General features: G+C 36.4%; 7 protein-coding genes across 8 annotated transcripts; 2 read left to right on the top strand and 5 right to left on the bottom strand.

Annotated features, from left to right (window-relative positions):
- The first annotated feature begins 11,805 nt into the window (after positions 1 to 11,805).
- Positions 11,806 to 15,031, top strand: LOC147760043 (DIS3-like exonuclease 2). Its single transcript, XM_086995041.1, has 3 exons — positions 11,806 to 11,934; positions 12,369 to 12,536; positions 13,720 to 15,031. Exons 1-3 carry the CDS (start codon positions 11,857 to 11,859, stop codon positions 13,750 to 13,752), a joined length of 279 nt encoding a protein of 92 aa, XP_086851167.1. The 5' UTR covers positions 11,806 to 11,856; the 3' UTR covers positions 13,753 to 15,031.
- Positions 15,032 to 19,115: 4,084 nt separating this feature from the next.
- Positions 19,116 to 54,798, bottom strand: LOC147760041 (uncharacterized). Its single transcript, XM_086996308.1, has 8 exons — positions 54,672 to 54,798; positions 54,323 to 54,373; positions 40,046 to 40,096; positions 28,666 to 28,911; positions 24,658 to 24,782; positions 23,097 to 24,279; positions 22,328 to 22,360; positions 19,116 to 22,024 (listed from the first exon to the last, which is right to left on the bottom strand). Exons 1-8 carry the CDS (start codon positions 54,796 to 54,798, stop codon positions 21,270 to 21,272), a joined length of 2,571 nt encoding a protein of 856 aa, XP_086852434.1. The 3' UTR covers positions 19,116 to 21,269.
- LOC147760042 (uncharacterized) lies at positions 29,748 to 35,530 on the top strand. Its single transcript, XM_086995502.1, has 2 exons — positions 29,748 to 31,425; positions 35,145 to 35,530. Exon 1 carries the CDS (start codon positions 29,945 to 29,947, stop codon positions 31,175 to 31,177), a length of 1,233 nt encoding a protein of 410 aa, XP_086851628.1. The 5' UTR covers positions 29,748 to 29,944; the 3' UTR covers positions 31,178 to 31,425; positions 35,145 to 35,530.
- Positions 54,678 to 65,864, bottom strand: LOC147760039 (E3 ubiquitin-protein ligase TRIM56-like). The gene is made up of 2 exons (XM_086996193.1): positions 64,615 to 65,864; positions 54,678 to 55,507 (listed from the first exon to the last, which is right to left on the bottom strand). Exons 1-2 carry the CDS (start codon positions 65,558 to 65,560, stop codon positions 55,251 to 55,253), a joined length of 1,203 nt encoding a protein of 400 aa, XP_086852319.1. The 5' UTR covers positions 65,561 to 65,864; the 3' UTR covers positions 54,678 to 55,250.
- LOC147760040 (zinc finger protein 862-like) lies at positions 58,781 to 62,479 on the bottom strand. Its single transcript, XM_086995527.1, has 3 exons — positions 62,344 to 62,479; positions 61,602 to 61,679; positions 58,781 to 61,033 (listed from the first exon to the last, which is right to left on the bottom strand). The coding sequence occupies exons 1-3, from the start codon at positions 62,477 to 62,479 to the stop codon at positions 58,827 to 58,829; spliced, it is 2,421 nt and encodes an 806-aa protein (XP_086851653.1). The 3' UTR covers positions 58,781 to 58,826.
- A 1,538-nt stretch (positions 65,865 to 67,402) lies between the features above and the next one.
- On the bottom strand, positions 67,403 to 69,461 carry LOC106168666 (uncharacterized). Its single transcript, XM_013547820.3, has 2 exons — positions 68,677 to 69,461; positions 67,403 to 67,990 (listed from the first exon to the last, which is right to left on the bottom strand). Exons 1-2 carry the CDS (start codon positions 68,900 to 68,902, stop codon positions 67,821 to 67,823), a joined length of 396 nt encoding a protein of 131 aa, XP_013403274.1. The 5' UTR covers positions 68,903 to 69,461; the 3' UTR covers positions 67,403 to 67,820.
- A 20,144-nt stretch (positions 69,462 to 89,605) lies between these two features.
- On the bottom strand, positions 89,606 to 104,837 carry LOC106172179 (chloride channel protein 1). Of its 2 annotated transcripts, none has more exons than XR_015331001.1 (8): positions 104,632 to 104,837; positions 103,812 to 103,945; positions 102,945 to 103,273; positions 102,427 to 102,628; positions 100,937 to 101,031; positions 91,555 to 91,659; positions 91,026 to 91,221; positions 89,606 to 90,767 (listed from the first exon to the last, which is right to left on the bottom strand). XR_015331001.1 is itself a non-coding variant. In XM_086995040.1 (8 exons), the coding sequence occupies exons 1-8, from the start codon at positions 104,820 to 104,822 to the stop codon at positions 90,648 to 90,650; spliced, it is 1,263 nt and encodes a 420-aa protein (XP_086851166.1). In that variant the 5' UTR covers positions 104,823 to 104,837; the 3' UTR covers positions 89,606 to 90,647. The 2 variants fall into 2 exon arrangements, 1 of the variants encoding a protein (XP_086851166.1); XM_086995040.1 differs by having other exon boundaries at positions 91,135 to 91,221.
- Positions 104,838 to 121,896: the final 17,059 nt, after the last annotated feature.

Here is a 121,896-nt window from a genome sequence, read left to right as displayed (position 1 = left end):
ATATCAGAGGCGAGTTTTACTTACCATAGGGGAGCAACTAATAACTGCCAAAACCAGCACAGCCGATATCCAAGTGACAACATCGAAGTATTTGTTGTAGCTGGTTCAGATTTATTGTAGGACCAGTAGGCCGCTGATTCAGCGAGGAATGACAGCCCGCAGATTGTCTATATGGCTTACATCTGGTTATTCTGATAGCCGCAGTTGTTGCTTTGGTACTGAAATTAATCAGCGAGTACAAGTGCTCTGTGTGGTCGAGTAAATACAGTTTAAATAACACTCACACTTTTGACTTTCTGCATTTATGTCCGTTATCTCAAAGGTCCCCACATAAGGTAAATATGATCCTTAGCAACTGTCGCATCCTTCCTCTGATAAACTGCTGCATGTTTGCCTACAGGGTTAAACGGTTAAAGGGGTTTGATGATGCTCGAGGATTTGTGACCAGTAAAAAATCACATACCTACGGTACATGTGCCAGGAAATGTATCTAGGATGTAGTGTTAAAATCACATCTATTGGCCAGAAAACTATCAATCTACAACATTAGGGCGGGGATTTCCCTTTTTAAGAAATGGCGGGCAACCGGCTCTTTGTGTGCCATTATCTTAACAAGGTGACTTGAGTTACCTGCAGTGTTGTAATAGAAAATGTTGTTGAAAATTATGATTTACGATTACACACATTTTTTTCTCAATTCTACTGATGTCCCATGTGTTCCGGCCTTTTTCAATATCCAAGTAACCATGTCATACGTTTTTAAAGCAGGTACTAGCATACATGTGTACCTACCAGCACAGTAGCTACTAAGAGAGGATACTGTCATTGAAATAACTCGTTGTACTTCTGTGACTTGAATCATAGATATCAGTTATTGCCACGAATAAGATTCCTTGTCACTTTGTGTAACCTGTGTGGCGTTTTAATTTTATTACCATTATACTTTTCATTCTAACGGCGTTTTTATTGAGTAATGGATTTATAATCTTGAAGATATTACATACTTGCAGGCTAAATACATCTTTGCTCTAAGTTTTCAGATAAGTTTCCAGGTATATTATTTCAGTTTGTAACCATAAATCCCTGTTGTCTCCCTAACCTTGCATAAAGGAAGAATTGCACGTCGTCTATGAGGGCATTCCCAGAGATTTAGATCGATCCAACTAGATCGACCTAACTCCCTGGGGGTTTACGCTATATTGCAGTCAGCCGAACGCGCACGGTAGTTAATTACCCCCTTACAGCTTGTAGTAGGCGGGACGGACATTTAAGCCGGATTATCTGACAGTAATCTAGTGAGACTCCCCACGGGGATAGATCGATCTAAAATCTATGGGAATGCGCTCTATTACCCAAACATCAGTGAATGTCGGATATTTTAATTCATTTTTGAGTTGCAGCGCCCTGCACTTTACTCTTGAGTTGAGTATAAACGTGCCAAGCATGTGCAGTGGTTATACCCTCCACCAAAGGTCTTCTCATTCTTCTCTACCAGTATCTGATATGAAATTGGTTGAAAGACCCCTTATGAAAGTCAGGAATCAATACACACGCTCCATTTTATATATGGTTGACATAATGACGGGTGATTGAATCATACCATTAAGGCAATGAGACCCGAAAGGTGGAGGTTCCCTTCAGACAAACGATACATAAAGTACAAGGAGCTGTTACATGTAAGGACTTTTTCTTAAAACACTTACGGTGTGATGATTGTGTACAGAAAACCCAAAGGCCAAACTTGTATCAGAAGAGCATTATCCTATATGTAAACAGACACTGTTAACCACTGAACTTCAGCGAAATAAAATAATTAATTAAATTATAATAAAAAGAACTGAGGGCAATGTCTCTAGCCTTATAAATTTATACACATAGATGTATATCTTCATAACATAACTTCATTAAAAGTAATACAGAGACCACAAGGGGTGCTTGGATTCCTGAGAAGTCCTTGGAAATCCCTGAGCACTATAATATAATTACTGCGTCTACTAAAACATTGCATTATTTGATTTTATTTGCCTCATCTGTAATTTAATTTACCTTGCTTTTTGTTTGATAAAGAATTATCCTTGCAGAGGAGTATTTTATGAAATGATCCAACAAAATAATGTAGTTCAATTAAGGTCAAATGACCTGTTGAAATCATAAAAATCAGACTATATTATTATAATTATTATTATTATTTGAAAATTAAGTTCCTTCTAACTAAAAATTTGGAAGAAACAGAAAACTGCATTTCTCTATGCCAATTTGACGTGAATGCATGTGATTGTTTCTTGAATTTCCTACTTGCTTCATTCAAATTACTATGCATTACTTTTAACCGCTTTAAAAGTAAACAAAACTTGTCAATGTTAAATTTCAATTTGAAGGTAATTTTTCAGTGTTCGAATTCAAGTTGCCGAATTGGGGTGGGGGGGGGGGGGCATGTAAAAGAGGTCCAGAATATAGCGCATGCGCGGTAGGATATACTGGCAAGAAGTGCAAGATCAGGGCAGCCTGTGCGTCATGTTCTACAAACTTGTTATCAGCTTGTAAAGGCCAATACAAAAGTGTCCGCTGCTCGCGATTTCAAGATATGTCTTTTTCTCGTGCACACACACACACACACACACACACACACACACAAATGGACATACATGTACGCACATCACTTATTTTTATATTAAACTTTTAAATAGTACGTACCTTATCAATAAGTACATGTATGTGTATGTGTTTGTGTGTTTCAGGTTAAAGAAAGTCCGAGCCATGTTTGCATCGTCCATATGAACCACTCCAAGTACAAAAAGATCGAGTGTTGCTAAATAAAGAAGGAAAATGATAATACACGCCAATCATATTGCATTTTGTATATATTTTGCAGTTCTGATCACCTAAGACAACGGTAAGTAGGCCTACGTAGTGTATATTATTTTAACAGGGTTTATGTAGAAAGAAGCAATTAGCTGGTAGCATTATATGTCCCCTTTTATGACCCAAGAAAAGAGTGTTTAACAACTTGCAAAATAAATAAATGAAAGTGAAAAATGTAAATAGTGGAATTAACTATTGATGTAAATGTATGTTGGTCACATGTATATATGTGTGTGTTAATTAACTATTGGTGTAAATGTATGTTGGTCACATGTATATATGTGTGTGTTAATATACTTTAGATTACAATTGTAATATAACGCATAGCTTAGGTTTCAGAGCAGCGTCTATTTAGATATTAATATCTCTGGGAGTATTTCTATGATACATTCATTATAGCGTGCATTGTTTAAGGGATTGTTTTTATGTAAGATAATTAAAGCAGAACAATGCATATATATCCACGGTCAAGTAGTGTAAAGTACTGTAAGTAAGATATGAATGTAGAGAAGCTTAACTTCCTATGTATGTAGCTGAACCAACTGGAACAAGATTGCCCTTATAAGAGTATGCGATTTTGTCTGACAATTTGAAATTAAATAGCAAAAGACGTGTCTCGAACTTGTTTTTATGTATGATAATTGTACAGGGCAGTATATTCCATAATATACGTTGCTCGTAAGATGTAACAGATCACCTCCCCCCACAGACCACCACTGTCGTGTTTTACCTAGGATATCACCTTATGCCGATGACACTCAGTGACACACCCACTGTGACATTTAGCACCATGAAGCTGCCATAGAACAAAAGAAATCTTTTGCCTCACACTTCAAGGTTTTACCGTATTACCGCGGTTATCATCATGTGCCGATGACACTCAGTGACACATCCACTGTGACATTTAGCACCATGAAGCTGCCATAGAACGAATGATGACTTTTGCCTCAGACCTTGAGGTATGGACACTTACAGGTAGGAACAAATTTTGACTCAAATTATAATTAACGATGAAATCAAGTTTCTGGCCATTTCTCCCCCACAAAATATAAAGTAAACTCAGAATCTCATTATCAGGATTGGAAATAGTGTGGTTCAAGTATCTCTCATATACGGAGTGCCAAAAATCTTGGTGTCTACCTTGATTCTACTCTCTCAATTGATAGGTATATCTCCCACGTACTGTATTACAATGTAAAGTGAAAATAGCACATCACATTATCTCCATGGCAACTAAAACGCACACACACATACACACACATGCACACACACACACACACTCTCTCTCTCTCTCTCTCTCTCTCTCTCACAAACACAAACACACACACACACACACTGTGGCCTAATAATCAGCAGCTGATCCAGGCACTACAGCAAGAGAAGTGGAATACGATTCCAAGGACGCCATCTGACGCCTTATACCCCGTCACACTAAAGGCAGAATGCACAAGAATGCCGTCGGAAAGACATTTCTTTGTGCATTCCTGGATATTCAAAGAGCATTCTAAAAATTATGAGTGCATTTCAAATAGTTTTACCCATTCTTGTGGTCGGCCTGAATGTTAAAAACTTTCAAAGCGCACTGTGACTGCATTCTTAATATTTTCACGGCATTCCGACAACATTCAAAACATTCTGATCACATTCGAGGGGTATTCGAACTGGCACGCGACTGGCCCCCGTCGCACTTATTCGGAACCAGCAGGAATCAAGATACAACCAGCCAGAATAAATTAATTGAAAAATTCGTGCCATAACCGGGAGTAAATTTCAAATTGCAGTCAGACTATTCCGAATGAAGTTCAAATGCCGTACGAGTGTGGTTTGACTGCTGGCCGAATACAGGCTAAAGTATGTAAGAAGGTGCCTCGAATAATATATGAAGCGAACCCAAATGCAGTCAACTGCTCCCGGTATGGCTGTCCATGATGGTTTGAAATATTAAAAAAATCAAACATAATGCAGCTGAAATACCTAAAATACTTAATTAAAAATTACTTTCTAACATGTTTAGAATGTAACACGATGCCAATAGTGTATAAATAATGCCACGGGAATGGTAACTGATCATAATGTTTCCAATGATGTCGTATTGCCGTGATAATATTTAGAATGCAGTCATAGTGCAGTTAGAATACTGTTCAAATGTCATTCAATAAATTTCCTCTTGGAATGCACTTCCAAAGTTTTTGACATGACAAAAACATTCAGCCCGGCCACAAGAATGGGTAAAAATATTTGGAATGGACTCAGATTTTTTAGAATGTTTTAGAATGCTCTTTGAATATCCTGGAATGCACAAAGAATTGTATTTCAGACGCCATTCTTAATCATTCCGCCTCTAGTGTGACGGGGATTTTATATCCCGCCAGAATGTTTTGAATGTGCCTCGGATGAGCTGAAATATTAATGTTGCCAGCAATCAAACTGCACTAGTGCGCCTTTCAAAGTATATTCAAAATATTCTTAGTGCCTTCTTACAGCATTATAAATATTCCTAATTTTCCAACTACATTCGAACTGCTTTTGAGAGCTAATACAGTCGAAAGTGCACTCATCATTCCAGGTGAATTCAAGCGTATTCCAACGGTACTTTAACAATTATTAAGGTCAATTTGAATTTTTCCCCGAATGTGGTGCGAATTTTAAAAATTCTTCGTTCAGGCTCATTCTTCTTCATTCTTGCTGATTCCGAATAAGTGTGACGAGGGCTTTATCCGAAGTATGCAGGCACCAACAGATCGCGGCCTGCATTGAAGCATTTCGAGGCCCTACTCAGTATTGACTCTTGAGACTTTGTGTTGGGCCAGTGCCAATTTCTTTTGCTAAGTATTTTTTTTTACTTTGGAATTATTTTTGAAACTTAAAATTATTTGTCTCTGTATCTCTGTATGCCAATATTCATAACAAATGATCCATATGAAAAAAAAAAAACAAATTTTGACTTTAAAATAGCAATGTCGACAATAATTCTCAATTACTCGCCTTTAACGGATACTTGATCTTAAATGTACACAAAGTCTGTGCATTTTTGTGCTTTACAAACAAAAATGGGAGAAATGAAAATTAACTATAAAATCGTATAAGTCCCAGAAAAAATTTACCAGTTCATTAAAAGAATATCATCAAACAGCCGTTCTTTTTACTTATTTTTAATTGAAATGAACATATTACAAGATCAAAGATGTTACACGATAAATGTGAAGACTTTTGCATATATGTCTATGCTTTAGTGGGGAGATCATACAGAAGATAACCCACACGTCAGATTTTGAAAGATGGATGTCGTTTTCATAAAGTATTGTCAGTATTTTACTTCAGTGTTAACAAAGTGACCTTCCTGTTGTGATACTTGATTGTTTGACAGATAATTATTATCGAAGACTACACAGATGAACATTCATCAGAAAATATAACATGATATATGAAATGTTGAAAGTTGATTTTTTATGCATGACAAAACATGACTTTAGAACATGAAAATTTAATTTAAAGTTTTTTTCTATCAGAGGTGCCAAGTGACTCCATCTTTCATTAGCTTTCATGCATTGTTATACATATGCTATTATCTCTAGAAACTCAATTAATTACATGAAAGACACTGTATGTTTAATTACATGAGAGACACACATAAAATGACTTATAATGTATTTGCAAAGGCCTTTGCGATGGGATTTACTCGCCACAAATAATGGCCTCAGACTAAAGGTGATACCACTATTACTATTAGCACTCGGTTGCAAATTATGATGCTTATGAGTTATGGAATTGCAACGAATCACCATGCTTGTACTCAGTAGCGATTTGCGATGCTTTCGAGTTAAGGAGCCTAGTATTACAATATGTAACATCTGAGCAATATGTTTTATTTCGAGTATTGAAGGTCCTCAATTCACTCTGTGCCTCAGCCGCCACCAATAGGTCAGCAGGGTTGATGGCTACTCCTGTAGGTAGGATACACCAGTCTATCATCATCCTTAGTGACAATGTATCTGATCAACTGTCCCTGTGGACTCAGTGCCACTATCCTGGGGTTATAACAGTCAGCAATGAAGATGTGACCATAGCTGTCTGTACACCCTACCCATGGTACATACAGCTGACCAGTACCTCTGCCTCTTGTGCCATGCTGGTACAATTGGTCACCAGTAAGTGGCAGCACATGTACACAGTCACTGAGCAAGCCTGATATCTCAATGTTAAAATGCAAACTTTAAACTGTTATGTGTTGCGAATCAGAGGGCTGTTATGGTTTCTGTGATGAAATTCTTACCAAAATGGTTATTTGCAACTACTTAGCAAGTATTAGAGCACTGTCTTAATCATGCACAGTGCCAGTCTATCATCTTTTCACTGTGGTTAAATTCCATCTGCATTAAATTCTATAGTGACTTTGGCTTGCCCGTATATTTATGAAGATATTTGATGTTGTGTGTTAATGAAGCAAGCACAGCATAGGCAGCACTATAGACAAAAGCAGATGCGGCTGAGGAAAACAAGACATTTACTGGTGTGTAATTTATATATTGAAATAAACACACATGTCAAAAGATGTGAATTTTAAGGTGATTACTGTAATAACTGGATTATATATGTACCCACATTAAATAAGTTATTTAGAGAGGTATATACATTTAACTATCTGTTGTCAGTATTTTACAATCCAATATTTACTGGTACTTTACAAGTACTTTACAGGAGTGTCTTATTTAAGTTTTGTTGGAATTTTCAGATAAATATTTACTAGAGGCTTTCAATTAAGTATTATCAGCATTTTCAGTTATGTATTTACAGGTATTCTACAATTACTTAAGTACTGTCAGTATTTTCAAATCAATTTTACAAGTATTAAACTGTCTTCTTTCATATTGTCAGTATTTTCAAGTCAAATTTTACAACTACTTAACAAGTACTGCCTGTTATCAAGCATTGTCTGTAATTTCAGTTCAATATTTACAAGTATTTAACAATTACTAAATTGTCTTAATTAAGTATTGTTAGTACTTTTGATTCAATATTTACAATCACTATAAAAGTGCTAGGGCGTCTTAATTACAGACTTGACATTTAATATGGAATATTTCAGTTTTAAAGGTATACCTAGGTAAAATTGCGTTCTTTATTGAAAAACCTCAGATCACATATAAGATATCTGACTGGAGAAGTGTGAAGACAGGTGTGTCTCTACCAATTAACTGATTACAAAGTCTGATGCATTGCTGCATTGTGTAATATGCAGTGATTTAATAGGGTAGTGCTCCTTTGGGCTGCCCAAATCTTGGCTTTGGCGAGGCATGGTTCTGTCAAAAATGTATCCATATGTCGGCAACCATTGCATAGAAGAATTTGAAATTTTGCATGCAAGCGGTCGGTTTTGCAGTGCGTAAAGTAAGTTAAGCATTGTTTATCAAAATCGTTAAGCTGTGCCAGAATGGCGCGAAAAAGACAGACATTGCCAGACAGATTATTGTCCCAAACGGAACCGTCTGCACAGTTTCATAGAGTAATGCCCCGGGTTATGTACCCACACAGACAACACGTCCAATGTATCGATATCTTACCACCAGGATACAGGACTAAATGTCCTTCAGGAAATGCTGTTTCAATTAAACCAAAATCACCTAGTCCGTTTTAAATGAGGGGCAAATTGTCACCAAAACGCGTTTTTCAAGGCGCTCAGCGAAGACCAAAATGGTTTCAGCAGGTTAGAATATTATCTGACCTCTGAGGAAGCCACTGTAAACAGCAAAACAGCGTAGTCTGTTTCTCTAATGAATTGGGGACCATGACCGTTTCTGGGTAGAACACTGAAATCGGGTTGTTTTCTTTATTGAGGTCAGATTTCACCTGGCCCCCGTTTCACAAAAAAACTTAAGTCGGCTTCCCTGACTTAGGGCTTGGTTACCAACGTAATTAAGTCGTTACGTCACTAAGTCCCGTTTCACAAAGAATCTAAAAGGTCGCTTACATCGTTTTTTTCTTAGCTGTAAGTCGACGATGTCAAGCCTCCTCGGGAGGAGACTTAAGTCGGCAAGCTCAAATAAAATTCGGTAAATGAGAACATAAACAACAAAAATTTTGAAAGAACATACCTCCTTCAAGATATTGTGATATAATATCCTTGAATAGCACTGACATTTATGGAATATTGAAATTAAAAATAAAATGCCACTTCACCCAGCCGAACGCGTGTTTGTTTGTTTTTGGCCGCTAGACGTCCTTCAGCAGTGTTCCACGACAAACTAAAGTTTAACTGTTACTTTGAAGTTGTATCGAAGTTAAACTTATCAATTAAGTTCAAAAACAAACTTTGTTTGTGATTTGGCTGATTTTTATTGTTGATAAATGATCGTTCTCGGCCGAAAGAGGCCATGGAACGTCATGTCTTGTAAAACTTTTGAAATTTTACTCCTCCTTTTCTTGAAGAGTTTCTCGTGCGCGTCGACTACGGTAAGCACGTCAAGCTAAGACGTTAGATTCTTTGTGAAACACTCCAAGTCGACTTCAGCTAAGTCGACCTAGCTAGGCCACCCAGCTCGAGTAAGACGTCTACGGATTTAAGATTCTTTGTGAAACGGGAGCCAGTACCGCTAAAATGATCAAAAAAGAGTTTACAGACATCCTGAAGAGGCCTACGACAAGGTGTGTACCGCTTCTGAAGTGACTAGGGCCATTGACAGCGTCAATATTTGGAGTTGATACCACATTGGTGCCAAAACACCAATGGAAGTCATCGATGAAATCCTTAACCAGATCAAATGAAGGAATAATCTGGGAACCACTTGACTATCATTTGATAGGGGGCACCTTAGGAACAGTTTTAGGTTGCACGATCAGATTGCTGGTTCACACAGAGAACATTTTATAGCAGATAACTCACAGAACCAAATGAATAAGCAGCTACCTTGGTCATAAAAGTTGCCATATTTGAACCACTTTGACAATATGTGGTTCGGTCAATAATCAACGGCATGCATGTCCTACAACAAAACTGAACCAAATTGGACAAGTTTTAACCGTTGACTGGAATTTTATTCCAGATTAAATTCTAAAAAAACTATCGCAAGAAATGCCTTGCCTCTTGAAAGCTCTGGTAGCAGGAAAATAACGTCAGACATAGCAGCGACTGTTACTGTGACTAGACACTGACATGAGGGTCCTTTGTGAGTCGTGTAACTCTTTTAAAGACGATAATTTGGAAGATATGGAGATCCAAAATATCGTTTCAATGGTTGTCGTATGACTTTAAATTGGCAATGCATTTTTGTTTGCTTCACTGGCGAAGTCAATTAAAGAACTGATGTCGCAATGATATGGAACATTTTATCGAAAGTTATTAAAACACGATTTTAATCCTTATTTTTATTTATCAGTCTGCAAAATAGGAAAAAAACTGATGAATAATGATTTAGAAAAAAATATTCCATATTAAATGTCAAGTCTGTATTTTGAATATTTTCAATTCAATATTTGATTAATATATGATATTATTGTCAGCTAAATATATACAAATACTTTATAACTCCTAGATTGTCTTGATTAGTATATGATATTTTTTTCAGCTAAATATATACAAGTACTTTACAACTACTAGATTGTCTTAATTAATTATGTGTCATTGTTTTCAGCTAAATATTTACAAGTACTGGAATGTCTACACTGGCTCTGATGATTGTAAACAGCAGCAGATACTTCTCTGAGGACACATCTAAACGTGTCATTAAATTGTTTTAGTACAGATGAGTATCACAACACAAATAATGCTATTAGTATAAAATGTGGGAATATCTAAATTGCATCATGGAATGTCCCATTGTAGATTTTCAGCAGGTTTGTTCAAAATCACTAAAAACACAAGTCACCTTATCTATCTGATGAGAATATCTAAAGAATGTGGTCCACTAGAAGAACAAGTTATAGGATATATATGACTTTGTCTTACCTTATGTCTTCCAGGAATGTGGTCCACTAGAAGAACAAGTTATATAGGATATATCTGAATTTGTCTTACCTTATTTTTTCCAGGAATGTGGTCCACTAGAAGAACAAGTTATAGGATATATATGACTTTGCCTTACCTTATTATTTCCAGGAATGTGGTCCACTAGAGGAACAAGTTATAGGATATATCTGACTTTGTTTTACCTTATTATTTCCAGGAATGTGGTCCACTAGAGGAACAAGTTATAGGATATATCTGACTTTGTCTTACCTTATTATTTCCAGGAATGTGGTCCACTAGAGGAACAAGTTATAGGATATATCTGACTTTGTCTTACCTTATTATTACCAGGAATGTGGTCCACTAGAGGAACAAGTTATAGGATATATCTGACTTTGTCTTACCTTATTATTTCCAGGAATGTGGTCCACTAGAGGAACAAGTTATAGGATATATCTGACTTTGTCTTACCTTATTATTTCCAGGAATGTGGTCCACTAGAGGAACAAGTTATATGATATACCTGACTTTGTCTTCTGTTATTTTTTCCAGGAATGTGGTCCATTAGAAGAACAAGTTATATAGGATATATCTGAATTTGTCTTACCTTATTTTTTCCAGGAATGTGGTCCACTAGAGGAACAAGTTATAGGATATATCTGACTTTGTCTTACCTTATTATTTCCAGGAATGTGGTCCACTAGAGGAACAAGTTATAGGATATATCTGACTTTGTCTTACCTTATTATTTCCAGGAATGTGGTCCACTAGAGGAACAAGTTATATGATATACCTGACTTTGTCTTCTGTTATTTTTTCCAGGAATGTGGTCCATTAGAAGAACAAGTTATATAGGATATATCTGAATTTGTCTTACCTTATTATTTCCAGGAATGTGGTCCACTAGAGGAACAAGTTATAGGATATATCTGACTTTGTCTTACCTTATTATTTCCAGGAATGTGGTCCACTAGAGGAACAAGTTACAGGATATATCTGACTTTGTCTTACCTTATTATTTCCAGGAATGTGGTCCACTGGAGGAACAAGGGATGGTGATGGGAGTCCTGGACAAGGGTTTTGATGTTTTGGTGCTAAAGCTTGGAGTGGTGAAGAGAGTGTACTGTGATGTAAGGAAAGTGGAGGGTCGGGGCACTTTATCTATGCTTGTCTATAGGGGCAGATGGAATTAAGGTGTATTCTGGTAGATGGTCCGAATTTGTCACGTTGATGGTGATCTGGTTTTTTTCTGTCAGAATATGATCAAAAATGGATCACCAAAGATAATTTGGAAGACAGTCAGAAAATATCTCTGGATCTTCCCCTGGTCTCTGTGTATTAAGTGTTTGCCATCGCTTACTTTTTCAGTCACTTTATATTATACATGTATATATACATAATATATTGCTGTCCTCTTCATAGTTTTTACTTGTACTTTCTGTAGCATAATTTATGTAAAAAGTTCAGGGAAATTTTGATGTCATCCTTTTGAACAGTTTCATTGCTGACGTGCAAACTGTGTACATCTTTTTATATGATAAAGACCATTGCTTCGTGATTCTAGAAACTTCCACTGAGCAGTTTCTCCTACCAGAAGGTCCGTAAATGTCCTGAGCTGACCCTGGTGTGGGCCCCAGATGATGACCACCCCAGGGAGTTCACCCAGAAAGTGACCATCTTCACTCATGTCCAGTGTATTCTTAAAGCTGATGACCATCCCCTGAAGTGGAATGTAAGTAATTGTTAACAGGCCTGAGGGGGGGGGGGGGGGTCATCTGGAATGATGATTGTTAGTATAATGCAGTTTCTTAATAATGTAAGTAATTGTTAACAGGCCTGAGGGGGGGGGGAGGTCATCTGGAATGATGATTGTTAGTATAATGCAGTTTCTTAATAATGTAAGTAATTGTTAACAGGTCTGTGGGGAGGGGGGGGGGGGTCATCTGGGATGATGATTGTTAGTATAATGCAGTTTCTTAATAATGTAAGTAATTGTTAACAGGCCTGTGGGGAGGGGGGGGGGTCATCTGGAATGATGATTGTTAGTATAATGCAGTTTCTTAATAATGTAAAAGGGGTTAGATTTCAATCAAAAAGTATGTAGGAAGTATCAGTTTTTATCTGAAACCTTTGATCTTTACCTTCATTTGTTTCAGTAATATTTTTGTGTAAAGATACATTTTATGTACAATCATAAGGCCCACTGGGTTAACCATTTGAACATTTTTTTAAGATTCGGTGAAAACAGTTGAAGTAGGTGAGGGTGGGAGGGCTCATCCAAAATCTAAAGGGGGGTAGACGTCAATCAGAAAGTATGTTAATTATTATATTAAACCGTGGATGGCCCTTTGAAATGGGGTAGGGGGTGTCATCAAGAAAGGGTGCAAGTTTATTGTAACTCGTAACTCTAGAGGGGGAATTCATTCAGAAAGCGAGTAGGAAGAATCAGTTATAATTATAATATATATATTTAACTCTGTGTGGTGGGTGTAGGAAGAATCAGTTATAATTATAATATATATATAACTCTGTGTGGTGGGTGTAGGAAGAATCAGTTATAATTATAATATATATTTAACTCTGTGTGGTGGGTGTATGACTGCTCAGATTTTAGACTTAAGATACTATGTAATTCCAAATCTTTTGGGAGGGAGTTGTGTACAGGACATTTGGTTAGAAATACCTGAAGTATAGTACAACTTGCACTGCGCTGTTTGAGATACTTGTCAAATTGTAAAATAGGTCAACTCTTGTACACCCAATGCAAATGAAAATATAATTACGACAACCATAATTATGTTTTAAGTTTGCAATTAATGTTACAGTTCTTAAGGTAAAGTAGATTCAATGTTACCAGTACAAGCCAATTGAGTGGCCGAGCATTTTGTGGCTATATTGTGGTATTCTCTTTCCAGGCAACAATACATCGACCAGTGGAGACCATTTAGAAGATCCACATCTTCCAATGAGATGACATATTCTTTTATTTCACTTACAAGAGAGATGTGAAAAATGGCGATTCCCTTTGCAATTGAGGGTTAATTTGAAAAATTTTACCAAATTTGAGAACATTTTAGTTAAGGTATCAAATAGTTACAGGACTGAGACAGCAGATACATTTTTTCAGCCTAGGCAACCATTATTTAGAAGACATTTCCAGTATATTGTTGTGAGAGTTGACGTTCTTGTTGACTGTGGAGAGAAGTTGGTGTCTTCTGGTTCATCAGTATTTTTTATCTTTAGTTTTTTATGTTTTATCAGTGAATGTTTCTGACACCTAAAGAGGTATTAATTTTAATTGTAATGTTTTTTAATGCAAGTTTGAATTATTTAAAATAATTTTACATTTTAGTGCTTTACCTGTGGAAATTTTTCTGTAAAATTTTGATTTAGAGTCAAATGCTGCTAATTGTAATTATTTTGTTGCTGCACAGTTGATACTGTCATGCTTTTCTATGTAAATTTATTTTATCAGCTGGGTGGAAAAAAATTGAACAACTGGTTATTGAAAAGTGGAGTTACTGTCACAGTGTCAAATGATTGCACACATGAATGCAGAACAGTGGAATGGTAGATTTGATAAAGGAGTCATTTTTATCCAGATGAATGTATATTCAATATTTATAACCAATTTGGCAAAATAATGGTTGTTGTTTAAGTGTTAAAAGTATAAAATGAAAAAAAAAAGGTTAAATTCAAATCATCCTCAGTAGAACAATGTTTTCTGCAATTTTGTAGAAGCTGTACTTGATGACCAGCATTTTGTAACATTTCTGGGTGAAGATGTATTTAATGTACAATTATGAGCCCTACTGCTTTTTGTACCTTATCTTATATTCATTGAATACTATTGGAACATTGTGATGGCTTATAAGCATGCTGTTGTAGTATTTATTCCATGGCCCTCTGTGTCCATGCCCTAGGAAGAGGTTGGTCTTAGACGGCATGGAAAAAAGTTGTCAGTTTTCCTAGGTTTATTACAATGAAATTGTTAATAATATATTAATGCAAGTTATTACATTCATATGGCTGACTTTGAAACTGTCTTTCATTAGTGATATGTCCATGTTAAATATAAGTTGATACAATGTGAAGTAAAAGATTTCCCAACCAAGTGCAGCTTTTACAAACTTGAGGTGACAATTTGAAACTGTTTGGTGCAGAGTCCCATTCACGGAATGTTCAGAAATTGTAATTTGTAGATAAAAATTTCTGAAATCACTGTTACACATTGTATGTAATAACTTCTTTTACGCAATGACTGCAGCACACGGTTGCTTCCCAAATCAATATGTGAAACGACAAAAACAAAACGATGTTCAGTCACAATGGCTACCTTCTAAGAATATTGTAGCTTAAAAGCTAATTTTTGAGCAAAAAAAAAAAAAAAAAAAAAAAAAAAAAAAAAAAAATGCTCAACCCACATTTGACAGACATCCTCAAAAAACTTTAAAAGTTTCATGAAAATTGCAATATTTACTTAAATTTGTAAGCTTTTCAAACCAGTAAGTGGATATATATAATGTAAATATGCTGTAAATGAAGTTAAACTACTATAATAGTTGATGGATGGATAATTATTAAAAATACTACATTGACATAACCTTCACTATTTTTGCAAACACGTTTTGCACTTCAAAACTTTTTAATAGACATGATAAAACTCTAGAATGAAATCTTAGACTTGGAAGTTTTTACACTAAGCAATATTAGACCCCGACCCCACATTATGGAACGACCCCGGATTATGGAACAAAACCGGAAGTTTGCCCTTTTTACCCAGCATGCAGAGCGTAAAAAATCCCCGTTGCCACGAAAGTTTCAAGCGTCTGCTACAATGTATCAAACGCGCTATGCAGACGCATGTTACGACCTGATACAATAGAAGTGTTAGCGTTTGAAAGTTCGTTGCTCTCAAATTTGATAAAATTAATAATGAACTTACGTTTATTCAAGCAAGTTTTAAAGCCGTTTATCGTCCGCTTTCGTCTGCACGTGTTACTGTCAGTTTCCGATCTCGATTTCTAACTTTTTCATACTGGTTACGGGTAGATACATCGATCGCTTTGGACGTAAACACGGTCGTCTTTTACTGCTATAAGTATTGTAGCCTAACTTGCCTCATCCCTTAGCCTATTGTTTGTATTTCTTGTTCTCGGCTTAATGAAATTATTTCAAAACATCCACTTTCAAGAGGTTGAAGTATTCCAAGATCTCATAAAAATGGCTTTGATATTGGACATCGCTGTGGGTGCTTTCTGCTCACTGTAAACTGCCGCTAGAGAACGCTACAAACGACTTGTGAAATAAATAAATTTGTTCTCACAAAATAACACTTAATGTTGACTTTTGTATTGACATTATGAGAGAAAAAATCGTTACTGACCTTTTTCATGCTCGATAAATTTCAGCATGTCAAAGAGGAAATTATAGGCCCACTCTTATTCAATATCAGAGGCGGCTCGTAGGCCTATAGGGCCTATTTGAGGTGCCAAAGACGATCATTTTAAATCATATTTCAGGTAGGCCTACACAAATGACACATGATTGATCTTTGTTGTGATGAAAAAAAAAATAGACTTATGAATCATTTAGGGCCTACTAGATTTGCGCCTTTTGCTGGGAGTTTTATCTTTAAAACTTCTTATTTCAACTATCTCTATCCAGTATCTTCTTCTATTTTTCTTAAATATACCACAGGTGCTCTCAAGGGAGGTGGTTATGGGAAGTTGGCCCTCAGTCACTCTGATGAGGCAGCTCTAGTCCACTACTGCCTTATTATAGTGAGTGACTGGGGGTTGAGATAAGCCGAAGATGGCAATAAGCGAAGAATGGAGAAAGAGGAGAAGAGAAGAGCGGGCGTGGAGAGGGAGAGGAAGAAGGCTGAGGTACGAGAGCGAAAGGCACAGAGGGCATTGGAGGTGAAACGTACGTAGAAAAGATAAGAATGAAGAAGAGAGAGAAAAAAAATTTACGTTGCGTTGTTTGTAAAGCCTAGGTCCCAACCGAACGTACGGGCTGCTACGTGTGGTCTACGGCCAAAAAAAAATGGGAAAAACTTGGGAGTTTGTGTGTGAGGAGCACATCCATCGTGCGACTTTTGGAAGACGCAAACAGCACGTAGTAACTTTTCGACATGATCAACAGCCGCTACGTGCGATCTAGCTACGTCCTAGCCGGACGCAAGGAACTAAAAAACCGTGCGTCCAAAACGTATTTGGGACCTAGGCTTAACGCGCAAGAACATTTCACTTGCGCTTAAACCACTACATTTTTGGACGTTTCCTGTGTTATATCTGCTGGAATTTACCTCAGTAAAGGAGAAACATTGGTTGAGTTCTTTTGTTTTATATATTTTTTAAAGATTTATATTGTTTTTTTTTTCTTACTTATACCGCAAAAGTACATGGGCCTACAAGTGATATGTTCTTGTGCGTGACAAACAACGCAACGTAAAAATAAACATACATACGTACATAACACAAACGCACATTATTTTTCCATATGGTGAACAGAGTTGCGAGACAGTATAATAATAGAATAAATTGCAGTGATTTCGTTTTATGGAGTTAAAGGTTTAATGCATTTTATAAAGGTCAGCGCTGTTAAACTGAATACATTCATCTCTTTGTTAGGTCACAGCACTAGTCTGTTACATGAGTTCTCGGTCTTTTTTTATTTATTTATTTTTATTGTATTTGTCACACTTTCGATAAACTCTTTGTTGGTGGTGTGTGAGCTGTTAATGTTAATTGCTAGTTTTGTTATCATGAATTAAAGATTTTATTTTGAATCATTACTGGTGTTGTTACCTGAAGGCTGGCCAAATGAATGATCGATGAGAATAAAATGAGAAATATCAATATTATTCTTTCATAATAATGAATACAGTATTTTCAATTTGGCATTTTAAATGACCAGACTACTAAATATCGCTTCGATACTCCGACGTAGCGGCAACTTCTCGTTTTGTTCCATAATCCGATCAAGGCAGTGGTAAATGAGTGGACTATTCCATTTTTTAGCAATAGGCCCCTATTTGTGTTTAAAAGTAGAAGACCAACTAAATATGAATAACAACTGCTGTTATGTTCATTGATATTCGCAATATAATGCGCATTTGCCGTTTTATTGTCTTTTATTGACCCATTAGAGCCTGCGTCATCAAAACAAACGGCAGCCATACTGGAGGGAGACCGGAATCGTCTGCTGCGCATGAACAAGCCATGTCTGTAGTTCAGTTTTCGTTTTCTGTATTTTCTTTCATATTTAACCGAGCAAAATGATGAATTACTGCAGGGTATTTGGCCGAGAGAAGGTAACTAACTTTACAAGCGTTCACAGACTGCCTGCAGTGGTAAAAATCCATGGTGAAGGAACTAAAACCATAAACGGAGGAGACACGGCGAGGTGGCTTTGAATCAAGACTCTTCAGAAAAGTAAAGGATAAAACTAATTTATTTTATAGCAAAGAATGAAGAGCCAACTGTGCAGATTTTACCATAAAAGAAAAAACAGTAGAACACCAAAGACCTAGGTGTGTACGTTTGGAGCGAACGTATATATTTAAAGTAGTGCCCAAAAAGTGTGGGTGGAGAGTGTGTTAATTTGTTAAAACGTGTTGACATACCCAGGCAGGGTTTCGACTTTTATAATGAAGACTCACCTATTGCCTTGGGTGTAATTTGTTATCAGTTACGGTGCTCTCTAGATTTTATCGGCTGTCACCTACCTCTTTTATACCTGGTTAGCATTATTCCCAATTAGTGTCAAGGCTATATTTGTAATGTACGCAGCTGAGCTGGCCAATTAAATCAATTACCTGTATGAAATGTATTTGGAAGTTAGTGACTTAATTTTCGATTTGGTGTAGTGATAAGAGTAATTTTATTTTGCAAGTAAATTCTACCTCAGGTGTAATTGACATATAACTTTAATAACCTAGCTCATGAAATAATTTTGCACTTTCCTCTGTAAAAATGTTAAATTCTGCTCCTTTCAACTGTAATGTTGTAAGTTATAATATGAATAAAAATCACTATTGTTATCTTTATATTAATTTACATTTAGGAAATTGATCAAGCATTTCCCACCAAGCCACACTGATTGGGTGCAAGTAAATTATTAAAAAAAAAAAAAAAACGGAAGCTTTTGATGACACGTACAAAAGGCAGCTAGATGACACACAAGGTAGAAGCAGCAAAAAATATTCCTAGATCTTTGTGACCAGCTGAGGAGACAGGATCTGAACATCAGGAGAGTGAAATCCAGTGCATGACAGGAGTTATTTAATTGAAGCGACACTCAGAACTCAGCATTTCATGTTCACTTTTATTCATACAAAATGTGCACTTTTCCTATATGTTTAAGCAAATGGTTGTAGAAATCAATTCATGAACTGAATTATTGTTATATTACATTGGAAATCATAAATACATAAGTGTGAAAAATGCCTTGCTTCTGTGAATGACTGAATAATAATAAAATCCTAACAATGTTGCTTATATGAATGGTTGCATTCATGGTGAATATTAAACTCTCTCAAACAACAGTCTCGTTACATGTACTTTCTAATGAACCAAAATGAAGTACAAGAATGCTGAAATAATTTAAAAAGTTGATGATGGTATAGAGCAAATGTTCTGCATACTTTACTTCTGTATAAACAATAGCATCTGAAAACCCCAATATAGTTAGGCTTTACATTAAAAAAAGAGAACAACAAATACCTGATATTGCAGTTTTAAAGTAAATTTAAAATATATGAATTTTGTTCACTGAATACCTAGCAAAATATTTTCAATGCAAATGGTATATTAAATTTTATAAAATCAGTTTGATACAATACTTTTTATGACAGTACATGTAGATGTATTTTGAAAACTTATTTACAACACAACTTACCACCTTTATTTTGATACAAAGGACATGTCTTTTTCATCATTGACATAGTTTCTATTGCTCCATTGATATCAAGTGTATAGTCCCATGGCAAATTCCCATTCTCTAAGTCCCACGTAAACTGAGGTTTGAGGATATTTGTAGTGCCTAACAAATGCTTCTGTGAATGACTGAACTAATAATAAAATGCTAACAATGTTGCTTATATGAATTAACAACAGTCTTGTTACATGTACTTTCTAATGAACCAATATGAAGTACAAGAATGCTGAAATAATTTCTGACAGCTTCACGATGTAAAGATAAGTCATAACTAACAGCAATATTTCATGTCATAAGACAATCATACATTCTTCCTTGAATCCACAAGGGTTTATCCTGATGATCAGCTTAAATTTCTTATATCTATCCTTTATGAAAACAGTTGCTTCTATTTAAGGTTAAACTTATGATTACACATTAAACTCTCTCAAACTATAACTGTTATTACCCAATGAACAAGAAAAATGAAGTACAAGATAACTGAACTATCTTCTGACAACACGATGTTGGGTAAGTAGCATTTAGTAGGATTTCACGTTTTTAGACTGTCTTGAGTTCATATCGGTCGATCCCGCTGAGCAGCTGAAGCCTCAGCTTGTATATATCCTTTTCCCTTTGGTGTCCTTGATCGTGATATGAAGTGTACTTTATTTTCTTTGGTTTACCTATATTTACGCTACTATTCCCCGTCGTTCATTCCCTCCAGCATGGCCGCGGGACTAGTGTTACGGAGCAAATATGACGTCACTGTAATCGGTTAATAGACCGCCTGCGCTACATATTGCCTTGCATCTTATCTAACAATCTCTGACGCAACGTTATCTGCGCACTTCCGGTTTTGTTCCATAATCCGGGGTTTGAGAACAACAAGAAGTTAACCATTATTTTAGCGTTTTTCTCCAATAGTAACCCCAATCATATGGATTAAGCTTTACAAGATAGTAAATAAAGCTCTATCGTAGCTACATGCAAAGTATTAGAGATTAGATTACGTTCATTTTTATACGCAGACTGTGCAAAGCTGAAAAACGTCAAATATCGTTCCATAATCCGGGGTCGAGGTCTATGTGTAATCTGGTAAATATTTTCAAAAAATCTTACCTAATATCCAGACATTTTACTTTTACTTATATTCCAACATTTCAATTAAAAAAATATACAAAGCTTGCAAATATACAGACACCAAGAAACAAGGCAGCAAAAGTTAAACTGTGAAATATTCAGACTACAGAAAAAAAGTGCACAAAATAATGTTTTGGCCAATTTTGATGCACTGTTACATAAAAGCATAATCACTCTTACCCTCTTGTATAATGCACTACGGGTAACATGAAAAACTGGCAACTGATTCAGTTCCATGAGATACAAAAGGCCCCGAAGAAATTTGATACTTTATAGGGAGAACAGTTTCATTCAGTTCTATTTAGAACTATAATTTAGCTAGTCAAAATTCTAATTTCAAGAGGGGAATACTAGTGTGATTTTTTTTCAGAAATCAGGATCCCCCTGACCCCCTCCCCACCTAAATCCACCACTGGTAATTTATGGCTAACGCAATGAGGACGGCAAAGAGAACGGCACATGCAGAGAATATTAATAATTCAAGCCTGTCAAATCTGTTGTCGAAATGCCGTTTGTTATCTTCGGCCGAGCTGCGTATTTCACACACTATTGTATCTATCTCCTGTATGCTAAAGATGGATTTCTGTACCTTTTCCACTTCATTTGGATCTGCACCAAGTGCTAGAACAGAAGCACAGGCGATTTCCCATTTCGTGCAGAATTTCTCCATGTCTTGGATCCCAAATGTGGCGGAATGCTGTATATAGTTCCTGACATTCTTAAGCCGTTGGATGTGGTCAATGAAACCTTGTGTTGTTTGTGGAGAGGAAGATAAAGTGGCATTTTCTTTGAGCGCTGACCATTTCAGGTTGGCTTTGTCTGGGTGAAGATTTCTTATCAATAACACCAGCAATGTAATGTCAAACGTTTCCACATCTGTATGACCAGAGGCAGGGTACAAAAGATTCCACTGAGAAGCATATATGACTTTTGTTTTCTTGAGTTTCTCAAGTTCCCTTATCACGTCATGCTTACCAAAAAACTGAAGCACTGCATCTTTATCACTGATGTGCTCACCATTAGTGATGCCAGGCCTAACAACATCCTTGAGAAAGAAAGTTCTAATGACTTTCGTTCCAAGTTCAATAACGAGAAAACTCAGCCTTGCAAACCTCTGTGTATAAACAGATGACACATCTGGGGCATTCACACCTACTAATAGAAAAATATGATAATGATCAATGCTTTTTGTACAAGAATTTTATAGGGAAAGAGAGATAGAGTAGTATACTAGTGTGTGTGTGTTTGTGTAAAATATGCGGCAACCACCACTGCATTATGGGAGAAATATGTAGTCAGTGAAATGTACTGTCATATGAACAGGGGGTACATGCTAGTAACAATACGCTATTTCTTTATATTGAAGATTTGTAAGTTAAAAGATAAAAATAGAAGTAAAAATAAGAATAATGCTTGTACTTCTTAGCCTAAGCTAAGCACTACCAAATACAAAATTACCTGGATCACTTGCTTGTACTGCCTGTGCACTCACTGTAAGAATAAGAAGGATTACAAGAATATGCACATGATGAACAATAATTAGCAATGAATAATATACATGTAATTTAAGTATGAAGAAACTTATTAATAGATATGTGTTGTGAGCAAAAGGTAACCTGCTGTACATTTACCTTCTGCACCGCAGGTAAATTCTCAAAATACGACCAGGGCATAGTATTTATTTTTGTCATTAAATGTTTTCCAAATATGCTTGGGCATTTGTTTTTAAATTAGAAGTTAAAACAATTCTAGCCACGTGCATGGCTGGGTAATAAATCTAATATGGGACAGTTTATATGAAAAATGTTCGGCACATAGAATTGCAACAGTCTTACCCTCACACAGACGTTGATGCCCATGTAAAACTCATATTGTTGGAATGATTAAAATATAAATTGCATGATTTTGTGGGAGATATTTATATTGTTCTAACAAAGGCGATGGGCAAAATTTGCCAAGGGGAAAAATGCTGATATATCATTTTCGGGGATTATAAAAAATACCTTTGGGTATTTATCAAGTTACATTATTTTAAAATATATAAAGTTTGGTTTATTGGCAACAATTTGAAATATTAATTCTCTTCATGTAAATCTTAGTACATCACCCAATATGATTAGTTGCATTTACATCAGTTTAACACCGATTTCAATGACTACATTACCCCTAATTATATTCAGGAACAATGTCTGTTCACAGCAAAACTACCTAAAATTTTAATGCTTACCTGAAAACCAAACACGATACGGTGTCACATCAATTGGCATTTCAGTGCCCTCTACAGATCTACATATCTCATCGTTTTCTTGGACGTCTTCTGCTTTTATTGGAATATCTTTTCCTTTGTCTTTTAACCGAATGCAAAAGCCTAACTGCATCCTGGGACAGTACGTGTCCCGAAGAGTTGACAGTTCTTTTTCAACGGTTTCCCGTGCATTGGAGTATATGTCAGGTTTTGGTTTGTTTCCAGTAGCATTTGTTATCATCATTCTCATGGCCCTTTCTTCAATGGCGAGATGGAGCACCGACTGTTCGTCTCCCAAACGGAAGGAGGCATGGTCAAACCCAACAACTGGAATGTTATGTTTATATTCCTGAGCTCTATACTTCCTAAGAAGACGGATGATCAGAAGATGAAACAACCCGGTAGGAAACAGAATGTGAGGGAATGCGATAAGCAAATATTTCTGTGGATCCGTCTCAGACAAGGCGTTATTTACACTGTTATTGGATACCAGCATACTGGGCACGACGAATCTTCTCTTTCCAGACCCGGGCAGAGGGTTTTCAACTGATTGGGATATTTCTAACATCAAGTCGAAATGCAGCATAAGTTGAATGATTTCAGTCTTTTTTTCGGCCATTTTGATTTGTTTTAGATATTCATCAAATACCTCCTCATTGAGCACTCCTCTTTTCAGATCGTCTTTCAGGAGATCAAAGTGACTGCCTCCAGGTTGACTGCTGGCATTGGTCATGATGGCAGAAAACACATCTGCTAACCAAAGTGGATCTATTATGACGACATTTTCCAGTCCATCAACTTTGAAGTGTAGGATGTCGCCTTGACGGTGATGGTAAGGAATGAACTTTTCTTGTAATTCTTCATCAGGGAGTCCTACCCTTTTTGCCATTTCCCTCAGTTTTTCAATAGATATGATGGGGGTTTCTTCACTCTTCTCTGCCAAATTCATTTCCAATTTAATCCAATTCACTGAAAGATGTTGAACGGTAGCAATACTGTTGCTGCTATAACCGCACAAATCTTCGATCGCTTTTTTTATTTCAGCGAACTCCCCATCATCTTCGGCCAAGTTGCTTATGGCAAAATATCGGTAGACGTGGTCCTTGAGTACCTGCCTGTCGTCGAGACACTTCTTGAGTTTATCAAAAATCTTTTCAACGTCGCCCTATGAATAAAAACTAGATAAGACATTTTTGTAGTTGTTGTTCATTACCATATAATAATGTTAAATTGTCAGTGTAAAGGAAAACATTTACCGGGGTGTGTGTATGTGTATGTGTGTATATGATATAGTCCACTTTGTTCAAGTTGAGAAATGGGGTATGTTGCAATGAACATATAAAATTAGGATGGAGTACAGGGGGCAAGGAACACCCTTTTCCCCCAACATTAAATCATGCCATCCACAAATAGTCACATAGTGAAAAGTTTCTAAATAATTAAGTCACTCGTCAGGAATCGTGATATGGTTGAAGGGATACAAATTATACATAGAATAAGTATGGTAGTAATTGAATAATTGTGATAAGAAAAGCATTTTCACCTGTGCGCATAACATGTCCTTATGAGTTCCAATAATCAAGACGTATGGCATGGCATTTTTGTCTTCTTCCCTCAATTTTCCAATAGTGTGCATATGGATTGAGTTTAACCAAAACATAATAAACTCTGAAAAATGTATATAAAGCCTTGAGGTAATTGCAAAGATGAATATTAATCAGTGTTTTCTCCTCAGCATTGCTAAAAAATAGCGCCAATTAATATAATAATAATAATAATAATGTTTCTTATTGGGCGGCTTACAATGGATAATATAACTAAAATCCTTAAAATTACTACAATATTAAAATCTAAAACACTCATCGGAACCATTTAAAACTAGAGGATCAGAGAGGCGATACCGCCTCCAAATATTGTACCACCAGCTGGAGCAAGCGCATTCGTATAGACCCCCACATACACAAAGTAAGGGACACAGCCACCAGTTTTGTGCTTGACAAGCTGTAAAAATGCAATCAACAAGAATTTTCAGAATATGCAAAAAATATACATAACTTAAAATGGTACAATCAAAGTGAATTCATCATAAGGTAGGTCAAAGGTCAATTTCAAGGTCACAGTAAATTGCCAGTATATGACTTCTATTCAAGTTTAATAGTACCTATCTCTGCCAGTTTTGGAGATAAAAGGGAAGCAAAATTCGTAAAGTTCAGTTCATGGTGAAAAGTAGGCCAAAGGTCAATTTTAAGGTCACATTAAGATTGCCAGTATATGACTTCCTATTCAACTTCAATAGTAACTATGGACCTTTCTGCCAGTTTTGGAGATAAAAGGGAAGCAAAATTTGCAAAGTTCAGTTCATGGTGAAAAGTAGGTCAAAGGTCAATTTCAAGGTCACAGTAAGATTGCCAGTATATGACTTCCTATTCAACTTCAATAGTAACTATGGACCTTTCTGCCAGTTTTGGAGATAAAAGGGAAGCAAAATTTGCAAAGTTCAGTTCATGGTGAAAAGTAGGTCAAAGGTCAATTTCAAGGTCACAGTAAGATTGCCAGTATATGACTTCCTATTCAACTTCAATAGTAACTATGGACCTTTCTGCCAGTTTTGGAGATAAAAGGGAAGCAAAATTTGCAAAGTTCAGTTCATGGTGAAAAGTAGGTCAAAGGTCAATTTCAAGGTCACAGTAAATTGCCAGTATATGACTTCTATTCAAGTTTAATAGTACCTATCTCTGCCAGTTTTGGAGATAAAAGGGAAGCAAAATTCGTAAAGTTCAGTTCATGGTGAAAAGTAGGCCAAAGGTCAATTTTAAGGTCACATTAAGATTGCCAGTATATGACTTCCTATTCAACTTCAATAGTAACTATGGACCTTTCTGCCAGTTTTGGAGATAAAAGGGAAGCAAAATTTGCAAAGTTCAGTTCATGGTGAAAAGTAGGTCAAAGGTCAATTTCAAGGTCACAGTAAGATTGCCAGTATATGACTTCCTATTCAACTTCAATAGTAACTATGGACCTATCTCTGCCAGTTTTGGAGATATAAGGGACTAAATGTTATAATTTTGGAGTTACCATAATGTGCCATAAATTTCCTACAGAAATAATTAATTAAAATAAAGAAAAGGTCATTTTGGTCAAAATTCTTGAAATAGGAGGTGTTCTGAAGTTCGAGATGTTCAAATTTGATGATATAATGTCATTTTTGACCATGAGTTGTCTGCTTTGCCAAGCCTTATGATTTATTTTTCTGGAGTTCAAAATTTATTATCCATTACCGTACTGCACATTTTGCTTTCACCACCAATGTACTTTTTGATACAGCGTAACTTTGGAGATAAAATGGAAGCAAAATTTGCAAAGTTCAGTTCATGGTGAAAAGTAGGTCAAATGTCAATTTCAAGGTCACAGTAAGATTGCCAGTATATGACTTCCTATTCAAGTTCAATAGTAACCATGGACATATCTCTGCCAGTTTTGAAGATAAAAGGGAAGCAAAATATGCAAAGTTCAGTTCATGGTGAAAAGAAGGTCAAAGGTCAATTTCAAGGTAACAGTAAATTGCCGGAATATGACTTCATATTTAACTTCAATAGTAACTATGGACCTATCTCTGCCAGGTTTGGAGTTAAAAGAGAAAGAAATTAGCAGAGTTCAGTTCATGATAATAAGTAGGTCAAAGGTCAATTTCAAGGTCACACTTAGATTGCCAGGAGATGACTTCCTATTCAAGTTCAAGAGCAACTATGGACCTATCTGTGCCAGTTTTGGAGATAAAATGGAAGCAAAATTTGCAAAGTTCAATTCATGGTGAAAAGTAGGTCAAAGGTCAATTTCAAGGTCACATATAGATTGCCAGTATATGACTTCCTATTCAACTTCAATAGTAACTATGAACCTATCTCTGCCAGGTTTGGAGTTAAAAGAGAAAGAAATTAGCAGAGTTCAGTTCATGGTGAAAAGTAGGTCAAAGGTCAATTTTAAGGTCACATTTAGATTGCCAGTATATGACTTCCTATTCAAGTTCAATAGTATCTATGGACCTATCTCTGCCAGTTTTGGAGATAAAAGGGAAGCAAAATTCATAAAGTTCAGTTCATGGTGAAAAGTAGGCCAAAGGTCAATTTTAAGGTCACATTTAGATTGCCAGTATATGACTTCCTATTCAACTTCAATAGTAACTATGGACCTATCTCTGCCAGTTTTGGAGATAAAAGGGAAGCAAAATTTGCAAAGTTCAATTCATGGTGAAAAGTAGGTCAAAGGTCAATTTCAAGGTCACAGTAAGATTGCCAGTATATGACTTCCTATTCAACTTCAATAGTAACTTTGGACCTATCTCTGCCAGTTTTGGAGATATAAGGGACTAAATGTTATAATTTTGGAGTTACCATAATGTGCCATAAATTTCCTACAGAAAAAAATTAATTAAAATAAAGAAAAGGTCATTTTGGTCAAAATTCTTGAAATGGGAGGTGCTCTGAAGTTCCAGAAGTTCAAATTTGATGAAATAATGTCATTTTTGACCACATGTTGTCTGCTTTGCCAAGCCTTATATATATTTTTTTTTTTGGAGTTCAAAATTTATTATCCATAACCGTACTGCACGTTTTGCTTTCACCACCAATATGTACTTTTTGATACAGCGTAACTCGAAAACCGTATGGAATACAAAAAAACGGAGACCACCTTCAGTGTTGGGCTTTACATGCTCTACAAAATGCAAAAAAGAATGGGTCTCTAGCGTTAACGGTTCCCAAATTAGAGACAGTTTTCAGTTTCGGTATCTTATGGCCGCTACACCCGTGAAAATGCACCGATTGACCCCAAATTCACGGAGATGAAAGATGACCTGAAGGGTAACAACTTCCAATAATATTATTGGTTAAGTCTGTGTGGTGTCTGAATAACAGGGCAAATAATTTTTTTTTCGTAAAAAAATTAATTTTTTTGAAAATTTTGGCCCATTTGACCTTGAAATAAAGGTCAAAGGTCAAATCCAAGGGCATATTTGAAATCTACACATATGACTTTTGGAAAGCCGTCTGTAGAAATTTTTCCCATAATTCCATCCGTAGGGTAGATAATTAGCATTTAATTTTGCCATTTTTAGACAAGGGTGCATTGCAATGAGTGCCACACCTAGACCCCAATACGGACAAAGCCCAAATTTTACGTGGAACGAGTTGAGATTATAGGTGACCTAAATCCAAGAGATGGGTACGGGGTCCTTACCGTCTAGGAGGAGAAGTGGTAACGGTAGCCGTCCGGCGGAGCCGCAGGAGCCGGCGGAGCCGGTGGAACGATCCGGACAAACCATGTGTACCGCCAGCGCTAATGCTGGTGGTACAATTAACACTACTAAAAACTCAATGTTATATATATATATATATATATATATATATATATATATATATATATTAAGAGCAATAGAGAGATTTAAAAATGTGGGTCTTTTAATAAAGAAATTACACACAGCTGACAGGCCATTTACATGAGGGCCCTGAGTAGCTTATACATGTAAAGATATATACATAAAGCTCAACAATACCTTTCAGTGTCTTCTCTCCCCTGTATACACGGATTTTATCATCGAGGTCCTGGTCAAGTCGGAATACCAACAAGTAGATGATCCGCTCTGAGAGGAATGTTTGGTGCGTGGTGTAGTAGACATCCTGTCCTGCAAAATCCCAAATTGTGACCTGTTTCTCTGGCTCCACATCTTCTCCTCGGGCAATTTTCTCAATTTTTTCCAATAGCTCCTTGTCAATATCATCTAGATGGTCCCTTTCTGCCACTGCGAAGAATACAATAAGCTATGGCCGAACTAACTGATTTTAGCATAATGCATATTGTTATGTATTGCAATGCGTGCATATTCATCTAAATCATCGTATTAATCCCGCAGTATATTGTATAAATATTGTATAAAAATAAATAAATTAGATTGCAAATGCATGTAATAAGTATAATTGGTATCAAGCGCCCGATTGAGTTTTCAGCTGATGTGCCTTCTTCAAAGGGGGGGGGGGGGGGGGGGGGGGGGGGGGGGGGGGGGTTTGAGAGAGAGAGAGAGAGAGAGAGAGAGACTAGACCTTAATCTTTATAGACTTGCTTTCAATCTAATTTATTTCATTTGTCAGGGACTGTTCATACATCGACATATCGTCAACATTCTTATTCTTCTCATGTTTTCTTCCCCAGAGGTATGAGATCCACTTTCACCTTTGAAAAGGACTGTACAATAAACAGTGCAGTTAAAATAAAACTTTTTAACATAAAAAAGTATCGTAATTATTCACAAAATTTGAATGTGTTTAGTGTCAATTAACTTTGTGAAACAGTTATCAAATAAATTAGAAGCTTTCGTCTGTTTCTGAAGGTTTAACGGCAATTTGCGAAAAAAAATTTTTTTCTTAAAAATGTATCCTCTCTGATGAATACAAGTGGGTAAGCTCAAAACATAACGGGGTGATAAACACTGAATGTTTTAACATTAATTAAAATCAATTAAAATTGTAAGGTATAGTCAATTTTAATGTAACATTATTAATACAGTTTGATGAAAATAAGAATGCAGGAACTCACATACTTAATCGACAAGCTAAGAACAACACTCGGAACGAGAACAAGATGGCGGCGGTGTAGAACTCAAGCTGGGGCCACGGTGATAAAATACTTAAATTATATATGATCGGTTGTAGTTGGACTGTGGCTGACTGTGTGAGGATGAATATAAAGTGAAATGACAGCGGAAAGGGGCAGGGTTCCCGGTACTGTGACGATAAAAGAGAATTTTTTGTGCGTTTAAAAATCGCGCCAATGAAACAATGAAACGGGGAAGACAAAGGACTTCCCATAGTTCATCATCCAGTACAGAAAACACACCGTTGGCCAAACTCCACATCAAAGAGAGCAATATGGATAAAAGCTCAAGAAAAAAAGAGGGTGACAAATATCTCATTACAGACAATACCGAAATCAGGGACATTATCAGTGATTGTTTGGCAAAGTTCGAAGATAAACTGGACGCCATTACAAAAACCTTCAAAGATTCTCTCAAACAAGTTGAGATTTCGGTTAAAAGTCTCGATGAAAATATGACCCAACTGGACGAGAAAGTAAGTGCTCTTGAAACTGAGAACAATGTGCTAAGAGAACAACTCAATATTAGCGAGCAGAGAGTACAAAGCCTACAAAGACAAGTCGACACGGATCACCAGATAATGATAAATCTACAAACGAGATCCATGAGAGATAACCTACTATTTCATAACATTCCCGAGACTGGACCGCAGGAAAACGTGGAGAATACACTGAGACAGGTGCTGATTCAACAGATGAAGATCCCCGCGGAAGAAACCGTGTCTTTTGATAGGGTTCATCGCATTGGATCGGTAACTAACGGACCCAAACCGCGGGCAATAATAGCAAAATGTACGACATTCCATGACAAAAGAACTGTTATGAAATATACCAAAAATCTGAAGGGCACCTACATAAGGATAACTGACCAGTATCCCAAGGAGGTGGAAGAAAGAAGAAGAACGCTCTATCCCGTCATGAAAGAATTAAGGGCAAAAAATATCAAACACAGGTTAGTGGGCGAAAAACTCTATATAAATAACTCCTTATATACCCCAGATGATCGCAAGCCCGATAACTGTTTAAAAAACCTACCAACACATAGGAAAAACCATCGACATGAAATAAAGTTCTCTGAAAAGAAAACTAAAGCAAAGGGTAACTCCTTTATGGGAATCTCTACAAGAGTGAATTCAGTCGAAGACGCACAATCTGCGCTTGCCTCCATAATAGCAGGCGGCCAAGTAAGCGGAGCCTCGCTTGTTTACGCCTACAGAATAAAAAGTGGCGGTGCCTGGACAGTATATTACAATGACAATAACGATGTAAGTGTAGCCAAAACACTGGCCAACCTCCTAGAAGCCAAGAGGGTAGAAAATAGATTGATTGTAGTGTCAAGGGTGGTTGGACAGCACTTAAATTCAGAGAGATTCAGTTATTATCAAGAGTCCGCAATTGACGCTCTCCAATTAGATTAGATCGTGTAGGCTAGGTTAGTTTGTTTGATAAGATGTATATATACATATATAGTCAAACGCCTGTGTGGGTGAGCTGCTTCTATGGTAAATATATGTACAGATTATCTGTGTCTCGGTTGTTTACTTGATAGTAATAATTGTATATAGTTTTGAGTTATTGATCATGTATTTTTATAATACAGGTATTCACGGGGCGTCTTGCTGATGTGGGCACCGGATGACCACACACTCTCGTTTCTCGAGATACGGTATGCTGTTATACATGTGGTACTACTAGCTAAGCTATTGACAATACATGCAAATATAAGATGTATTCAACAATGCTCAATTTTCATTGTCGGTTGGTATACGTACGCTCCGAATAGAAGGGGACATCGTACCTATTGGGAGTATTTGGCTACGATTATGTGCACATTGCTCAATATATATATTGCTTAATAGGCAATGACGGGGAACTAAACTCCTATTATTATTCGCTCATGTCACAAACGCAAAAAGGGCCCCTTGGCGTCCCAGCCGACATGTGTAAAATAGAACATACCGATATTTTACAGTTTGTAACAACAATACAATCACCGTGTCTGTGCACGTGACCGACGGCTAGTTGATGTATGCAAGCGTCGTGAGTGTTACCGCTGCTTTGTCTTTTCTAGGACTCGTAGTACGTCCTAGGTATTTTGTAGTGATGACTCGTGTATTGTGGATATGTGTGTGTGTGAACGTTTGTGTAAGTGTGTATGTCAAAATGGACAGTTTACAGCTCATGTTATTCTGTGTAAGTGAAAGGGAATACCTAGCAAGTGTAAGTGCGAGAGGTTCAAGGCGTACGCCCTTACCTCGGATAAGCTGTTGCACTACGGTATAAGATACCCAGACAGCCTCAGTGATCTGGCCCACGTCTGGCCCAGATCTGGCAACGTCTGGCAATGTCTGGCAAAAGGTATGGCTTGCCACATGTGGGCCAGATGTGGCAATGTCTGGGCCAGATCTGGCCCAGACATTGCCACATCTGGCCCAGTCCACATTTGCTCATATGGCCAGATGTCGGCCCAGATCTGGCAATATCTGGCAAATGTATGGCATGCCAGATGTGGGCCAGATATGGGCCAGATCATATTCAAATGGGCCAGATTAGGGCCAGACATGGACCACATATGGCCCAGATTGTTTTTTTTTTATTATTTCACATTTGCTCATGTGGCCAGATCTGGCCCAGATCTGGCAATATCTGGCAAAGGTATGGCATGCCGGATGTGGGCCAGATTAGGGCCGGACATGGACCACATATGGCCCAGATTGTTTTTTTTTTTCTTTTTTTAATTATTTTTAATTATTCAATAAGATAACTATAAAAAAAGACATACAAGATTCAAGATTCAAGTATTTATTCTGTGCTAAAAGCCTAAACAAAATTATTACACATTATATAACCTTGCTGGCAACTAACATGCAACAAATTAAGGGCCACTCCTTGTCTTTTTGTACAAAACAATTTGTATGTTTGAAAAAAAAAAAAAAAAACACACTGCAAAAAGGCAAATATACAGACACTTAACAGGAGGAAATGTCACTTACATACATGTAAAGAAAACAGTTATAACAACAATTTTTTTTTCAACACAAAGCTGCTCATCGAATCTGAATTAACACAAATTACAAAAATTGTAATTAATTATGCATGTACATGGGGGGGGGGATTTGAGGGGGAAATATTTTTGCACACCTCAACCTAAATAATATTATACATTGTCATTTTTAAACTAATTCAAACATATCATTAATAATAATAATCACTAATGAATATAGTTTTGTAATGAATAAATCTTGAATAATGAATGAAAAAACATTCTTTTTTAGATGATGGAGAGTTATAACAAAATTATAAATAACCATGCAGTAACTGTTTCAATTCAACTTGCATGCTGGCTACAGTACTGTACATACATGTAAATTCTGAAAAAAAAATATGTATACTCCAGCACAGATATAGATGTACAATTAAAAGAGAATTACATGTGCACAAAAACAAACCCCAGTATCAATGCTTTTGAATTAAATCACATCACGAATCAAATCACTCAATGAATTGAACCAGTTTGCAATGCTTGCGCTTTTTTCAAATCCATAACACTAAGAAATGATACACCCGCCTCCTTGACAAGCTTATAATTATTAAAGGAATCAACAATGGAACAAGTAACTCTACCAAGTTAACAAAAGTTCATTCAAATGTCAAGTCCAAACACAACATCCCTTCCTTTCTTGGAGAGAAACGGTCCTTTCAAAACATGTTAATTGACAGTTCAGTCTTTAAAATGTCTTTTCAAACATTTGCAGAATAGCATATGAACTCCAACTTTTATTCCTTAAACCACACTGAAAATTCTCAAAACTAATCAACTCATATCAAATCCCATGTCCTTTCACTACTACTGGTCTCTTCCTTTGCTTGCCTTTACGTCATATTCAAATGTTCCCTTCACTTTTAAAGGTTTCTCAGACGTGTACATGAATAATACTGTTTGTTTTCTGGTCCTCCACAAGAGCCACATTTATTTTTCTTGGATTTCAGCATTCTCCATGTATTTTCATCAATGATATTACAATATGCACCTGAATCTGGTAATACACTGAGATTAACACCTCCTCTATTTCCTCCATGTCTTCTGTGCATTGGTTCCCACACCAAATGTATATGCACTCCTGGATTTTCATGTTCAAAGCTGTCATTTACATGAATAATAGTTTCAGTTTTGCAGAGTTTTGCAAAGTGATCCAACGTTCCATGTTTTCTCAGTCAGGGAGTTTCTACTTCGTTTTTCATGTCTAAACTCGTAATGTTTAGACTGGCTTGGTTTGTCAAATGACTTCAGTTTCATCATACTCAGTTTCTGGTGTTCCAATTTCATTCAAAGCGTTAACTGTCTTATGTATATTCATGTTTCTAACCTGTGTTTGGGAGAGTCCTGAAAATATCTTGTAAGTTGTACACCTGTCCCTGCTGAATACAACATAAGCGCGCGTCTCCTTTGTCATGTATTTTTAATTTTCTATCTTTGTTCATTATTCATGCCGTTCGTTGGTTTTGAAAAGATCAATCTTTTTCCGTCAGCGAAAAGTTTAAACTGTCTAGCCATCGCGTCGAGCGTGACCCAATGTCTCCGGACTTCTGTACGGTTCGAATTCCGTAATTTCACATTTTTTCTCCATTTTTTTCAAAGAAACTTGACTCATCAGTTTTGCACTAGTGTTTATCCTCGTCGCCAGTGTTGATGCCTTCGAAATAAATCGCACCACGAATCAAATCACTCAACGAAATTGTATCAGTTTGATACGCTTGTGCTTTTTTCATATCCATAACTCTAAGAAACGCTACATCCGGGTCCTTGACCGGCTTAGCATAAAAAGCGGAATCTTACAACAGCGGAACGAGTAGTCCAAAAAAGTTTTAGATCAGTGAATTCATTCAAATGTCAAGTCAAATTAAACAAATAGCACACTTAGGAGGGGACTTTGAAGAAAAAAGAGAGAGATAAATTAAATCAAAATTTATCAAATGACGTCAGTTCAATGCATTCAGCTCACTGGTCAATAAAAAATAAATAAATAGAAAATAAAAATTGAAAATGAAAGTACTATATCTGGCCCAAGTCTGGGCAGCATCTGGCAAAATGTGGCGTAAATGCCAGACTTTGCCAGACTTGGCCCAGATCTGGCAAGTGTCTGGCAAAATGTGGCATAAATGCCAGACTTTGCCAGACTTGGCCCAGATCTGGCAAGTGTCTGGCAAAATCTGGCCCAGATATTGCCAGACGTTGCCAGATCTGGGCCAGACGTGGGCCAGATTATTGAGGCTGTCTGGGTAGCCTACAATGACAAATTATGTTAATTTTACCTTTTTTCTTATACTCGTCCACTAGTAGAATTAATGTGTACTTATTGCATTATATTTTTATGTTGATGATAGGTGGAGCTATTTGGAAGAACGGTGCCAATCTGGTGGTGGTAAAAAGTTGTTTTGAGGTGAGAGCGATGAAAAGCAAAATAAGGGAAAAAGCTAACCTCGACATTTATTAGAGCCGTATATTCAAATGACAAGTTGTATTAAGATTGTTTCCGTTAACTGCCAGGGCCTTGGGGATAGACAAAAAAGGAAAGACATATTTTCTTATTTAAGGCAACAGAAATATGATATCCTATGCCTACAAGACACACATTTTACGTCTGAAATAGAATCAAGGGTTAGGTCTGAGTGGGGATATAAGGCCTATTTTAGCTCGTACAGGTCGAACTCGAGGGGTGTCGCTATACTTTTAAATAACACTGCCGATGTTAAAGTAATCAGTGAAAAAAAAGACGATGCTGGTAACTTTCTATTACAAAATTGTTTATTAGAAGATAGAAAAGTGACATTGATCAATATATATGGTCCAAATCTTGATTCTCCCGACTTCTATAAACAGATAGAATTGGGGCTACAGGATACCGATAATGAGTACTCTATTATCTGTGGTGATTTCAACTTGGTTCTAAATCCAGAAATAGATTATGATCAGACATATCGACATATAAACAACCCAAAAGCAAGAAAAAAAGTATTAGAACTTATTGAAATTTATGATTTAGTTGATGTGTATAGAGAACAACATGAATGTTATAAGAGATATACTTGGAGGAGAAAAAATCCCATTAAACAAGCGAGACTAGATTTTTTCCTTGTGACAGAAAACCTTGTAAGAAGTATTAAAAACTCATTTATCGAATCGAGTTATAGATCCGACCACTCCATTGTAGGGATTAATATTGAATTTAACCCATTTAGGAAAGGTAAAGGGTTATGGAAATTCAATAATTCTCTGCTTGATGATATAGAATATATAGACAATATAAAACAACTTATTAATAATATAAAAATCCAGTATGCACTTCCTGTCTATAACCTAAATAATATCTGCTCAATTCCGGACTCTGACATACAGTTTACCGTAAATGATCAACTTTTTCTTGAGACCCTACTTATGGAGATCAGGGGCAAATCCATTTCCGTTTCATCTTATAAGAAAAAATTAGTTGGCGACAGAGAAAAAAAATTGATAACAGAAATAAGTAATTTGGAGAGAAATTACAATCTAAACGCAAATAATATAGAGAGATTACAAGAGGAACTAAAATACATCAGGGAAAATAAAATAAGGGGTAGTATGATAAGATCCAGGACAAAGTGGCTGGAAGAGGGTGAAAAACCCACTGAATATTTTTTAAACCTAGAAAACCGAAATTTCACTTCAAAAATAATACCTAAGATAGTTAAAGATAACGGAGAAGAAATTACTACCCAAACATTAATTTTAAAAGAAATTAAATGCTACTACGAACAGATATTTGCAGAGTCTAATGAAGTGATTGATGTTGACTTAAGCACAATTTTACCGCACAATTATCCATTGAGGCTCACAGATGTTGAGTCAAGTGAACTAGAGGGTATAATTAGTCTAAATGAAGCCTCCCAAATTCTGAAAAAAAATGAAAAGTAATAAGAGTCCAGGCTCGGATGGGTTCACTGTCGAATTCTTTAAGGTATTCTGGTCACAGCTCGGCAATTTTGTTGTTAGATCCATAAACTGGGGTTACTCGACTGGTCAACTTTCAATTACACAGCGACAAAGTGTAATTACGTGTCTCCCTAAGGGTGAAAAGCCCAAGCAATACTTGAAAAACTGGAGACCGATCTCTTTGTTAAACGTTACCTATAAAATAGCCTCCGGAGTCATAGCATCCAGAGTCAAGAAATACCTGGGCAAACTTATTTCAGACGATCAATGCGGTTTTATATCCGGGAGATACATTGGGGAAAGTATCCGTACTGTATACGATATTATGCAATACACAGAAGATAACGATATTCCTGGAATGTTAGTGCTATTAGATTTCGAAAAGGCCTTTGACGCTGTGTCGTGGAAATTTATTGACAGGGTACTAGTTTTTTTTAACTTTGGTGAAAGTATTATCAAATGGATAAATACTTTTAATAAGGGTGCACAAGCAGCAATAAATCAAGGAGGCAATCTCTCAGAGTCCTTTTACATTAAAAGAGGCTGCAGGCAGGGAGACCCAATAGCCCCCTATTTGTTTATTTTATGTGCGGAAATACTCTCAATAATACTCAAGAATAACAATAATATAAAAAGTATCACTATTGATGACGCCCCCATTTTATTAACTCAATACGCAGACGATACGACAGTGATGCTTGATGGCTCAGAAAAGTCTTTATCCGAACTTATGATTGAATTAGATAAATTTTCAAAAATATCAGGGTTGAAAATAAACAAAGATAAAACCAAAATAGTATGGATAGGACGTATGAAGTTCAGTAATTTAAAATTTTTGCCACATATGCATCTTGATTGGGGAAAGCACCAGTTTAATCTTTTAGGAATTGAATTTCATGTTAATCTATTTCAAATCCCCAAACTTAATTTTGATAAGAAATTAGTAAAAATTAAGTCTATTCTTAATGGATGGAACAGAAGAATGATCACCCCCATCGGCAAGTGTATAATTATAAAATCCTTAATAATTTCCCAATTAAATCATTTGTTTATATCCTTACCGAATCCTAGTCAAAGGTTTATCAATGACCTTCAGAGTGACCTCTTCCACTTTTTGTGGAACTCAAAGATCGATAAAGTTAAGCGGGATATAATTATTAAAAATTACGATGAAGGTGGTATCAAAATGATACACTTGCCTTCACTGATATCATCACTAAAATTAACATGGATTAGACGTATTTATACAAAAAGGAAAAAATGGCAAATTATCGTAGCTAAATATCTAAATTTCGAACTTTTGTCAGTGGGTGGTAATGAGTATTTGAATAAATGTCTAAAAGTTTGCCAAAACCGGTTCTAGGGGGATGTGTTACTTGCATGGAAAGAACTCAGGGTTAAGGAAGACAAGTTAAGGGGGAAAAACAAGCCCGTGTTGGACACCCCTGTCTGGTATAATGAAGCCCTAAGAGTAGACAGTAAGGTAATATACTATAAGCACTGGTTTAATAAAGGTATATCTGCAATAAGGGACTTTATAAAAGACACTAAAACAATTACCTTTTTCTCACAAGAAGAAATAAATAAGCGATATGGTATTCAGACCAACTTCCTAGAATATCAAGGGGTGGTAAGCATTATTAAGCGATACTTGAAATTGCATGATATAAACGAATCTGAAGTAATGCTCCCTAAACTCCCAGAATATTTAAGTATCTTCTTTAAAAGTAAGAAGGGCTGCCAAGATTTTTATAAAATACTTAGTAAGAATGCTTCTATTTCAAAGGGCAAAATTAATTGGAATAAATTGTTTAATATTAATGACAAAGAGTGGTCTCTAATAAATAAACTGCCTTTCAACCTTCCTATCAGTCCTAAATTTAAATGGTTCCAGTATAAAATAAATCAACATATATTACCGACAAATAGTTATCTTGCAAAAACTGGTTTGGTTAACACCCCCCTTTGCAAAAGGTGCGAGAAAGAGACGGAGACAATTATTCATGTACTATGGGATTGTTCTGTAACTGAAACCTTTTTAAATGTAATCAAAGACAAGCTGAATATGACTTTAGAGAAAACAACATTTATATTTGGAATTCTTGACAAAAAAGAAAATAACAAAGATGCGTATAATGTCCTAAATATGTTAATCAAATACTATATCTACAGCTTTAGGTGCAGAAACAAACAATTATTACTTATTTCTTTCGTCGAATTTGCTAAAAAATATCTGGACTCAGTACAGAATTTGGGCCACCTTAAGGCCATGTACGTATGCTTGCACAATTTAATACTTAGACTTACATAGAATGATACAATACGTGTCGAGGGTATGACAACCTCTTACTGTTTGGAGTCATAGCTAATTGTGCATGTCTAATATCTTTGCGTACCTAAGTTCACATCTCGATAGTCCGTACTGTAAGTCTTTTGTGTTGCACCAGATTGTTCATGGATACTTGTTATACGTTAGTTTGTAATGTGTAGCAACTTGTTATGTGTACCTGAGTTCACAGCTAAGTGGAGACTACTGTACGCTTATTTGTTCTGTATGATCATGTAAGTGAGTAATGCTTTCTGTTATTCCCGACAATAGGCATATTAACATATATTGTGACTGTGGTATAAATGGCACGTAGTAATATGTAGAATCCGGTGCGACTCATATATGATAATAAGCTGGTTTGTTTGTTTATATGTAACGATGTTAATCAGTTTGTGTTTTGTGTTACGCTAGTAATATGTAGAATCCGGTGTGACTTGTATATGATAAAAGCTGGTTTGTTTGTTTATATGTTACGTTATATGTTAATCGTGTCATGTGTAGTAACTTGTTATGTGTACTTGGGTTCACAGCTAAGTGGAGACTATTGTACGCTTATTTGTTCTGTATGATCATGTAAGTGAGTGATGCTTTCTGTTATGAAAATCGGCATAATAACATATATTGTGACTGTGGTATAAATGGCACGTAGTAACATGTAGAATCCGGTGCGACTCATATATGATAATAAGCTGGTTTGTTTGTTTGTTTATTTGTAACGATGTTAATCAGTTTGTGTTATGTGTACTGTTACTTTGTGCAACGTATTCTGTCACTCCCTTGTGCTGTTAATGTCCAATGAGACTACTGTATGTTAGTTTGTGTCTGTTGCATATATGTTGTAATATGTGTTTAGTGTGAAAATGTATGTTTTGTTTTGTGATGTCAATAAAAAAAAAAAAAAAAAAAAAAAAAAAAAAAAAAAAGAACAACACTCGCAGATTCTGAGCAAAAGACGGAATCTTGTTTTACTACATGTGCACTACTTACCTGCTTCTCTGTCAGGAGAGGCAGGTGATTCCCTGTCACCAGGGGGAGCGGCTGTAGAATAAAGAGAAGAAGAATATCAAACCCCATTCCAGCAGAAAATGACTCAATCTTAACGTAAACAAAAACGTGGCTAAGATAAAGGAATTTCTTTACAAAATTTTAACATATAACTTTGGGATATTGTATAAATATTGTATAAAAATAAATAAATTACATCGAAAATGCGTCTAATAAGATCAAGTATAATTGGTATCAAGTGCCCAGTCTTCAAGGCACATAAGGTATAATGGCCAACGAAAAACACATAGAAGGTGGAATCCCTTGGCAAAAAGAAAAATAATCCTCAGTCATATAAAGAAGACTTATTTTACAGAAAATTAAATTGTCGTGTTTGTACCCAGATAAAACAAGACAGCAAATCTGTCAAATGTAGACTTGCCCTTCAAGAAATCGACAGAAAATAGCTCTTTTTCAATTTTGAATGGGCACTGTAGAAAATATATAACAGCTAAAGCTCTCAAATTAAGCACATATGTGTGATATCATGTGAAGAATAAGTTTTGTAAATTTCAATCCAAGCAGTCGAGTACATTTTGAGACAGAACGCTTTAAATGTGCAGCAAACCGTAAAGCTAATCCCTTCAAGATCTTGACGAAAACCGGAAGTGCGTCATGACGTCACTTGCTTGTACTTGGAAAGCTGCTGGGTGATTTTCCGATGAGAAATATTTCGTGGCTTATACAAATGTTCGGAAAATGACCATGCAGATAAAAGAAAATTTACTAATCAAAATTGAAACTGCGTAATTACATAGAAAAACATAATGCATTCCTGACCTCGACTTCTCAGTGTAAACAAAGTGTACTGAACGCATCGCAAGCAAGCACGTCATTGCCTCATTTGATACTTTGTATCAGACACTTCATTTTACTTGACAACACAGTGTTTACGATGGGCATGACAGGAAAAACGGTGCAAAAAACACGCACTTCCAGTTTTCGTCGATTTCTTGAAGGCATGGATTTCTTGAAGGGCGAGTCTACAGACAAAATAAATAAATAAATAAATAAAGATGCAAAAAATAGGTTAATTTCTCATTTTGATAAAAAAATAAATAATACTTGTAATAGCACGGTCAATCGACACTGAATTTAAGTCATGCACAACAGGTAACATGGTCAATAACAGGAGCGGATCCAAATGTATTTTCTGAGAGTATTTTAAAATATCTTTGTTAATCCACCCTCCATTTTAGATGGTCTTCCAACAAAAACAAGGCAGCAAAGCTGTCAAATGTACAGACAAAAAACAGGAAATAACTATGTACAAAATAGGCTACTGTCAATTCTGATGCAAAAGTACATTATGTTAAACTGCAAATTCAACATCAAATTTTAATTATGCTCAACAGGTAATACCAATGTAAGTAAAATGTGTAACAAGTTCACACTTTGAAAATGTATAACTTCCAGAAAAAGAAGCCAATTAGACTGCTTTTCCAACTCAGGCTGCATTTTAGTCCTGTATTTCTTTTTTTAAAGTTTGGCAATCATAAGTAACATGGTTTTCCCATAATGGTCATCATGGCAGCAGCACCCAAAATTGTGTTTTCTTCTATTCTGATGCCATATTACATAATGGTTAACAGCATAATGACCGTCAATTTTTAATAATAAAATATACGTATCAAGAATTTTCAGAAAATGTGACTAGCATGGGTCTTCAAGCCCGTGGAACTTCAAAGTCACACCTTGAAAATGCCAATATGTGAAAAATTAAATTTTCACAAAAAAAAAAAAAAACGTTTAACTGGCAGTAAGAATTACCAAACAGACTGCATTGCCTACTGAAGCTGTATTTTAGTCCAATGTTTCTTGCCTGTAAGTTTGAGAACAGTAAGTGACATGGTTTTTCTTAAATGGTCATCATGGGAGCAATGCCCAAAATAGTTTTTTTTTTTCAAATTTTGATGCAATATTACATAATGTTTAACAGCATAATGACCATCAATTTTAATAATAAAATATTAGTATTATGGATATTCAGAAAATAAGACTAGCAAAGGTCTTCAGGCCCATGGAACTTCAAAGTCACAACTTGAAAATGTCAAAATGTATACAAGACAGCAATGTTCTGAAATGTTTTTTTTTCCCAGTTTTAACAATTTCTAACATAAAACAAAATTAACAGTTTACTACCGTTTTTATATGATCAACTGAGAAAATTGATGAGATGGGAAAAATATTAATAGAGCAGTGTTAAATGTCCAATTTCTTCCATTCTGAGATTCTGTACATAGTGAATGATTGAATCTGACAAACTGCAATGATATGTGTTTATTTCCATTTTTGACACTTTATTACACAATACACGATAACAAGTTTACCATCATTTTTACAAAATCAACTAACAATGTTGTAAAGATGCAGGAAATGTCAAACAAAAACTTTTACGTATCTTATTAGTAAAACTAGAGGATCAGAGAGGCGATACCGCCTCCGGATATTGTACCACCAGCTGGAGTAAGCGCATTCGTATGGACCCCCCCGCCCCCCTCCTAAAAGGGACACCATCACCAGTCTGGTGTTTGACAAGCTCTATAAGATGCAATCAACAAGAGTTCTCAAAATATGCAAAAAAATATGACTAAAAATGATACAATCAAGCAGATTTTTGAATTGACTTGCATTTTCATACCCTTGATCACTCCTGTATTCTCTAGACAAAAGGCCTATTGGTTTTCCTTGAAATACGTTGTCAATGGTGCATATATGCTGACAAAAGATAAAACCTAGGGGAAACAATGGGGACATCTCTGCTAGATTTAAAGATATGAGAGGCAAGAAAATATGCAAAGCTCAGTTCATGGTGAAAAAGTAGGTCAAAGGTCAATTTCAATATCATAGTATATGAATTTCTATTCAAGTTCAATAGCAACCATGAGCATTTCTTTGCCAATTTTGCAGATTTAAAGGCCAGAAAACATGCAAAAAGCAGTTCATCATAAAAAGTAGGTCAAAGGTCAATTTCAAGGTCACAGATTGCTAGTGTACTTCCTATTCAAGTTCAATAGTAACTATGGACCTATCTCTGTCAGTTTTGAAGATAAAGGTGAACGAAAATTTGCTAAGTTCAGTTCATAGTAAAAAGACGGTCAAAGGTCAAATTTAAGGTCATAGTAAATTGTCAGTATATGACTTCCTATTCAAGTTCAATAGTGACTATGGACCTATCTCTGTCAGTTTTGGGGATTAAAGGGAACGAAAATTGGCAAAGTTCAATTCATGGTGAAAAGTAGGTCAAAGGTCAATTTTAAGGTCACTGTTAAATTGCCAGTATGTGACTTCCTATTCAAGTTCAATAGTAACTATTGACCTATCTCTGCCAGTTTTGGAGATAAAAGGGAACAATAATTTGCAAAGTTCAGTTCATGGTGAAAAGTAGGTCAAAGGTCAATTTCAAGCTCACATCTAGATTGCAAGTAAATGACTTCCTATTCAACTTAAATAATAACTATTGACCTATCTCGGCCAGTTTTGGAGATATAAGGGACTAAATGTTACAATTCTGAGTTACAATAATGTGCCACCACAAAGTACTTTTTAATACAGCATAACATGAAAACCGTTTGGAATACAAAAAAACGGAGACCACTTCCAGTGTTGGGCTTTACATGCTCTACAAAATGCAAAAAAGAATGGGTCTCTAGCATTAACGGTTCCCGAATTAGAGACAGTTTTCAGTTTTGGCATCTTATGGCCGCTACTCCCAAGAAAATGCACCGATTGACCCCAAATTCATGGAGATGAAAGATGACCTAAAAGGGTAACACTTTCCAATAATATTATTGGTTAAGTCTGTGTGGTGTCTGAATAACAGGGCAAATAATATTTTTTTTCTTAAAAAATTTCATTTTTTTTTAAATTTTGGCCCGTTTGACCTTGAAATAAAGGTCAAAGGTCAAATCCAAGGGCATATTTGAAATCTACACATATGACTTTTGGAAAGCTGTCTGTAGAAAATTTTCCCATAATTCCTTCCGTAGGGTAGATAATTGGCATTGAATTTTCAAAAATTTTGACAAGGGTGCATTTCAAGGAGCGTCACGCCCAGGTCAATGCAGCGACTGAGACAAAAAAACCTGGGGGTTCAAGTTGAGGTTATATGTGACCTAAATCCAAGAGATGGGGACAGGGGTCCTTGCGGTCTAGGAGGAGAAGCGGTAACGGTGACTTGTATCCGGCGCCAGTACGCGGAGCCGGCGGAGCCAACGGAGCCGGCGGAGCCGGACGAGACGGGTCGGGACTAAAACCATGAGTACCGCCAGCGTACACGCTGGTGGTACTAATAATAAGACTGTTAACATGCCTAAGAATTGAATCTGAGGAAATATGAAAAAACAGCTTCTAAAATAATGGCCCAATTATGCTGATTTTCGAACTCAACCTGCGTTTTAGTAAGATTGACCACTCCTGTGAGTTTAATGACAATTGGCCTATCTGTTTTTCTTATATTGTGTTTACAGTGTTGCATATATGCTGAAAAATGAAAAAAACAAGGCAGCAAAGCTGTCAAATGTACAGACAAAATAACAGAAAAAAGGATGCAAAAGAGGTTATTTTGCCAATTTTGATGCAATAATAAACAAGCCCGTGGAACTTCAAAGTCACACTTTGAAAATGCCAATATGTGAAACCGTTTAACTGGCAGTAAGAATTACCAAACAGACTGCATTGCCTACTGAAGCTGTATTTTAGTCCCATGTTTCTTTCCTGTAAGTTTGAGAACAGTAAGTGACATGGTTTTTCTTAAATGGTCATCATGGGAGCAGTGCCCAAAATAGTTTTTTTTTTAATTTTGATGCAATATTACATAATGTTTAACAGCATAATGACCATCAATTTTAATAATAAAATATTAGCATCATGGATATTCAGAAAATGTGACTAGCAAAGGTCTTCAGGCCCATGGAACTTCAAAGTCACAACTTGAAAATGCCAAAATGTAAACAAAGACAGCACTGTTCTGAAATGTTTTTTTTTTTTTTTTTCATTTTTAACAATTTTTTAACATAAAACAAAATAAACAGTTTACTGCAATTTTTATATGATCAACTAAGAAAATTGATGAGATGGGAAAAATATCAATAGCATAGAGTTAAATGTCCAATTTCCTCCATTCTGAGATTCTGAACATAGTGAATGATTGAATCTCACAAACTGCAATGATATGAGTTTATTTCCATTTTTGACACTTTATTACACAATACACGATAACAAGTTTACCATCATTTTTACATAATCAACTAATAATGTTGTAAAGATGCAGGAAATGTCAACCAAACACTTTTACATGTCTTATTAGTTAAATAATGAGACTGTTAACATGCCTAAGAATTGAATCTGAGGAAATGTGAAACAAGACAGCACTGTTCTGACATGGGTTTATTTCCATTTTTAACACTTTTTTAACATAAAACAAAATAAACAGTTTACTGCAATTTTTATATGATCAACTAAGAAAATTGATGAGATGGGAAAAATATCAATAGAATAGTGTTAAATGTCCAATTTCCTCCATTCTGAGATTCTGAACATAGTTAATGATTGAATCTGACAAACTGCAATGATATGAGTTTATTTCCATTTTTGACACTTTATTACACAATACACGATAACAAGTTTACCATCATTTTTACATAATCAACTTACAATGTTGTAAAGTTGCAGGAAATGTCAAACAAACACTTTTATGTATCTTATTAGAAAAACAATAAGACTGTTAACATGCCTAAGAATTTAATCTGAGGAAATGTGAAAAAACAGCATAACTTCTAAAATAATGGCCCGATTATGCTGATTTTCGAACTCAACCTGCGTTTTAGTAAGATTGACCACTCCTGTGAGTTTAATGACAATTGGCCTATCTGTTTTTCTTATATTGTGTTTACAGTGTTGCATATATGCTGAAAAATGAAACAAGGCAGCAAAGCTGTCAAATGTACAGACAAAAAACAGAAAATAAAGATGCAAAAAAGGTCATTTTGTCAATTTTGATGCAATAATAAATAATGCTTATAATAGCACTGTCAGTCAACACTGAATTTTAATCTTGCACAACAGGTAACATGGTCAATAACAGGAGCGGACCCAGAGATATTTTCTGACAGTATTACAAAGTATCTATGTTGATCCATCCTCCATTTTGATGGTGTTCCAACAGAAAAAAATAGATACCAGTCAATATAAACTTAATAACCTGACTGTCTTCCGGAAGACCCAGAAGATGGTCTCAATCCACCCCTTCAATAAGATTACAGTTTCAGGACCATGAGAGTTCAAATTCGCATTATGAAAGTCTCAATATTTGAAAAATGATGACAGTGCATAAAATAATATTACATAATGTTTAAAGACATAAAAAACAATACAACTGCTTATGTAGAAATACAGAAAATGTGCAGAGCCCCAGGCAGATGACAGCCTGCCTGGGGCTAAAAGTCACAAATGCAAGTGTTTGAGAAAAAATTATAAAGGAAAACAACAAAACTAGAAAAGCACTTTGAGAGTGCAGACCTCTGCCAAGGCAGCAATTGTTGATTATTATTGATAATTGATTGATTATTGATCCGGACCACCACCAAAAATTAATCATTGTCCTCTTTGGCCCACTTCCGACAGTTCCTGAAAATTTCTGCAAAATCAGTCCATAACCTTTTGTGTTATGTGGATGACAGACAAGCAGGGGTGAAAATATAACCTCCTTGGCAGAGCTTGAGGTAAATATAATTCCAATGAAGCTGCTATTCAAACTTTTAATCTTCCAGTTTGATATATATATATATATATATATTTAAAACTTATTTGCAATATTAAACAAAATTTACCTGCATAATTATCACTGCTTCCTTATTATTAATCTAGCAGAGAGCTTTACCTTTGGGAGTTTACAGGGAAATATCAACAAGTGTGCTTTACGTAATCTCATTTAATGGCCTATTAAAGCAAATGACTTTATAACTCTGAAATTAATCTAGTGATACCCAAGGGTAATTTATAGACTGACCCACTCAAAGGTCTTCAGGCCCATAAGTCACACCTTAAGAAAAGCACAAAACCATAATGCCCAAAATAGGAGACTACCAATCCTGATGCAATAATTAATACATTATGTTTAACTGCACAGTCAACATCAACTTATGCACAACAGGTAACACAGGCCCATCAGAGTTCAAGTTTATACTTAGAAAGTGCCAGAATGAGAAAAATGAAAATTTCACAAAAAATGCATAAATACAATAAACATGATAATCCAATAGAGCTGGTTTTCTCATGAGCTGAAGGCCAATCCTAAAAATCGTACTTGTAAGTTTAAAATTATAATAACTAGCACAGTTTTCTTTTCATAATGTTTGCAGTAGCAGTGCAAAAAGATTGTCAATTTTGATGTAACATTACATAATAAATTAGAGAATAATTATCACCAATTTTTGTTTATTGACTATAAATAGGATGGACATGTAGAAAATATGATTACCATTTGGCTTCATGTCCATGGGAGCTCCGAGTCCCACAATGAATATGCCAAAAAAGATAATGAATATAACACTAAAATGTATAACTTCCAGAAAAAGAAGCCAATTAGACTGCTTTTCTAACTCAGGCTGCATTTTAGTCCTGTGTTTCTTTTTTGAAAGTTTGACAGTCATAAGTAACACGGTTTTTCCATAATGGTCATCAAGGCAGCAGCACCAAAAATTGTGTTTTCTTCTATTTTGATGCAACATTACATAATGCTTAACAGCATAATGACCATCGATTTTTAATAATAAAATATAAGTGTCATGGATTTTCACAAAATGTGACTAGCACGGGTCTTCAAGCCCGTGGAGGTTCTAAGTCGCACCTTGGAAATGCCAATATGTGAAAAATTAAATTTTCACAAAAAACTGTTTAATTGCCAGAAAAATTTACCAAACAGACTGCATTGCCTACTGAAGCTGTATTTTAGACCCATGTTTCTTTCCTGTAAGTTTGAGAACAGTAATTGACATGATTTTCCTTAAATGGTCATCATGGGAGCAGTGCCCAAAATAGGGGTTTCTTCAAATTTTGATGCAACATTACATAATGTTTAACAGCATAATGACCATCAATTTTTAATTATAAAATATTAGTATCACGGATATTTAGGAAATGTGACAAGCAAAGGTCTTCAGGATCATGGAACTTCAAAGTCACACCTTGAAAATGCCAATAAGTGAAAAATTAAATTTTCACAAAAAACTGTTTAATTGCCAGAAAAATTTACCAAACAGACTGCATTGCCTACTGGAGCTGTATTTTAGTCCCATGTTTCTTTCCTGTAAGTTTGAGAACAGTAAGTGACATGATTTTCCTTAAATGGTCATCATGGGAGCAGTGCCCAAAATAGGGGTTTCTTCAAATTTTCATGCAATATTACATAATGTTTTACAGCATAATGACCATCAATTTTTAATTATAAAATATTAGTATCATGGTTATTCAGAAAATGTGACTAGCAAAAGCCTTCAGGCCCATGGAACTTCAAAGTCACATATTGAAAATGCCAAAATGTAAACAATACAGCACTGTTCTGAAATGGGTTTTTTTCCATTTTTAACACTTTTTAAACATAAAACAAAATAAACAGTTTACTGCCATTTTTATATGACCAATGAAGAAAATTGATGAGATGGGAAAAGTATCAATAGAACAGTTTTAAATGCCCAACTTCCTCCATTCTGAGATTCTGAACATAGTGGATGAATGCATCTGACAAACTGCAATGATATGAGTGTATTTCCATTTTTGACACTTTATTACACAATACATGATAACAAGTTTACCATCATTTTTACAAAATCAACTAACAATGTTGTAAAGATGCAGGAAATGCCAAACAAACACATTTATGTATCTTATTAGTTCAATAATGAGACTGTTAACATGCCTAAGAATTGAATGTGAGGAAATGTGAAAAAACAGCATTACCTTTTAAAATAATGGACTGATTATGCTGATTTTCAAACTCAACCTGCGTTTTAGTAAGATTGGCCCCTCCTGTGAGTATAATGACAATTGGCCAATCTGTTTTTCTTATATTGTGTTATCAGTGTTGCATATATACTGAAAAAAGTGAAAAAAAACAGCATAAATTCCCTATAAGTGACCCGATCGTGCTGATTTTCAAACTTGACCTGCGTATTATGAATATTTATCAGTTCTGTAAGTTTCAAGCCAAAGGGTAAAACAGCTCTTCATTTATTGTGTTATCAGTGTTGCAAAAATGCTGAAAAAAAGTGAAAAATAGCCTAAATTCACTAAAAATGACCCAATCATGCTGATTTTCGAACTTGACCTGCGTATTATGAATATTCATCAGTTCTGTAGGTTTCAAGCCAAAAGGTCAAATGGTTTTCCATTTATGGTGTTATCGGTGCTGCATATATGCTGAAAAAAGAGAAAAAATAGCCTAAATTCACTAAAAATGACCCAATCACGCTGATTTTCAAACTTGACCTGCGTATTATGTATATTCATCAGTTCTGTAAGTTTCAAGCCAAAAGGTAAAATGGTTTTCCACTTATCGTGTTATCGGTGCTGTATATATGCTGAAAAAAGTGAAAAAACAGCATAAATTCCCTATAAGTGACCCGATCATGCTGATTTTCGAACTTGACCTGCATATTATGAATATTCATCAGTACTGTAAGTCTCAAGCCAAAAGGTACAATGGTTTTCCACTTATCGTGTTATCGGTGCTGCATATATGTTAAAAAAAGTGAAAAAACAGCATAAATTCCCTAAGAGTGACCCGATCATGCTGATTTTCGAACTTGACCTGCGTATTATGAATATTCATCAGTTCTGCAAGTTTCAAATCAAAAGGCAAAATGGTTTTCCACTTATCGTGTTATCGGTAAAAGTGCACGGCGACGGCGACGACGGCGACGACGGCGACGACAGACGCAGATGATGGCTATATGTACAGACACATCTGTGTCTGTACATAAAAACAGCATAACTACTAAAATAGTGGCCCGATCATGCCGATTTTCGAACTTGACCTGCGTTTTAGTAAGATAGATTACTCCTGTGAGTTTCATGACAACAGGCCTATCGGTTTTCCTTGGAATGTGTTTACAGTGTTGCATATATGCTGAAAAGTGAAAAAAAAGCATAACTTCTACAATAATGGCCCGATCATGCTGATTTTCGAACTTGACCTGCGTTTTAAGAATATTCATCAGCTCTGTAAATATAAAGCCCAAAAGTAAAACTGCCTTCCACTTATCGTGTTTACAATGAAAGTGCACGGCACCGGCGATGGCGATGACGGCGACGACAGACGCAGGTGATGGCAATATGTACAGACACATCTATATATATATTTACTGTACTGTTTGAGAACAGTAAGTGACATGGTTTTTCTTAAATGGTCATCATGGGAGCAGTGCCCAAAATAGGTTTTTTTCAAATTTTGATGCAATATTACATAATGTTTAACAGCATAATGACCGTCAATTTTTAATAATAAAATATTAGTATCATGGATATTCAGAAAATGTGACTAGCAAAGGTCTTCAGGCCCATGGAACCTCTAAGTCACAACTTGAAAATGCCAAAATGTAAACAAGACAGCACTGTTCTGAAATTTTTTTTTTTCCATTTTTAACAATTTTTAACATAAAACAAAATTAACAGTTTACTGCCATTTTTATATGATCAACTAAGAAAATTGATGAGATGGGAAAAATATCAATAAAGCAGTGTTAAATGTCCAATTTCTTCCATTCTGAGATTCTGAACATAGTGAATGATTGAATCTGAGAAACTGCAATGATATGAGTTTATTTCCATTTTTGACACTTTATTACACAATACACGATAACAAGTTTACCATCATTTTTACAAAATCAACTAACAATGTTGTAAAGATGCAGGAAATGTCAAACAAAAACTTTTACGTATCTTATTAGTTTAATAATGAGACTGTTAACATGCCTAAGAATTGAATCTGAGGAAATGTGAAAAATATGCTGAAAAGTGAAAAAACAGCATAACTTCTACAATAATGGCCCGATCATGCTGATTTTCGAACTCGACCTGCGTTTTATGAATATTCATCAGCTCTGTAAATATAAAGCCAAAAAGTAAAACTGCCTTCCACTTATCGTGTTTACAAGGAAAGTGCACGGCATCGCCATCGGCATCGGCATCGGCATCGGCGACGACAGACGTAGGTGATGGCAATATGTACAGACACATCTGTGTCTGTACATAAAAAGCATAACTCCCCTAAAAATGGCCCGATCATGCTGATTTTTCGAACTTGACCTGTTTTAGTATGATTTATTACTCCTGTGAGTTTCATGACAACAGGCCTAACGGTTTTCCTTAAAATGTGTTTACAGTGTTGCATATATGCTGAAAAGTGAAAAAATAGCATAACTTCTACAACAATGGCCCGATCATGCTGATTTTCGAACTTGACCTGCGTTTTATGAATATTCATCAGCTCTGTAAATATAAAGCCAAAAAGTAAAACTGCCCTCCACTTATCGTGTTTACAAGGAAAGTGCACGGCGACGGCATCGGCATCGGCATCAGCATCGGCGACGGCGACGACAGACGCAGGTGATGGCAATATGTACAGACACATCTGTGTCTGTACATAAAAAGTAAAACTGCCTTCTACTTATCGTGTTTACAATGAAAGTGCACGGCGCCAGCGACGGCGATGACGGGGACAACAGACGCAGGTGATGGCAATATGTACAGACACATCTATATATATTTACTGTACTGTTTGAGAACAGTAAGTGACATGGTTTTTCTTAAATGGTCATCATGGGAGCAGTGCCCAAAATAGGTTTTTTCAAATTTTGATGCAATATTACATAATGTTTAACAGTATGATGACCATCAATTTTTAATAATAAAATATTAGTATCATGGATATTCAGAAAATGTGACTAGCAAAGGTCTTCAGGCCCATGGAATTTCAAAGTCACAACTTGAAATGCCAAAATGTAAACAAGACAGCACTGTTCTGAAATGTTTTTTTTTTTCAGTTTTTAACAATTTTTAACATATAACAAAATTAACAGTTTACTGCCATTTTTATATGATCAACTAAGAAAATTGATGAGATGGGAAAAATATCAACAGAGCAGTGTTAAATGTCCAATTTCTTCCATTATGAGATTCTGAACATAGTGGATGATTAAATCTGACAAACTGCAATGATATGTGTTTATTTCCATTTTTGACACTTAATTACACAATACACGATAACAAGTTTACCATCATTTTTACAAAATCAACTAACAATGTTGTAAAGATGCAGGAAATGTCAAACAAAAACTTTTACGTATCTTATTAGTTTAATAATGAGACTGTTAACATGCCTAAGAATTGAATCTGAGGAAATGTGAAAAATATGCTGAAAAGTGAAAAAACAGCATAACTTCTACAATAATGGCCCGATCATGCTGATTTTCGAACTTGACCTGCATTTTATGAATATTCATCAGCTCTGTAAATATAAAGCCAAAAAGTAAAACTGCCCTCCACTTATCGTGTTTACAAGGAAAGTGCACGGCGCCGGCATCGCCATCGGCATCGCCATCGCCACCGGCGACGGCGACGACAGACGCAGGTGATGGCAATATGTACAGACACATCTGTGTCTGTACATAAAAATAGATACCCGTCAATGTAAACTTTAAAATCTGACCGTCTTCCTGAAAACCTTGAGGACGATCCCAATCTGCCCCTATGATAAGATTACAGTTTCAGGACCACGAGAGTTCAAATTCACATAATGAAATCACAATATTTGACATATGAAAGCAGTGCATAGAATAATATAATGTTACATAATGTTGAAATACATAAATACCAATACAACTGCTTATGTGGGAAAACAGAAAATGTGCAGAGCTTCAGGTGGAGGGGAGTTAAAAATTGAGTTGAAACCCTCAGTGTTTGAAAAAATTAAAAACAAAACATTCCAGTAAAGCTGCTTTTCAAACTAGCATTAATGTTGGCATTATACAAAATAATTTTTTGAAAACTTATTTGCAAAATTAAACAACATTTATCTGCATAATTATCACTGCTTCCCTATTATGGACACTGTTATCTGGCAGAGAACTTAACCTATGGGAGTTTACAGGGAATCTCAACATGTCTAATTTTATTGCCACTTGAAACTTAATTTAGGCAAGTGACCTTATAGTTCTGAATTTTGCTAGTAGTTACCCAATGGAAGATTAGAGGCTTGTCACCCAAATGTGACTCGCAAAGGTATTCAGGCCCATGAAATATCTAAGTCACAATTTTAAAAAAGCAGAAAATAATAATGCACAAAATAGGAGGCTGTCAGTTCTAATGTAATACAATGCTTAACTGCACAGTCAACCTCAAAATTTAATTATGCACAATAGTATATAACGATGTAAGTAAAAGCATAAGGCTTCAGGCCCATGAGAGTTCAAGCTCACACCAGAATGAGATAAATAGAAATTTCACAAAAAATGCATAATTCGATTAAAACAATAATTCAAAAGAGCTGGTTTTCTAATTTAAGCTGTTTGTCAATCCTAAGAACCATTTTTGTAAATAAAAAAATAGGTAACAGTTTTCTTTTTATAACGTTATGGTGATAGTGCACAAAGTAGGTTTTTGATGCAATATAACATAATGGTCAACTGTATAAATACCACAAAATTTTAATTATCTTCTATTAAAAACATGGACATTAAAGGGACAATAACTCTTCGTATGAAATCTATATTTCACAATAAAAACATTGTGAATAACTCATAGAAATATAATATATTCTGTTTTACGACGAAAACAGCCGTTATAGCTATTATTCTGATATCTGAGCTTGTCTTCAGATCAGGTGACCTCCATTGATGGCTATACTGTGGTAAAATCTCTTAAGAGATTTTAACTAAAAACCAAACTTTTTGAAAAAAAACCAGGGACTAACTTTGAATATAAAAATAGATTCATTAACTATTGGTAAGTGTGGGAAAATTGTTGTTGACTCCAGGAAAATTCATTTTTTGGCCAAAACGAAGAGTTATTATTGCTTTAAGAAAATTTGATTACCTCTGAGCTTCATGCCCGTGTGAGTTCTAAGTCCCAGTTTGATGAAAATAAGAATGTAGACACTCACATACCTAATCGGCAAGCTAAGAATACACGAGAATCTTGTTTTACTACATGTGCACTATTTACCTGCTGTTTTGTCAGGAGAGGCAGGTAATTCACTGTCATCAGGGGGAGCGGCTGTAGAATAAAGAGAAGAATAATATCAAACACCATTCTAGCAGAAAATGACTCAACTTTAAAGTAAACAAAAACATGGCTAAGATAAAAGAATTTAGAAAGGAATTTCTTTACAAAATTTAAACATATAAAATAAAATTTGGGATGCTGTCTCCAAGGCACATATATGTGGAATGGCCAACGAAAAAAAAAACATAGAAGGTGGAATCTCTTGGCAAAAAAGAAGAATAACTACATTGTACAAATATCTGTTTAAATTGCACCAAGATGAACTATTCGAGACAATCATGTACAATACCTCTATTTGTCAGCATGTTATTAATATTCACTTCCGAATCTGGTAGGGATTCCTCTAGTGGCGTTTGGTCTAATACTGTTAAGTCCGGCTGGCAAAACGTATCTGAATTCTGTACTCCAATTGCCATATTTTGTGCAAACTGGTCTTTTGGATCATCTGAGAATAGTTGGAAGGATCATACAGTTAGATCAAGCATTGCATCTAAATGTACCTTTTCTGAGTGTACGTATCAGGCTACACCGTTGAAAAATTTAATTCAATATTGAGTAAAATAAAGCATGGTGTTTTTACAGAGAATGAAATTATCGTGTTTGTACGCAGTTAAAAAATAATCAATGGGCTATAGTAGTAGATTGTAAAGTGTCATGTATGTCAATTGATTGATAACAATACAAAGGCACCACTTATTTAGGTACTTTTTCACTCAGCCCCTCGTCTACCATACTAAGATATGGAAGGACACATTTCGACACCCACACGTACATGTATGTATAATTCCTTATTGTGAATTATGTGGTAAAATTGAAAATGTCTTATCTTCTGTTCTTTGTATTCTTTATAAACAAATTCCATATGTGTCTACCGTTTTCCTATATTCTGCTTACCTTTTCCTCTGATCCAACAGGATCGGCCAGCTTTATGGACAACACACCTATGGCGGTATATATTCACGCCAGTTGTATTTGCATCTTCTTCTTTGATATATTCCTCATGGATGAGGCGCTTGGCGAGATGAGTCTTTCCCACACCGTAAGGTCCAACAATAGCTACTCGCTGTCGGTATACTGGAATCTTACCACTTTCACACAACCGTTGAAGCCGTTCATTAAACTCACCTGGTAATACAAATGTTATGCTTCAGATTGACAAAAGGACTCATGGATAAGGTGAACGATGATGTTTGCAGACGTTATATTTATTGTGAAGTGATAGCAGAGAGGAAGCAAGAGAAAATCTAGAGAGGTGGATGCCTGCATATGTGCTTGAGAGTAACAGTGTGTTATATAAAATCTCACATTTTCACGATGACAAAAGTCGATAAATCGCAGATTAATTAAATTTTTGAATTGAATTGAGAAATTCCCAAAAATACTATGGTGCGTTATTTATATCAGGGTAAAACAAACTTCGAGTAAAATAGACAGATAGATAAAAAGGGTGTGTAATCTGGATACTGAATCACTGCTGAAGAACAAAGTGAAGTATACAGACATTTTTCATAAATCACAAAGTCGATTTGCACACAAAGTCTGACGTGTAAGATGGACTATGTTCCAGATTACAAAGCAGCGTAGAGTAAGATTGCCAGTATATGACTTCCTATTCAAGGTCAATAGTAACTATAAGTGTATCTCTGCCATTTTTGCAGATAAAAGAGGCAAAAAATTTGCAAGACTTAGTTTAAGATGAAAAAGTAGGTCAAAGGTCAATTTCAAGGTCACAGTTTGGCTGCCAGTATGTGACTTCTTATTCAAGGTCAATAGTAACCATGGGTGTATCTCTGCCAGTTTTTGAGTATTTCACATTTTGCTTCACTACTGAATATCGAAATGTACTTTTTTGTATAGCACAACTCCTTACCTACATACCAAAAACAAACAAAAAAAATGGATACCAGCCCCAGTATTAATTGAGCTTGACAAGCTCTACGTAATGCAAAAAACAAGAGGTTTCTTGTATTTAGCAGTAGTTAGTTAGCGATCGGTAGTTAGCCTCTCGCTAGTTAGAGTGCCGTTTCACGAAGCAGTCGCTAGTTCTCTCGCTCGTTATTGTCTCGTTGTTGCCTTGGATATTTAACGACTGGTCAGACCAGTCGCTAACTCTAGAGTTTCATTGTACGCATGCGTAATGAGTGAAATAAAAAGGTTGCTTAGTTACCGTTGTCTGTCGTTTGTCTTTGTATCCAATATGGCGGCTACTTTTCTTGCTATCCGTACCGGCAGACAGCAACGTAGACTACGAAGTTTTCATGAAAGGCAGAATCTATTAGAATATACACACGATGATGCAAGTTACGAGAGGTTGCGCCTAGCTGTGACAAAAAGAGCGGCAAAAAGGTGGTGGAGATCTTTTACGACGACCTCAAAGCAGACGTTCTAATGCATTTCCAGCCACCAAAAAATGGAGAGTTTGTGCTTTCGTGACACTTTTACGCAAGAGTTCCACTTCCGGCAGACGGTTTCGAGACTACGGTGAGTAACGAGAGAACTAACGACCGAACTTTACGACTGAACTTAGCGATGAGTTAACGACTGCTTCGTGAAACACCCCTCGAAAATCGCTAAGTTTGCTCGTTAGCGAGGTAGTTCAGTAGTTAGTTGTTCTAACTAACTACTGCTTTGTGAAACCGGCCCCTGGTTTAATAGAGAGTTTTCAGCTTTGGCATCTAACGGCTGCCTCTCCAGTGAAAATGCACCAATTGACCCCAAACTCCCAAAGATGAAGTCCCAAATTGTAATCCCCCCACTTAGGTCGGTGTAGTTTCTAAAAATTGGCACAAACATATTTTTTTTAAATCCCCATTTTTAGGAGATTTTGGCCTGTTTGACCTTGAGATAAAGGTCAACTGTCAAATCCAAGGGCATATCTGGAATCTTCAAATATGACTTTCGGTCAAAATTCTATAGTAATTTTTCCGATAATTCCTTTGGTTTGAGAGATATTTGGCATCGAATTTTCAAAAATTTTGACAAGGGTGCGTTTCAACGAACGTCATGCCCAGGATAATGCACCAACTGAGCCAAAAAAAAGGGTTCAAATTGAGATAATATGTGACCTAAATCCAAGAGATGAGAACATGGGTCCTTGGGGTCTAGGAGGAGAATGGTGACTTGTATCCGGCTCCAGAATGCGGATCTAGTGGAGCTGTATGAGACGGGGCGGGAATAAAATTAGGAGTACCAACAGCTTACAGGCTGGTGGTACTAATAAATGTGTTGACTGCCATTTTAGTGGTAAAACATAATTTGTTATATTTTTATGAGTTGTTTACAATATATTTATTAGGAAATATGGATATCATACAAACAGTTGTTATCCCTTTAACAACAACACAGAATAATATAACACAATATGACTTATTCAAAAAAAAAAATCTCAGCTGATGATTCACAGGGACAGTAAGTTTTAATTTAAAAACCATCAGATGTAAAAATTGTAGCTAGTAGATGATGTGCTGTAGCAATGTCAGAGATTTTGTTTACTAGTTAAAAAAAAAAAAAAAAACATTGCAACAGCCTTGATATATATGTGAAGCATAATGATAATACTAAGAAATGGGATTAAACATTTTAGAATGTTTTTCTCATGATTAAATAAAAAAATGAAACAAAATATAAGTTCTATTGAAAACATCATTTCAACAAGTATTTCATATAGCAAGAGATATTTGGTGCAGTTGTATCAGTTTTGTAGGCAACGTTGATGTTTGTTTAATTTAGAATTGAAATGGCAATCAGCATAATTCTGAGCAGTTCCTGAAATACATGTACATTGTACAATGCTAAATATCTGCTTGGCACAAACATTTGTTGAGTTGGTTTAATAACAAGTTTATTTTTGTTTCCATTTGATGGTGTTTGCATCATAATGTGGTGAAATGTATCATCATACATGTATTATGTATCACTATTATGATTATTACATGAAGTTTTTTTTTTTCTTTATTTAATAACTTATCAACCTACAAATACATATGCCATTGTACTGAATCTGCCTGGCTTATAGACTGTTCAGAATAAATTTTATCAACATCCCAGGGGTCAAAATGTTTAGAAAATCATACTTTCCCTGCCGGGAAAGTGACTTTGTACATTACTTTCCCTGCAAGAAAGTAGCTTTCCCTGATTACCAAATCATGAAAACCAATTTCCCTGATATTTAATTACATAATTTTTAATATGATGATATATCAAGGAAAGAACATATTTTAGAGAAATGTATGTTTATTGTTATGAAATAAACTAACATGACATCCATATATATATAGTGTTTGTGGCAATAACTGGGTTTATTTATCAACATTAATAATAATGTGAATAAAATCTACCAAATACACATACTTACGAAAAAAAAACCTGTGACAGATCAAGAACTTGTCTACTACTCCACGCGTCTTGAAAAAACATAACATGCTTAATGAAGGGTCTACTGTACCTAATCATCATCATCACCATCAGACTCGGTATCTTGGTCAGTCTCACTGTCACTAATATCTGAACTTATCAGAGCTTTCTGTGGTACTTGAACAGTCTTTCTGGCATATTTCTTTGGGTCCAGGACTCTCTTGCCATCTGCTAACCACTTTCCATAGGCAGAATCTGGTACAAACTTGTCCAATTTTACTTTACTTAACTTAACTGTCATGAGATTTGACAAAGAAGATGGTGTAAGTGAAGCTCTCCAATCAGTTTTTATACGTTTCATTAGAGAAAAGCCCCTTTCTGCATCTGCAGTGCTGACTGGCAACACCATTACAATGGCCAAGAGGGCACAAATGTTGGGGTATATGTCTTTATGCACAGTCAACATTCTACTAAGAAAAGAAACTATATCCTGGCCCTTTTCGTGAAGCTCTAGCACAGATTTTTTGAACTGCGGCCATTCAACCTGGCACATGCTTGTTTTAAAGCCAGCGTTGTCTAGTGTCCTCCTAAAATGTTCCGAAAGCTTTTCAATTTTCTCATCTCCATACTCCTCAAATTTGACACTATTTTTGGATGGCCATTTACTAACATTAAACACTTGTACATTCTCACACACAGAATCCTGGTCCCTCAATACATCTCCAAAACGCTCTTCAATTGTACTTATGCTGTCCTTCAAAAACTGGGTTAAATCATTCACAATGGCACCCTTACATTTCTCAATATTTTCTCCTCTACCAAGTCGTACAGTTTCACCTTTGAATTCAAATTCTTCAAGGTCTACAGTTTTGGCTGATTCCTCAACCTTTTCCTCTACGTTGAACCTTTTCAGCAATCTGAGTGTTGCCTTAATTCTGCTTTGAGCACAGGACATTATGTATGAGGATTCCTGCAAGGCCAAGCTGATTGACTGAAGGATTTCAAGTATCTCCTGCACAACAGGAAGGGCAATCACAATCTTTAAGTTTGTCAAGGTATTGTTTATCTTTTTGGCTTTTCCCAATATCTCAGCTCTTTTACTTCCAATACCTTCCACTATCTGGGTAGTGTGCACAACCAGTGGCTTCCATAACTTTTTCAAGACAGTTACAGCTCTTGATCTGTGGGATATCCACCTTGTTCCCATTACATTCTCTGGGCTGTTGAAAGCAATGTTATGTGTGCTGCAGGTAGTTTTCAGAGCTTCCTTCTGCACAGATGATGATTTGTAGAGCTTGTAGATAAGCTGACACAAGTCGGAAAACTCTTGCACAACAGAACTTTTTTTCCCGCCATCTCTGATAGCCAACTCAAACCTATGGGCCAAGCAGTGTATGCCAACTGTCTCGGGCATCAATTCACAAAATCTGCGGTACACACCATTTCTAACTCCAAAATTTACACTTGCACCATCAGCCACAAATGCTATAAGGCCTTTCAAATCATCTACACCTACATAGTTCTTGATACTGTCACACAAATGGTCAAAAATATGTTCAGCATCTGGTTTCTCTACACTGGAGATACAAAGAAACACAGTTCTTGGTTGGTTTTCATCAGTAAGATATCGAACATAGACAATTTCTTCCTCTAGGGAAGCACTGTCAGTACACCCATCACACAGTATTGAAAAAAAGAAACCTTTTCTAATATTTGTGGCAAGATTGTCTCTTAAATCCTTTGCAATATACTTGATAAACTCAGCACATGATTTATCTGATGAGAAACGTGTGGTCAGATTTTTTGATGCACCAACTCTCTCCAAAAGTTCTAATTCCCCAGAGAAGGAGGTGTAAGGTTGGTTACAAATAGCTACTTTGAATGCAGTAATAAATTTTGCATGCATCAACTCTGTTTCAGATTCTTCTATCTTCATGAAACTTTTTTGTAAAGGTTTTCTTTCTGGTGGAGTCAATTGAGACAAAGCTGCTGCTGTACAACGTTTATGGAGATCACTTTCCTGATGACCCAAGATGACTGGCAGTTTGAAAGTCCTGCACCCCTCAATAAATGCTATGCTGTGTGGACCCAATTTACCTATCTTCTTGTGGTTTGAAACACAGTACGAGCACCATATTTTGTCATCATCATTCGTAAGCCAGGGTCTGCCGATTTTCCAAGATTCTTGAAATGTTCTGGAGCGTTTTTCTTTCACGTACCTAACTTCCTTTACAGAAAGTTTACCTTTACTTGGCCTTCCTCGCCTTTGTTGATTGCTGAATGATGACGAAGGTTGTACTGCAAGAACAAAAATTGAATAATGTATTCTTTTAAATGGAGAACAAAACACCTAAATTACTGCATTTATCAGACTGTGTGTGTGTGTGTGTGTGTGTGTGTGAGAGAGAGAGAGAGAGTTTTTGTCCTTAAATAGTTGTTTGTGTGCATGCGTGTGTATATGTTAAAGGCCCTTATCAAATCTTTTCCTATGCATAAAAAGCCCAGATGTATTTTACAAATCACAGGTAATGAAATACAAGTATTTCTCATTTGCCACACCTGTAAGTATCATAATATGTGCCTTGGTTTAAGACATCTCCTGCACATGCCATACAAACAAACTGGCAGCTTGGCCAATTAACTTGCCCCTTATGCTGTTAACAATGCAAAAACAACAAAGAATGGGCCCAGCCAGGCCTTCATAAACTTGGGGTCTGGGCTTTTTATGCATGGGACTAGATTTGGTCTGGGCCTTTGACATATATAATTATATATATTTATATGATCTCTCTCAATACAAGTTGTCTGTTTCAAATTCTTTTTTTTTTTTTTTTTTAAGCTTTAAAAAAAAATTAAAATTTTTTACCATTTTGCTCCTGAACTTCATCAGATTCAGTAAAACCGTCACTGTCGAAATTTTCCATTGGTTCATCTTCTTTGGCAGCTAAAAAGTATTAGTGGTTGATTGTGATTTTATTTTAATTATATACAGATACAGAAAAATTACTGGAAAGTGTTGACGAGAACAGTAATGTGAATATTTAATCATAAAACTATGAAAATAAGGGAGACTCTGGACATATCAATTATCATGAAACCATGGTCAAGCCAATAAAACAATTGGACCTATTTTAAGTGTGCACAGTGATTAATTTCATTCAAAACTTGTGTCATTACTTACTAGTTGGGCAATTTTATACAAATTAGAAAAGGAGAAGTTGAAGAAGTGCAGTGGAATTTCCATATTAAAAACACCCCTTTGTCAGATGTAAAGGGAATAAAGATCTCAGGTCCTTAATTTTAAGGCTAGAATAACGCATGACATCTATAAAATGTTCGTTGGTCGATAGGAGTTCATTGAAAAACAAACCAATCACTTCACAAACAGACTAATTTAGTCTAAATAGAGGCTCTTAAGAAAAACCGAAAATTGGAGGATAAGGAAAAAAATCAGTCTGTGAAATGGCCGATTTGTGTTTCAATACATCATGTCACCAACAAAGAGAATAAGGTAGGGCAGTTTTTATGTTTACCACGTAACAGGAAAGTAATAACGTCATGTATAGTTCATTAGATACGAAACTTGTTAGGCATTGTTTACGACGTACCTGCATCGTGGCCATGTGCGCCCGCTTCACCCTCAGTTCTTGTGTCCTCAAGTTCTTGTTTAGCGAGTTTGCTCGTTTTTTCCATGCTTTCATCTTTGCCTTTTCGCTTGGAGAAACCAAACTTAAAGAGAGACATTTTCAGGACACCAAACGTGAGCCCGTCTTTAGCGCGCAACCTTGCTTTAGCCGATCGTGCATGGAGGGATGAATGATACTAGTTCCCCGTATTACGCTGCATGGTGTGTGCCGTTGTGTATGATTGGGCGCTGCGTCTAGCATTGTTCACGCACATTATTTTGTTCTCACAAGCTTCGTATGTTTGTACCTGTCTATGTTATACCCGCTAGCTGCGCAAGCTTGTTTCTTTCTATGTCAAACATTGTGTAAATTGGAAAGGGAACGAGTCAGATATTTTAGCAGACATCCACAAAGGGGCATTGTGGGATACTACTGTGAGTGAACGATTTTGATTGACAACTCTCATGAAATTCAAAAGGAGGCCCTGTTACCAATTCTAGCTAGTCACGTGAGTGCGTCCTTAGTTTCAGAGTATGTGCAGTACTACCGTATAGCTTTTTTGCGTTGTAGAAAATGGTTAAATAAATGTATTAGTACAACTTAGTGCCAGGAAATGAGTTTTATTATAGGTCGGGAAAGCGACCTTTAATAGCGATTTCCCGAGAGGTTTTTGCATTTCCCGGACCTTTTCAATGATTTACCGGACGGGAAAGTAAGACTTGACATAGCTTTCCCGAGCTCGCAATAGCTTTCCCTCGGGAAAGCGGGAAAGCAACATTTCGACCCCTGCATCCATATATTTTTTTTTAATTTGGAGAAGACTAAGTACATCTGGAGCAAACGGCTGTTTCACAATCAGGGTGAACAATTAAATGTGGTTAATGTTACAAGTGTCTGATAAATTAACAATTTATGATTGGAGATTGCCGATAGACTGATATCAAAGACACTGTTCATAGGAGCAAAATATCTGGGATGTAACCATCATTATTAATGCTATATGGTATTTATAATCATGAGCCCCTTGGTGTCTCCTACCCCCCCCCTCTATTTTATTTAGGAATCACAGCATATTCTGTCTGATTTTATTATTCTATAAGACATTCCCCGCACATGCCATACAAACAAACTGGCAGCTTGGCCAATTAACTTGGTCAATTAACTTGCCCACTATGCTGTTAACAAAACAAACACCATTAAGAATGGGCCCAGCCAGGGCGTAATAAACATGGGGTCTGGGCTTTTTATGCATGGGACTAGATTTGGTCTGGGACTTTGACATAAATATGTGGGTCCATCAGCATGAAGTTTAAAAAGTCCAAAAAGGTGGTCAAAACCATTTCATCAACATTTTTATCCAGTATAATAATAATAATAATAATAATAATAATAATAATAATAATATATATATATATAATATATATAAATAAATAAAATGAATTTAACTTTTTGTGTTACATAAAAATGTGTTTAGTTTTGTATATTTCATTATAATTTGCATGCTGTGACAGTATGAATGCAAGTACTATTTTTTTGTATTCCAAACCCAAGGTCACTGTTGTGTATGAATACACTACTTCCTGTGAAAAGTAGTTCCATTTCATCAAAAATGGTCGTCTGCTAGTTTTATTTGCAAAGAACAATCCACAAAGTCAGGAAAATAAGGTATCATCCAAAGTACTTCAACATTTAATTTATTTGTGTGTGTTAACAACAAACTGGTGATGAAATGTCTTTGAATCTAGAAGTGGTAAGACATCAAGAAACTTGACAAAGTACATTTGAGAATTTAGGTATATCTAAGCTTTCATGAACAGCTACAAGATGAAGATTATGAAGAATTAGACTGTTCTGTTGTGAGATTTGAGTTGTTCTTCACTGACAAATGGACAAGAAGTTCAGGGATTAAACAATGTAAGATGCTTTTCTTGTGACTTAATAAAAATACAAATAAAGCATACTATAAATTCCATTAAAAAGAGTTCTTCATCATCATTCAAAATCCTAATCACTATAATGGGTTCATGGAAATTGGTCAGTAACAGTAAAGTATTAACTATAGAAAATGTCTCCACTCTACATACATTTTTACTAAAGCACAGCTGTGTGCTCACTGAATTTAAATATGCTTAAAAAGTTTTTTATTGAAATAAAGGCAAACATATTTATGGATAAAAACATTGTAAGACTAATAAACTTTCAAATATTTTACATAATAATCATATCTATCCACAGTTAATACATGTTACTCACCTTGTTTCAGTTCAACGTACTGGAATGTCTGAACATTGCCGTCATACTCTCCCACCACCAGCTGACCAGTAGGGTTGATGACTACTGCCTGGGGAGACAACAACCCATCATCCTTAGTGACAATGTATCTGATAAACTGTCCCTGTGGACTCAGTGCCACTATCCTGTCGTTACCATAGTCAGCAATGAAGATGTGACCATAGCTGTCTGTGCACACTCCATATGGTGAACTCAGTTCACTGCCTTCTCTGCTGCTGTCATACTTGTACAGATGATCACCAGTAGGTGACAGCACATGTACACAGCGTCCCCACATGTCTGCCAAGCTCCAGTCTGATATCACAATGTTATCATTCACACTGTTCACTGTGATGTACACTGGGTATCTACACATACTGAGTGGAATAGTGTTCAGGAGCTGTCCACTGTCTGCATGGAATGTCAAGATGGACTTCTTTTCAGTGTCACAAACCATCACATGACCTTGTCTGTTCAGTGTAATACCATGTGGTAACTCCAGTAGACCCTGACCCATGGTTGTCACCTGCTGACCTCTGGTGGAGTACACTTGGACACATTTGTCACCATGTGATGTTATATACAGGTGACCAGTCTGTGACACAGCCACATCCCATGGTTTGTTTACTTTAATGTTAAACTTAAATTGTCCTTCATGTGTGAATACTTTTGTTTTGTTGTTATCTATATCCACAACAAACATGTGTTCCTTATCTATGGCTAACCCAGTTATGTCCGTTATTCTTCTATCATCTTCCAGTTCAGTACTGAAGGAACGCACACATTCTGCCTTGTCTAAGAAAACATGAGGATGTGTAGCTAATGTTGTATTTGTTTCCTGTTCAGCTAATGGAGGTTGTGTCTGTACTGTCACCTGTCCTGATCTTGGATTTACACCTCGTCTAGACTGTCCTAACATGGCTTCCATTCCGACAGTAGATCCTGTAATATTTCTGTCAGCGATTGCTAAACTTTATGTTCACTTCTGTTGCTGCAGCTTGGAGATCACAGTAACATAAACACTTGCTCCATATACCTACAAGTCGGTCAGATCATATCTCTTTCTTTGTCAAATATGTTCAACATTATCCCACAATCTCCGTCCTGTTACTTCCTGGTTGTTGAAGAAAATGGCGCCTCATTCATACAGACCATAATCCTTTGCGCAACACGACTTCCGGTATTTTTTTCATAGCAAAACTATAGACGCGCAAAAGAAATAACGTACAAAGGTAACTGGAAAATGATTATTTGATATCAGATAAAAAAGATATACGTAAAACTAATATTTCTCTTCACAGTTATCACCTTAAACAGTGATTTTTATTTTATTTTATTTTATTTTTATTATTATTATTATTATTTTATTTTTTTATTTTTTTGTTAGGCCTACACACACTGGACAATAGAAGTGAACCAATACTTTGGGGGAGATAAATGACTCTGGAATGATATGCTCCTGGTATCATTTTATAAACATCAAAATTCACAAAAAAAAAAAAAAAAAAAAAAAAAAAAAAAAAAAAAATACAATTCCATAGTACAGCGGTTTTATACTCAATAGTCATATTAAGAGTAGACCCAGGCCTTATAACTTTCATTACTCTGCAGAGGGTGACACTTCTTTTGTCCAGTGTGTTTATTTACCTCATTTTTTCCTTGTTTTTATTTCCCTCAATTTTCTGCCGCCATCCCTATCATGCGCATTTTTGAGCCACAATTTGATGCATGTGTCTTATTCAGCCTCGGTAGCTCTCGATCTACCTGCATCTGTGAAAACATAAAAAAACTTAACTTAATCCTCCTATCTTAACAGTGCTAAATTGGACAGTAAACAAAAATGGTTCAAACAGGAGTTACAAAACGGAATGGTCTCATCAAAGGACAGAAATAGGTTGATATGCGTTTATCCTTAAGAGAATATATGTAAAAACCATAAAAAGACAAAGTTGTTCAGAAGAAACAACCTTTATATTTTGAACTGTAACTTTACTTCAGGATCATGATAATACAATTAATATGTAAAAATATATCTGAGCAAACATTATTTGATCATTACGAAATGCAAACATTCCATTGCTTTTAAAGGGCCGAGTTTTTTAGTGCAACCTTTCCGCCCTTCCCAATACAGTTACACTGGCATGCAATATGTTAGTTTTAAAAATAGTAGACATGATCCTATCTACATGTACACTGTACCATTTCCTTGGAGGAAAACCCTCCCAGTGTGGTTTGACCTTTGAAATAAATATAAAATAGCCTATTCTTAATTAGTAAAGCACATTTATATATATACATACAACAAATGATAAGTGTTCAGATTAAAGTGTTATATTAATCATTGATCAAATAACCACTATTTTAAAAATCAACGTATTATTGATTCCATATGTAGCTTCAGCACAACAATCACTACATTAATTTTAATCATACTATTTTTTTAACTTACCAGTAATTTCATTATGCTTATCTTTAAGTATGTTTTCAACCCTTGCCACATCTTCTCTAGTCTCCATAGGAAATGCAAACTCGTCAATTAAGACAATATTGTCATCAGGACTTCTGTTCTGTTTCAATTTTTGCTCTAACCTTGTAAGAACAATAATGTTATTCTTCAGCATAGCTGCAGGAGAGTGGTGAAGATGAAAAGATCTCTGAAAACCATAATAGGCCTACGAATAATTCATCAGTAAAGAAATCAGATTGGAATTAATGAAAATACGTTAAAATGACTACCAAAATGCACCATGTGCACTTCCTTATGTCAGGGGTCGAAATGTTCAGAAAATCATACTTTCCCTGCCGGGAAAGTGATTTTGTACATTACTTTCCCTGCAAGAAAGTAGCTTTCCCTGACAACAAAATCATGAAAACTGATTTCCCTGATATTAAATTAGATTATTTTAATATGATGATGAATTATAAAGGTAAGAACATATCTTTGAGAAATGAATGTTTATTGATATGAAATAAACTAACATGGCATCCATATATAGTGTTTTTTATAACAACTAGATATATTTGTCAAAATAAATGTGACTGAAATCTTAGTACCAAATACATATGCTGCATGTGTATTGCTGACTGAAAGGACCATCACAATGGCCAAGAGAGCACAAATATTAGGGTAAATGTCTTTAAGTACAGTCAGCATTCTACTTTAAAAGGCAACTATGTCCTGGCCCTTTTCATGAAGTTCCAGCATGGATTTTTTTTAACTGAGGCCATTCAGCCTGGCACATGTTTGTTTTAAAGCCAGCTTTATCCAGTGTCCTTCTAAAATGTTCTAAAAGCCTTTCAACTGTCTCATCTCCATACTCGTCACTGTCTATATTCTCCATGGGTCCATCTTTGGCAACTAAAAAGTAAGTATTAATAGCAATTGATTGATTGAGATTTTATTGCAATTATATACAGTTACAGAGAAATAACTGGACATTGTACACTAGAATGGTAATGTGAATACTTTACTATGAATTGAAGAAAGACTCTGGACATGTCAATTATCATGTAATCATGGTCAAACCAATAAACAATGGACTTGTTCCCAGTGTGCACAATGATTAATTTCATTTGAAACTTGGGGCATTTTCTTAATAGTAGACAATTTCACACCAATTAGAAAAGGGTAAGTTGAAGAAGCGCAGTGAAATTTTGATGTTACAAACACTCCATTTTCAAAAGTAAAGGGAATAAAGATATTAGGTCCTTAATTATAAAGGCTAGAATAACCTATGACATCTTTAAAATGGTCATCAGTTTGGTAGGAGTTCAATGAAAAACAAATCAATCACTTCTCAAATAAATTAAATAAGTCCAGGTGAAGCTCTTGAGAAGAGCCGAAAAATCGAGGGTAAGAAAAACTCAGTCGGTGAAAAGGCCCATTTGTTTTCAATACATCATGTCATCAGCAAAGAGAACGAGGTAGGGCAATTTTTATGTTTACTACGTAACAGAAAAGTAAAAACGTCTTGTTTATCAATAAATTTACAGTTCATTAGAGGTGAAACTTGTTAGGCATTTTAATTATTATTTACGACGTACCTGTATCGTCGCCATGTGCACCTGCTTTACCCTCATTTCTTATCCTGTCTTGAAGTTTACATGTGTCTTGTTTAGCAAGTTTGCTTGGTTTTCCCTTGCTTTCGTCTTTGATTTTCCACTTGAGGAACTCATGCTTAAAGAGATTCATTTTCTGACCATCAACCTCTGTTAGACTTGAGCCCGACTTATGCGCGCAACCTGAATCTTGCATCAGCTGATCGTGCATAAATGGCTGACCGATATTCGTTCCCCGTACTACGCTGTCTGGTGCCCATTGATTGTGTAGGCTTGGACACTGCGTTAACTTTGTTCCCGCACATTTATTTGTTTCCGTGAGCTGCGTAGGTTTGTACTTCTCTATGTTATACCTGCTAGCTGCGCAGCCTTGTTCCTTTCTATGTTTAACATTGTGTAAATGGGATAGGGAACGAGTCAGATATACCACTGTAAATGCCTGGAGAAGATTTTGATTGACAACTCTCTTAAAATTCAAAAGGAGGCCCCGTGACAAATTCTAGCTAGTCACGTGAGTGCGTCCTTAGTTTCAGAGCAAGTACTTACGTCGAGCTTACTTGCGTTGTAGAAAATGGTTAAATTGACGGCTTGGTGCCAGGAAATAAAATAACAGTTCTTCGGGAAAGCGACCTCTAAGCGCGGTTTCCCGAGAGGTTTTTGCATTTCCCGGGCATTTCCAATGATTTACCGGACGGGAAAGTAAGATTTGACATAGATTTCCCGAGCTCACAATAGCTTTCCCACGGGAAAGCGGGAAAGCAACATTTCGACCCCTGTTATGTCTAGTCCTAATTTAATTATTTGTCTTTTTAAAAACATGAAAAATCTTAACATTACAAATATGCATATAGGGGAGAGCGGGGTTGGTTGGAACAGTTTTCACCTTTTTTGCGATATCTCAGCAGTCAAAGCTTTGGGGACAAAAATAAAAAATCTGATAGGGGAAAATTATATGCCGCACTTATCTATGAAATAAAACATCAAGTAGGTCTTTTTATTTTAGAGTAATAAATGCTCAAAGTTGGCTCCTAAAACGTTCCATCTCACCCCACCCGCGGGGTCAGTTGGAACAGGCAGTGGGGTGAGTTGGAACAAGAGGGCGAGTTGGAACGCTTGCATATAAATTCAAAGTATAATTCATTTTAAGAGTAGTTTTATCTATATTAATTTCCCAACAAGTACGTGTTACTTTGTATTCGTATCTCCATAGTTTGTAAGCATTTTTTACTTTTACAATTTGCTTTCAAATAGTCTTTTCGATGTATAAACCATATCCAGTTACACTTCATTTCATAATGATAACAAAAGTGGTGTAGTTTAAGAGAAAAGAAATTGAACTCCTATAACTCAACCTATTAACAACAGTATGTTAGACCTACAAATGAAAACTGTATCTCTTTCAACTCAACAACTCAGAATCAAAATTGCAGTTCTGACATATGTAGGCCCTACACTTGGTCAACCTTTGTACAGTCTTCATGTGACCACTTTAGACAAACAATGCATTTAACCCAATGCTCTTTTGGTCGGCTGTTAATGAACGGCTCCCCACAAACCAGACATGGCCACTCTTCTTCTGACTCAGAATCGCTGGTCATCTTTAATTTCCCTTTTCTTGATTTTCTCTATCGACTAGAAATCTTAAACTGTTTTTTATTTTTGTTGCGCTTGTCCTTTTTAATTTTGTTGGGCTTGGCCTTTTCTTTTTCGAGTAGCTCATTTTCAGGTGTGTCAGTTATTGGGTCTAATTATTGCTGGACTTGAGCTGTTTGGGGTTTTTCTTAAGTGAGCTTTAGTGTGCTGTAGCACCTCTTCCGGTGAGGGCAACTGAGATTTCAACTGAATCTTTGTCTAAGTTACCAGGTGAATGTTTGTCTTTTCTGGCGGATTTTGTACCGTCGTTCACTAAACATTAACAGCAACCCCCAATCCATTACACAAAACATTTAAAACCACATCGGCAGAATTGGTGTTGTATAGTTTATCCATAACATAGGCTCTCAGCTAGAATATTTTCATTTTGCCGCGAAAAGCAGAGTAATAATCAACATTTCCTTCCACATCTAAAAGCAATTTATCGCAAAAAGCAACAGTGGGCATGCAGACCCCTTTAGACCAAATAGCTAGGAACTGCATTTAACAAGCAATGACCCCCCCCCCCCTTGTATCTTCTACACGCATGTACATTCCGGCATCTTGGAGATGTTCTATCAGCTAGATTCCGTCTCCAGTTGGAGTTGTACTGGGTTACTACGTTACTACTCTCTTCAAAGTTGAAATTAAAACATTTAGAGAGGTTTAAAAAATGAAAAACACCGTGCGGGGTGGGTTGGAACACCCCTGACAGTGTTCCAACTGGCCCCATGTCAAATGTTCCGACCAGCCCCCATGACGTCATGGCCTACTTATGACACTGTATTTCTTTAACACGTGGGAAGTGATTAAAAAAAACAACAGCCTTTTGAACATCAAGGTGGTCCTAATCGCTATGCACAATTTCAGTGATATAATCCTTATACTTAAGTTTACAGTACGATGAATGTCAAAAATATGAAAACTTACTTCGAGTAGCGAAAATAAGTTTTTTTCGCATAAAACTTTTACTGCATTTTCGAAACTTCCACAAGTTTACCGGATGAATGACCATGCCACGTGACATTTTTATGCTGAAGGAGCACATGATCGGTCTTGTGATTTAAGAAATAAAGCCAATGTTCCAACTTACCCGCGTTCCAACCCACCCCGCTCTCCCCTATATGCCAGATATTGGTGGTCAACTTGAATGTAAACTGTATTATCTCTAGACATATTTGGTCAGTTATAAACGACCAATTTTTCCATATATTGTCTTATTCATCACCTTTCTACATGATCCGTAGGAAATTAATGGTTACTTCACCATCTTTATAATTTTCAGTTAACCTGAATAAAAAAAAATACTGTTAGTAGTAGTTTATCTCAGCGAGGGTTTTATTTTTATTTATTTATTTATTTATTTATTTATTTATTTTAACAAATTTAAGCGAGTCTCTTGAGAATTTAAACGAGCCACCTCGCTGCTGTGAATACAGAGGAGACCGTGATGTGCAAATGTTTTGAAATAAATACTATTTCAAGAGAAGATCCCTGGCTTCATATATATATATATGTTAAAATGTCAAAAAGCTCGCAGTCTTCAAACTAAATAAATTATTATCACTTAACAATGTCTCACAATTTAGCGACTTCGGGAAATAATTACAATGTGCATCGGAGCTAAGATTAGCGTCAGTAGGCCTATAATGAATTATTGTTATTATTATTATTATTATTTGTATCAGTAGTAGTTTTTGTTGTAGTGGTAGTTCATTGATATGACTTTATATTGTTACTGTATTCCATTCTGATGAGCCGTTGGGGTCAAGGGTTTAATAAATTGAAACCGGTATTGCCAGCTCGATCTTGATTTCATATATAACCCATAGTAGCAATACCAGGTAGGCCTACTACTGTACTAGTAAAAGCGACTCCACCACAAGGTATATTTAGCAAGCTAGTTTTTACGTTGCTCTGACACTCAGGGTAGACCACATAAGAAAAAGGGCCAATGTTCACTGGTAATATTCCAAGGTTTATTTTAAGATGCAAACTTTACTTTTTCCAATTGTTATCAATATAATTCATAAATCTATTATGGGTCTTTTCCATTTTAATTGTTATCAAAATGAAATTTACGTAAATAAAAGCCACAGAAAACCCTTCATAACACATTGATTAACTACATTTTTATTTTTTAAAAATATATACACTTTGAAAATGTATACCTTTTAATTGACTCGATCTTTTCAAGTGACAAAAATACCAAACTTTCAAATACAAAAGACGAATCTTATAATCAATTTTTTTCATACCTATATCTCATAGGGCTATAGTAGGCCTAGGTGGAGCTTTCGCGATTTGTTTCTTCCACTCAATAACAATGTACTAATTTCCAGAATTTATTTTTTAAAAAGCTGTTTTATAAATCAACATTTTTCCTACATGTAGGCCTACATTGAAAAGATCCGGCAATCAGTGTATTTAAATATTATTAGGCTTACCTAGGCCTATTTTACATGAAATATAGTGAAATCGAAGCCCAGTGGCAGCAGTCAGGCGGAGTAGAGTGGTCGACGCAGACGTCACGTGCAGCCGTCGCGTGCAGTAGGTCTACGTCACGTAAATTTTATAGGCCAATGAAATGCTTGGAAATTGGGCACTCCCAAATGAGTGAACAAAGGTAAAAAACACTTCCGCCGAAATGAGGTAACGTTATTACAATACGCATACGCGTATTTGAAAAAAAAAAAAAAAAGCTACACTTTACAATTACGATGAGAAAATCGCGAATGGGTCACCGGTGGACCGGTCACCAGCTACATTACCAACGGCAATCTGCCACCAGCTAACCACGAGCAGTAGATCCTACACCAGTGGTCCACCAGTGGCTGTTTGCTGTTTATAGCCGCAGGTGACCCACTGGTGGCATGTTATCTGGCAGGCGGGTTACTTGTCGATACGTCCCCGCACCGATACTCCCCCGCACCGGTAGGCCTATATCCCCACAATTACAGATATAGGCCTACTGAGGGGAAGTATCGGTGCGGGGATGTACCGTTGCGGGGATCTATCGGTGTGGGGTCGCATCGATGCGCATTAGGCCTATACAAAAAATTACTAAGGGGGATTATCGGTGCGGGGGAGTATCTACATGACCGCTGGAGGCTGACCTGGGGTGCATTTGACCACGTGAGGGTGTTAGATGAGTTGAGAGGAGATTACGTTCGTGCTTGTTTTGTGCTTGTTTGTTTTGTTCTTCAAGTCCGACCTGAGTCCGATGTCCATTTTTTTACACCACAGCAAGGTCAAGTTCACCGAAAATTCCAGCAAAATTTCGGCCCGCCTCTCTCTCTCTTATCTTATATGTGGAAATATGGAGATATTGTAGTGGGCTATTTAACAGATACATGTACGTCGAGGAGACACACTTTTTACAAATTTTTGTAAAAGCAAAAAAGAAAAGTATCAAAAATATCAATGTGACAGATGTCCTGACCTGTAGTGTCCTTTTCTCCCAAATGTAATGTATACCACACGGCTGGAGAGTTTATTTTTGAAAGCGGAGGTAGGAGTTATAAGGCAAAATACACACACGTTTTCTCTTTCTTTCTCTCTCTCTCTCTCTCTCTCTCTCTCTCTCTCTCTGATCATTCAATAGCTTTTCGGCTTTAGTTCCTTAACTCATTTTTTCATTTCTATATGAGATTATATGATTTAAAAAAGAAAAGAAAAGTCGGGATATATTTAACAGATAGGTCTAGGAGACAGTATTTTTACAAATCTTTGTAAGAATGAAAAAATGACAATATAAAAATTATTAACGTAAAAGATTTCTTGGCCTGCTGTGCCGTTTTCACCTAAATGTAACTGGTTCCAGATGTGTGAAGAGATCATTATAGAAAGCGAAGGCAGGAGTTGACAGAGATTCATGCCCCTCTTCCCCGCGGATCCAGGATTCATTGAAGGGGGGGGGGGGGGGGGGGGGACGCAGGGACCGATACAGGTTATTTGCCGGGGGGGGGGGGCGTTTTTAGGGAATGGCCCTCGCCTCCTTAGCGTGGGCCTCGGGGTCTGGACACTCGGGGGCTTGTCACTCTTCAAATCTGGTTTCCACTACGCTAAGTCAGAGCTTGAGAGGGGAAACAGCATCAACGACCAGTAAATATTCCCCATTATTTTTTTATATTCGATATCAACAATTCGAAACTCTGCTTAAACTTTTATTCCTGTTATTTTTCTCTTTTATTTAAATAGAGCTTGAACCTATTGTATATGTTTATAGAAATTAACACTTGTAAAAATTCAAATTTACATTCATTTTTTTCAAACAATTTTTTAAAATTTATATTTCTATAAGCCGATATAATCAAGGAGAAAAAGCATTTTACCAAACTGTGTAGGTAAAAAGAAAATAATAGAAATAGGCCTATATCGCATAATCCATAAAAAATACAATTGTAAACCCCGACGAAGGTGGTTTTTCATCTTTGCACCAAAAACACAATGTCCTCTAAAAACTACTCGCTGCGCCATCTATTAACAACTGGGGCCGTATTCTCGAAAGGTTGTAACTTACAAATTATTGTAACTTTTCACGTAAGTCCGATCGTTTTGTTGTAAGTAGCTACGAAAAGTTGTACGCATGCGCATTCGGGGAGAGAGTGTAGTGCGCGGGATTTTTATGCTCGTGTTTATTGTTGGATATTTTTGACAGCAAGTAAAATTATTAAACCATGGATGTATTGTTATCAGCGAGAAAGGTTAGCCTTTCGGATATTTCTGGTTAGTTGCCTAAAGTTAACGATTTAGATGAGAATGATACGTTTCTGGCACTCAGGGCAATTAAGATCGGGGACCCAGCTAAACTTTTGGCATTATCAATTTCGGCAGTCATCATGGGTAGAGGGGTTACAGTATATGGGTCCTGAACAATGTGAACGTTGTGAATGACAGTATTGTCAAATATACAAGAAGATGTCTGAATAATGAGCAATTGGATGCCAAGTTTAGTTTTTTATCATTAATATAATATTCATGGAAACAAGCGTGACGACTTTTGTGACCTAAACGAAAGCAATTTTAAACGAAGTGAAAACAGTACAGCAATTAAAGTGTGCACAACTGCGAAATGTCTCTAGAATTGCAACAAACGATTGGTTAAATATTATAAAAACATTGTTGTTTTTTTCATAAACCAAGTTTACGGAAAACAAACTCGGCGGGCTGGACATACTGATTTTGAACCATGCTATATCGCCTAACGTCCAGCCGTGGCTGGGGACAGAGGATAACTTCACGAGACTGACCACCAGTATGGACGTTAACTTCCGGTCATTTGTTCATCTGGCGTCCCATGCAGCCCGGGAGCCACTGGTCTGCCGCTAGGTGGCTATTAAACAAACCGGAAGTTCGAGAATTTGAATTGGGCAATATCTTTTGAGATTTATAGGGTGTCATAAACGGTGTATTATCTCGGCTATTAACGTACTTGGGGTTACAATATGTACATTGTCATATTGAGAAATAGCCTAAATTTCGAATAATGTGAGATGACCCAAAAGTTGATCTACAGCATATTTAATGTTGAAAAATGAGTTTGAAATCGAAATTTTATTAAAGCTATTACGGAAGTTCGTTTTTGATTTTGATTTTTGTACCTATAGAGGCCTCCGCACAACTTGAAATTACTACAAGTTGTGGAAAATTTATTCAGCTTTCTGTCAATGTAAGCATGTAAAGAACTTTGCCTTAAGCTGTGAATGGCACAAATCAATTCACGGCCATGTCAGCCTGAAAACTCTCACTTACGATATCCGCATATAAGCCTCGCTTTGACTTAGTGCTTTCTCACGAGCTTCAGTCTCGTTTTAGTTTTTCCTTCACACAGTATTACTTATATAGAGCAACTGGGTATTGGGGACAATGAAATAATTTTTTTCTTGGCACTTACCACGGTGCTAATACAAATGAACTTTAACATTTTTTTTCATTGTAGATAAACCTTTTTATTACATGAGGCCAACTGATGAGGGTATTCCTTTCTAAATATGAAAAATAACAAATGAAAGACAATTTACATTTAATCACATTGCTATATATTTTATTTTAATTTTACATAAAATTCAACTAGCCTGAAATATTTTACCAGTGAGACATGTACATTGCAAAATAGTTATTTTACATTACATTGTACATTAATTACCCAGTAGGTGATAATTCAATGCTACTTTACTTGATTGGTACACATTTATATATATTTAACCATCTAACACACAATTTCCCTTTACACAGTGGACCAGAATTTTTACAAATAATATAATCTCATAAATTTTCCCAAAGATGTCATGTTAATTTTCTTTCAGTGATACCAGGTATCAATCCATATTTGCATTTGAATAAACTTGTTTTACTTGTATTCTGATAAGTAGATATTATCTATAAGCTACACATATATAAAAAAAACCTGCACAGTAAAAATAAAACAATGTATTGTTAACTTAGTTGCACATACACTTTTAACTAACTTCATGTGGTTAAAACCTAAATTGATTTCACAAACTGCATTTCTATGTACTGATAACCAACAACTATTTATATTAGCAAGAGCACATATTTTTCATCCCTTAGAAGTATCCCAGAGGTTGTGGTGTTCATTGCCACACAGCATTTGGAAATGATGGGCGCTTTTGTTATGATATTTGCACGGCAAAAGGAATAATCCTGGTCCTATTCATGCTATTCAAGCCTAGAATAAATAATAGAGTTTTTAAAAGAATATCATAAAAAAATTCTAACTACATTTATCAATTACTCACACACATACACACTGAAATTAATCATAATTTATTGCAATCTTTGTAATAGGTAAACTGTAACAATCAATCTTAAACAGCACTACTGGTTGTGCTCATAATTCGCGCGACAATCCGTATGCGTATACTCCATGTACGTATTAACTCTGTACTCACGCCCCCTGAGAGACAATGGGTTGTTTTGATAAACTACAAAAGCCTGTGCGGGTAGCAAACAATAGCGACGTGGACTCATACAGGGCCTAAGCGCACAGGGGGAGGAGCGCATATGTAAATTATTGTACGGGCGACCCTTGGAGACGGGAGTTCGTCCTCGCCAAGCGCGACGGGAAGTAAATTGATGCGCGCTATAATCCGACTTAATTAACAGCTTTCAACTTGGCAGTATTGCACCTTGCTCTAGGCTGAATGTCGACCTGCCGTCTCGTTGTTTTGTTTGCTTCTTACAATCGGGGGAATGGGCCTCTGCTATTTAATACATTTGAAGGATTTTTTGTAGTTTTGGAGAATTTCTCGAGCGATCAGTCTGTGGCCCATACCAATTAACCCTTCCGAACTTGGCAGAAGTCTCCCTAATTTTGGACGTATCTACCGATCTCCCTTTTGTCTCGATACATCACACTTTTCTCTTTGTCCTTACGTTTGGAAACTTCTCAGGTTAAGTGATAGGGGTATAGATAGCACTAAACAATAAAAAGAAATTACCAACGACAAAGCCGTGCCAGGTCTTCGTGTGAGTAACATCCAAAACACTGTACATGTATGTTGTTTTCGTGGAAACGAAGCTGGTTTCGAAAGGAACCTAAATAGCGATAATATAAAACCACAGCTGGGCAAGCTACCTGGACATTGTAATAAGTGATAGATACAAGTCGCAGAGCCGAACTTGAAATATAACGAGCGTATTGTCGAGCCACAGGTTGAGTAATTTTCGGGTACAGCTCGGTGGGAGTGTTGTATCTAGCTTAAACCACAGTCTCTCATCGGTTAGTGCAATGTCCTCGCGATATATTACTGAATGCCAGCTGAGCGGTGGAAAATTAATTCCATGCAAAAATTCTTATTGGGCATTAGAAAAAATTATCAAAAATGACTTAGGAGTGTGCCAATTTGCCTAACGGCAAGGGCCTAAGTGTTTGTGCAGATCGGTCACATAACTGCATTCGCTTACTGCAACTACGAAATAGATTATTTAAAAGAAGATCTTTAACTGATACGTGTGCAAATGATGTGGAGGAGAGTTCGCCCAAACAAATCATTAAGGGTAAATGGCATTTGATTAGCCTTTGTCGTGAACACAATAACATCATGTATGAAGTAAGTCCAAATTAACAAAGTTTTAATTTTTTCAATTTACTTCATGTATTATAACAAGAATAATAATCAATGTTGTTTTCATGTGTACATGTACGTCCTAGGGATGGATGGTGGAAGTAAAAAGACTGTCATTCTTTTTTGATATCCCGCTTGTCGGCGGTGGAGATTACAATACAACGCTTTGTTTGCTGGTTAATGATCGCATTAAGGGGTGGCCGATTTCGCACCTTTTGCATTTCATTCAATGGCAGTTACAACTGGTAGTCGCCCCTTTGTTTCGTTGTCCAGTGTTACCTAATGACTGGGTTGTAAGTGACCTTTATATTAAAAACTATTCCATTCTTTGTCTATGTCTACTAGTATACATCCCAAGAGCGTTCTCAGGCAGCAATTGTTAATCATTAAACAATAGCGATAAAGCATCGGTTTCAGCAAATTTCAATCTTTGGGGCCATCAACAGTGCCTAAATATTCAAGAGACACCAGTAAACTAAAGAACTTTTTCGTTTGCAGTGTCAGGGTGAACAAGAAGTTATAACTTCTTGGGGTGAATCAAAATTTTCTCAATTAGGTGCTGGTAGGCTAATGAAAGACTAGGAAATAATCGTTTATTGCATCGAGAATTTAATCCTGTGCAACCTTCTACAAAATGGATATTTTACACTACTGCATGGGTCGTTATTCATAAAGAATGTTTTAACGTTTTATAAGGTTTTTGACAGATAAATAATTTCACCAAAGAATCTGCTCTCCGTTATTTGTTTTATTTAGATTTGATTCATTTCATTTAAGAGAAGTCAACAGATAAAAGTGCAGCGAAAAGAAATAGAGGAAAGAGGAAACTATCAAGAAAAAGTGATGGGAATCCTTAATATTAAAAACATTTACGGGAAATAAGATTGATGTCCATATCTCCCCTCTTTTTCTACCAAGCCCGCTTGCTCAAACGATTCATTCTTACTTCGGGGAAAACAAGTGATAAAATGCAGTAAATGTAGAAAAGAAGGACACGAACAAGAGAAGAGGGACAGGAGTCTTTAATATCAAAATATTTACGGGAAAAAAGTATGAGAGAGTGATCTTTATCTTTCGTCTTTCTCTGTCAGGTCGTCTTCTCCAATGCAGGTGCTCTCCGCTAGTTTAAAAAATATCTTTCTGCATAGACAGCTTGACGATTGGTGATCGAATAATTTCCAGATAAAATATTTAAATACTGTGGCAAGTAAAGGAGACCCCACCCCCCCACCCCCCCCCCCCCCCCCCCGACACCAAAATGCATATATTTACAGACCCAGGCAACTTTCTACGCGCCCTTCTTATCCGTGTAGCACACCAATTAGACTAAATCATCATCTGTGATAATTTATCAAATCGCATTATTAATAAAGATTTTCGTGCGCTAGATAAGACCCTACAAAGGAGGCAGCCTTTTGTAGACCTTCGATGTATTTTCCATGTGGCTTTCTGATTTCGGACCTTAAGTCCTCTCTGTGTCTGTCTGTAAGACAAAAAAAGTTAATGCACACATTTCTAAAGAATCACATTTGAAAGAAAATGCTGTCAAACGCATATTATTTACACTCGTAAATACTGTACAGAATCATCTCTCAAAAATACGCTTACAGAAGGGCATTTTTATTCTCAATAAATTTACGTTTTCTTAATAAGTAACATTTTATCTAATTAATACTGTCCATATATTTAAATTCAAAACTAATGAAAGTGAATTATATTGTGTAGAATATTTACAAATTCCATTCATGTGTTCAAAGTCTAAAACAAAAAGGTTAAGCAAACAAAACATGATCGATGCAAACTTTTTTAAATATAGGGCCTATATTTTGCATGCTGAAATAGGATTTTAATAGTATAACACTTGAACTATAATTGGCTTTTCATGCATGTTAGATTTTCAATTTCAAACTTGTTATTTGTATTTTATTAAAGAAAATTTAAAAACTAGTTGTTGATCAATTTAAAAGACAGAACTACATTACCAGCCAATAGACACAATCTAAGGATCGACCTGAAAAAAAAAAATTAACACAGACCCATTTATAGATAACGAGCTGCTTTCTCTCAACTTAATTACATGATTTATTCATTTCATTATTCATTTGAAAAGAGCATCTTGCTTGTACAAAGAAGCAATGAATTAGAATGTTGTTATTACTGCAATTTTACAAAATTATATTTCTACGATGAACCACTCCAGGACATAAATAGATCCCACTTATAAATAACTCAGTGCAAAGCAGCTTGAGAGCTTTGTGGGGTATCAGCCTCCGACGAGCAAAGTTTAAATTTTTATGAATGTATTTTTTAATGATATCGTTTTTCAAAAAGGTATCACTTTCACTTCTCCGCGCGCACAGAGTCCTTTTTCGCATGGCTGTCGACCTGCCTCCCTCTACATATAAAACTCAAGATGGCGCACGTGCAGTGACAGGCCCGTATGGCTTGACAGAATAAGTTGACCGAAATTAATAATACGCGAAAAACTTTCAAATGAGATTAGCATATAATGTCTCGGTAAAAGACGTTAAAGAAGCGAATATAATATTTTATTTTTCCTCATTACCTCAGACGGCACGCTCCGTGGTTTGTGACCGATACTGCATTACGTCATTTTCAAATTAACGTTGGCTGTTATGTGGGAAAATTGTGAATAGCAGGACAAAAACTCACAAGTAGAATAAATATTAAATCTTTCAAACAAAACTTTGCAAAGTGAAGAAAAACCCGTTAGCAAGGCAGGAGATAGGCCCTGTGTCAGCCTAGAGAAAGGAACAGTACCGGCAGATAAGCAACTATGTAATTACGTCGGCTTACAGCAAGCGGCAATTAACTCCCCGTCGAGCATAAACAGGGTGACAAGCCGCCACCGATGGACAAGCGGGGTTGATTTGCATATTAGCGAACATAGGGCGGGCTTGACGTCTTCTCATTTTCATTGCTATTGTGTTTTGCCCTATAATTATCTCGTCACCATGTACGCATACAGATGTCAGAAAATGATCAATTAGTTGTCGCGTGAATTATAGGCATGACAGTATATTTACAATCTTTACCTTAAACTGCACTATTTATACTTAATTCATAACAGTGATTATTAAAAAAACATTTGAAACTGAACTTTGGGCAAAGTTGCACACCCATCATAATTCAAAAACCCAATTTGAATCAAGGCATGAAAAAATTAGAAAACACATGCAAGTCAGAGCACCACATCACTATCGTATGCCCTCATCATTGAAGAGCCTGTTTCATTTAATGTACATACACACATACATATATTATTCACCTTTTTTAAACTTGCATTTTTATGACATTCTTCTCCTCAAAACCCCCAACCAATGCAATAAAACTTATTTTGTGTTTACATGTTTTTTTTTCTAAAAAAATTAACACAATTGATACATTTAACCCCCCCCCCCCCGCCCCCAGCAAAAAAGACATAATTTACGATTCATATATTTCAAAACATGCCTATGGTTAGTTTACAATACTGTATCTTTCACAACTACTGGTACCAATGCCCCCCCTCCCCCCCCCCCTCCCACCGCTTTGCAAACAAGTACTGGTACACCACGATATGCACATACGTATACGTGTATGCAGGTTGGATGACAATGTTATTTCGCAATCCACTTCATCCTTTTCACATTAAAACACGAAGAAATTGCATGAGAAGCCAAGATTCAAACATTTCACTTATACGGTGACATTCATTCCATGCATGAGACCAGAAAGCCACTGCCATCACTCGATCAACTAAATGATAGGTACCCGGCACGGTGAATATACAGCTTGTTGGAAATGTTGAAATTCTACAAATTACAGGCCATCGCACATCTTAAAAATTTGATATGTTCAAAAAATATTGCCAAACTATGAAAAAACAGGAACAGATAAAGAAAAAAACCCTTAAGCTGCATTTGGCACAGTTCAAAAGTCAATGTTTACAATGACGTTTTGTGTGCGGCCATTTTGCTAATCGCCAGTAACTTTAGAGAATACTCAGTGAAATCGATACACGAAGACTTATTCGGTGTATAAAATGTAACTTAAGCATATACTGTATTGTCCCGTCAAATTCATTAGTATTTAAATCTACTGTTCATTCCACAAACACATGTACAACTTACCTGTCTCTATGCCTTCGTCTCCCGCCAAATTTTTTTGGGGCTACCACTCCACGTTTTGAAAACGAGGCCAAATCTAATATTTTCCAAAATAACCGTCAAATCAGCCAGTGGCTCCCGGGCTGATGCACTACCTCTGTTGACTAATAGTCGTGGTCACCTTTCTGTGGTCTCCTCTACTGCGGGTGGGTATGTCGTCTGCCTGTCAATCACTTGAAATAAAACGTCTCAAATAACAAGAAGATGAAAAAAAAATTACCGTTTGTTCAGTCTCGAACAACATTCTTGCAGAAGACCTTTTCAGACAGGTTGAGTGTTTTGATTTAATAATTGAATTCATTTGAAATAATCACGACCTAGCTCTTCTTAGTTTTATGGTATATACAACATTGGTCAAAAGCACGCTCGGCTGTCACCTTGATTGGATAGTAAACGGTTGTCGTAAAATCGCTAAATGATATTAAAACCCGGTGCATAAACTTGAAAACCACCTAGGACAACTTCAGACTGCCACATTAATCCAATACAATGCAAAAATAAACTATAACAAGTGGTTAAAGCCTTCAAACCGAATGTCGTAAAGTCCCCATATACCTCCATAGAGACAATAAAATAGAATGAGCTTGTGAAACAAAAAACAACCAGTTCCAACATAATAATCGAAATAAAATACTGCCGGGCATCGGAGCGGCCTAAAACTTGGCACGCTTACCGCTAATACTGCAAGCTACATCATCCCGTCGCTCGTTTGTAAATTCCGTGCATGGCATACGCACAATCAAACCAAGAAGTTATAATGAGAAGGAGTAGAAACGGGACATCAATTATCTCTCTCGTCCAATCAGATCGCAGCATTCTTTTCAAAGCGGCGTCCTTTGAAATTCGATCCTCGTAACTGGTCTAATCCTCCGCTCGCCTCCGCGTGACTCAAGACGGAGAAGCTGAACCAGTGCGTATACGTCTTGATTTATTCATGTTTGCGAATATTTGGAAGTTATACTTAGAAAAACGCCAAGTCGAGCGATATAAAGGTGAGTGAGAGTTGATAATCTGCTTTGAGCATTGTTTTATGTTCATACGGTGGCTGTCAGTCAAATTTGTCTGTGCAGAAAGCAGCGTTAGCTCGAAGATCTGAGGCCGATTCAGCGGGACCTCCATGTTTAGGACTTTTTTCTTCTTAAGTGCGTGATGTATGCACATAATTTATGTTTTTCTGGTTAGTTAAGCACGTGCATCATTACAATACATCACTTTGGTATTAAATGAATCAATCCTTTAGATGAAAAACATCGTTTCAAATAGACAACTTTTCATCCGACTTTTTCAAAATGGCGGGTCCCTAAATTGGTTAGAGACAGTTGGGTGACAGTTTGGGACAATGTTTGGTAATTTTAACGTGGTGTAAGCACATAATTTATGTTTTTCTGGTTAGTTAAGCACGCGCACCATTACAATATAACATTTTGATATTAAATGAATCAACCCTTTAGATGAAAAACATCGTTTCAAATAGACAACTTTTCATCCGACTTTTTCAAAATGGCGGGTCCCTAAATTGGTTAGAGACAGTTGGGTGACAGTTTGGGACAATTTTTGGTAATTTTAACGTGGTGTAAGCACATAATTTATGTTTTTCTGGTTAGTTAAGCACGCGCACCATTACAATATAACATTTTGATATTAAATGAATCAATCCTTTGGATGAAAAACATCGTTTCAAATAAACAACTTTTCAATGGGACTTTTTCAAAATGGTGGGTCCAAAATTTGATGACAGGGAACTCTCGGAATTTTTTTCAATTTTTTATTGCAATATGATGTTTGCAGAGTTTCGTTTAGGATATAGAGTTATATTTTGTTATGAATTCCGCACTTACTCATTTCAGGTTGAAGAGAATGCAGGTGAAAGATCTTTAGTTTTGCTGGCAGATGTACATGTAGCCATAATTGAACAGTCAAAATGATTGTTTCCAGCAGCAACTTGATGAGGCACAAGGCTCTGTTTTCTTACCGCCAGTAATATTAAACTATAGTGCACAAGAGGTGCAAGTTTTAAAAGGGAATTTAGTGGTCCAAGTTTTAAAAGGGAATTTAGTGTTAACTGGCTAATTGTCTAAAGTATAAAATAAAATAATTACCACATCAAAATAAAAACTTACCAATTTTGTATTGCTTTAATCACTGTTGGGTGTAACAATATTGACATATTTTCATTGCTGGTACTTTGTTTTAGATATTATACAAGTTGCTCGAATGTTGAAATAAAGCAATATCAATCAATAAAAATATTTCTTTGATTTTTTCTTCTAATGAATTTAAACTATCAGTCTACTATTAGTTGGCCTCCTGTAATAGACAAAGAGTTAAACAAAAATATATATTAATGAAATTTTATTTAGAATCATACTAAGTGCAATAACTTATTTTCATTTCCCCAATTTTCCTGTTTAAGCTTTACTTGGTATATAAGCAATAATGTGCCAAAAAAGAAAGAAACGAGGCTGGCATACGGAAATTGCAAGTACTACTGTTTTGTGTACACGGCTGTGAATTGAATGTGTCATTTCTGGATGAAGGTAAATTTCCTTTACACGCCTTTACACAACAAAAAGAATTTAAAATAAATATGAGACTTCTACAGGTGCAAATTTTAGCGTTGAAGGTGGGTTTGTGAAATTGTTCTCATACATTCTTGATGTGAAACTAATTTTTGTATAGCTAATCGGCTCTAGATCAAATGAAGGTGTATCTCGCATGATTTGAGTTTTATTTCCCAAAATGTTTGCGTCCAGGCTTGAAATCTCTCTCTACACCTTTCTGTAATCCCACCATGTTTTCTCTGTGAGATTATTAGAGACTTCGCGAGGGTTTATCCCAATTGGCTGAAGCAACCCACGTGGACGGTCTCTTGGATATGTATTAGGCACAAGCTCTCCCTAAGACCACCAGCTGGGTAATTATTAGGATTAAGCCCGTTACGAGGATAGGATGAAAGGAAACCCCTTGTTTCTACTCCTTCTCTTTATAACTTCTTGATCAAACCGTATATCCAAATTCCACCTCTGATGTTTATATCAGTCCTCTCTAACCTACCATTACGAACAAGGCAGCAAAGCTGTCAAATGTACAGACAAAAAGCAGGAAATAACTATGCACAAAATAGGCTACTGTCAATTCTGATGCAAAAGTACATTATGTTAAACTGCAAATTCAACATCAAATTTTAATTATGCTCTACAGGTAATACCAATGTAAGTAAAACGAGTAACAAGCATAAGGCTTCAGGCCCATGGGAGTTCAAGTTCACACTTTGAAAATGTATAACTTCCAGAAAAAGAAGCCAATTAGACTACTTTTCCAACTCAGGCTGCATTTTAGTCCTGCATTTCTTTTTTGAACATTTGGCAATCATAAGTAACATGGTTTTCCCATAATGGTCATCATGGTGGCAGCACCCATAATTGTTTTCTTCTATTCTGATGCAATATTACATATTGGTTAACAGCATAATGACCGTCAATTTTTAATAATGAAATATAAGTATCATGGATTTTCAGAAAATGTGACTAGCATGGGGCTTCAAGCATGTAGAACTTCAAAGTCACACCTTGAAAATGCCAATATGTGAAATATGCTGAAAAGTGAAAACAAGCAAGACTTCTACAATAATGGCCCGATCATGCTGATTTTCGAACTTGACCTGCATTTTATGAATATTCATCAGCTCTGTAAATATAAAGCCCAAAAGTAAAACTGCCTTCCACTTATCGTGTTTACAATGAAAGTGCAAGGCGCTGGTGACGGCGCTGACGGCGACGACAGACAATGGTGATTGCAATATGTACAGACACATCTGTACATATTTACTGTACTGTTTGAGAACAGTAAGTGACATGGTTTTTCTTAAATGGTCATCATGGGAGCAGTGCCCAAAGTAGGTTTTTTTCAAATTTTGATGCAATATTACATAATGTTTAACAGCATAATGACCATCAATTTTTAATAATAAAATATTAGTATCATGGATATTCAGAAAATGTGACTAGCAAAGGTCTTCAGGCCCATGGAACTTCAAAGTCACAACTTGAAAATGCCAAAATGTAAACAAAACAGCACTGTTCTGAAATGTTTTTTTTTTCCATTTTTAACAATTTTTAACATAAAACAAAATTAACAGTTTACTGCCATTTTTATATGATCAACTAAGAAAATTGATGAGATGGGAAAAATATCAATAAAGCAGTGTTAAATGTCCAATTTCTTCCATTCTGAGATTCTGAACATAGTGAATGATTGAATCTGACAAACTGCAATGATATGAGTTTATTTCCATTTTTGAAACTTTATTACACAATACACGATAACAAGTTTACCATCATTTTTACAAAACCAACTAACAATGTTGTAAAGATACAGGAAATGTCAAACAAAAACTTTTACGTATCTTATTAGTTTAATAATGAGACTGTTAACATGCCTAAGAATTGAATCTGAGGAAATGTGAAAAATATGCTGAAAAGTAAAAAAACAGCAGAACTTCTACAATAATGGCCCGATCAAGCTGATTTTCGAACTTGACCTGCGTTTTATGAATATTCATCAGCTCTGTAAATATAAAGCCAAAAAGTAAAACTGCCCTCCACTTATCGTGTTTACAAGGAAAGTGCACGGCGCCGGCATCGGCATCGGCGACGGCATCGGCGACGACAGACGCAGGTGATGGCAATATGTACAGACACATCTGTGTCTGTACATAAAAAGAAGCCATGCCATTGGACAATGCGACCTCTGCGGTTACGTCATTTCCTGACATGAAACTGGGGGTGGGACAACCTTTTTTACCAATGTTGTATTTCTTCCAGACCAGTGTACGTATTTCATAGCAGTAAACATAATAAGACTTGAACTGTTTCCTCTGGATGACTGTATATATAATAATAATAAAATAAGAACAAAATAAGTTGCGTTCCACGATTTAAAGGTGCATATGGAATAAAGGAGTAAATAAATCTTTCAGTCTTAAATTCTGGCACATTTTGCCATAAAAGCTAACCAAAATGCCAGCATATAGTTTTTAGTAGTATAACTAAGATGATAACCAAAAGACACTTTTTAATTTTACCCGAAAAATCATATCTGAATGGATTTGCTGCTGTATATCAATGTGGCAGAAAACTAGGTCAGGAAAGTAGATAAAGTTTTTGACCAAAAATTTAAAGAAAGGAGCAGTCTAAAGCTCTTTTTTGGCAGAACGAGTGATTTATTCAGTTTATCCCTTAACATGTTGATTTTATTTGAGTCGTATAAGAAACTAGTAGAAGTGGTTTATGTGTTACTGGGAATCCACACTCCACCGATGCTTGGTTCATATGTACATTCATAAAATATATCTATCATGTGAATTTGATATGAAAGAGGTTGTATTTTCACCTATTCAGTGCCCTCTTCCAGTAATCCTAATTTCCAACTTAAATCCATCATTTTTCTATTTCAAAACAATAATTAATTGATTACAACTAAATATTTCCTTGGTCTTTCTACCTACATTTTATTAATCAAACCCTATCTTTTCAGGGACGGAGAGAGCGGTGAAATCATTCGTAGGCATGTTTGGCAGTGACTGGCACAACTCCATACAGCCAGTACAATCAGAACTTGTTGCCTTGGAGATCACCAAGGCAACTGTTACTAGGCAATATGAAGTATACACTAGCACAGATATACCATCCAAAATATTTATATCTTTAAGGTTACTTTTTCCAAATTTTGCTGATAAAATGATGCTTAAAAGCTTTTCAGTCTTGTAAATATCACCCTAGCTTATACCTTAGAACTACAAAAGTTTATACGGAATCGTTTTTCAATTGCAAATGGAAAGTAATGTTTTAAGGATCTTACCAGTAGTGGTCATTTTCATCCAACTTCTTTACAGAATATATGTACAACTTTGTCTACTGTCAATCAAGACAGACAATAGCTTGTATTTCAAGAAAAATATATTTATTTTTCATTAATTGCAAAGGTCAACAGTTGTGTCTCAAATCTCAGCATTACAGAGAAGACAGAATTGTTGATAAACTTCCTGGTATGATGCCAGCTAAATCACTGCACTGAAGTCTGTAGTTAATACTGCTGTTCGTTATTATTAAATACACCTTGCATAACACTAATATATACGCATATCAGGCTTGGATTAACTTCATTCTGTATAAACAATAACATAGGCACATAATTGATGCATAAACAATATAAATTTTGATCAACCAATGCTCAAGTTTGTAAGCATATTATATGAGGCCCACCATGCTAATGAAATTTTTCTGACTGAATAGTAAAAAGTACAAAATCCCGCAACAACCAAGTGATATTCTGGCCCAATACTACATACTGTATGTAAGACTAGAATATCTGAAAAAGATGACTTCATTTTTTACATATCATGGCTCCAACTTTATACATAAGGCTATCAAGACGCACAGAGATGCTTTGTAGTTTTAAGAAATCTTATGCTGCACAACGTTTCTTATACTGTTACACACCCACAAATGATCACACACATACACACACCCTTATACTTTATAAGATAGAGATAATATATGTTTGTTGGCCACAGCTGTTCAGTAAATCAAAAGTATTAAATTGACATTCTAAAGAAGAGAGAGGAATTCTATTTATGTGGACAAACACTGTACACCACAGCGTATAAAAACAGTTCTGTCTATTTTAATAGACCAACCTATTTTAATTCTATTTATGTGGACAAACACTGTGCACCACAGTGTATAAGAATAGTTCTGTCTATTTTAATAGAACAACCTATTTTAATTCTATTTATGTGGACAAACACTGTACACCACAGCGTATAAAAACAGTTCTGTCTATTTTAATAGAACAACCTATTTTAAAACAACTTGGCTCCTTGCACTTGACAGCATAGTGTTGTTTCTTTTTGTTAAATATAAACAACAGTTAAACCCCAGAGGGAAATTCACTGTTACAGTTGTATCTGTTTTGTGATAATTGAAATTTATGAATAATGATAATATGCCAATGACTGAAATAAACAGAACAAGGAAAACAAGGGATCATTTGACCATTCAAAAAGCTAATTTAAATCATAATGCAGTCTGTACAAAAAGAGATATAAAAAATATGGTAATGTTAATATATATATACAAATATATGACTAAAATGGCATCCAGAGTTTTGGAGTTTCCAGTAGACTACCAGTAAGCTGTATTATCATCATGTCTCCCCTCCCTTTCTGGAAGACATTATGATTACACAGGTCAGTCTACAGTAAACTGCCAGTAAGCTGTATTATCATCATGTCTCCCCTCCCTTTCTGGAAGACATGATGATTACACAGGTCAGTCTACAGTAAACTCTTAAACTCTGGGTACAAAAGGACTGCCTTGGCATGAACCCCCCCACCCCCATACACCAGTAGTTACAATGTATTTATTTACTTAAGCACCCAAATAAATTTAACATGGATAAAATGATATTGGCATTATTATGAACTGAAACAATGGTTACCATGTCACTGTATATGACGACATGGTCTGTCATGGCATGTTGTCATGGCAACAGTTACCATGGTACTGAATGTCAGGTCATGGACTGTCATGCCATGTTGTCATGGCAACGGTTACCATGATACTGAATGTCTGGCCATGGACTGTCATGCCATATTGTCACGGCAATGGTTACCATGGTACTGAATGTCAGGTCATGGACTGTCATGGCATATTGTCATGGCAATGGTTACCATGACACTGACTGTCAAGTCATGGACTATCATGACATGCCATATCTCTTTGTTCTTTATTTTGATAACTCTCTAAATGCAGTATGTCAGCAGTGAGAGGGGGGTACATGGTAAACACCAAGTATTCTGACCACAGCACCAATGTTAAGAGTTCCTACTCTCCTCTCTCTCTACTGGTACACAGCTCCTAGTAATGTTCTCTTCACTGTCTTCTGGCATATTTCATGTCCTGATAAAATATTTCAGTTTCCATGTGCTTTACTTTCCTTTCTGTTCCAAACTGACCATGAGCAATTATTATTTACGCCTCACTATCTGATGAGTTGATGTAGTTCAAGCCTCACTATCCGACCGTTCCCGCACTTCCATCTCCAGTTCCACAGTATTGCCATGCTTGTGTGTCCGCATCAGTTCATGGTCTTCTTCTACCTGGCCCTCAATGGCCCTCCTCACCTGCAAGCACAAAATGCAGGCTGATTGCATTACCCCATGCTGTGATTTGTTAAACTTGTTCCATCATTCTCTGACCTATACTTTGAGAGTGTAACACCTTACACAAGACTTGGGTCACACAAGATTTAACAAAGGCTGAGTAATACTGTAACAACTTTTAAACACATTAAGCATTTACTTTTCTAGTGCCAAATAGCAGCAATTCTGATGTTTACAGTGTTAAATAGTTATGATAGTAACATGTTGATGTGTGTTTACCTCTTTAAGTGCAACCACTCCTACCAACCTCCCTGTATTGGTGACATAGGCATGGTTCAAGTTTACAGTGTTATATAGTTATGATAGTAACATGTTGATGTGTGTTTACCTCTTTAAGTGCAACCACTCCTACCAATCTCCCTGTATTGGTGACATAGGCATGGTTCAGGCCTAGCAGTGAGAACAGAGAGTGAACCTGAAACATAGCCACAACCACATAGTGAGAAAGAAGTGAAACAGTGAAGTCTTAACTACTTAGGTACTGTAAAGAATACATGTACAATTCAGTTCTCCCATGCCATTATGATGGATCCATTTCTTCCAAGAATAAGCTGAAACACTTCGACAGATTCCTCTGCATTGATGCTAAATTTTATTTTGATTAAATGATCCTCTCTTTTTTCAATTCCCCAGTCATTATTGAATTTTGGAAAGTTTTATTTATGTAAAAGACAGAGATGCGGATAAAATGAACATTCTTGAAAACCAGCCATGCATTTTCTAAATGTTCTGTTTTTTTTCATCTTACTTTCTGTAAGGAAGTCCTCTCCACTAGCTGGAAGGGGGCGGGGTCTATCTGAGCCTCTTCAAACTTCACCTGACATTTCAACTGCTCTTCCTCCCACTGTCTTTGCTACAGAATAAACATCAGTGTCAAAACAATGTCACACTACTGTCAAAAATATTTCACCACTGTCAAAAAATGTCACACCATGTCCGAGAAAAAAAACTGTAAAAATGTCAAAACATCCAAACAACATCACACTAACATCAAAACAATGTCACACTATGTCCAAATATACCACACCACTGTCAAAACAATGTCACACTATGTTAAAAAAAAAAACCTTGTAAAGATGTCTCACTACACCCAAACAACATCACACTATCATCAATACATTGTCACAACACTGTCAAACAAATGTCACACCATGTCAAAACAATGACACTATCATGACCATCTACAGTGCTCTCCAAAATTAAGACAGCAATCCAATCTAATGTTAGCAGTAAGCAGAACAAGACTAAACTTATCAAGAATCATTCAAATTTAGGAAACTGTTCATTGCCATTGTCATATAAGATGAGCTTTAATCAGGCTATACAAAATGGCAACACTACATGGAGGAAGAGACTAACCATATCTAGAGCACTACAAGCAGTGCATTACTGTGCAATAAGAGCCAAGGGCGGAGCCAGAATTATTTGAAGGGGGTGGTCCATGGAATCGAAGTCTCCCCTTCCCCTGCTGAAGTGGGGTTCGGGGCCCGCTGATATTTTGGTATTTTATTTGGTGAATGGTGACATCTGGTATAGTTTAAAACTATGATTAAGCTACACAAAATTCTAATTTCAAGAGGAATTATAGGTGTGATTTTTTTCTCAGTAATCAAAGGGGAGGGGAGGGGTCAGGACCCCCCTGACACCCCTCTTAATATCTGCCACTGAGAGCTGTGCTATTTTATAACTACTGGAAGAAATAAAACTGACCAACAATGGAATTTACAGACCCAGACCCAGTGTAATACCAACTGTGTCATTTTACATCTACAGAGAGCAATAAAACAGGTTGTCATTAATATCTACAGAGCCAGACCCTGCTTCATATAATAAAGCCTTCCATCTTAACTGCAAAAGCCTTATAGTGATCCAAGAAGGAATTTAACCAATTCTTAGCCTATAAAGTTGTAATTCAATAGAATGTGATACACTTTTATGTAAGTTTTTTAAAAAATTGAATCTCAAGACTTATTTTTTTATTTTTGTTATTGATTAAATATTATGATTTTCATTCATAGTGACAGTTGTGAAATATTTATACTATTATACTTATAGTTTTTGGCATGACTTAAGGCTGTCAAAATGAAGCAGTGTGAGTTAGGTTCAAGTACTAATATTGAATATCTAGGATAAAACCATAATTCACATCTTAACTACTATGAGTACCTGGGGATGGGATGGTATAGGTCACACTTTATGTCAATTATTTGACATTTCAACCCTTATTATCTGCCCCTGACATCAATAAGTAAACAAAATGTAACATATATTTTTAAAGAAGCAGCAGATAAATTGGCCTATTATACACTTGGTCACTTTCTTTCTGGTTTTGAAGCTTCTGTCAAAACAACCGCCTTCATCTGCCTTCTTCTGAACTTGGTTTAAAATTCTTTGGCTGGGTATGACTGAACTAAACAACATTAACAATATGTCAGTTTAAGAATAAAGACATTTTTCTTCAATGACCAGTGAATACTGGCAGCTAATAATTACCTCCAATATTTCACTGTCTCTCAAGAGTATCTACATCATGGAATGAGGCAATATTCACTGCCAAATATTAGCTGTTGATTGAAGAAAAACTACTTAATTGTTCTAACATAACACAGCGGATGTAAGTCTTCTCTGATGTCAGTTTATAAATGAACACAGCACACATCATGCTACTGGTACTTTACCTCTTCTTCACTCAAATCTATCACTCTCTGTGGAGGCTTGCAAATGAAGAGAAATAATCCAATGACAGAATGATAACTTTTTGAAATCAGTTATTTTTGAAGTATAGAAATGTGCTATTTTAATACAAATAAACTACGCAACATCTTTATAAAGGTTATTGATCTCATCACCTATACCTTTCAAATAAAATATCGGGTTTTAAAATAACATTCTATTGTTAACCAGGTAGGGTGATTTCAGCTAAGTTAAAAGTCTCGTCTTTAATTCAGAATTTCTGTTGAATGCCATATAGACTAAAGAAAAGCAAACTTTTAAGTCATTTTCTGAAACTGGTTCTAGATACTCTCTAAAGTCAATATAGTATGTAACCATGTGTCAGTTCACTGCAAGCTGTTCTAGTGAAGACACTAAGGCTCTCATCACTGCAAGTTCTACAATCATGACAAAATAAATTCTAAACACAACACACACATGATAAACATATCAAATATACCACACATCACACCTTACTAGATGCATTTCCGAAATCAACTTACCGTAATACAAAGAAATATCCATAAAATTCACTAACATCATTTACCTTTTCTTCATCTTAAAAAAGTCTGAAAATTTCAGTAATACAATCTGCTGACCTGTTATGTGATGTTTTCACCAAGTCAAGCAATTTTAATGAACAAACTTAACAGACAGCCAACCTGTAGTCCATACACCCCTAAACCAGTGTCTGGGGTATAATAGTAAATACTACTAGAGTATCACCACAAGTGATACAATATTCCATAGGAAAGCTAGACATCTAAAATATATACATGTATAAACTAGCAAGAAAAGCATGTCTACTAAGTCACTTCTAAAAAGCAACCTTAAAATTAGCCTTCGACTATGAAATATTTGGTAAGCCTATAAAATTCCAAAAAATTAAAGAAATAATATTCATATCGATAAAATCATAATTAATAAATAATATTATACATAAAGAAACAACTGTGCTACATCCCAATTGTCAAATGACTGTATTTCAATATAACTTCTTTTGGCACATTTCTGGGTCTCTTGACCCAAGACTGATCTTGTGATGGACAAATGACAATTTCTTGACCTTTACCTCTGACCTCTCCCTGACCTTTACTTCACCTCTGACCTTGCCCTGACCTTCACTTCACCTCTGATCTCCCCCTGACCCTGACTGGACCCCTTTATCCTCCATGATATCATATTATTAGCTCTGGGATGCAGTAACTGACACATAACAATATTTATTACTTTTAAAAACATCACTGATAATTACTGACATGGGTAGTGGCAGTATTTCAAAAGTATAATTTCCACAGTGCAGCAGATCTGCCAGCCTCTGTTTATTTTGTTTATGAAAGCATGGTTCAGGACTCACCTGCACGTTCATCACTTTAACATTTTCTCTAGTAAACCTATGACATTAAACTTACCTCTTGTAAGTCCAAGACATTAAATTGAACACTTTTGCCACTTCGCACAGAGTCAGTATATTGCTTGGGGAAATCGTCTAGAAGAGACCTCTAGTGGAGAAAATGCAGGGAAAGGAAAATGAAGAAAAACATGCAACAGAAAGAATTACCATGACAACAAATACTAGGTTTACACTCTCATTTCAGTAGCCAAGAAACCTAACTTCTTGAGAAAAAAAAATTCTGGCGAACAGATAAGTTGTATCAATGTTGATTACATCTATGAGAGTGTAATACCTAAAATTGTTGACTGCAAATTAAACTATCTAAGAAACAGCAAGTGCAATGTAACTTTCATCCCAATATTAATAGAAATCCACTGTTAATAATGTTCTACATACTGGGCATCCTTAAACATCAACAATAAATACATGTATGTGCATATGACAATCCATCACTTGAAGCCTTGCTTTAAAATAAATATTTGGAAAATTGTGTATTTGACAATAATGTGATCTGCAAATATAAGGGTATGGATATCATGCACATGCTATCAAGGTACAAGGTACATTGTTGACTGATAGGGTATTAAATATGCTGCACATGCACATAACAGAGTTGACTGATAAGGTTGACTGGGTTACCATGCCTAGATTGATCTTAGAAGATCGAACTATCTCCAAGGGGTTTCTCCCTAAATTGCTTTCAGTTTAAGCAGCTTAGATGTCTGGCACACCTGCTAAAGCTGCTGAATGAGTTTATTACCCCCTAACAGCATCAGTGGGTGTGCGAGACATCTAAGCTGCTTAATTTAATAGCAATTTAGTGGGAATCCCCCTGGACCGATCCAAAGTTAGTGTGATAGGCTCTGGGAATGGTGTCTTAAATATGCTGCACATCAAAGTGCTAGTTTAATGGTGTTTTTACTGCTACATATCATGTACAGGGATGGGAACAATGTAAGGACAGGAAGGAACCTGTCTCTAGTTATCTACACTGACATCTATTCTTATAACATGTCTTCTCTGCATAAAACTTGGGAAATTTCCATCCCTGTAATTCAAAATTTGAAGAGCATGCAAGAAAAGAGGATGTTCCCATCCCTGTACTTAAGAATTTAAAGGGAATGTAAGGAGGAAGGGTGTTTCTTGACAACTGAAATCAAATAATAAAGATGTTAGTAAACATAAAGACACATTATTAAAGCATGACAATGGATGAACCACCATAAATCATAAGATACTAGGCCACCAGGCCTAAGCATGCAAGGTATTTATGCTGTACACAGGAAAGTATAGTTAGTAGTTAGTAGTTATAGTCTTATTAGTAGATTTCAGATGAACATAACCATTGTGCAGGGAGGGGGGAGAGTGGCAGTAAGTTAAGGAACTTCCCCAAATATGTAAAACTTGTAATATTATAAGCTGGTGCATAGAGAAAGCAGAAAGCAGCTGACCTCTGTCAACATCAGTGCAAGTTCATCTTCATTTTCAACTGGTTTTTGTTCATATGCCATTTTATACTTCCCAACAGAATTGTTTGCACAATATAATCTGTTGAGAATGTTATAAATCAGTGTTTATCTATATATTTAATAGGTTTCTGGGCAGCAGCCATTGCATTATTCCCCTCACAACAGTTTACAAGATAACACAACTCAATTACCACAGCCAGTTAACAACAAGTGAGGACAATTTCACAAATTGATACTCCGCACTAAGGCGGCAACCTTTAGGGAGAGTAAATGTGCTCCAACTTTTGATGATTCTTTGATATCTGCATGTGTCGTTTATTAAAATGCCAGACATATTTATGGAGTTTGAACTACATGAACAGTCAGAAAACCAGTCCAGGTTTTTATAGTGTCTCATCTGGGGTTGCTCTGAAGTTCTTTTGGATGTGAAGACCATTAATTGATTACAAGAAAGAAAATAATAATACAATTTTTTTAAAATAAAACTGTATATCAATCCAAGCAGTCAGAGTCTCAAGAATATATGTTTCAATCCAAATGAAAATGATTTTGTAGACAAAAAATATTGGTTTTCACTGCGAGCAGAAAAAAATATCAAAACAGAAGCAGCTTTTGGTGCAGATGCTACTGTATTTTTGTTAGAACACCCCTACAAAATGATCAGAATGTACTTTGCATTACATTTTGACAATTGGGTTCTGTTCTTTTCAATCAGCAGTAAAGGTGTATTTCTCCATAGTTTCCTAAGTCTATCTATTATAACATTACCTGTAGTCATGCCTTTCTGTCTCATCTTCAAAAATGATCACAGCATAATAACAGCATTCCAATATTATTCTTAGCAAAATCCAAACAGAAAACTAGAGGATCAGAGAGGCGATACCGCCTCCGAATATTGTACCACCAGCTGGAGCAAGCGCATTCGTATAAACCCCCACATACACAAAATAAGGGACACAGCCACCAGTCTTGTGCTTGACAAGCTGTAAAAATGCAATCAACAAGAATTTTCAAAATATGCAAAAAACATATATGACTAAAAATGGTACAATCAAAGTTAAGTTCATCGAAAGGTAGGTCAAATGTCAATTTCAAGGTCACAGTAAATTGCCAGTATATGACTTCTTATTCAACTTCAATAGTAACTATGGACCTATCTCTGCCAGTTTTGGAGATAAAAGGGAACCAAAATTTGCAAAGTTCAGTTCATGGTGAAAAGTAGGTCAAAGGTCAATTTCAAGGTCACATTTAGATTGCCAGTATATGACTTCATATTCAAGCTCAATAGTAACTATGGACCTATCTCTGCCAGTTTTGGAGATAAAAGGGAAGCAAAATTTGCAAAGTTCAGTTCATGGTGAAAAGTAGGTCAAAGGTCAATTTTAAGGTCACATTTAGATTGCCAGTATATGACTTCCTATTCAACTTCAATAGTAACTATGGACCTATCTCTGCCAGTTTTGGAGATAAAGGGGAAGCAAAATTTGCAAAGTTCAGTTCATGGTGAAAAGTAGGTCAAAGGTCAATCTTAAGGTCACATTTAGATTGCCAGTATATGACTTCCTATTCAACTTCAATAGTAACTATGGACCTATCTCTGCCAGTTTTGGAGATAAAAGGGAAGCAAAATTTGCAAAGTTCAGTTCATGGTGAAAAGTAGGTCAGAGGTCAATTTCAAGGTCACATTTAGATTGCCAGTATATGCCTTCCTATTCAACTTCAATAGTAACTATGGACCTATCTCTGCCAGTTTTGGAGATAAAAGGGAAGCAAAATTTGCAAAGTTCAGTTCATGGTGAAAAGTAGGTCAAAGGTCAATTTTAAGGTCACATTTAGATTGCCAGTATATGACTTCCTATTCAACTTCAATAGTAACTATGGACCTATCTCTGCCAGTTTTGGAGATAAAAGGGAAGCAAAATTTGCAAAGTTCAGTTCATGGTGAAAAGTAGGTCAAAGGTCAATTTCAAGGTCACATTTAGATTGCCAGTATATGACTTCCTATTCAACTTCAATAGTAACTATGGACCTATCTCTGCCAGTTTTGGAGATATAAGGGGCTAAATGTTATAATTTTGGAGTTACCATAATGTGCCATAAATTTCCTACAGAAAAAATTAATTAAAATAAAGAAAAGGTCATTTTGGTCAAAATTCTTGAAATGGGAGGTGCTCTGAAGTTCCAGATGTTCAAATTTGATGAAATAATGTCATTTTTGACCACAAGTTGTCTGCTTTGCCAAGCCTTATGTTTTATTTTTCCGGAGTTCAAAATTTATTATCCATTACCGTACTGCACATTTTGCTTTCACCACCAATATGTACTTTTTGATACAGTGTAACTCGAAAACTGTATGGAATACAAAAAAACCGAGACCACTTCCACTGTTGGGCTTTACATGCTCTACAAAATGCAAAAAAGAATGGGTCTCTAGCATTAACGGTTCCCGAATTAGAGACAGTTTTCAGTTTCGGTATCTTATGGCCGCTACTCCCGTGAAAATGCACCGATTGACCCCCTAATTCACGGAGATGAAAGATGACCTGAAGGGTAACACTTTCCAATAATATTATTGGTTAAGTCTGTGTGGTGTCTGAATAACAGGGCAAATAATTTTTTTTTCGTAAAAAAAATCATTTTTTTGAAAATTTTGGCCCGTTTGACCTTGAAATAAAGGTCAAAGGTCAAATCCAAGGGCATATTTGAAATCTACACATATGACTTTTGGAAAGCTGTCTGTAGAAATTTTTCCCATAATTCCTTCCGTAGGGTAGATAATTAGCATTTAATTTTGCCATTTTTGGACAAGGGTGCATTGCAATGAGTGCCACACCTAGACCCCAAAACCGACAAAGCCCAAATTTTACGTGGAACGAGTTGAGATTATAGGTGACCTAAATCCAAGAGATAGGTACGGGGGCCCTTACCGTCTAGGAGGAGAAGCGGTAACGGTAGCCGTCCGGCTAACGCTGGTGGTACAATAAGTAAAAATCTTCACACTTTGACAACTGCAATCATCAAGCTATACTTACAGACACAAGGGGAGCTCTGAAAATTTTACCATATAAGAAAACTAAAACTAAGCCACACAATGGCAACAGTCTTGCTTGAAACTACAAACATAAAATGGGTTATGATAAAACACACTCACAGCAATCTGCTACAAAAATTAAATTACCTACACACTGCAGTCAAAAGTTGTGAAACAATGGCAAAACATGTGGTCAAAAGCTGTGGTCACATGACTAGATAACAAGTCACATGATCAAATAAAAAGTGGTTTGTTAAGCAGCAGCCATCTTCTTACCAGCTTTACATGGGCATGTTTGCCATGCCTGTGTAAGAACCTGTCAGACTCGGGGTCCAACTCATATAGGGAGGAATCCTGTCAATAGTGAAATATAATATAAAAGCAGACATTCAAATAATACCCAGACCATTTCACTTACAGTTGATATCAACATTTCACCCAATCAGATAGACCATGAGAATGAAACTATATGCTGTATATAACACCAAGTGTGCAGTGCATACGGCAGCTGGCTGTTAGCCCAGGCTTAATACCACACACTAAGTGTTGTACTGGCTCAGAGAACAAACAGTTGACAAGCCTGGGTAGATACAGGTATGTTGACCTTCAGGTAGTTTTAATGGTGTAATACCACACACTAACTGTTGTACTGACTCAGAGGGCAAACAGTTGACAAGCCTGGGTAGATACTGGTATGTTGACCTTCAGGTAGTTTTAATGGTGTAATACCACACTAACTGTTGTACTGACTCAGAGGGCAAACAGTTGACAAGCCTGGGTAGATACAGGTATGTTGACCTTCAGGTAGTTTTAATGGTGTAATACCACACACTAACTGTTGTACTGACTCAGAGGGCAAACAGTTGACAAGCCTGGGTAGATACAGGTATGTTGACCTTCAGGTAGTTTTAATGGTGTAATACCACACATTAACTGTTGTACTGACTCAGAGGGCAAACAGTTGACAAACCTGGGTAGATACAGGTATGTTGACCTTCAGGTAGTTTTAATGGTGTAATACCACACATTAACTGTTGTACTGACTCAGAGGGCAAACAGTTGACAAACCTGGGTAGATACAGGTATGTTGTTAATGGTGTCTGGATGACCCAAATATCAGTATCACACTCTGAAACCTTACATCATGGTCACTCTATTACAATATATATTATACATCTTCAATTATTAACTATTCACTTCAAACTGGTACTTCATGTATGCAGAGACTTACAGCACATGCAAAAGATATAAATAAATAAAAAATAATAACATTAAACACAGATGAATAGATAAATGTAAACTTAGCCACTACCCTCATGATGCTATATATATATATATATATATATATATATATATATATATGTATGTCTCTTATGATATTCACGATGCTATATATAATATAATTAGATATACTTGAGTCCTCACACTGCTAATCCTTCATAAGTAGAATACAGAACCCTGTAAATATTGACTTTTAAACTAAAATATTCCATGCTGTTTATCAGTTTGTTGCCATAGTTACCTGAGCTTCATCATCTTCGGAAGTTGTACTGTCCGCGATACTTTCTTTACTTCGAGATTTGAAAATCTTTGCCAGCCCAATGCTGAATTTCTTTTCTGTAAAATCAAAATTAATCAAACTTCATTATCAAAATAAACAGAGAAAGGTACATGGAAAACAATAGTGTGATGGTAAATAAACCTAAGGGTGTATATACTATATAGGTACCTGTTATAGAGGGTTAAAATTATCTTTTTAAATGTAAGCAATTTTTAACCTCATCTTGCATCAAGCTAAGGCCACACTTTTTTATTTTTATGGATGACATCCTGCGCGCGCACCGATTTTCGCCCGTTCTCCGAAAAAAAAAAAAATCCCCCCCCCAGCCCCCAACGAAGTCGGTTGTCGCAAACGTCGGAAATGAGTTTTCTGCGCATGCGTATTATCGCCACGTGGAAATGTGACCGCTTTGCCGTTAAGTTCATCTCTAGGATTACTTTCAAATTACACGACAATTAAAGTCATAAAGAGAACGGGTGCCGTCGTTTTGGATTGGTATGCCATTGATATTTGGCATGGAGATATCACCTTTTTACAATTGTGCGAAAGGCTGTCAGCCGCCAGCGATTATAGCCCGAAAAATTTCAGTGACATTCTGTACAAAGCAGCACATAGGCTACCAGGTTTTCTGTAGCGAAAAAAGGGTCGACAAGGGCGTCGAGGTATTTGGTGGGCTGAAGGTCGGACGGGCCACCTGACAGTTTGGCCGTGTGAGTCGAAGTAGACAAAATGGCATCGTCCGAAATGACCTTTAATAGATTTGGTAGTAGGCCTATTAAGCATATCTGTGAAACTTTTCTGTGAAGTGTTCAAAATGCTTTAATATTCTGAGAATACAAATAAAGACACACTGTTTGTTTGATGTTTGTTTTATTGATTGCTATACCAACAAAATGCATGAAATAACCTTAATAGATTTTGTGATAAGAAGTATATCTATTCATGACTTTTTTTTTTTACATTTCTACGAAGTATTCACAATGCTTTAATATTTTGAGAGCATGGATAAAGACATATTATTAGTTTGATACGTGTTTCTGTGGTAAAATTTGTGTTTCCAGCTGTGCACTGACAGCATTCCTCTACTTAAGCAGTATTTTTTTTTCTTTTTCTTTTGGACCGTTTTTTTTTTTTTTTTCGCCCTCTCGCACCGATTTTGGGGTACCCAGAGGATGTCATCCATAAAAATAAAAAAGTGTGGCCTAATGTAAAGATTACTTAATAATCACATTACTCTAATTCAGTAATTTTGAATAATTATTCATGATCATTCGTTTTTTTTATACCAAATTATATACACTATACCCTTCTTTTTTTTTTTTTTTTGAGAAATTGCAGTGTGATTTTAATAAAAACTGGAATATTTTCTAGACAGTCCTTTAACTTAGCCATATTCTTAATACATCAAAAGTTAACTTTCAGACCAGTGTAGTAGCCCAGAGCTGGCTAACCTAACTGTGGGCTGGGTGTGGGGCTTGTCTTGGCAGACCCTGGTGGACTAGAGCGAGGTGAAGACTGAGGACTTCCTTTAGGACTGGCCCTGGGACTAGCCCAGGGGCTGGGACGGGGACTCTTCTTTAATATCCCTCTCTGTGGTGCCTTGGTGTACTTGTGCGGTTTCAGCGTGTCTCCATTAGCTGTTTGTTCTGGTGGCTGGAATGATGGCAGAGATAATGTAGTAATATCATTTCACATATATTATCACACCATCTGGTTCGGTCTAACTCCCAGGGAAGTCTCAATAAATTGCTATGAAATAACTGGCTTAAATGTCTGTCAAGCCCACCAAATAAGCTAGGGGGTAAAGATAATTACACCCTAACAGCTTTACTAGGCCTGAAAGACATTTAAGCCAGTTAAGTCGATAGTAATTAAGTGAGGCTCCCCTGGGAGATAGATTGCTCCAAACATCTGTGGAATGGTCCCTATGATTATCATTCAAATCCACAAACACACACACACTGTTTACCGTGGAGTCCAGCTTCAACTGGACATGTCCGCCACTGTCCACCTTGCTGGCTGCAGGGGTCACTGTAAACCTGGCCGATGGCTGGCGGTGGACCTTCACAGCGTTCAACATATCTCCACTGCAAGCTGCCATTGGTCGCGTCCCCTCGGTATCGCCTTGGGACGCCCTCTTCTCCAGTTGTTCCTTGGCTCTCTTCCTCTCCTCCTCTTCCTGTTGCCGTTTATGTAATGCTTCTTCCACTGCTGCCAGGCGGCGCTGTCGTCCAAGCTGAGCCTCCAGTAACAGTTCCAGCTCCAGTCTCTGTACAGACCCAAGGAGAATCATGGACTCTGGAAATATACACAACATAATGGATATGATTGTCTTCTGAATGTCATAGCATTATACTGTATACATATAACAATATGTTAGTGGTCTAAATACTAAAAATAAATGTCTCATATATAACTGTTATAAACTGTTTGGTGAAAAAGTTTATCGGAATATCAGAGGAAAGGTGCTTTCAAACCTGATAATATCATGTAAAACTGACATACTAGAATATAACACTAAGTAAGAAGACTACATAACAGTGTACAATGTTCAGTTAATAAATCCCATGTCTTGGAATCTCACAGAGATCCTGATATGCCAGTGCTATGTTCAAGGTATAACAGACAGGACAAAATAAGGGTTAGAGGAGGAGTTTTCACACATATATTTTGATTTTTAAAAATCTGACTGGTTCAACACTGCTTCCACGAACCATGGTTCCATCCCTGGATAAAAACACATCCTGATTGGGATTTCAGACATGCCTCTGTTTGATTTGTAGGAAGAAAATCAAACTTTCTCCAGTGCCATTACACATGTGTGTGTTTACCCTACCTGGGGCATCCACCAATGGGAATGTTCTTAACTTGGATGTCTCCAACAGATTCTTCACATCCTGGTATGTGGCGATATAGCTGATAAACCTGATGTCACGGATCATGAAGTCCTCCACAAACACATTGTAAGTGCTGCAAAGACACCAGACATTATATATATATATATATATATATATATATATATATATATATATATCGCATGAAGTCCTTCTCAAGTACATAATATGGGCTGCAAGAAGGATATGATAACACATTTGACATGGAATATTTCACGTACAGAAAAATGTTTTGTACTGAAAGTATTACCTGGACTTGGTGGGGATTATATCAGTTATTACCTGGACTTGGTGGGGATGATATCACATATTACCTGGACTTGGAGGGGATTATATCACATATTACCTGGACTTGGTGGGGATTATATCACTTATTACCTGGACTTGGTGGGGATGATATCACATATTACCTGGACTTGGAGGGGATTATATCACATATTACCTGGACTTGGTGGGGATTATATCACATATTACCTGGACTTGGTGGGGATTATATCACATATTACCTGGACTTGGTGGGGATTATATCACATATTACCTGGACTTGGAGGGGATTATATCACATATTACCTGGACTTGGAGGGGATTATATCACATATTACCTGGACTTGGTGGGGATGATATCACATATTACCTTGACTTGGTAGGGGTGATATCACATATTACCTTGACTTGGTGGGGATGATATCACATATTACCTGGACTTGGTGGGGATGATATCACATATTACCTGGACTTGGTGGGGATGATATCACATATTACCTGGACTTGGTGGGGATTATATCGGGCAGGTAAGGCAGCCTTTTGATCTGGATGATGCTGTCATAAATGGACGGCTGAAGGCTGTGGGCGACTGCATTGGCTATCAACACTGCTATCTGGAGTATACAAATGATATATAGAAAATGTAAAATAAGTGTTGGTTTTATAAAATTGATTAAATATATTAACATTTTTCAAAGACCAACAATCTTGTCAGCCAGTAGAATGTGGGATATCTGTCCCGTTAGCTCAAACGCTATCACATTTATCAAACAATCAGTTGTCTTACCACAGCAGGTAGAATGTGGGATATCTGTCCCGTTATCTCAAATACTATCACATTTATCAAACAATCAGTTGTCTTACCACAGCAGGTAGAATGTGGGATATCTGTCCCGTTAGCTCAACCACTATTACATTTATCGAACAATCAGTTGTCTTACCACAGCAGGTAGAATGTGGGATATCTGTCCTGTCAGCTCAAACGCTATCACATTTATCAAACAATCAGTTGTCTTACCACAGCAGGTAGAATGTGGGATATCTGTCCCGTTAGCTCAAACACTATTACATTTATCAAACAATCAGTTGTCTTACCACAGCAGGTAGAATGTGGGATATCTGTCCCGTTATCTCAACCACTATCACATTTATCAAACAATCAGTTGTCTTACCACAGCAGGTAGAATGTGGGATATCTGTCCCGTTAGCTCAACCACTATTACATTTATCAAACAATCAGTTGTCTTACCACAGCAGGTAGAATGTGGGATATCTGTCCTGTCAGCTCAAACACTATCACAGAGGTGGAAATGGTGTGGGTAACACTTCCTGCCAAAGCAGCAGCTCCTACACAAATGATACACGCATATTTTATGATTATGTAAGCAAAAATACATTGAAAGGAACATACTACTGACATTTTTTTCCAGTGCGATATCAGCCAACTTAAAGAGCAATAGCTGCTGCATTAAGATACATGTACAGCTGACTTATTAATAAATAAAGTACTGAAAAACTCATTTTGGAATAATAATTTTCATTTTTTTTTCAAATATTTAAAATACCTGACACACTAGATCAAGTATAATTGAAGTGATCAATTTTCGTACCTGTAGTTACTATCATGGGTTTGTAGAGGACTCTAATATGAATCTTAACAGTGATAGAGAGTACTGCTGAGTTACATGATATTACCTACTACAGCATATCCTCCAGGTACTATAGGAGACACCTGCTCTCCCATCCTGACTTCACTGGGATACCATGTAGTCATACACTTACCTACTACAGCATATCCTCCAGGTACTATAGGAGACACCTGCTCTCCCATCCGGGCTTCACTGGGATACCATGTAGTCATACACTTACCTACTACAGCATATCCTCCAGGTACTATAGGAGACACCTGCTCTCCCATCCTGACTTCACTGGGATACCATGTAGTCATACACTCACCTACTACAGCATATCCTCCAGGTACTATAGGGGACACCTGCTCTCCCATCCTGACTTCACTGGGATACCATGTAGTCATACACTCACCTACTACAGCATATCCTCCAGATACTATAGGAGACACCTGCTCTCCCATCCTGACTTCACTGGGATACCATGTAGTCATACACTCACCTACTACAGCATATCCTCCAGGTACTATAGGAGACACCTGCTCTCCCATCCTGACTTCACTGGGATACCATGTAGTCATACACTCACCTACTACAGCATATCCTCCAGGTACTATAGGGGACACCTGCTCTCCCATCCTGACTTCACTGGGATACCATGTAGTCATACACTCACCTACTACAGCATATCCTCCAGGTAATATAGGAGACACCTGCTCTCCCATCCTGACTTCACTGGGATACCATGTAGTCATACACTCACCTACTACAGCATATCCTCCAGATACTATAGGAGACACCTGCTCTCCCATCCTGAGTTCACTGGGATACCATGTAGTCATACACTCACCTACTACAGCATATCCTCCAGGTACTATAGGGGACACCTGCTCTCCCATCCTGACTTCACTGGGATACCATGTAGTCATACACTTACCTACTACAGCATATCCTCCAGGGACTATAGGAGACACCTGCTCTCCCATCCTGACTTCACTGGGATACCATGTAGTCATACACTTACCTACTACAGCATATCCTTCAGGGACTATAGGAGACACCTGCTCTCCCATCCTGACTTCACTGGGATACCATGTAGTCATACACTTACCTACTACAGCATATCCTCCAGGTACTATAGGAGACACCTGCTCTCCCATCCTGACTTCACTGGGATACCATGTAGTCATACACTTACCTACTACAGCATATCCTCCAGGTACTATAGGAGACACCTGCTCTCCCATCCTGACTTCACTGGGATACCATGTACATAGTCATACACTTACCTACTACAGCATATCCTCCAGGTACTATAGGAGACACCTGCTCTCCCATCCTGACTTCACTGGGATACCATGTAGTCATACACTTACCTACTACAGCATATCCTCCAGGTACTATAGGAGACACCTGCTCTCCCATCCTGACTTCACTGGGATATCATGTAGTCATACACTCACCTACTACAGCATATCCTCCGGGTACTATAGGAGACACCTGCTCTCCCATCCTGACTTCACTGGGATACCATGTAGTCATACACTTACCTACTACAGCATATCCTCCAGGTACTATAGGAGACACCTGCTCTCCCATCCTGACTTCACTGGGATACCATGTAGTCATACACTCACCTACTACAGCATATCCTCCAGGGACTATAGGAGACACCTGATCCCCCATCCTCACTCCACTGGGGAACCACGTAGCCAAACACTCTCCTACAAGACGACCAAAGGCAGCACCTGGGAATAATTAAGGAACATTCTCTTAGCTAATTTTAATCTGAAGATGGCAGCATAGTGAAGGAAAATGGGCATTCAGCCACAACAACAGCTGTCACGATCTTCAGGTGTGACACTGTGAGACCAGAGTGGACAGGTTTCTGTAGGTCAAGGTCAGTGCTTTTCAAGTTCAACTTTTCATGGAACAGCATAATTATTAAAATTCTCTTTCATTTGCATCATTTTTAAATTCACCACCCATATATAACTAGAGGATCAGAGAGGCGATACCGCCTCCGAATATTGTACCACCAGCTGGAGCAAGCGCATTCGTATAGACCCCCACATACACAAAATAAGGGACACAGCCACCAGTCTTATGCTTGACAAGGTATAAAAATGCAATCAACAAGAATTTTCAAAATACGCAAAAAATATATATAACTTAAAATGGTACAATCAAAGTTAAGTTCATCGTAAGGTAGGTCAAAGGTCAATTTCAAGGTCACAGTAAATTGCCAGTATATGACTTCCTATTCAACTTCAATAGTAACTATGGACCTATCTCTGCCAGGTTTGGAGTTAAAAGAGAAAGAAATTAGCAGAGTTCAGTTCATGATTATAAGTAGGTCAAAGGTCAATTTCAAGGTCACACTTAGATTGCCAGTATATGACTTCCTATTCAACTTCAATAGCAACTATGGACCTATCTCTGCCAGTTTTGGAGATATAAGGGACTAAATGTTATAATTTCGGAGTTACCTTAATGTGCCATAAATTTCCTACAGAAAAAATTAATTAAAATAAAGAAAAGGTCATTTTGGTCAAAATTCTTGAAATGGGAGGTGCTCTGAAGTTCCAGAAGTTCAAATTTGATGAAATAATGTCATTTTTTACCACAAGTTGTCTGCTTTGCCAAGCCTTATGTTTTATTTTTCCAGAGTTCAAAATTTATTATCCATTACCGTACTGCACATTTTGCTTTCACCACCAATATGTACTTTTTGATACAGCGTAACTCGAAAACCGTATGGAATACAAAAAAACGGAGACCACCTTCAGTGTTGGGCTTTACATGCTCTACAAAATGCAAAAAAGAATGGGTCTCTAGCATTAACGGTTCCTGAATTAGAGACAGTTTTCAGTTTCGGTATCTTATGGCCGCTACTCCCGTGAAAATGCACCGATTGACCCCAAATTTACGGATATGAAAGATGACCTGAAGGGTAACATCTTCCAATAATATTATTGGTTAAGTCTGTGTGGTGTCTGAATAACAGCGCAAATAAATTTTTTTTTTCGTAAAAAAATTCATTTTTTTGAAAATTTTGCCCGTTTGACCTTGAAATAAAGGTCAAAGGTCAAATCCAAGGGCATATTTGAAATCTACACATATGACTTTTGGAAAGCCGTCTGTAGAAATTTTTCCCATAATTCCTTCCATAGGGTAGATAATTAGCATTTAATTTTGCCATTTTTGGACAAGGGTGCATTGCAATGAGTGCCACACCTAGACCCCAATACCGACAAAGCCCAAATTTTACGTGGAACGAGTTGAGATTATAGGTGACCTAAATCTAAGAGATGGGTATGGGGGCCCTTACCGTCTAGGAGGAGAAGGGGTAACGGTAACATGGCGGCGGAGCCGCAGGAGCCGGCGGAATGGACCGGACGGGACTAAAACCATGTGTACCGCCAGCGCTAACGCTGGTGGTACAATTAATTAGTAGATTATCCAAGGATGATGAAAATTATTCAAATGAATAAAGAATTATCAATGTACCTGAACTCAAACTGCTCATACCTACTGCTGAACAGTCATGTTATCAATTTTAACAAACACAACAAAACAAAATGAAATGTTATTAAAAAAGCTTTCCTTTAATATGTAATTGCGCAGTCTGCAGCATGGGGAATAGTTGACAAGGCAACAGTAAGTGGTGAAATGATGACACAACTTACCTATAGTGAAGACAGGAATGAACACTCCAGCAGGAATGGGGAGAGAACCAGCCAAAGCAGCTGTCACAAACTGGAAACAAATGTAATCCATTATTATTACAAGTTAACTGTTTGTGTGAGATCACTCTATACAACATTCCATTATTACACTGTACCTTACTGAACCTGAAAGATCACATAAACTAGAAACAAATGTAATCCATTATTATTATAAGTAAACTGTTTGTGTGAGATCACTCTGTACAACATTCCATTATTACACTGTACCTTACTGAACCTGAAAGATCACACAAACTGAAAACAAATGTAATCCATTATTATTATAAGTAAACTGTTTGTGTGAGATCACTCTATACAACATTCCATTATTACACTGTACCTTACTGAACCTGAAAGATCACACAAACTGAAAACAAATGTAATCCATTATTATTATAAGTAAACTGTTTGTGTGAGATCACTCTGTACAACTGAAATCAGTGCACAACCATTCAAAATTATTTATATATACCAAAAAATTTAAGTATTACAGAGACACATGGCATATTTTAAAGTTAGGTTATAACAGACAAATTTTCAAATTGCCAACTCTTAAAATCTTCATACAATTAGACTGGGGTTGATGTTTGGTCTTCTCATACAAAGAGTAAATCTCACCTGTATAATAATAAACAAAGTCATTGTGACGTAGACGCTGGTGTCCGGGTGATTCCAGTGACTGAGGACCTCTAGTTGGTCCAGATCTAAGTTCTCTGCTTCCCTCGTGGACCATGTGAAGTTACTAAACAACTCATTCACAGCTTCTCGGTGAGTTAACTGAAAGTACATTAAATTTCTCCATGAGAACTGAATGGACAGATGGACTGTCATGAGTTGTGGAAAGTGACTTATGCCCACAGCAGTATAATCTCTGTACATTTTGATGTATCTATTACTAATGCAGGAAAGAGGTGTTTGGTAAGTTGTGTTGGTAAATCGGACAAACTAATCATATGTTTGCTTCCTAGTCTTGTGAAAAATGTTTCTAGAAAACATACCATTCCAGCTGTATACTGCCCCAGCCCCAGAGGAAAGGATAACACCCCCACCCCCATGATACGTACCATTCCAGCTGTATACTGCCCAAACCCCAGAGGAAAGGATAACACCCCCACCCCCCATGATACCTACCATTCCAGCTGTATACTGCCCCAGCCCCAGGGGGAAGGATAGAGTGGATATCAAAAATGTTACATGTATCACAGTTGGATAGATGAATCGACTGAAATAAATAAAACACATCATATTTACAACACATTATATCACACAAAAAATGGGAATAAACTGAATGCTAATAAAAGGTATCTTCACTATGTCCTTTTCACATAATTATCCCAAACATTTCCTTATGTGATAACAATCATAAAAACATTTACTGTTAGCAACAATGGAATAATTGCTTGCTCATCTTTATTAACATGCTTCACTGTGTTGTAAGCAAAATACAAGTGTAATCATCCTATAAATGCTTGAGGCAGCTCTACAAACACTTGTGGTCTATTGTATGTGACATACATGTGCAAATCAGTTGCACTGTCATAAAATTACTCTCTTGTAAGTCACATACAGTGGATGACTCCTGTTGTAACTGCTACTTACTTGTACTATACACCGTCATATAATTACTCTCTTGTAAGTCACATACAGTGGATGACTCCTGCTGTAACTGCTACTTACTTGTACTATACACCGTCATATAATTACTCTCTTGTAAGTCACATACAGTGGATGACTCCTGTTGTAACTGGTACTTACTTGTACTATACACCGTCATATAATTACTCTCTTATAAGTCACATACAGTGGATGACTCCTGTTGTAACTGGTACTTACTTGTACTATACACCGTCATATAATTACTCTCTTGTAAGTCACATACAGTGGAAGACTCCTGTTGTAACTGCTACTTACTTGTACTATACACCGTCATATAATTACTCTCTTGTAAGTCACATACAGTGGATGACTCCTGTTGTAACTGGTACTTACTTCTTCTGGAGAAAGGAGGACAATTTCCTCTGTTTTCGTATAAAGTGGATAATTTTCCTGTGGAAATAAATGAACAGAGCACCGCCAAACCCACACACCAACCTGTAAAAGGAAATAAAAGGTACCATCTGACAATAATTTTAACCTGATGCATCATTTACCTATAGAAAACATACTCCCTTTTATATAAACTGCACTGTAAGCACAGTTCTTATTTGTTAAGAACTGCTTTGAAATTATTCAAAACTTGTGATTCCTCATATAATCCAATCACAGTGACACAGATATTAACATATCAAGCAAATGACATGTTCTACAACTCAGACACTATAGGCTCAGCTAAAATGAATGTCACAATAATAAAACAGACAAATGATGAAAACTAAATGTGCAATCACCTCATCCCTCCTGTGAATTGCTTATTTAAGCGACTGACCCTTTTCCAGTGACTTGCCCTTTTACTAAATCACCCTCCCAGTACATAACTCTTCCAATGACACGCCTTCAAATTGGCTCCGCCTTCTCCAGCGTTGTCATTTCCCTGGAGTGAACTGTGTCTTTAGCATTAGGCTGCGAAGCCGCGAGATCCCGCTACGGCCATTATTATGGTTTTATAATGATTTAATTTGGCAAGTTTTTTCGATAGTATCACACGGTAGAAAATGAGTGGATACACTGTACAAGTATGTTAAATACATGTAGATGTAAAGATCGACTATCGCCATGATTTTGAGATCATACTTAAGGTCCAACATTTTTCTCGAGTGAACGTTTAATTTTTATTATTTCTCTGTGTGTGTGTGTTTTGTGTCATTCATGTGTATAAACAAGTTTCCTACATATTTGGAAACAATTCAACTGATTAAGTTACGACTTACTGTAGAAAATCTCTGGTTCTGGGTCCGGGATGGTGTCAACTAATGACGTTTTTCGGTTAAAAAAAAAGAAAATTGAACAAAATTGTACTAAAACTAAACTATTTTTTGTTTATTTGAACACGTTGATTACAAAAGCTACTGTACATGTAGTAAAGAAATCAGCCACTGTAAAATTATTGTACAATTACTATGCACAGTACATGTACAACCTAAGGCGTTTTAAAACAATATTTTGTGTACATATACTGTACATGTGAAATACACCCTTTAACAGTGTTTGAGAGAGAGAGAGAGAGAGAGAGAGAGAGAGAGAATAGTACTCACAGAGAGAAAAAGAGAGGGAGATATTGAGGGGGAAAGGGAGAGAGTAAGATAAAGGGAGAGAAACGGAGAGAGAGGGGGTGGAGAAGAACCAAACTTGCAGGCTACTTTCCTCTGGTAACGTGTATGTCGTTTTTTTATTCTTTTTATTTAATATCCCAGTTTTACTACTGAAGACTACGCACAGTTTACCCTCATCCTGTATTTCTCAATTAAACCAATGAAACTCCAGATCTCCCCACAATTGAATGCAAACCTTCACCAAAATGTAAATGGTAATGAAGCATAAGAGAATACAAGATCGAGAGCCTGTTTAATTTGTAATCATTTCTTTCCTTCCTTTGAACCACCCTTATCAAATTTTGTGAAAACTGTTTTACAATATGTTGTCCAGATAACCGATACCGCTGAGAGCAAAATCTGCGTTGTTAGAGGGGATATTTCAATAAATCGCACGGAGATGGCTTTCTAACGTCACTACCACCTAAGATAACTCTCTTAAGCGAGAAATCATGTTCGTGGAAATAATTTCCCTCAGATCTGAAAACACAATAATAAAGTTTAATAAAACGTAACAAGAAATACACTGTTGCCCAAAAATATTGATACACTTTTCCATGTGTGAATATATCATTAAATATAACGAATACTCCATGTCTGTCTTAATCCATTACTTATATAAATGCTGTGCTAATCGTTGTATCATCTTGTCACCTGCTAAGTGAGCGGTATAAATCGAGAGTCAAATTCTGGAAACTAGCATGATATAATTAAGAAAGAATATGGGTGTCGGACAGGGGCAGACCCAGGATTTTTGAGAGGGGGGGGGGGGGGGTCCGCGGATGCAACGCCGACGCCCCCCCTCCTTTGGACTGTGGTCTGGGGCCCGTTGAAGGGACCTGAAAATTTTTGGTATTTTAGAGGGCGAACGGTGCCATTTGGTACGGTTTATAACTATGATTCAGTTTGTCAAAATTCTAATTTCAAGAGAGGACCATTGGTTTGATGTTTTCCAGAAATCGAAGGGGGTCAGGAACCACTTGACACCCCCTAAATCCGCTACTGTTTACCGTACCACTTTGCCGAGTTTTTACAGGTTATTCGTCCTGGGGCGGGGGGGGGGGGGGGGGGGGTATTCCCTTTCACAGGCCACAAGGCACCCAAATGTCAGGTGGCAATCTTACGTGATCGCTTTTTTTAGGAATGACAAGCCTCCGATAAGAAGCCGACTCTCGGCCTCCGTGGAGTGTTTTGGGGGCAAACGGTGCCGTTTGGTACGGTTGAGAACTATGAATCAGCTGACCAAAATTCTAATTTCAAGAAAGATTACTGAGAGATCACTGATAGTGATAAGGGCGACGTGACTTTTGAAAAAAAATTGCTTAGAAGTATGCCATTCATGCCGCAATGCCGGATTACCTAATGACTCCATTCAAGTTTGATCTGTGGCGTAGATGGTAAAGGATAAAGAACAAAAAACATCCCCGCCTAAGCATATTTGCCAAACAATTTTACAAAGAAGATACCATTTTGTCTCCTGAACGCATTATACAGGTGGTTAGACAGGGGTAGATCCAGGATTTGAAGGGGGTGACAGTGTCTTTTACAAATGACAGGCCTCGGATTCGAAGCCGACCCTCAGCCCCCTTGTGGTGGGGCTGGGGGCCACTGAAGGGCCCCAAAATATTTTGGTGTTTTGAATGCCAAACGGTGCCTTTTGGAACGGTTAAGAACTATAAATCAGCAACTTAAAAATCTCATTTCAAAAGGGTAATATTAAGTGTGATTTTTTTTTTCAGAAACCGAAGGAGAGGGGGTCAGGTCCGTGTATAGGGGGGCAAAGTGATTTCCATTTCGTCAGAAAATGAAAAAACGGCCGTTTTTCCTTTTCATTTGATAAATTGTCAAAATGAAATGGAAAATCAACCTCGATTTTCGTTTTTCCTTTTAAAATGAAAAATGGAAAAACGAGATTATTTTTTTGTTTCTTCTACTTTTTTATGACATAAAAAAACAAAAAACGACAGATTTCCAAACGTGATAGAACATAGAAACATCCACTGTTTTCCCATGTCAAGAGAGTGAAATATATCAGAAAATACGTCCTTTTCTCCTTCTGTGAAGAAATGAAGTATCGAAACATGTTCATTTTTTGCCATTATAGTTTCAATGGAAAAACGGAAGTCAGTTCGTTTTTCTGATTTTCATTTTGGAAATGAAAATTGGAAAACGGAAGTATATAAAGACACACAGACAGAAAAATGGCAGCCCTTGAAACTTTGACTTCACAAGACTAGGATTATTCCTGGTTTTGTATAAGTATTCGGAGATTTAGTAAATAACTTCAAGAAAAATGAATTAAGGAATTTCAGATATTCTAAAAACTGTGGACAATTATGGAAAAACAATGCTCCATCACTGTGTGTGGTTCAGAAATATGAAATAGGCCCCTAGGTTAGTGCCTAGGTCTAAGTGGAGTAAAGATGAAGGTTGGATCTGTTGCTGTAAGTTTTTTTTTTTTTTTTTTTTTTTGTGACAAGATTTTGATAGAAAGTAGAAATTTTTATCATGAGAGAAATATTTGAATGTTTATTAAAGGCCCATACGTGCTCAGATTTTAACGAAAAGTTCGCTGATTTTCCTCATTAAAATAGGTTGGTGGTGTTCAAATATACCTAACTTACATGTCTGCTCACAACAAACTCATAAATTTCTTCCCTATGATGTTTTTGAGCGCTTTTTTATACCGCTATTTGAGACTTCCTCACTTGTCAGTCAAAGATAATTTAAATATTGCGCGCGCTTTGCATCTATATCCGGAACCTGGATGTAAACACTGAGCCATAAATACGCACGTGTTTCAATATGGCATCGACGAGATCGACATTGCTGTGTACTTAACGGTCGTTTCCTTCAAATGTACGTGGACTGCAACATTTTAACCGATATTCTTTAATGAAAAAGGTAACAGGCATTTGTGAGAGTAATTTTTGAAGCACAAAATCGCACACAATCATTTACGTGGTCGAGGTGACATGTGCAACTTTGAAGTAAGACTGGGGTGCGAGTGAGGTTTGTTACGCCTTCGCGGCCGAGTGCCTTATGAAGGTACAAATAACAATGTACTTACTGGTGTCTCAGAGTATAAGCACAGATAAGAAAGACCAAAAGAACCAAGAGAGCTGCAAAGTCAGCTGCAAAGAAGCCAAAGAGATCAGCCCCAAGAGAAGAGCAAAAGACAGCCGCTAAGAGCAAAAAGGCCAAAGAGACCGATTTATTTCACGTTACACCTTATATACAAGTTCAGATAGTACACGTTTACCAATCAGAACCAACTATACAGTGAACAGTTTTACCTTTAGGTTACCAATCAAGGGAGAGATTCAAACTTGCGCACCGGACAACACTTTACTTACAGAGACATCTACCGGTAGCAATATAAAATAATCTCAACTAACACACTACATCGTCACACTCTCCCCCCTTTTGACGAACAAAACTCCCCCCTATTATTACAATATAAACAATTACTTTAAATTGTTAAACTAACAATTACTACAATTCAACTATTATTATAATACAACAAATGAAATCTTACTTTACATTTAAAATAAGCAAATAATGCAAATAAGTCATTATTGTTATGCCAAGATTCAACATTAAACTTTAACACAAGCAAAGTCAATCAAGTCCATATCTCAGCATAAATGTCCATCCTTAGGAATGCAAAACAAAGTTTTAAATCCATTATCACTTTAAATCAACTTTAAAAGCAAACAAAGTGATTTTAACTCAAAGTTGCTCAAAACAACATTAGTAATGATAACAATGTCAATGTGAAATGTCAAATCATTATATAGTTCATTTTTTATCCATATAGCAAAGTAAATTCCATCCGCCGATACTAATGACTACTGAGTTCACGATCCTCTGATGAAAGTTTTTGTAACAGATGAAACAAAGTTCTCCAGTGAAACAAAGTCAACAAAGGATTCAGAATCTCAGTCTTATGCTCTATACCATTTCCATGAATGTATATTTTCACAAAGTTAATGTCCTCCTTGGAACAGTTATCTGGCAACATTATTAGTCCTTCACTTTTCACATAGTCCATCAGCTCCCATATATTTCTCATATTTAATGTTAATATCAGGAAATGTATAAATCCATTCACCAACTGGATCCACAGTTTTTTCCTCGAATTCACCAGTTCCGTACAAATGAACATCACCATGATGTTTACGCAAAAGCGAATTGTCCTTTTCCATTGATCTGCAATACCAGCACACCAATCCTGGAGTCATATACCACGGCAAATGAACAGATTTCACGTGATGTCCAAAATGTCTACTCAAGTCAGCACTGGACACCAGACACAAACCACACTGAACTTCTTTCCTCTGTTTCTTCCTTCTGCACTTTGAGTGGGTAACTTCCTCCCCCTCTTCACCAATTAGGACAGTAGGATCTTCCACCAAATCAGTGTCATTATAATCCGGGACAAAACAAGCTTCATCTAGCATGTCTAGATCATCCATATCTGAAATAAACTTATACAATGGTTTATTTTCTTGAATGAACATACATGATAATGATCTTTTCTTTCAAATGAATATTAACATAATTTTACATTATTAACATAGTATTACAGCATAAACATAGTATTTCATTAATTACTAACATAGTATTACAGCATCGCCGCATTTACTATGTATTTAAAGCAAATTCAAATAAAGAAAAACAAAAATTCATTGACCAAATCTTATGGTACAATTAAACAAATTTCTATCTTTCTTTTCTTATTTGTAATATAACTCATATATATCAGTTGCTCATTGTAATTCCACAATTCTTTCACAGTCATACTACACATTACAACTGACTCTTTCGGTTCATTTTCTAACCAACACCTTCTCTACTGAAAGACTTTCCTAGAAACTCGCACTTTGTTTGGAAAAGAAAACAATTCTTAGGCTTTAACTTCAAGTTGTAAGAACGCAATCTCTCCAAAACCTCTTTCAAATTCTTAAGATGATCTTCAAAATTCTTTCCCAACACTGTGATATCATCCAGATACACTAACACTTTCTCCCAAGTCAAACCTCTCAATACTAACTGCATTGCTCTAGAAAAACTTGCAGGAGAATTGGTAAGTCCCATAGCCATTCTCTTATGCTCATACAGACCATACCTGGTGATAAAAGCAGTTTTATTTCTGTCTTTCTCATCAATTTCAATTTGAAAATATCCTTGAGCCATATCAATCAAACTCAAAAACTGATTTCCAGCCAGACAATCTAAACAATCACCAATGTTTGGAATAGGATAAGAATCTTTGATTGTTTTCTTATTTAATTCCCTATAATCCACACACCATCTAACACTTCCATCTTTCTTTCTTATCAAAACTGGTGGGGATGCCCATCCAGAATTTGACGGCTGAATAACATCAGAAGCTAACAACTTTTCAAGCATCTTTCTCTCTTCTCCTTCCATTCCCAATGGAGTTCTACGCAATTTCTGTTTCACAGGAGCTGCACTACCAGTGTTAATAGTATGTTTAACACCTTTCATGCACCCTAAATCAAGATCATGCTTTGCAAATACATCTTCATAATCTCTCAAAGTTTCACACAATGCAACCATTTCATTTGAATCAAGCTCCTCACTTGATCTTTCAAATAAATCTTGCAAATGTTCAGGCAAATCTCTTTTCAAACTTCTCATCACATCTTTTTTATCCACATTTTCACCTATATTCAACTTCATTTCAACTTTATTCACAGCAGACACCCTAGCTTTTCCATCAACATCTTCACATCTCACTTCAGAATCAACTGTCTCAACTTCCTTAATAACACCTAACACACTACCTGCTTTCAAAACAGCATTTCTTTCTCCATCATTCACTATCTCTATAGGAACAACATCATCACCTTTAACTAATGCACAAGATACCAACACTTGTCTATCAACACAAGGTTCTATCACATATTCTTTCTTTTTCTCTAACTCATAATCTGCACAAACAGAAATTCTCATCACCGTCAATGGAGGAACTACCATTCTCTTTTTCGTTCTCACCATATTTTCACAAATTTTAACTTCTCTCTCCATTTCATCAACACATTTCTCATCACTTTTAGCTTCTGTCTCACCATTCACTTTACTCAAATCAGAGTCACCTTCAACTTCTATGCTTCCTTGCACACATTTTTCTCCAATGATCAATGTTTGATCAACTAAATTCACCACACAATTTCTCTCCTTCAAAAACTTCAATCCCAACAACATATCAATTCCTTCTTGCAAATCTGCAACATACACATTTTCCTTATATTCTATCCCATCTATCCCAATATTCAAATTTTCTACTCTATGACCCATCATAAATGCATTTTTTCCAGCAAGCATTAATTTCAGAGTCTCACAAAACTCAGGCACACCCTGCAATTTACTATAATATCTTTTATTTACTATAGTAAATTGAGCTGCCGTATCCACAACTGCTAATGTTTTCACACCACCTACACTAACAGGAATCACAAAATTTTCTCCTACTAACTTTCCAACATTCATCATTTTCACATTTCCACTATCCATAATCCGACCTTCAGCATGAAGTAAGGGATCCGAAATCCGGTCGGTCAATTCGTCCCGTTCTAGTTTACCGAATTTCTTGCACCAGGAGGAGGATTCTTTGGCATTTCTCTATTTTGAGGGCAATTTGTTTGAATGTGACCTCTCTGTCCACATTTATGACAAATCAAAATAGAACTTGGGCTGGCATTTTTACTAACATTGGGATTAGGTGGATGTTCTACAATTTCATTCTTACAATCCCTTTGAACATGACCTCTTTCTCCACATTTAAAACATTGTGGTGGACCCCCTCTACTTTGATTTATGTTTCCATTCTGGGGTGATTTTACCATTCTACTAGGATTTCTCTGAGAATTTGACGGTGACACCCATGCATCATTCATTCTTTTCATCTGATCACACATAGCAGACATGGTTCTTTGCATATTGTAGAGTAATTGGTTTCCACTTCCATTCTCCACACTCTGATCAGACATTCCAACTTGTCTAATATGCACATTTCTCCCACCTGTACCATACACTGCTTTGAAGTTATTGTTTGCAACTTTCACAAACTCCAACGCTTCAAATAAATCTTTAGGCTCTTTATCCATAGCCAACTTTGCAGATTCTTTGTCACGACACCCTCTCAAAAATGAATCCACAGCTATTCCTTCACCACCTTCTGCATATCCCTCTCTAGATGCCATGAACACACGATGAGAAAAATCTTGCAAAGATTCACTTTCACCCTGTCTCATTGATTGAAGTGCTCTACGCGCAGATGAAGCAGACTCTTTCATACTAAAACGTTTTGACATCACTTCTTTCAAACGTTTATATTTGCAGTTTCCAAACTCCACCGCATACTCAAGAGCTCTGTCTTCCAAACATTCAATCATTCTGCTAGTTTTTCTTTTATCATTCCATCCGTATCTTTCTGCCATGCCTTCAAACTTAAATACAAAAGCTTCCCAATTTTCTCTTCCATTCCCACTAAAACTAGGCATTTTATGAACAGGTCCTTTTTCTCTTTCGACTAAAGGGACTCTTTTCTGTTCACATTCAGATTCACTTTCACTTTCGCTTTCACTATCACTTTCACTCTCTGCTAGTTTCAGTATTGGTTTTTTCACAGGGGTTTCCAAACTTTTCTTTTTACTACTTCTAGGTGCAGGTGTGGGTCTACTTTTAATATTTCTAGGAGTTGGCCTAGGAATTTTTTCTAAATCATGCTGTAAATGCATTCTTTCATACTGAATTTGCAAATGATCATGACGGGCTGTCATCTCATCCAATTGCAATTTCAAATCCATTTTTTCAATTTCACACTTCTGTAAACTTTCTACACGTTTTCTCAACAATTCATTCTGTGTTTCAACCTGTGTATGTAACATCATTTCTTTTGTGGAATACTCTCGACACTCTTCTTCCATTTCCATTTCTTTTTTCATCAACACTTGTTTAGTTTTTCCCAACTCACTCTGAATTTTCACATTTCTTTCTTTCAACATATCATTTTCATTTTTCAAATCACACTTCTCACTCTCCAAACTATACTTTTCACTTTTCAAAGCATATTTCTCTTTTTCTAATGCACTCTTTTCATTTTCCAACACAGATTTCTCATCTTCCAATGCATTCCTCTCTTGTTTCAACTTTTTGTAATCAATTGCCATTTCTGAATTTTCAACTTCCAACTTTTTCACTTTAGCATCATTCATCTCCAATTCGCTAGATAAAAATTCTATCTTTTCTCCCGCTTCTTCTACCTCATCTCGAAGATTTATTATCATTTCATTTTTTACCTTCAATCGTTCCATCAACTTTCTATACTTTTCTTCCCAATTCACACTCTCTTCCTTTTTCTCATCTCCAACTTTTGAACCTTCATCTTTTTCTTCCATTACACCCAGAATCACATTACCCTTCTTTTCCCATTTCTGCCATTCTGCTACACTAATACCAGTAATTTCTTCCAAATCACTCAACTGCAATTTTCCTTTTTGATTTCTCAAAGACACCAATCTATGAGCTTTCACTGGACCAATTCCTTTCAAATTTTTCAATTCTGTCTCAGATGCTGTCTGCACATTCATCACAACACTACTTTCTACATTACCCGACGCCATTTTCACTTCCAGTTTCCCACAACCTATTACACAATTTTATTGATGATAGCAATGCAGCTGTGCCACAAAAACTACACAATAAAATACTTTCACCACTACCACACTTTACTGTTTGAAGAAAGTTTCAGCAAAAAGCCACTACTAAACTTCACAGTAAATACACATAAATCTCTCACACTATTCAACCTACTCACATGTACACCTATGATGAAACACCTTCAACACAGACGAACAAGGTAGAATAGTACTCTATCAATATATGCTATTGCAATATTGATAAAAATATACAATAAACAATTCACAATCACTCCTTCATTCAGCAAGTCAGTGAAAAACACAAATTTGAAACCTTTATTTTAAATAAATGCTTTTCTTTGTAAATAAACTCACTAAATTATGTTCTGTATTCTAATTACAACATAAGGCTCTACACGCACGGGCCTGTAATTACACGTGGTCTGTCCGACTACTACTCAGTACACGTGGTCTTTCCGACTACTACTCA

Source organism: Lingula anatina, chromosome 9 (assembly GCF_051362555.1).
Source record: "Lingula anatina isolate TDL-2025a chromosome 9, LinAna3.0, whole genome shotgun sequence".
In the NCBI taxonomy this organism is placed as follows: domain Eukaryota; kingdom Metazoa; phylum Brachiopoda; class Lingulata; order Lingulida; family Lingulidae; genus Lingula; species Lingula anatina.
The sequence above is the reverse complement of the archived record's forward strand: the minus strand, read 5'-3'. Positions and strand labels throughout refer to the sequence as shown.

What these genes read in the sequence shown, in the direction of transcription:
- LOC147760041 (XM_086996308.1), bottom strand. Translation starts at nt 54,798, where the DNA reads ATGGCAATTGGAGTACAGAATTCAGATACGTTTTGCCAGCCGGACTTA. An exon ending in TAACATGCTGACAAATAGAG is followed by an intron (nt 54,374 to 54,671) that starts GTATTGTACATG and finishes TTTATTCTACAG; the next exon opens with CCGCTCCCCCTGATGACAGT. An exon ending in AGTACAAGCAAGTGATCCAG is followed by an intron (nt 22,025 to 22,327) that starts GTAATTTTGTAT and finishes TTTTTCTATTAG; the next exon opens with TAGGTGTGAATGCCCCAGAT.
- LOC147760043 (XM_086995041.1), top strand. Translation starts at nt 11,857, where the DNA reads ATGGTGATGGGAGTCCTGGACAAGGGTTTTGATGTTTTGGTGCTAAAG. An exon ending in TGAAGAGAGTGTACTGTGAT is followed by an intron (nt 11,935 to 12,368) that starts GTAAGGAAAGTG and finishes TCGTGATTCTAG; the next exon opens with AAACTTCCACTGAGCAGTTT. An exon ending in ACCATCCCCTGAAGTGGAAT is followed by an intron (nt 12,537 to 13,719) that starts GTAAGTAATTGT and finishes TTCTCTTTCCAG; the next exon opens with GCAACAATACATCGACCAGT.
- LOC147760042 (XM_086995502.1), top strand. Translation starts at nt 29,945, where the DNA reads ATGAAACGGGGAAGACAAAGGACTTCCCATAGTTCATCATCCAGTACA.
- LOC147760039 (XM_086996193.1), bottom strand. Translation starts at nt 65,560, where the DNA reads ATGGAAGCCATGTTAGGACAGTCTAGACGAGGTGTAAATCCAAGATCA. An exon ending in GTACGTTGAACTGAAACAAG is followed by an intron (nt 55,508 to 64,614) that starts GTGAGTAACATG and finishes TTGTATTACCAG; the next exon opens with GTGAGTTTAATGAACGGCTT.
- LOC106172179 (XM_086995040.1), bottom strand. Translation starts at nt 104,822, where the DNA reads ATGTTAATATATTTAATCAATTTTATAAAACCAACACTTATTTTACAT. An exon ending in ATAATCCCCACCAAGTCCAG is followed by an intron (nt 103,946 to 104,631) that starts GTAATATGTGAT and finishes GTGTCTTTGCAG; the next exon opens with CACTTACAATGTGTTTGTGG. An exon ending in CCGAAGATGATGAAGCTCAG is followed by an intron (nt 91,660 to 100,936) that starts GTAACTATGGCA and finishes TTTATTCTGTAG; the next exon opens with CAAAGACAGTGGGAGGAAGA.
- LOC106168666 (XM_013547820.3), bottom strand. Translation starts at nt 68,902, where the DNA reads ATGCACGATCAGCTGATGCAAGATTCAGGTTGCGCGCATAAGTCGGGC. An exon ending in TGCACATGGCGACGATACAG is followed by an intron (nt 67,991 to 68,676) that starts GTACGTCGTAAA and finishes CTTACTTTTTAG; the next exon opens with TTGCCAAAGATGGACCCATG.
- LOC147760040 (XM_086995527.1), bottom strand. Translation starts at nt 62,479, where the DNA reads ATGTCTCTCTTTAAGTTTGGTTTCTCCAAGCGAAAAGGCAAAGATGAA. An exon ending in CGCACATGGCCACGATGCAG is followed by an intron (nt 61,680 to 62,343) that starts GTACGTCGTAAA and finishes AATACTTTTTAG; the next exon opens with CTGCCAAAGAAGATGAACCA. An exon ending in TGAAGTTCAGGAGCAAAATG is followed by an intron (nt 61,034 to 61,601) that starts GTAAAAAATTTT and finishes TTGTTCTTGCAG; the next exon opens with TACAACCTTCGTCATCATTC.